At 47.4% G+C, this 134357-nt stretch overlaps 1 pseudogene; it reads left to right on the forward strand.

Moving 5' to 3' along the window:
• Positions 1–7285: 7285 nt before the first annotated feature.
• LOC146193767 (uncharacterized) lies at positions 7286–116809 on the forward strand (annotated as a pseudogene).
• Positions 116810–134357: the final 17548 nt, after the last annotated feature.

Below are 134357 nucleotides of genomic sequence, written 5' to 3' on the forward strand. Positions count from 1 at the left end.
TGTAGCGTATCTCAATTGCTTCCGGTAGCTTACTAGCATTGAACGTGAGCACCAGAGGCCACGTGGGGATTTCCTTGTTTTCTTTCCTGATAGATATTTGATGGACGTTAATGACGTTCTGTTTTGCGAGTCCTTCCAGTGCATCTCTTGTTCAGTTAAATCGGTGGTGGTGGTAGTGGTTATTTCTTGTATACACAAAAGGAAAGAAAAGATGTTTGCCAGCCCCGTTATCTGCTATCTGATATCTGAAGCACCTGAACTGGGGCGGCGGAGATAAAAGGATAGCGAGGAAAGGTAGAGGAAATCAAAGAGGTGAGCGATAGGGAGAAAGAAAAGGGTAGGTAGCCGCTGAAATCAATTTCTGAAATGACCCAACGGATGGTATTCAGGGATCGATGGTGTGTGACACGCACAGGAATGTCCCCAAATGACACAATGCTGCAATTTTGGACTCTTGGTTTCTGTCCTGGACTTCAAGCCACAAGTTTCTATTAGACAGCTTTGACAGCTTGTAGCCAGTACCCTAGGCTTCCTTAAGACTAGTGGCGACTACAAATGGAGATATCACTCTAGCTGATTTCTCTTTTCTTTCACTGTGAATGGCCTAAAATTGAGGAAAAGTTTCTTTAGTTTTTGTGAAAAACTGAGCAGTTATATCATCGGCCCACCCTCTTTTCTTTGGGTGATCAGTCAGCGCAGGAGAGGGAGGCATAAGGTATGTGTGTTTTAAGGCCACGGCGTCAGCTGCCCACCATGGAGTCCAACAAGGGGACGGGGCAGGGACTTGGACGCAAGTCCTGCCCACGCCAGCTGTACGCCACAACTATAACCCTATGGCAAAACTCGGGGTGGTTTTGCAACACAAGGTTAACCCTACCCGCCAGGAAGGCGGTAACAATAAAGAAGCGAGGAGAGGGCAGGATAGCTGTAGGATAAAAGATAGGAAAGTGTAAGATGAAGGGGAGGATAGGAAAAGGCGACTGCCGATTTCCCTCGGGTGGGTCAGGTCGGAGGTGCCGTCTATGGGAAGCGTGGGCCAAAGTCATTTCATCATCATTATTATTAGCCTGACTATACCAACTGCAGTGCGAAGGCCTCTCCCATATTTCTCCAATTACACCAGTTTTGTGATAGCTGCATCCACTTGGCCCTTGTGAATTTTTCAACCTCATCCGCCCATCTAATTTTCTGCCGTCCCCTGCTAAGCTTTCCTTCCCTTGGAATCCAGTTTGTTACCCTAAGCGACCATCGGTTATCTTCTCTTCGCACTACATGTCCTGCCCATGCCCATTTCTTCTTCTTAATTTCTACTAGAATGTCAGTAACTTGAGTTATTTCTCTGACCCACTCTGCACGCTTGCTATCTCTTAATGTTACCCCTACCATTTTTCGTTCCATAGCCCTCTGAGTTGTCCTCAATTTAAGTAGAACCCTCTTGGTTAGCCTCCACGTTTCAGCCCCATAGGTTAGTACAGGTAAGATGCAATTGTTGTATACTTTCCTCTTGAGCGATACAGGTAAGGTGCTAGTCATAATCTGCGAGTACATGCCAAATGCGCTTCATCCCAATCTTATTCTTCTTGTTATTTCCTTTTCATGGTCTGGATCTGCAGTTACTACCTGTCCTAAGTAGACATATTCGCCTACTACTTCCAGTGCTTCCCGAGGCTGTTGAACCTTATCTTAGTCTTCTGCATAGTGATTTTCAAGCCTACCTTCCTACCTTTCCTGTCTAGGTCATCAATCATTATTTGCAGTTCATCCCAAAAGTTATTTAGCAAGGCAATGTCGTCAGTAAATCGCTGATTACTGAGGTATTCTCCATCTACTCTTATCCTTACCTGCTCCCATTCCAGGCCAGTGGGCAAAAGTGGTGTATTGCTTCTGGAATGTCACGAACTGGCGCGCCCATGACGTACGCACCGGTGCCTGTTCACGAGCTGCGTAATTAAAAGAACAAAGATGTGCGGTCAGCCTAAGTTGGTCGAATTGCGATGTTTTAAGGCAAAATAACGTTCCTCACCTTGCCGTCCTGACAAACTGCGTAGCTCCGCTTCAAAACCAAGAAAGCCGTAAAACTGCGCTGCCTGTGCTCGCGAACAAACATGCAGCCCGCGTAGACGGCCCTGCCCATCCGCAGTCTGCTTTAGTCTGCGTCGGCGGCACCCACGAGCGGCGCGCGCGACAAATCCTGGTGGCGTCATCCATTTGGTGTTGGTGAACTAAGTTACCTTTCATGTGTCATTTTCTGGAGCCAGATTTCGCCAAGGTGCCCGCTCTTTACCCAAGCTTTTCACTATGGCGTAACCGCGTCCCAGCCAGAGTAGATCCCACGGTAGCGAAACTTGCATAGAGCCCATGAAGACAGCCTGAGTGAGGAACGAGTTTCTTTACACCGCCACGCTGCCGTGAGAACTGTTCAAAGTACTAGTGCTATAAAAAAGAAACAAAAAGACACGACATCATAGTGACGTCTGCTTGGCGCGGATTTCGAATACTTTTTCTCGCAGACACGGAAGACAAGGCCAAAGACGGCGAGCACTGAACGATGCTCGGATAAGTCAGCAAAAAATTGACCACGTGACTGTTGTGGAAATTTAGTTCGAGAGGAAATCTCTCACAGCCAATTTAGGCAACTCTTGGTATTGAACAGGCTGTACTCATAGTCGACTTGCCCAAGCATCGTTCTTCATCCACCATAGTTGGCTTTACCTTTCTGTGCGAGTCATGTAAAAGCATGCAGCCTAACACCGCTAATTATATCCACGTTCATTCTTCAGGCATGCACTGACCTGATGAGTGACGAATCCACCGTAGTGTTTGCATACCAGAAAAAAAAACAGAAAGACAGAGTGGTGTATGAGAGAAGCAGCAGCAGTTTGATATTGCCCTGGGACATGATCAAGCAGCCAAAATGTGCAGTAAATGCAACATAGGCCTTAAGACAAGATGGAATATACAGCTCCAATAATAGCACAAATAGTATGTCGCAGCAGCAGTAGGCCACGTTTGAAGATAAAAAAACGCATATAACAAAATGTGCAATGTTTGTTTGCTTGTTTGTATAGGTATATTTTTTGTTTGTATGAGTATTTGCAAGATAAACTGTGCACATCTATATGGCCACAGACACCGGGCATACAACATACAAGTGAAGGTGAGGCCGCATGGAATCTAACCTGCGGGAATCTCCACAACCATCAATCGCAGCACTCTGTAAAAATACACAATTACATGAAAGCGCATTGTATTTGGTGGAATGATGTGTTTGCAAACAGTAGTCAGCTTGCACACATATCATGCCAAAGCAGTAAGATTCCCATCAACCCAAGTATTTCGCAACTGAAATATATACATGCCACAAAACATCTCTTCACTAACTGGAATAAAAAGTCGAACATCTGAATATACTCAAGTGCTCATGTATATCTCATGTAGTACGCATTTATCAAGCCGTAATAATCACCTTTGTAAGCTCATGAATGCACGCAATAGAAGGAAAGTGAACATTTTAAGAAACACAAATGAAGACTTCTAATACGGTCAATGTTGGCCATTCACTAAGAACTCGTGGCCGTATTTAAAGTTCTATTCGAGGACTATATTACAAAGTGCTAAAAAGTGCCAGAGGAGCAAGTGTGCTCTGTCAGTGTATTATGCAAGTAACAAAAGCGAGAGTTGAGGAACGCCAACGAGGAATATACTGCATGCTGCTGGGCTCGCAAAGATGCGAGACGTTACCGTCATCTCGGCAATGTGATTTATCAAGAACACTTGTTTTGAACATATCCTTTTATTGCAGCCGCGCAATTCATGAATAACTATGGTCCATGAACCTGCCCGCCAGTACCAACTCCTCTAGCAACTTTATGCAGTTAATGTTGGTTCATGCGGCGCAGTAGCCGAAGGTAGCATCAAAGCTAACAGGAGGAAGGCTATGCAGAATGCCATGCTTGCGAAGAAAGGGATTTAAATGCTCGCTTCCTCACCTTCTGCGGTAAAATTCCAGAACGACGTATTCTGATGCCGTTCGAGCATTGCACGCCGCCACTCTCCGCGACGGAACGCCTCACCAGAGCAGCGTTGTCACAGCACCGTCCGAGAAGCTTTGCACAACACAAGCTTCATTGCAACCAACACAACGACGTACACCTACGTCTGACCCACTAAAAGCTACATTCATGTTCTGCGCTGCTTCCCAATGGTAAGATGGAGACATGACAACACATGTCTTTCCTCAGTGTGACAATACAACGAAGACACCGCTGAACCGCCATCTTCCCACACACAACCCCATCGCGTTTTGGAATGTTCCGCCGGGAATAAAACATCAAGAAAGGCCGCAAAAATAGAGTGCTCAATAATTACTGCATAATAACTACGGCGCGCTCTAATAGAACATCAAAAAGGTAAATTTCCTCAACATAAGAATGTGAAAATGTTATTTTTTTTTACTCTGTAGTTACAGCATTTACAAGTCATTGCAAAGATGTCCTTTCAAGCAATTGGTATCGCTGGCGATGGGTTTCTCTCTCCTTTTTGTTCCAAGCAATGCGACCATAGGATGGGCCTCGTGCCAGCCGCGCTCTCTCGGAATCCTCCGTTATTGGCCTTTCCCCATCCTGATCAAGGTCCACTCTCAAGCCGAGTACATGTCACGCCCTGCGATAACGGATGCACATGCGCATTTGCGCGAGCTCCGCATGCACCAAAAAGGAGTGAAAGAGCACACGTATTTAAAAAAAGACACGAGGGTAGCAGGAGCCCCACACTTACGGGACACCTCCTGAGGCATGAATCAAATAACGAGGGAAAAGAACGGAACCAGGCTTCTGCTGCTGGTGGGGTGTATGCTTGGAGGCATCCACCTAGCTCGAATAGGCATAGTGCCTTGTAGGTCAAGTGGTTCTGTGTGATTGATGGACACGGATGGTACGACCGAAGATAGGCTGCGTTATAACAGGTCCAGTTTCTCCACCACTCTGCACATGCCGAATTAATTATGAATAGACGCGTGCTTTGTCACGTAAGGGCCAGTTCATCGCGGAGCGAGAGAAACAGCAAGCCCTTTCGCTGCATCACCTAGCAGGTGCGTGCGGAGAAGGACTTTATCGCCGACTATGAACTCCAAGGGTCGCCTTCCCTTGTACTGGCTGCACTGCTCTGTAGAAAAGATCTGTACTATAGATCATTTCCTGTCCCGTCAGCATATGACTAGCAAGCGCCAATGGACAAAGCTTTCCTTGAGGCTCTTGAAGCAATACCGCAGCATTGTGGTATTCACATCCGTTTGTACTGTGCTTGGCCGGTTAAGGTCTGGGAGCCGCAGGCGTGCAGTATCCGCGATGGCTGTATACAGGGAACGGAATGATCACTGCTCTGTGTCTGTTCATGACCAATTGACACCTTTCCAGAGTAGCTAATGGAAGGATCGCGTAGGTCGGGCCAGTTTAGGATGAAATAGCGGGACAATCCCACCATGCCCAAGAAACGCTGGAGGACTCGATGTTGGTTAGTGGTGGGAGGTGCAGAATGGCCTGGAGTTTTTCTTGATCCAGGCACACTGTGCCTTCCCCCCCAATAAAACCAAGAAGGTTGACTCTGCTTGTCACCAACTGAATCCTGACGGAATAATAGTATTACCCGCATTCTGCATTCGTTGAAGGTCATTGGATAGATGAAAGAGACACATTTCAATGCTTTCGGAGGACACTACTACGTCATCCATGTAGGCCATAAATAGTTAAACTTAATGCCTCCGAGCACAATATCAATTACACGCTGAAAATAGTCGGTGAATTCCACAACCCGAAATGCGGTCGCATCAATTAGAACAATCCCCGATGGCAACGGAAGGCAGTTTCGCAAATGTCACAGCAGTCAATCGAGATTCAGAGAAAATCCCTTCCGCAGTCAAGAGTTGTAAAACCTTTGCTGACCCAAGCGAGTACATGACAGTCAACTGACGAAAAGTCGTAAGAGCCTCGAACTGTACCATCGTTCACACGTCACTACTCGGCGCACAATCATGCTTTGCCATCTTTTTAGGCTCGCAGAACAATAGGAAACGCCCAGGGCCACTAGGAGGGTCTCACAGCATCAGTACCCGCCATTTCGTCGAGGTTACCTTCGACAAGAGCTCGCTTGTGCACGCTCAAGGGCCTCTGGGGGAATCGTATCGGACTGTCACAGCCGGTGTCGATCGTGTGAGTTAGCATGCTGGCCTTTCTCGTAGCCTCTGTGAACATTGCTGCTAAGGGCCTGAGTGCTGTCTCAATTCTCCATACTTCCGCTGGTGACCCCCTGAGGAACTTGAAAACAGTTAGAATACTGCTTCCTTTGGCTGTGGCCTAATGGCCATTTGTGGCAAGCAACTGTAACTGCTGCATCGGCCTTGGTCGTGAACAGGAATGCTTCTGTACCGGTCCCGTACCGAGGTGCCCTTAGTGAGATATGAAGGTACGGCCAATAATGACTGGCCAGGATCCACAGGAAAGGCGTAGGAAACACTATGTAACGTTTCACTCATTTATAGAAACTGTGAGGCGGGCTGCTGAGGTGGCGGGTACTATGTGCGTAGACGCGATACGAAGGTCAGTGTTTACACACAGGGACTGGACATGTTTTGTCTCACAGATGTTTTTACGTGATCGAAGACAAACTCGGTAGATCGTGCATATTTAAGGGCTGGGAGTTCAAGTCCGATCATTTTGATTGCGATTAGCGGCGTGTTGTCTCGTTGGCTTTGACCAAAGGAAAAGTTGACGGCCCTGCATTCACAGTGTGTTCGTAGTGTTTATCAGGGTCTGACTTGTGCACAGCAGGTGATGACGATGGAACAGCCGTTGACGATGGCACCAGTGGCGATGTGATTCAGAGGGGTAGAACTGGGCCGGCAAGGAAATTATGGATGTTGGAGACTTGTAGTGAAGCGGTTGGAGTCTCCATTGATTGCCCGCGGATGTTGTTCCTAGCCGTAGGGGTTTACTGCTGCTTTTATGACATCAGGACTTTAACAGTTTTTCAGATTGTAGACGCCGGATGAAGGAGTGGGTGGTCCTTTTGCTGCGCTCTATACCGAGAACCCCAATATATCCTGGGGGCATAAATGTTCTGTAATGTGGCTGAGGGAAACGCTAGTGTCTGTTTGCAACTTACATTTTTCCGTGTTTGGCGCCGGTAAGTCTTCTCCCTCGCTGGCGGCACATTACCAAGCGGCACAACCGAGGGCAGCGCCGACAGAGCAATTTCATTTGCTGGTGGCACACTACTGGGCGGCGCACACATGTGCATTGCCGACCTAGCTGTTTCCCTGGCTGGTGGCACATTACCAGGCGGCGCACCCATGAATATTGCCGACAGAGTGATCTCCCCTGCTGGCGGCGCACTACCGGGCAGCGCACCAACGGGCAGTGCCGACCCAGCCGTCTCCCTCGTTGGCGGCACACTGCCAGGCGACGCACCCACGGACAGTGCCGACCAAGCAGTTTCCTCCGCTGGCATCGCACTACCGAGCGGCGCACCCACGGGCAGTGCCGACTTGGCTTTGAAACATGCCGGTAGGTGAGTCGAAGGCTGTGGGGCCGGCTGCTGGTCGCCTCTGCTGCGCCTCTCTCTGCCTTCTCTGCTGTCATCATGTGTTGTGTGGATAACAGGTTTCCTAAACTCGCCATTCATGCGTCACTAGATTCCGAAAGGTTCGTCTCTTACTAACTGGGTTTAGAAGGACGGAATAAACTTCAGAATGGTAATGACGTTCCTAAGGAGGGCAACAATGCAATACGTTCTTTTCAAAAAGCACAGGTCATTGAATTGCTATAACTGCAAAAAGACAGGGCACATAGCAATAACCTTAAAACTGAAAGTAGCTTTTGCAACAGTTCAAGAACCAGACAAAAAGCTGCTACCGTTGGAACCGTACATGGAGGGGACTAATGTGAACGCAAAATGTGGAGAGCCCTTGCAGACCCCGTAGCAACTACGGACGCCAGCTGTATAGGGTGGCCTAAAAAGCAGACACATATGATAGGATCGCATGTTTGTATTATTCTGTCGAGGCTGCTACTGTCTATTTGAAAAAATTACCGCCACAGCACAACGTAGCCCTATCTAGAAAAAGCGGTGGAGTGGCTGAAGCATCGGCATTTTCTTGTGCTGTTCGCTGGTAGATGCGGGTTTTTGCGACCCTAGAAAGCAATAATTATCAGGGCAAGACGTAGGACAGCATCATACAAAACTTTTATTCGAAAGCAAACATCTTCAAGAGACAGCTTAGCTGCGAACACAAGACAGCCGCGGATTTGTTTCAATAATTAGGCAACGAAAACCTGGCCAGTGAGTTAAGGGCAAGCAACAACTTTACACCAATACCACTCTTCGCTGTCAAAACCCATAAGAAAGAGGCTCCATTCCGAGTAATTCTTGAAGACCGTTCAATATCGTACTATCGCCATGCATCCTGTCTTCAGAATTGACAGGCTTGTCTCTCAGTGGCACACCCGCTACTGGAAAGGAATTCAGATGAGCTGATTTATATTTGGAAAGGATTGCACCTGTCAGGTGCTCCTCTTGTAAAGAAGACAAAGAACAAACAACGCTGTGGCATCGCCATCATCATCGCTTGTCTCCGGCGCCCATCTCTCTCGCGCTGAAGCTGTGCCCTGCAGCTGGTAATTCGATCCTTCTGTGCCCGAATTACTGCCGGCGCTAGATGTTCGAATCAGCTATTAAATCCACATTTCACTTGGTGGAGGTCAATCTGAGGTTCCCTGTACCCCTCTCGCCCTGGAACTTCGCAGCAGAACATTGACTGCCCCAATGACGGAGGCCTGCTCCAGTCGTGTCCTCGTTTTGCGGCCAAACTACTCGTAGCTCATGACACAACCATCCCACCCGTTAGCGCTGTTCTGGTTCCCCTCACTGCCCCTTTTACCACCGCCACTACAGAGTCTTTGCGCCCTCTAACGTTGTCTGCCGCCGCCGCCACTTACCGCTGCCGTTTGCCGTCCTTGACATGAACAACAGCGCTTGCACACTTCTGGTAGCCAATCATCTTGCATCTCCCGCTATGTTGATCGAAGGGGAGTGCCTCGGCCGCATCGAGCCCGCGGACCTTCTGTTCGCCTTTGATGATTTGCCATTCCCTGTTTGCCAAGTTGATGCCTTGACTCCAACTCGTGTGGCTTCAGATCCGTTACAGCGGGACCTTTTTGACCATTCTGAGGACAGCGCTCTAGAACCTCGCCACCGCGAGCAACTTCTAGACCTTCTACACAAATTCCGCGCCTCCTTCGACATTCCGCAATCTTCCTTTGGCCGCACGGCGACCGTTTCCCACCTCATCGACATTGCCTCTCACCCACCTCTCCATCAGCGGCCGTATCGGGTGTCCCCGACTGAGCGCCGTGTTATTGGCCAACAAGTCGATGACATGCTGCAACGCGGAGTAATTAGAGAATCCTGTAGTCCATGGTCGTCTCCTGTGGTCCTAGTTAAGAAGAAGGATGGCTCCATACGATTTTGTGTTGATTATCGTCGCCTTAAACAAAATTACCCGTCGTGATGTGTACCCCCTCCCACGTATCGACGATGCCCTAGACTGCTTGCAAGGCGCAGAATTCTTTTCCTCACTTGATTTGTGCTCTGGGTATTGGCAGGTGCCCATGGCAGAGGAGCATCGCGCTAAGATCCCCTTTATTACTCCAGACGGAGTATACGAATTTAGTGTTATGCCATTCGGACTCTGTAACGCCCCAGCCACATTTGAAAGAATGATGGACACCGTACTGCGTGGCCTAAAATGGAACATCTGTTTATGCTACCTCGATGATATCGTCGTCTTTTCAACCGACTTCCCGACCCACCTGACTCGACTTCGCCAGGTCTTCACCTGCCTAACCCGTGCCGGTCTTCAACTGAACCTCAACAAGTGCCGCTTCGGTGCCCGCCAGCTTACAATACCGTGCAAAGATGGAGTTCTGACTGACCCTGAGAAGCTGCGCGCCGTTGCTGACTTTCCGAAACCGACCACTTTGAAACAACTGCGAAGCTTCGTGGGCCTCTGCTCGTACTTTCTTCGTTTTGTTCGGAATTTCGCAACCATCATAGCCCCCCTTACACAGGTCTTGAAAGGCGCCCTTAACCTCTTCGCTTGGTCGCCAGCCTGCGATGATGCATTCGCGACGCTGCGCAATGTTCTGACGTCACCGCCATTCCTTCGCCATTACGACCCTACTGTACCTACAGAGCTTCACACCGATGCCAGTGGTGTCGGCCTCGGCGCCGTCCTCTCCCAGCGCAAGCCTGGCTTCTCCGAATACGTTGTCGCCTACGCAAGCCGTGCTCTTACCAAATCCGAGTCCAACTACTCCGTTACTGAAAAGGAGTGCTTAGCAATCGTGTGGGCTATAACGAAGTTCCGCCCTTAATTATATGGCCGCTCATTCGAGGTAGTTACAGATCATCACGCTCTCTGCTGGCTCGCGTCTCTCAAGGATCCGTCTGGCCGTCTCGGGCGCTGGGCTCTCAGGCTTCAGGAATACGACATCCGTGTAGTGTACCGCTCTGGACTCAAACACTCTGACGCCGACGCTCTTTCTCGGTCACCGGTACATTCGCCTAACTCATCATCCCCTCCTCAAGCATCCTTGTCAGCACTCACCATAGAGGATATGCCTTTCGAGCAAAGACAAGATCCTTGGGTTTCTGCTAAATATCCTATGCACTACTTCTGCGGCTATGCATCCTCCGGCACTCCGCCGACAGGCCTCCCATTTTACCATTCGGGACGGCCTCCTCTACCGAAGGAACTACAACTCAGACGGCAGAAAATGGCTTCTTGTCATTCCGCGCCACCTCCGCTCCGAGGTTTGTGCCCACCATCACACTGACCCGCAAAGCGCTCATGGCGGCGTCCTGAAAACCTATGATCGAATTCGTCAAAGGTATTACTGGCGGGGAATGTACAATTTAGTACGTCGCTACATTCGCTCTTGTACCGCCTGTCAACAACGCAAGATTGCTCGCCACCCCGCTGGCCCTCTCCAGCCTTTACCGTGTCCAGCTCGCCCGTTTGATCGCGGGGAATCGACCTTTATGGTCCGCTACCATGCAGTACCGCCGGTAATCGATGGGTAATCGTCGCCGTTGACCACCTGACCTGCTACGCGGAGACTGATGTACTTCCCGCGGCGACAGCCCAAGAGGTAGCCCATTTTCTTCTGCACCACTTCATTCTTCGACACGGCGCCCCTCGCGAGCTACTCAGTGATAGAGGTCGTGTCTTTCCGAAGTTGTCCAAAAGCTCCTTTCGTCTTGCAAATCAATACATCGGGCTACAACCGCGTATAACCCACAAACCAACGGCCTCACTGAGCGTTTCAACGGTACGCTTGGGGACATGCTCGCAATGTATGTTACATCTGAATCTGGGAGCTCCAACTGGGACCAGGCACTGCCATTCATAACGTTCTCGTACAACAAGGCCACCCAAACAACAACTGGTTTTTTGCCCTTCTTTCTCTTATACGGCCGTGAACCGTCTTGTACTCTGGACACAATTTTGCCATACAATCCAGATGCCTTTGAGTACAGTGCTCTGTCTGATATTGTACAGAAGGCCGAGGAATGCCGTCAGCTAGCTCGCAAGTTTACCTCTAACACTCAAGACTATCGCAAAGACCAGCATGATAGCGATACCCCTGCTCCAACGTTCCTGGCCGACAGCTTCGTTTGGCTATGCGTTGCTGCAACCAGCAAACTAGAAACGAAATACCACGGACCTTAATGCGTCTTGGAACGCACATCCCCTGTTAACTACATCATCGAGCCAGTCACCCCTTTTCCGACTACCGCCGCCGCGGCCGTGAGGTTATCCACGTTAGCCACCTCAAGCCGTATTACAACCCCCTGGTCGTCTCTTCTCCGTGAGTCGCCAGGATGGCGACTTCTTCACACAGGGGAAATGTAAAGAAGACAAAGAACAAACAACGCTGCGGCATCGCCATCATCATCGCTTGTCTCCGGCGCCCATCTCTCTAGCGCTGAAGCTGTGCCCTGCGGCCGGTAATTCGATCCTGCTGTGCCCGAGTTACTGCCAGCGCTAGACGCTCGAACCAGCTATTAAATCCACATTTCACTCTGTTTATCCGAAATACGTTTTCCACAGCCTCATATAGCGTTTGGCCATCCTCGTCGTTAAACAAGCTATTGATGCATTCGGGGCAGTAAAGTTCCCGGAAAAATTCAGAATGTGCAGAGTCCATACTTTACGGCTGGTGCTCTATCTCGCTTACTTTTATGTGGAATTTCAAGGATAATAATCGAGCAAAATGACGCTATTTTTAAATGCTCTTCAGTTGCCCCTATCTTGAGTCCCCTCTTTCTGGACAAGGATTATACGCCATGCGCAGCGCCTATAGGGGCTAAAACCCCTCAATAAACTAAAAGTAGCGCCAACATGTGAAGTTTGCCGCCCGCCTCCTCTCCTGCGCTCTCCTTCGTCGTTCGACCCTCTCATTGGCCGAGCGCCGTCACGTGCGCACGCGCGCTTTTCTTTTTTGCTGGGCGTGCAGCTTCCTGCTTTCCAGCGGGGCGGGCGGCGCGCGCGCGGCACATATCGCCGTGTGTTTTGCTGCCACGCGAACTGCTACTAAATCGTTCCCGCTGGCTATTTAATTTTTTTTTCAAGCATGTTGCGCTCTTTGGCCGGCGGCACGGTGGTGAAGGCGAGTTCAACCAACGCAGACATCGCGTGCAAATGGTGTCACGCACTGACAGTTGAAAACGGAACCGTTTCAGCGCAAAATTAAAAAAAAACTGCTACCACGCTTCTCAAGTTTCATGGTAGCTTACAATTCAGTCCAACCTGCAAAGAAACCACACAGACTGCAGCTTGCGCAGCCTAGTTAATTTTTTTTCAAGCATGTTGCGCTCTTTTGCCAACGGCTGACGGACTCAAGGAGGTGAAGGCGAGTTAAATCGACCCCAAAATCGTGTACGTATGGTGACACACCATGGCAGGGGAACACGGCATCGTCTCGACGCCAAATATAAAAAAAAATAACTGCTACCTCACTCCCCAAGTTTACCGGTAGCTCACAAGTCAATCAAAGCTGCAAAGACTCCACACAGACTGCAGCTTCCGCCGCCTATAGTTAATTTGATCTCCAGCTGAAGTTGAAAATACATGGAAGACAGCTGCTGCCACACTTCTCAAGTTTACCGGCAGCTCGCAATCCAGTCAACGCTGCAAAGAAACCATACACAGACTGTTCCAAAATTGTTCCTGTCTGCCGCCTAGTTACAAATTTTATAAAGCATGCCGCTGAGTGCCAAATGTGACGAACTACGGACACACGGAGATGACGGCGAGTTGAACCAACGCCGAAATCGCTTATATGTGGTGTATGACACTCACAGCTGAAACTATTCTGGCGGGAAATTCCTGTCAACATTCGGTAATTATGTTTCAGCAGTGAGTAATATTTTAACATGAACATATTGCGACAAAATGCAAGGCTCTGGTGAGACCCGGCGCACGGCCGCCTCGATCGGCGCGCGCGCGGCGCTGATCGAGATGGCTGTGAAGGGCGCCTGCTCCGGAGAGCGCGCGCTAGTCGCGCACCCCGTAGGTGGAGCCACGGTCAAAATGCGAGAGGAGGAGCGGCGCCGCCAAAGGAGGAGAGAGGAGATGGCGCTACGTTTAGTTTATTGAGGGCTTTTAATAGGGGTTAAAACCCCTTGATGTTTTGAAAGTAGCGACACTCTCCTCCTTCGCGGCGCATTCCTCCTCGTTTCTCCTCGCCCGCCAGCCGCCCGCGCTGCACACGGCACTCTTTTTCACCCAAGCGCCCGCCGGCCAGCCGCGCCTTTGAACGCTGGCGTGCTTTTTAAGCACCGTTTACAGCTTCGGTAGGGAAAGTAATTTTCATAAACGATTACCCAAGCGATTAGAATGCTGAGAAAAAATTCTGTGGATTTTTTTTCTTTTTTTAAAGCACTTAATTTCTAAATATTTCCCAGAAGAAAACATTCTTCTGCAGGTGTCATTTACGAAAACCGTCTCTGAAAGGAGATGTGATGTTTTGCGGCGTGTAATCAACTAAGTAGTGCTCCAGGCATAAGTTAATGCGTATTAAGCTTATCAGTGCAAGACATCTAACGGTTTGCTAGTGTTTATGGCGGCGTACAATAAATTAGTTGTAAGTGCTGTGCAATACGATGTGTTTAGTTTCCTGATGTGAACGCAGGTGCATGCAGTGAGATGTGTGGCGCAGAAGTGATGGACTTAAAAAAACTTACAAAACTGACAGTTCAAAACAACACAAAAAGCAAGCACAATTGTACAAAAGCAATATCACGCTATGAATGAAACGGTTTTAGTGCGGCTGAAATAGGACCAACACGGTACCAAGCATGAACTGCTTACGATTTCCAGACATGTAATGAAGCCGATGATGCTACGTGGTGCAAGGGCCAGCACATTATTTGGAGCCGAAACTCTCCAGTAAAAGAAAGTTCAACACACGGAACGCAGTTTTATTTAACGTTTATTGTCTCTCCTTCACCCTTTGTGGACGTTCTGAAGTTTTTTTTTTCTTGGTGCACTTTACCATTGAGCCCCTTCAGTTTTATGTTACAGTAAATTGAAAGCGGATTGAAATAAAAAAAGTCTTTTCTGTTGTGAACAAAATTTATTTCGACATGAAAAGCGAAATCCTCACGTTAGATATTAACTACACAGTGGCTGTAAAATTTTCAAATTTATCCCAGGCAGTGGCTTGCTGCTTATGAAAGATATTTGTTTTAAAAGTATCACATAAAGGTCCTTTGCTTCGCAAGCAATGAAGCGTCTACACATCATTTAATGCTTGAAACAGCAACGCGCATGCCAATGCTTTTACTGGCACATTTGGAACTCTCAATAGAAGATCTTTTAGCCGCTTCACTTTTCATTAAAATTTGCGTGCGCAGTTTGCCGAATATTTTAACAATGTCTTCAAGTAAGTTATGGCAAGAAGGAAAGCATGTCTGCGAAGTTACGCTTTGGGTAATGGCTTCACCTCCGACTCATGTACAGAATTACGGGTTAGCTCTTCCTTATTAGTGCGGAAGTAGTTCTCTGCTATTTTTATCACTTCAATCACCCCTTGCGATGGAGTGGTCAAAGACTGCTGGTGCTTTGAAAAGTTTTTGAGTTCTATCAGCGTCGTAGAGCTGTCTCGTTCAATCAGATAATTATAGCAATTCTCACACTGTACTCGCTTCACAAGTTTTGAAGCAACGTAGCCTGCTAGGTACGTTAATGACTGCTCTATTTCAGGGCTCAGGTCAAGAATATCATCGGGCGCTTGAATAGCATCTGTGTCGCTTCTTGCTTCACTTGTGTCGCGTAAATGTAATAGTAAATAATCTTCCTCCTCGGAGTAGCTTCCTGATTTGCTAGGCTTCAAAAATTAACCTAGTGTTGCGTTCCTTAAGCTACATTTAAACTCATATAGTCTCGGGATGGGGTTTTGGGCGCGTAATGTAGAGAAAAAAAATTTTCAACCCCATCCTGGCCTAACCTGCTCAGGAACACATAATGAAAGTTGTACGTTGTGAGAAGGACGTCTTGTACTTCTAGTGCTGTTATTGTCGCTAGTATAATTCCCGATTGTACAGGCTTCCAGACAGCATTTTTTTCACGTCCAATTTGAATTTTAGAGAAGAGCTCGATTATCATTTCCAAAAATGCTACACTGGAGTCATACTCCTCTTGAACTGCGTGGCTAAAAGCTAGCTTTGTTGTCCGTGACGTGATCAGGCGAAACCACCTGAACACGGTTTCGATAAACCATGCAGTAGTAAGAGCGTTTCTCGGAATTTTTCCTCTGTCTTGAAGCAAGCGCAAGCCTGAAGCTGTGTCATTATGGAAAATGGAAAAAGCTGGGCCTACATTCATTTTATCGTACTGGCTTGGATCAAGAGAGGAAGCATTTAGGTGCGGGGCAAGTTTTATATCATCCGTTTCATCGTGCCTTACAAGTGCTTTAATGAACTCAAAATTCACGACATTAGTTGGCAAGTTATGTTTTTGCACAACTTCTTCGGGAAGGTAGATGAGGTGCCCTTTAGTCAAATGATTTCTAAGATTTTTTAACAAGTGAGGTACATCGCAAAGAAAAACAACGTGCGCAAGGTCTCCTTTGCTTGAGTGGGTGAAAAATGGCGCGCGAAGAACGAAAAGCTTCACAAAGAATGCAAAAAGCGCGCGTGTAACCATGGCGACCCCGGGGACAGCCAGAGTGACCAATTAGCGCGAAGCGGAACGCGCCGGGCGTCTGCGCGCGGCGTCGCGCAGAGGTGCCCGTCGCGCGGAGATCTGAATCCGAGTAGGTGGCGAGGAGGTGAGGAGAGGAGGTGATGCGGCGGCGGCAAAGTACAAAGCGTGGCGGTACTTTCTCTTTATCGAGGGATTTTAATAGGGGCGCCACTGAAAGCCGCATAGCGGCGGCTGTCGGAACCCGAGGCGGGCCTCACGCGGCAAGCTTGGAGGTGGTGCGTGCGTGTGATCAGCCGTTTGTACGCGTCTCGCGGTAACAGTGTGCGCAAAGGGATCGCCCTTCTTAAGTGGACATAGGTTCGATATCACGGCCGTCTGATACTACATCGCCTCCATATGCATCAAGTGTCTCCTGCAGACTGGCGTCAATAAGGTTGCGCACGAAGCGGAGCTCATTTTGAATGCCCCGCTTTCATTACAACGCCACGCTAATTTGTTCATTCCTTGACCTTTGAATCAATGTTCTTTCTTTGCATAATGGTACACGCTTGCTTCGTTTACATGCAATAAATTGCTACAGCAAACTGGGCAGCGTCATCGAAACTGCGAGCGGTTTCGTACCGGTGCGACTAAAGGAGAAACCAGCGAGCTTGCAAACCAGCATTCTGAGCATCAGAAGAATAGCGCATATTGGGATCCTGTAGCAAGAGTTCAGATTTTTCATGCTTGCACTTTACCACTGCCTGTACAGGATGGATTTTACCTATTCAGTCATCAAAAAGGCAGATCGGGTAGATAAATCCATGGGGGAGTGAGATATCAGCAGAGGCAATATCTGAAAAGCTGCATCACTGGTTAACCAAGAGCCTATTAGATTTAAATTTTATATGCTATTTTATATTTGTAGTATCATCTTCATTTTATTTGTATCACCCTCGCGGCCAACTGGAGAATTACAGCGCGCTATACAGGGTGTTTCATCTAAGATTTTACCTATTTTTTAAAAAAAGGAAAATTAAGTTTTATTGTCGATTCTTCTTTTAGCTGTTGTATTAAGAGTAGAGAAAAATGAGGAGCACTACACCGTACTAATTAGCTTAATAATTAACTAAGATTAACTAATTAACTTTTCTTTATACCAGCTAGAAGCTACTTTCAAATTGCAACAGTGAGCTACCGGTGTGAGAATGCCAAATGGTATTTTAAACGGCAAGAAACGTGCATTTCTTAAGGACTGCAGCACTGGCAATTCTGGCCACTTTCGACGCACGAAAACGAAACCTGGCAGACGAAGCGCGGAATTGTACGCGCCCACGAGTGACGCAGTCGTGACGTCGCCGGGCGAATTAAGCCGTCTGAAGGCGGCTGCTGCCGCTCGTAAAATACTCGTCTGGCGCTGCGTCATCACATCCAGTGGTGCGATATCTGTGCATGTACTGCTTTTCTTTTTAATTCACCCTCTGGGAGCCAAAGCTTGTAGTCAAGAGGGAGGGCTGATTTGCCCATACCTACGCCCGCACCATGACAAGCTTCGCCCGCAATGCGTTGGCGATATCTCAAGATCCTACCAGAACATGACGCAGCTTCAGGCGCGTATTTCGCGGGCGGCAGCGGCCGCCTCCAGACGGCTACTTTCTCTCGGTGACGTCACGGCTGCGTCACTCATGGGCGTGCATAAGTGCGCGCCTCGACTGCTAGGTTTCGTTTTCGTGCGTCGAAAGCGGCCAGAATTGCCAGCGCTGCAGTCCTTAAGAAATGCGCTTTTCTTGTCGTTTAAAATACTATTTGGCATTCTCACACCGGTAGCTCACTGTTGCAATTTGAAAGCAGCTCCTAGCTGGTATAAATAAAAAGTTAATTAGGTAAACTTAGATAATTATTAAGCTAACTAGCACCCTTTAAGGCTCCTGATTTTTCTCTACTCTTAATACAACAGCTAAAAGAAGAATCGACAATAAAACTTAATTTTCCTTTTTTTTTAAAAAATAGGCAAAATCTTAGATGAAACACCCTGTATAACAAGCTCTAGAACCTTTAGACTGAATATCAAGTGCATCGACATGTTATGTTTTCGTAATCTTGCCAGCCAACAGGAACACTGGCTCTGGTCTTCAAAGTAATTGGATGGCAAGTTTCAAAACGGATATTAGAAAATGTCTGTTCAATAACCTGCCGCAGCGGCTCAGGGTACTGAAGAAGATCGAATTTGACCGCGCCGCCTCCTTTTAAGTGGAGGTGAAACGCACAATGGAACTGCGTGCTGTGCGATGTCAATGCACGATAAAGATTGTCTGGCTAAGTATTTCATAAATCTAATGCGTATTATATATTACCGGCAGCGGAGGCAACCAAGTTTAAACAAAAAGTGTTCACGGAAGGTACAAAACATAGTTATCACTCAGCCCTGCCACATGGCAAATTTAATACCTTTTCGATCGAATGACATTCTTTCAAAATGATATTTGTTTGCTGCTACACGAGAAAATATAATGACATTCTATGAAAATGGTATTAGGTATCGAATGAGTTTGAGATACTCATCCGAATGCGAGCAACGAGGAAATGTGTTATCTCGACACCAGAGACTCGATGAGAAGATACACCTAAAATAAACTACAAACATGCCACCTGCATTAAATACTACTGTGCTCCTGTAATTGTGCAGCTAATCATGTTTGTGAAATATGCTAAATAGCATCGTAAAACAAAAACTGGCACCCATTGCTGCCAGCACACCCGTTGCCACCGCACCCAGCGCGGGCAGAACAGGTTGCTCCTGCTGCCGCGGTCTGTCGGCACCGAGTCGCCGACACGGCAGATTTCTTTCACCAGCTTCAGAAAAGCATGCTCTGTTGATCTTAAATAATAAGCGCTTAATTTGATGAATGAATAAAAACAATACTGCCAATCGCTGCTATGCAACGAGATTTTGGAAAAAGTGAGAACTCTGAAATACAAACAATTTTGTGCTATAGCTGACGCAAGTGTGACGCAGCTCCTCCGATTTCGTTCTCTAGCTCCGCTGCTAAGCCGTCGCAGAAGTTACACCTTCCCTTTACTGTAAGACAATTTGTGAGACAATTGAACTGATACTAAGGCAGTTTTATGATTATGAAATTTACTATTTCCAAAGCGCTTCCAGCTATGCTTTGATTCGAAACCATTTAGGCGTTTAGGCATAGCGACGACTAGGGCCTAGCACATGGCCAGAGCGCCGTCGTCGACCGCTTTCGCGGGAAGCGTCGTTGCGGTAAGCTCGCGGTATCCGATGTGGCAAGCGTTACGAATTTGCAATATGCTTTTTTGATGAGACCAAGCTCGGGGATTTTTCGACGGGCCTTAATACGCCGAGCGAACAATCTGGCGAAAACGTACGGGAGTCAACGGCGCTGTAGCATGCTGCGTCGTATGGCGATACTCGAAGGTTTTATAAAAGCTCCGTCATACAGTACACTAGATACTGCCTATTTTACGTGTTGCCCTTGACACGCTTTAGTGCGCAAAGTGTATGCGTTGTTGAAACTCGTACGCGTTTCGCAGCCGAGAGTAGACGTGCGCACCTTCCGTGCCCTTTCGTAAACAAACGCCGCCGACACTGCCGCTAAATTCATAAATGATAGTCCTAATCAACAGGCTGGTTACAAGGCATGCAAGAGATGAATGTCAATATAAAGGCTGCTTTCGTTAAAGCGCAGTTATCTTCGCAACATATTGAAGGCGCACCAACATTTGCATGTCAACCGCAGTTACCATACTTTGGAAATGCATTAGCTTTGGTCGTGTAGCAGCTCATCGAAAAAATGACATTAACCTAAACAAATGTAATTCGGTGCGATTGCTTGCTTCCTGCGTCGAAAAACCGCGATTCTCGGTCGCCGTCGTTATCGTGAAGCATCATTGGAAACTTTACAAACGTGTTCCTGGCAAGGTTTTATGTCTGTTCGAAAAACCAACTACGCAGCAATTCTTCCCGGACATTGCTAAAGGTTGACAGCGGCGTTATATTTATTAAACCGCGACCAAAGACGAAAACACGATGCGCGCGCATAGAGCCTGACATGAGCAGCGCCCGACCGAGCCCGCCTACGCTCTGCAGCTATGGCGACAGGCGGCGTTGTCGGCGTTTTGTGCATCGCGTATAAGACTCTGTTAAACCGAGTTAAGGATGCCGAAGTGGCCAAGGATAATTGTATGGTTTGGCGCCATATGGCCAGTATACTGAGAGAAGTGTAGACACTATATTGTTACGGACGACAAGGAAGAAGAATCGGGCAGTGGCGCGGGCAGGAGCGCTCGCGCTATGCCCGCGAATATTCATTAAACATCATCTACCATAGCCATCGGTCATGTTCTGTCTCCTGTCTTCATCGGCTTACCGCTTCGTAACATTTGGTTGGAGGTGCGGCGTACGACATCCCCATCCTCGCCTTGGAGCATCGAGGCCATCTTCAAGCCGGGACCATCGCCAAGGGCCGAGGGACATCGCCGAGCAGCTTCGCCCCAGCCCTTCAAGCCCAGACCTGAACAACTACCACCGCCCAGTCCCATCCCGGACCTGAAGTTAAGTAGAACCGACATACGAATCAGAACCGAGACGAAGGACCCGAAAGACCTGAATGACCCGAAGGAACCAATGGACACGAACACGCAACCCCCGCCCAAGCTGCCCGACGTGTCCTCTAGCAATCGGTCCCATGGACTCTGGTGACAGATGGTTGACAGCTCCAAGGGAGGCGGATCACCCACGCATCAGATATCGTACCAGCAAGCCGTTCTATTCTTCCTTCTTCCTCTTCTTCTTCAAGCATCCAGATACGCCCATCATCATGCCATCAAATTATAACATCGCTAAAGTTCCTCGTCCACGATCGGGACGATCGCTCGGTGGCCCCGGGTTGTGTTACGGACGACAAGGAAGAAGAATCGGGCAGTGGCGCGGGCAGGAGCGCTCGCGCTAGGCCCGCGAATATTCGTTAAACATCATCTACTATCGCCATCGGTCATGTTCTGTCTCCTGTCTTCATTGGCTTACCGCTTCGTAACAATATAGCCGCAATTACATCGCACCCAGGCCTTGTGTTCACTTTTGAACTAATAATGTAATAATACAATAATATTATAATAGTGCTTGAGCAATGTCACGCAGGTAGGTTTTATACGAGATAAGCAGCCAGAGACCTCCCTTTTTACTCAGGCCATACAAAATTTGTGAGAAGGAGGCTGGTAATTTCATGTTTTCGGCAGGTGGCGAATACGTCCTGCCCACAGCTATGGGAGAGAGTATCCATCTATAGATGAAGAGATTGAGCATATGTAGATATAGAATGTTCAATTACCACGTTTGCTGTAATGATCTGCTATCGTTTATTTTCCGCGTTGCGCGCTGCTGTGAACTGTATGGGGAACTGTGACCCCGTCAGGCCTAACCGCCTTTTGTCGCAGTTCCTTCTTTCATTTTTTGAAAGAGAAATAAAGAAATAAATAAAAGAACGTTTTGGTGTCCGCAGCTGAGAGTTTTTTAAAAAGACAGCGACTTCAAACAAAATGCTTAAGACTGAGTAGATTGATGCCATGAATGTAGGGCAGGACAGTATGTGGCTCTACCATGCATTCATGGGATATGACCCTGCGCTATATGCATGGGATATGACATCGATTTAGGAAACTTGCAATTAAATTTGTTGTTATCGTAGAGCTATCGGCACCCAGTAAGATCAAAAGACCGTGCAGCAATGTCAAAGAAAGGAGTGAGCCAAGGTTGGCTAAATCGTGCGCCATAAGGAGCGAATTGCCAGCTGCTGCGATGTAAATGTGTACAAGATTTCCTTACATATGCTAAAGCGCATGGTTGGCTGACGGGCCGATGCCTCAGTGCGACGTTAAGAGAACATCGGACAGCATGTGATGAATAGCCGACTTCAGGAAACTTTGCAAACCATTGCTCCCATTGCCATAAAGACGGTGCCGAAAACAAACCAACAGTGAAGCTTTGCGTGGTTATGTTCGAGGGCACAACTGTCCTGACAAGGGTCAAGGATGGTTTGAAGAAAGATTATCGAAGCTTACAGAATGACTTCGGTTCAGAGGGGAGAGTGTGGGAGTATGCCATCGGTAGGCCTCGGCATGAAGGGGAGGCAGGTGCTCCTGAATAACAATTGCTAATAATAGGATAGTTTTCCATATGTTTATTTCGTGGTATTTGTTTTGCTTTTATTTCTGTATATTTCTCTTCCCTGAAGTTTTCTTCTTCTTCGGCTCGTTTTTTAGGTATTCATGAAACGTGTTTTTTTCTTCTTCATACAAATTAACGACAGTCTGCGCTTCACAGATGTGGACATCAGTGTTCTCTATTACGAGGGTGCACAGGTTGCTTAGACGTAGAACATCCGCCTCACGTGCAAGTGGACCATGGTTCGAGTCTCGGTGGCATGCAATTCCCCACAAGATTAAAAAAATAACGGAGAAAAAAGTTCGTGCGTCCATTTGATTGCATAGTCGGGTTTGGGGTACGGCCTGATGCCAGTGAACACCGCCGGAAACGCACTCCTTCAACAGAACAGCATTTGGCCTCCCTGGTGTATATATCAATTGGCCACAACCTCCTATGAATACTTGACAGACAACTGGACCTAAATTTCCAGTGGCTTCGAAACAACTGACCACAGTGGCGGTCAGACCTGTGACGCCGCAAAGGATGCTAAGTATCTCTGGTGCCGGACAGGCCGCTATTGGAAACTGACCCTAGCAATGTTTAGCGCTAGACCACTCGCTCGGAATCTCATTATTGTCCTGACTAAATTCTAGTGGAAATCAAGAAGAAGAAATGCGCATGGGCACGGCATGTAGCGCAAAGAAAGGATAACCGATGGTCGCTTAGGGCAACAAACTGGATTCCAAAGAAAGGAAAGCGTAGCAGGGACGGCAGAAAATTAGGTGGGCGGATGAAGTTAAAAAGTTCGCAAGGGTCAAGCGGATGCAGATCGCACAAGACCGGGTTAATTGGAAGAATATTGGAGAGTTCTTCGCCCTGCAGTGGGTATTTTAGGGCTGAGGATGATGATGATGTTGTCTTGATTACTTCGGATAGTGATATACACAGTGCCCGAAGTAGTCAGGCCACTAAATTGGCAGCTGTGAAAAACAATGACGAAGGAAGAGGTTATGTATGAAAAGGGGGACAGCAGCTGGGGAGGATCAGGGAACTACCGATTTGTTGAAGGACGGAGGGGTATCGTGCTAGCAAAACCGGTTACCATTTATATGCAAAGCCTGATGCCATCGCATGTACCAGAAACATTGAAAAACGATGATATCACCTAATCCTTGAGAGAGGGGACGCTGAGGGCATAAAAAATTGCAGATCAATCAGCTTACTATCTGTTACATAGAAACTATTTACTAAGGTAATCGGTAACAGAATCAAGGCCTTCATAGGCTTCAATGAGGAAACGATCAAGCAAGTTTTCGAAAAGGTAATCTGCTATCCACCATTACATTACCATTAACCAGGTGATAGAAAACTGCTCGGAAAATATATCAAACCCTTACACACAGAATTCATTCATAACAATAAAACATTAAACTCACTAGAAACCTCGGCAGCGATGCAGGTATTGCGAAATCAAGGTGTAGGCGATCCGTAAAGAAAGTGGCTTCAAAGCAACGATAGATCTGCATGAAGAAAGCAACAAAATTGCCACTAAAAATGTGTTTGACAGAGACACGTTCTCCCATTATTATTCAAAGCCTATTTAGACGAAGTATTCAGAGACAAGGGATAGAAGCAGTTACGAATAAGGGGAGATAGAGAATATCTCAGTAATCTTATTGGCTGATGACATGGCCTTGCTAACTAGATCAGAGGTATAAATAAAACTAATGATTGATGACTTAGACAGCGACAGCCGAAAGGCAGGCTTTTAAATAAATATTCAAGACGTAGGCAATGTTCAGTTGCCTCGGGAAAGAAAAGCAGTTTACAACAGGTAGTGAAGCACTGGAAGCGGTAGGCGAATATGCCTAATTGGAACAGGTAGTAACTGCCAATCCGGGCAATGAAAGGGAAATAACTACGAGAATAAAATTGGGATGAAGCGCATTTGGCAAGTACTGACAGATTATGACGAGCAACTCACCGGTATCGCTCGAGAGAAAACGATACAACAGTTGCATCATATCTGTACTCGCCTATGGGGTTGAAACGTGGAGGCTAACCGAACTGGTTTTACTTAAATACACGCCGATGGCAATGGAACGAAAAATGATTGATGTAACGTTTAGAAATGGGAAGCGCGCAGAGTGTGTCAAAAAAATAACTCGAGTTAATGACGTTCTCAGTTCAGTTCAGTTGAGTTCAGTCGTTCAGTGGTGTCCGACACTTCGTGATCCTATGGACCATATCACGCCACGCTTTCCGGTCTATCACTATCTTCCTAACATCACATAACTTCATCTGCAGCGCCTCGAGGATGCCATCTAACCATCGCGTTCGCTGCTTACCCCTTCTCCGGTGACCCTCAACCTTTTCCAACAAAAAATCTTTCTCCAGCGACTCCTCTCTTATCATCAGATGACCAAAGTAGCTGAGCTTTAACTTTATAATTTGTTCCTCCAATGAGCAGTCAGGGTTTATGGTCGACAATATCGACTGATTTGATCTTCTGGAAGTGCAAGGAACTCTCAAGAGTTTTCGCCAGCACCACAATTTAAACGCGTCAATTCTTCGGCAGTCAGCCTTCTTCACAGTCCAACTCTCGCATCCATACATCACAACTGGAAAGACCATAGCACGAGTTATAAGGATCTTGGTTGGCAGTCTAATGTCTCTGCTCTTTACTATAGGCGGTCACAGCTAGCCATGGCTGTCTTTCCCACAAGCAGATGTCGCCTAATTTTATAGCTACAATCTCCGTCCGAGGTAACCTTGGAGCCCAAGAAGAGAAACTCTGTCCCAGCTACCACTTGATGCTCCAGGATTTGATAGGGCTGGATGCCATGATCTTTGTCTTTTTAATGTTCAGTTTAAGCCCAAACTTGTCGCTCTCTTCTTGTAGGCGCATCAGAAGTCTCTTGAGTTCCACTTGACATTCTGCCATTAAAGTGGTATCATCCGCATATCTATGGTTGTCGACACGTTTTCCAGCAATCTTCACTCCAGCTGAAGGCTCGACCAGACCGGCCTTTCTCATGATGCACTCAGCATATAGGCGGTCGTCGATTTCACTTGGACAACGCCAGGAAAATGGACATCAACAGAGGGGGCGTTTTCTTCGGGCCGGGATTTCCGTCGTACCGTCAGTGGGCTTGGCGGCACCGGTTTGATAACTACAATGACCAACCCTCTTCTGTTGTTCGCACAGGTTGGTGAAAAGCGTTTTATATCTACTATCAGAGACGACTGTCGTGGTCTACTTGTGCTGCCAAGCCCACAGGCACTTTGTGTAATTATTGCTGACTTTTGGGACACAATGGCACTGTTGCTGAAGTGTTGCGGGGATATTGAAGCAAATCCAGGTCCTGACAGTGACATAATAGGTATGATGCAGATGTTTTTGGACGGGCAGCATGAAATTAAAGAGGGTATAGCTGAATTGAAGCAAAAGCTCGTTGACCTAGAAATGGGGCTTTCGAAGACCTCCGAAGAATGTAAAAGGATTGAGCAGGCTGAACATGAAATTGTAGATTTGAGCTCCAGTGTTGGGGGCGTATCAAAAAAGCTTGATGACATTGAAAATCGCAGCCGCAGTAAGAACTTTGGTGATCCGGGGCATTCTTGAGGTACAAAATGAAACCGAGGAACAATTGAAGCAGAAAGTGATTGCGGGAGTCTTCGCGCAAAAGCTCAACGTAGCAGTGACGAGTGCAGAACGGGTACATAGAATTGGAAAGCCTTCTACGGGAAACTCGAGACCAGTCATTGTGCGGCTTGGGAATTATAACGAAAAGAAAGAAATACTGCGCTACCGGACCAGACTGCAAGGAACAAAGATCTTTATTGACGAAGACTTTTCATACGAAGTAAGAAGAAGACGACAACGTCTTTGGAGCAGCGCAGTAAACGATAGGAAAAGTGGAAAAAAAGTTACACTTGTTTTCGACAAGATTAAGATAAATGGTGTAACTTACGCGTGGGACGAAGCGACAAACCGGCGCTGTCGTGTGAAAGAACAGCTATCTGATAAAGCGCCAGTGGCTCACGCAGGGGATTGACTTGCGCATGACGGAGTGTTCAGGCTGCTGAATCTTAACGCTCGTAGCCTTCTTGTAAACAAGTGTGTTGATTTTGAACATGTGCTGATTGAGCATGACCCTGATGTTGTTGTCATGACCGAGACCTGGTTGCACGATGATGTACGTGACTCTGAAATATGCCCGCCTGGTTACAACGTGCTTAGGAACGACCGTGGCAGCAGAGGGGGCGGGGTAGCTATTTTCATTAAAAGGTCTATTAATTACATATTCATTTGCAAAATGACCGACATTGAAACATTATGGTGTAAAATCTTTTTAGGAACAAAAGAGCTGTTTGTAGCGGCTGTGTATCGTGCACCTGGGTCCGGTTCAAACGGTATTAATAAGCTAAATGATTTTCTTTATGACCTGCGCGCACAGCACAAACATGTTGTTGCTGGAGATTTTAACCTTCCGGATGTAAAATGGGATGAAATGGAACCCGGTTCACGGAAGAATGAAGCTGGGATAGCTGCTGTTGACATGTGTTTTTCCCACGGGCTGACACAGGTAGTCAGGGAGCTTACTTGTGTTCACGGTGATGGTGGATCGGTTCTGGATCTAGTCTTCATAACAGACAGTGTCTCATCATGGCTGCACAAAGTTGCCATTCTACCTGGAATCTCGGATCATTCCTTAGTTAGTGTAGCTTTGCAGTTGGGTCCATTCTCTTGTACGCAAAAACACCTGACATACTACAGAGATTTCAATAGAGCTGATGACACTACCATACTTGACGAATTAAGCTACCGTTATGACTACTTTGACAAATTAAGCCACGATGAGTCCGCACACATAAATGAACTATGGCTAACTTTCAAAGAAACTGTTCACAAATGTATAACACAATATGTACCCTTGAAATGTAAGAAAAAACGTATCCACAATCCGTGGATTACGAGAGAAATTCTTCAACTAAAAAGAAAAGTCTCCAGACGTAAAGCAAGGTTGCGGCGATCAGTGAACCCGGCGTTACGTGAGGACTTAACGACATTAAGTGAAGGGTTGAAATTAATGATTAAAGAATCGAAACATAAGTTTTACAACATCACAATGAGTAAATATCTTCGTGAATCTCCCCAAAAGTTTTGGAGACACTTGTCGGCAACCAAGACACCAATAACAAAAATGAATACGCATCAGGGTCTCACTGAGGATAAGGCTAAAATTGCGGAGGCTTTCAATGGGTTCTTTGCAAGTTCTTTTACTTCGGATGATGGAGAACCGACACAGTTTGCGTCGCATAACAATTTACCTGAATTAGACGAATTGCAAGTGTCATACGAGGGAATTCTGGCTTCACTGCTGAAGCTAGACACTTCAAAGGCTGCAGGCCCGGATGAAATACCGAATTTATTTTTAAGGAGGTACGCTGAATGGACGGCCAGGTATCTCTTCGTAATTTTTAAGAAATCTTTAGCCACAGGTATGCTTCCTGATGATTGGAAGATTGGTAAGGTTACCCCAGTTTTTAAGGATGGTGACGCTGCTAACGTTTCAAATTTCAAGCCAATAGCACTAACATCAGTGTGCTGTAAGCTTTTAGAGCATATTGTATCAGAACATATTCGCCAGCACTTAACGCGCAATGATTTTTTTAGTGAATACCAACATGGCTTTCGGGAGGGCTTGTCAACAGTGACACAACTATTGGAATGTTGTCATGATTTTTGTAAAGTGGTTGATTGCAGGGGCCAGATGGATGTTATATTCTTAGATTTCAAAAAAGCCTTCGACAAGGTTAACCACAGAAAGCTTCTAATTAAGGTAAAAACTGTTTTGGGACATAACTGTGTAGTTCGATGGTTAGAGGACTTCCTAAGAGGTCGCAGACAGTATGTTGTCATCGGGGATAAGAGGTCCGATTGTTGCGAGGTTAGATCAGGTGTACCCCAGGGGTCAGTTCTTGGCCCCCTCTTATTTCTGATATACATTAATGACATGATCCGGGATTCACCAGTAAAAGCGAGGCTATTCGCAGACGATTGTATTATCTACCATGAAATCAGATCCGTTAATGACCAAATTCAGCTTAATGATTATCTACTCCAAATTGATAATTGGTGCACGGAATGGCAGATGTCACTAAACCCACACAGGACAGTTTGCATGACAATTACTCACAAGCTTGAGCCCCTGAACTATGTGTATAGCTTGCAAGCTAGCCCGCTTTCCAGAGTAAATGAATGCAAGTACCTCGGCGTGACCATCACCTCAAATCTTAGCTGGGCAAAACATATTGACAACATTGTCGCGAAGGGAAACAAGCGATTAGGCTACATTAGACGCGTCCTAAAACAGGCTTCTACGGACACAAAACTGACAGCGTACAAGATGCTTGTACGGCCTTTACTTGATTACGCATGCGAAATATGGGACCCATATCACAAAAAATCTGTCTCTAAGCTTGAGCAGATACAGAGACGGGCGCTACGGTTCATTTTCTCCCGGTATCGACGATTGGATTCAGTGACCCCTCTTTATGCTCAAGCCGATGTGTCTCTTCTTTCCCACAGACGAAAAGAAAAAAGACTAACTTTGTTTTATTGTGTAATAAATGGTTTAGTCCTGGTTAAGAAAGAACGATACATAAACGAAGCAAAGACGCGCGTCACTCGTAATAAGCATAATAAACACGTCCAAGTAGAAAAATTTTTAAGGACTGTTTTAAATACTCTTTTTTTCCTGCCACATCATCCGACTGGAACAGCCTTCCTAACCACGTTGTGAACGCTCAATCCCGAGAGCAATTATCTATCCTTATATGCAGATATTTAACGCAGGAGTGCACATAATTTGTACATTACATTGACTGTATTTTATGAACCGTGTTTTATTGACTGTACTTGCTGTTTTATCGTACTGGCCTGCGTTTATGAATTTTGATGTCAAACCCACTCCTATCTTAGTCCAGATGGACTGATAGTATGTACAAATAAATAAATAAATAAATAGACAGGCGACAGTATACAGCCTTGTCTCACTCCTTTCTCAACCGGAATCCAATCAGTAAGACCACGACCAGGTCTGATTGTGGCCTCTTGCCCTTCATGCAGGTTCCTGAGGAGACAGATGAGGTGAATGGGAACTCTCATCTCTTGGAGAGCTTGCCATAACCTGCGGGGATCTACGCAGTCAAACGCTTTCGCATAATCAATAAATCAGATGTAGATGGGATTCTGGAACTCTCTTACTTTTTTCATGATCCAGCGCAGTATGCCAATTCGGTCTCTAGTTCCTCTGCCCTTGCGAAAGCCATCTTGCACGTCCGGAAGCTCCCGATCGACATACTGCTGTAGCCTACCTTGGAGGAGTCTCAACATCACTTTGCTAGCATGCGAAATTAGCGCGATCGTGCGGTAGTTGGAAAAATCTTTGGCACGGCCTTTCTTTAGAATGGGGATGTAAACTGACCTCCTCCAATCATGTGGCCACTGCAGGATTGTCCAAAGTTGCTGACATAATGTATGCAGAATGTTAACAGCGTCATGGTTGAGGTTTTGAAGCAACTCAGCTGGAATGCCATCCATTCCGCTAGCTTTGTTCTTCGCAAGGCTACCTTAGGCCCATTCAACTTCACTCTTCAGGATACCCGGGAAGTAATCACAACCATCTTATGTTTGGTTTGCAAATCCGGGTCCTTCTTATACAGTTCTTCTGTGTATTCCTGCCACCTCTTTTTTATTTCTGAGGCTTCAGTAAGGCTCTTGCCTCGTTTGTCGTTTATCACGCCCAGCTTTGCACGGAAGCTTCCTTTGATATCTTTGATTGAATTATACAGAGTTCTTGTGTTCCTCAATGGGCTGTTGTAGTCGACTGCTTGGCACTGTATGTTCAGGAAGGCATTCTTATCTCTCCTTGCTATTGTCTGAAAATCAGCATTGAAAACCTTGTATCTTTCTTTTTCCCCCATAACTTTTGCCGTCTTCCTTTCCTCAGCTATTTTCAAAGCCTCTTCAGATAACCACCTTGCTTTTTGCTATTCTTTCGCTTTGAAACTACCTTAGTAGCAACTTTTATTATATCACGAACATCATTCCCCATCGCTTCAGGCTCTCTGTCTTCTAGATTTAATTCTTGAATTCGATTCCTCACTTCCACAGCATATTCTGACGGAACTTGATACAGATCGTTTCTGCGTTTTCCTCAATCGAAGGTTAAATTTGGCAACAAGAAGCTGATGATCGGTGCCACAATCGACCCTATGCCTTATTTATGCTTGTATCGCGCTTCCCCATCACTGCCGGCAAAAAATACAATCAATTTGATTCCTGTACAGATCGTCCGATGAAGTCCATGTGTAAAGGCGCCTCTTGTGCTGTTGAAAATGAGTATTCGCTATGGTCAGATCGTGTTTTTGACAAAACTCTACTAGCCTCTGCCCAGCTTCATTTGGCTCACCAAGACCGAACTTGCCGAACTTGCCTTCGGATATTTCTTCACTCCCCACCTTAGCATTCCAGTCTCCTATGAGAAAAAGGATGTCTGATGATGGAGTGGGGTCTAAACGGCACTGCAGGTCAGCATAAAATCTCTCAACGTCAGCTTCTTCAGCAGTAGTGGTTGGTGCACAGCTTGGATAACTCTTATGTTAAAAGGGTGATCTTGGATCCGAAGTGAAATCATTTGGTCATTTTTGTGGTTGTACTCTAGCACTGCTTTGCCCATTTTTCTGTTTACTGTGAGAGACTCCATTACTTCTCTTGGATTCGTGCCCACAGTTTTACTGTGGGCACGAATTCAAGACATAATGGTCGCCGGAATTAAATTATCCCATTCCGGTCCAATTGAGCTCTCTAATATCCAAGATATCAATGTTCAATCTGTCCATTTCTCGCTTGACGACATCCAGTTTACCTTGGGTCATAGATCTTTCATTCCATGTTGCTATGTGATATATCTCCTTGCAACATCGGACTTTCCGGTCGCTTCCCGACATATCCACAACTGAGCGTCCTTATGGCTTTAGCCCAGCCGCTTCATTTGTCCTGGAGCTACTAGGAATCGCCCTTTGTTCATCCCCAGTAGCATGAGGGACGCCTTCCAACCTGGGGGGCTCGTCTTCCAGCTCCCTATCATTAATGCTAGTGTGACTGGCCATAGGTTTTCTTGGCAGGAAATACTGGAATGGGTTTCAATTACTTTCTCCTGTGAATCACATTTTGTCAGAACTCTCTGCCATGACCTGTCTATCTTGGGTGGCCCTACACAGCAGAGCTCACGACTTCATCGAGTTTCGCAAGCCCCTCCGCCACGACAAGGCATGAAAGGGAATGATGTTCTAGGGGAAATCAAAAAGAAGATATATACATGGATAGGACATGTAATGCTGAGAGCGGCTAACCGATGGTTATTAGGGTAACATATTGGATTGGAAGGGAATGAATCTATGGCAGAGGGCGGCAGAAAATTGGTGGGCAGAGGAGTTTAAGAAGTACGAGGAGTCAGGCGGATGCACCTAGCACAAGAACGCGTTCATTAGAGGAATATGAAAGATGCCTTCGTTCTAGAGTGGCTATACTCTGACTGATGATGATGATTAAGTACGTGATGAACAATGAAGCGCCAGCAGATCACAAAATTTGCTGTTTATTTATCCGAGCTAAACTACATCGATAAAAATTTCTGTACCTATTCCTTCGCCTTTCGTTTAGAATTGAAACTCAGAACATTGCCAATATTGCAATATGCACTCCAGAATCAGCCATCACAAAAACGCCCTCGCCTGTGAGGATTGTTATTGCTTCTATAAAACATTTTGAATTTACTTTCTGCTGTAGCATGTTCTTGATGTGTCAGCTGCAATGCAGCCGACCGTTCAAATATATCTTGAGGTTGCCGAATCACCAACCGTTAAAACCTTCTTGAGGCGTTGGTGATACACCCTTACTATTATATACTTGGTTTCCTTAAGTAATTGTGCTTGTCCTATTTTTCCCAGACCCATTCCTAGCGCTGTGTAACTTTGCGTTTCATAACTGCAATGTCCGAAAGACCTGTTACTCTCTTGCTCATACCCCTGGAAGCTACCGTCGGGCAGGACAATGTGGAGAATTAAAATAAATAAAAAAAAAGACTGCTGCTTAAAAAAATTGGCGACATGAGTCTGCCGTTGAATAATGTACACCTGCATGGGCAAGCTTAATTTTTTATTCACGTTCAATTGGGGCCGAACAAGCACAATAATGGAATAAGGCAGGTAGTGGTTGTTATAAGCAGCATTTTCGTTCAGGTTCTGTCGTGTCAGCTGTACAAAGACAATTCTAATGGTTGTAATTTTGTCACAAATATTGCAGATAATGTAACCAACCCTATAAACCGCCCGCATTACATGTTGATACCATTTCAAAATACCAGTAGATGATGTGCATTGATGTCAAAAGAACATCATCATGGCACGTTAGTGTGCGCAGCACATATGAGAGCTGACATGTTGAGATGTCACTTGTAACTAGTGTCTATAAAGACAAACTCCTTATCTTCGCGGTCGTTATTGTTTATCGTTCAGAACACAGAGAAAGGTTTTATCAAAATAACAGTAATAACGTTCACAAATTTGATTTGACAATGAAGTTGATGGAAACTAAGTTGACAATAACTATTTTTCTGCTATAAACATTCACATTGAATTTATTGTCTAAACTAAAATTAATGTAAGGGTGCATTTTATGCATCTAAATGCAAAGTCTGCCCTATTTCAATAACAATTGAGTACGCTAAGAATATAATTAGCCTGTAGTGTATGTCAGAGATAAAAATACAGTTTTCTGAAATTAACAAAACAAAAAGTTCTTCTGAGCGTTCTTTCACGCTTGCTCGAATGAACACGTCAATTTTCAGCTGCGCTGAAGATTGACGTCGTTACAAGATCGGCTAGCACCTGCCGCAGCCACTTACATACCTTAGACCACCAATCAGCACAATATGCTTTTCGATCTGGTAGCTTTAATAAAAAACAAGCGGCGAAGAATGCTGTGGAAATGATTTCAAAGTAGAAATGAAAATTTTCTTCATTAGAACATGTGGCGGCAAACAGAAGGCAGACAATGCTGACGAGTAATGTCATTGAATATTCTATTTTGAAATCGCTGGGAGAGGAATAATATTTTGTCGCCCATGGCTGCAATCTCAACGATGCTTTGCGTTCACCGCCAATACGCCGTGATGACAGAGTGTACAAAATGAAGTAGTTTGTTTTACTAGAATTCCTGGATTTAAGTGTAATTAACATAATCAAAATAAGAAGCGTAGAGGAAACGTGAACGTAGATTTCTAGAGAAAAACGCTATTAACATCAATCATGCCGATAAACGACAATATCCACTGAACGTTCAGGTTTCTGAGAACGGAGCACCATAAATACAAGGCGAACGCGATAAATGGCGATGCCTCCCTCCCCACTGCATATCGATGTAGTTTTATAGTTGCCATTGTTTAAATTCCCTGAAACATTTTGTGCCTTGATGAAAACAATTGCCGCAGTGTCAACAGGTGTTTATTAGCCTCGTTCAATGTTGTCTTCAACGATGGCTTCTTCGCTTTCCTTGCTGTGAAACTTCAACGCCGACGTTGACCATTGTGCGTGTTTAGCAGAGAACGTAGCGCTTCAGAAATACAAGCTTCCGGCGGCCAATATATAAACGTATTGCTTAAGGCTGTAAGAACTTGAAAGGTTACTTCTTAGGATCGGATTGTTTCTGCCCAATTCCCTGCACTTCTAGGTAAGCTGAAAAAAGATTATTTTTTTACTTTCTGACACAGCATTTGTTGTCAAAACGTTGTCATTTCGGCGTAAAATAATTTTCTCAAAACTCAGGTATCAATTTCTTTCAAGAATTTCCACCTCTTACATTTTGCGCTTATGCAAATGGCGTCAACTCGAGGAAAAACGCGACACATAAGAAAATATCATCCTGAAGAATAATGTACCCATCAAATTAGATCCCCCGAAATATAGTGTCTTTCTAGTTCTCCGAGCTTGCCTCAAGTCCGATTTCTAAATTTACATAGCGAAGAGTGCGCTAACCATCACATATCAAGACAATGCTGTTTTCGTTTCATGTAAAAACAGCGCTTGCCTTGTTTTCAAACGTCTGTCTGGGTGACCAGACTAGCTCTCCCCGCAGAATTTCTTCAAGATAGGTTTCTTATTCATCCCAGAAGTCGGATCAACAACAATATATTTTGAAAGATATTATTCATAAGAAGTTTTTAAATATTCACTTAATAATTTTCGGTGCTTTGCTGAAGCGATTATAATCAGGTGCAGTTTGCTATCAAGCGTTGGGTATTCGTTAAATAATGCAACTGCGGATTCCCTTCTCCAGAGTACATTTACTGTTGGTCGAGATATTTTGACATCACTGAAAGTCCTACAACTACCTTTAATATGAAGTAGTAGAGCAAAGTGAAATGTGACTGGTCACAGCTAAAGTCGCGATTTGTTAACGACACTTGTCAGCAGCCTTTTGGGAAGCAAACAAGCAATACTACATCATCAAGATCGTAGGCGTCCAGGTTGAAGGCTGCAACAGCTGGCCGCATAAACGTGACTTTCTGTTTTGTCTTTGCCCCGCCGGGGTGGTGCAGTGGTAAGACGCCCGACTACTGTGCCGGAGTTCCCGGGTTCGAACCCGACCGCGGCTGCTGCGTTTCGATGGAGGCGAAACGAAGAGGCGTCCGTGTGCTGTGCGATGTCAGCGCACGTTAAAGATCCCCAGGTGGTCGAAATTACTCCGTAGCCCTCCACTACGGCTCCTCTTTCTCTCTTTCCACTTTCATTCCCACCTTCCTCCCTTCCCTTACGGCGCGGTTCGGGTGTCCACAGAGCAAGTGTGACAGTTACTGCGCCTTTCCCTTCCTATGAACCAATTTATTTAATTTAACTGTTTTGTCTTTTGTGAATCCCTGCTTTTCATCAGCCGCAGACTCCGTCAAGGGGAGTTTGGATAATGGTCGGTCTGATTAACAGGCGCATATTGCAAGGAAAAAGGAAAGGAGCCTGCAGGACATTGCAGGAAAAATGAGGGGCTTGTATGTTAAACGAAACATCCATTAGTTTAATAATGCGTTCCTTCCAACCGACAGCATGGTAATATTGAAACATTGCATAGAAATCGCATAAGTACAAAAAGCAGAATGACAAACAGATTATGATTTATGTTGCAACTTTGCAATGTTTATAAGAAACGTTGGCAATGCTGGGGTTTTGAGAAATATGCGCTTTCTGTGCCATGTTATTGGGTTATCGGAAAATTACCTCCTATCATGAATTCCATGATTAGATGGCAGATGGAAACGATTGAAATATAATTATATATTTAACGATGCTAAATTTATGGCCATATGCCATTTGAAGGTGCATTTGTAGGCGAAGACAAGAGAACTGCCATTTTGGAAACCCAAAGACTCGGACAGTCGGACAGTCAGGGGAGCGGTACTGGTGAGTATTCTTGATTTTCCCTTTGATTTAGTTGTTCAATGGATTGAAGGAAAATGAACCATGGAATAAGAAATGATTTATGGATAGTTTTAAAATGGTCTGCGGATGCCCCAAACTTATTATTCTACTTGGTTCCTATACAGGCTTGCCACAGAAGGGAAAGCTCCAAGTTACTGCCAATAGTGCGACCTGTACACGCGGGATGTGGTTCACCCACCAGGTTCACATCACGACCTTACGTTGGTGTGGCGGTCTAGGGATTGGATAAGTTAAAGTGAGACATAGCAGATTTCTCTAATGAGAGTATTTGGAAAAATGGAAGCAATATTATAAAATTAAACTGGATCAATTTCCAGCTTTGCACATCGAATCTGAGCCCTCTGGCCGTCAGACAGCAGTGTGAGAGGTAGACCTAAAAGAGGCGCGTTGGTACACGTGGGTTAATATAGGCCTAGCGTGTGCATTGTAGTTTACGTGGTGTACTGCATGAGTGCTGTACTCCCGTTGTGCGTGTAGTACTTCCGTTCCGGTAACAGCACCGCAGTGGTTTATTACGGCGTGTAGTATAATTAATATTTTAGTACTATACCTGCGTAGTATGTCGTGTAGGGCAATTCGCGTAATATATTACGTAGCTCAATTCCAAATTAGTACTTCAGTGCAGTAGTTATCTTGTAGTGTAATTCGTGTCTGAATGCTGTAGGGAGGTAATGTATCGTGTAGGGTAGTTCATGGATATACTGGAGTATGTTTTGGATGGGTGCGCTGAACACCACCACTGAATAATGTGCGACGTCAGTAGGGTTTTACATCTTCAGGCGATCGGAATTTCTGGAGATGATAGAGCTGCCTGAAACCTTGGCCGCATTGGGAAGTTTAGGCATGAAAGCAAGCCAAAACTCGTTAATAAATTGTAATTTATTACTTCGAAAAAGTGGACAGGTGAGAAAGAGAAGGAGGACAAGGCGCTAGGGGTTTCACTCTAAATCTAAAGGTGTCTCCCAACTTATACATACCATTTAAATCAGCCTATATTCATTTTTGCGTTTTTTTGTCACAAGTAAAATATTTAGCGGTGCAGGATGCATAACGATGGCACCTGAATGCTATCATCGTGGCATTTGTGTGTGGCAGTCAGGTAAGAACTGTTGGATTTGTGAACTCTTAAAAGCTGCTGCATCTCCCTTTCTTTTTTATGATCGTTCCTTTTTTGCTCTCATTGTTTTTCTTTTGTAACCATATATAGATTTTGTGCTGAAAAAATACTGCACAGCCCAGCAGTCGGTGTGAGGCTGCTAAATGAAAACGTTACTTTTTATTGCTTGTTCCAATACGTCACTATTTATTCCAACGCTTTTTTTTTGCAAGCATGGCCGACTCACACTATTGTGTTTACCATGCATTAAGGAGTTTGGTACGAGGCGCTACATTACGCGATGTCAGCAGGGAAGCTCCTGCACAAGACTGTGAATGCAAACGTGATTTCACCAAGCAGAAAGGTGCATCCCTATACAACAAAGCATTGAAAAAGAAACGGTAGGGTCAGCATTTTAGCAGCAAAGAAAACTGATAAGAAGCAGAAAGTCCCAACGACTCTTCAACTCTCATTATTGTGCAGGTAAGATCAACATTTTAGCACCAAACTAAATTGATAGTAAGCGGAAAGTTTAAGGAAAGGTTCACCTCTCGTATTTCGGTAGTGGTTGTGCCAATTTCATCCTCCCCTCATAGATTTACAGCATGATTCAAATCTATCGTTCCGATGAACACATACCGTTGTGTAAATGCGGTACAATAGTGTTTACTCGAGGGATCTCAAACTAGCGACCTCAGGCCTAACAGAGCCTCTCAGTGGCCTGCTATAGGCGTCCAGCACTACCCAGGGGGCGCCACGAAAAAAGTAAATCAGGCGGATCCGAACCGTCCGAGTTATTTAGAAGCAGCTAAGACGCCGGAAAAAAAAAGGAAGAAGTAAGGAAGAATGAAAATCCCAGAGATAAGGACACAGATAACCGAAAGCAGGAGCCAACAGTTGGGAGAGGGAGAGAGAAGGCCCAGGTGCTTATCGCCGGAGATTCTAACATGAACAGAAGCGAGATATCTTGGAACGTGTAAGGGGTGATTAGAGAGTGTTGGTTGGAGCCTTCCCAGGGAGCACAATGAGGGCTGTACTAAAAGAGAGTAAAAATAGGCTGTTGAAGAATTCCGCAGAGCGCAGTATGGTAATAGTTGCCGCGGGTCTAAACGATTTCCTAAATGGTGACGCTGCAGGAGTGGTGGAAAGTTTAGCTAAAGGAGTTGACGAGATCAGGGAGATAGCACAGCAGACGCAGATAGTTGTATGCACAGTACCGAAGGCGCTAGGATTGAACGGAAAGATGGAAAAGGACGTGGTGACAGTTAATCAGGATATAAAAAAGTTAAGCCTGGAGAAGCGTTTCGAAGTGGTTGAGGTAAACAGGGAGGTACATAAAGCAGGTTTTGGTAGGGCTTTTCAGCGAGATTGCATTCATTTTAACAGAAGGGTCGGAGCAGAGATCGGCTGGCGCTTGGCAGGCAGGGCTGTAGCTTTTTTAGGAGGTCCGCGAGGACTCCATGCATAGAGGTAGTTAAAAGTGAAGCAGAGGAAAGTGTAATCATGGAGGCTGAGCCCCCAAAAATGGCAAAGAGTAGGTCGAGAAAGAAAAGTACAAAAAAGAAATTTAACACTAGGATCAGCTACATAAACATGCAAGGAGGTAGAAAAAGAGAAATGGCTAGAGATAGAACAGCAGTTGAAGGATGACAAAATAGGTGTGTACGCTTTTTGCGAGACTCATCTCAGGGATCTAGAAGATCCGCCGTTTATAGAAGGCTACGTCTGGGAAGGGTGCAACAGAACGAGAACGGAAAGAAAGGGTGGAGGGGTAGGTATGTTGATACACCAGGGAACAAATTGGCAAAGAATTAAATCATCTTGTAAAGAACATATCTGGGTTTCAGGAACCATTGCCGGCATAAGGACATGGCTAGGGGTAGTTTATTTAGGAACAGGACATCAATGCAGGCAAGAAAACAGGGATCTTGTTGAATGTCTCAGTGACGATATAAGCCAGTTTGGAAACGGGGCCAATATTATTCTGCTGGGGGACATGAACGGCCACATGGACGATCTGGATGGATACACGGATTGTAACGGGAAGCTAATGCTAGATTTCTGCGAGCGACACGATCTAGTTATAATAAATAGAGAAACAAAATGTGAAGGCCAAATCACGTGGGAATTCCGCCACAGGAAGACGACCATTGACTATTGTCTAATGTCGCAGGAAATTTATAGCAAGGTCACAAAAATGGAAATAGACGAAAAAGGGGAGTGTAGTCTGAGAAGTGATCATAAACGTATTAGTCTGCAGATGGGGCCTTTGATGAAAAGAGAAATCAACTTAGACAAAACGTAAACGCAAAATTAAACGACGATCAAATAGCGCAGATAGCAGTAGACATAGAGGAAGCAATAGAGAAAAGCCCCTTGGAAGACTGGGATTATGAACAGGTAGAACTACTCATAAGGAGTAAAATTCAGGAGGTTAAAGTAGCAAACCGCTGGAATGGAAAGAGGAAGCCATGGAGCTGGTGGAATAAGGAAATCAGAGAAGCTATTGAACAACGACGGGCTGCTTCAAGGGAACACCGAATGGCAAAGAAAGCACACGCTTCTCAGGAGGAAATCGACCAAAAATGGGAATCATATCGACAAAAGAAACTTCAAGTGCAGGCCCTCGTCCAAAGTAAAATAAGACAGTCCACCGATCGCTGGATGGCTGATATACACGATGCCTCTCTAAGCGGAGCAAGAAAATTCTGGAACCATATAAGCTGGCTAGGGAAGAAGAATCAAAGAAAGCAAGATCGGATTCAAGATAACGAGGGAAATTGTTTAAAGTGAGACAACGCAGTGAACTACATTACATCAGTTATAGCCGAGTCATTTAAGAACGACGATAGGGTAATCTCCGCAAATCAGGAAGCAACACGAGGTAGCAGAATACAAAGCAGCTTAGAACTGACCAATCTAAACTGGAAAAAGGCAGAAAAAAATATTCCTAAAAACACATCTACAGGAATAGATGGAATTCCGATCAAGCTGATTAATGAACTCGGTCCAAAAAGTAAGGAAACGTTGTTAAAAGCTTTGGAAACAGTCATAGCGAATAAGCAAATTCCGGACAGCTGGCGGCAGAGTAAAATGAATTTGATTTATAAAGGGAAAGGAGAAAGGATGCACATAAAATCCTACAGGCCGATTACCATAACATCTCTAATGTACAGGTTAGCCATGCAGGCGGTGAAATTAAAGGTGCAAGCATAGGTTGAAAGTAACAAGATACTCGGAGAACTTCAGAACGGCTTTAGAAATGGTAGGCGCTTAGATGATTGCCTGTTCGTGCTTACCCAATGCATCGAAATATCTAGAGTGGAAAATAGACCTTTGTATTTGGCCTTCCTGGACATAAACGGGGCGTACGACAACGTGAGCAGGGAACTCGTGTGGAACAGATTAAAAGAAGAAGGTATCGGTTATGAGATAATCGAGTTCCTACAGGAAATATACCGGGATAACAAAGTAGAAATTACGTGGGAAGGGATAAGAAGTACGGAGGATGTCAAAGTATGCAAAGGATTAAGACAAGGCTGTCCTCTATCACCGGTGCTGTTCATGCTTTGTATGATAAACCTGGAATGGAGGATACAAGACAGTAACCTAGGTTTTAACCTGTCATACAGATTAGGTGGAAAGGCGGCAGAGCAGCTCCTCCCCGGTTTGATGTATGCAGACGATATTTTGCTGCTAGCTGAGAGTCTGGAAGAATTGCAAACTCTAGTTAAGTATTGCGGAGACGAAGGGGACGCTCTAGGTTTCAGTTTCAGCGCAGTTAAGTCAGGTCTGATGATTTTCAACGGCTCAACTGATCAGGGTCTTAAAATTCAAGGCCTTGAAATACCTAGAGTAGCAGAATATAAATATTTGGGGGTGTGGGTAAACGAAGGATTGGCATACATTGGAAAGCATGAGGAATCACTTAAGGCCAAAGGGCGAAGGAATGCCGGGATAATGAAGCATAAGGCATTGTGGGGGGTACAATAGGTATGAGGTATTGAGGGGTATTTGGAAAGGAATTATGGTGCCCGGACTTACTTTCGGAAATGCGGTTTTGTGCCTAAAATCACAGGTACAGTCAACATTAGAAACAAATCAGAGATCCGTTGGACGATTAGTACTAGGTGCCCACGGCAAAACTACAAATGAGGCGGTACAGGGAGATATGGGCTGGGCATCTTTCGAAGTACGGGAAGCTCAGAGTAAAATTTTATATGAGGATCGCCTGAGGAAATTGGACAGTAACAGATTGGCAGCTAAGGTATTTAAATACCTGTACCTAAAAAGCGCTGACTCACAATGGAGGAAAAGAACTAGGAAACTAACTAGTAAGTATGCTAGTAACAAGGACGGAGAAATAAAGAGCATTAAGCAACAGGTGAAAAACACAGAAGGTAAAAATTGGATAAATTCGATAAAAAAAAAAAACAGGGTGTGGAATTATACCGAAAGTGGAAAATGCAGATCAGGAAGGAAGATTTCTTTGATAACTAAAGAGGCAGTGCCCTACTTTTTGAAGCTAGATCAGGGTGCCTTGTTAGAACACGCAGCTACAAAAAGAAGTTTAACAATGGAGATGACGCATGTGCTGTATGTGGAAACTCCAGTAAACAATTGACCATATTATACTCGAATGCAATGGTATTCACCCGGAAGTTGATGCAGGCGCAATCACTGTTCCTGAAGCTCTGGGGTTTAGAGATAACAGTGGCCGGGTGAATAAACCAGCGGTGGAAACTAGCAAAATACGGCTGGAAGATTGGTGGCTTAAAAGCAGAGAAGTGACATAATGTTAGTAATGTAGGAGCAAAATTTAATAAATAGAATGATGGTTTAGTTAACCATTCTAAATCAATAATTAAGATATATGGAGAAAAATGAGCATGATAGCTACTGCTACCACCCCGTTTCAAAGGGGACGCTCCTATATTCCATCCATCCATCCATCCATCCTATAATGCACCCTCTGGGCGTGTGCTGGGTAGTAAAAACCCCGGCGTCTGCGTCTGAATTAGTTGTGGACCCACAGCTTATATTTCATCATTGCACGAATAACAATAAATTTAACGCACTGGAAATATTTTCAGGTTTGTCGCGATGAAAAAGTCGATATAAATAACTCTATTGCAAGGTATTGTACAGTTTGCAGCTATTGGAGGCGAAGACTCAGTGCGCTGCCATTCAAAATTTTTGTGTCAGCCTTGTGAGGTGGATCTCTATGAAAGCTTTAGATGCAAACTAGACTAAGGCACGTGAACGCATGAAACCGCAACGGGAATATAGACAGCATAATTAACCCTTCAGAGGCGCAAACAGTCCTTCCGATTAGCGTTTTGCGCCGGCCTAGGTTGGTTCGCTTGAATTGTGTTCACTTCATGTTGGCCCCTGAAATTTTGCGTTCGCCCTAGGCTGATCTCTGCTTTCTACTACTAGTTCAACTGATGAGTGACAGTCGTAATTCTGCGAAATACAGAGTCCATAGGCTGCAAAGTCACACACCTGTAGCTGAGACTGCAGCAAATTCAGCGAAATTGGAATTACGTCGCGGGAGGGGTTTCGGTGTTCTGTAGGTAATATTTATACATTAGACTACCACAATGAACAAACGTCATTTTAACGGGGTATTCAGTTCGAACTTTATTAAGTTCCCCCACCAAAGCTTTACTCAAGGGTATGCAAAAACGCGCTTCATTTTTGCTCAAATGACATCTGCGAACATTTTCTTAGGCGTCATCCTTTAGTCTCCTACCTCATACTGAGCACTTGAACGAACACAAAAATAACCCGCACTTTTTCTGGCATATATTTACATTGAGAGCCACGTTTTATTACCGCTCGACGAAAAGTGGCCGTCATAAAGCTTTGAACCGAATTGGCTTATTAAACAAGCTTGTGGCCAGCAGAATGCACAGGTGTATTTGCGCGCTTAACTGCCTCCACAGTCATAGTCAGGCTTAATAAGAGCCTCAGAACTAGCTACTAGGCTTTTTAGATCCAAGAAAGGCCTACATGCTAGTTTCGAGCACAAAAATTCGCTTACAGTGTAGAAATGTATGCGCTCTGTGTGCGTGCAACCTAAGAAAGCAGAGAGAAGGCTTTGAAGGGGAAACTCAAGACGCCACACTTTAAAAATTACTAAACAACAAACAAAGAGCGCACTAGCCATATACGAAAATAAATCTACAGTATGTACCACAGTGCTGCCACGTGCCATGCACGTGCCACGTAAGCCATGAAGTCACACTTATACCGTCCTGGTACCAAACGCGGGAGGTTCGCAAGCAGTTTCAGATGCGGAGTACGGACAAAAATCCAAGTGGTACAATGTCTGAAGGAACGCGGCTGTTCCACAAGAGGAGCGTTGAGGAGGACCAGGTGGAGAGAGTCGGTGCTACCACATCGCCTTAGCTGGGTGCAGGCGTTGGAGCGTCCTCGAACCGGTGACGAGGTCTCGGATATAGCAACAACCATTGGCTGAGTCGGCGTTCAGAAAGCGTAGACAGCGGGCCCGCGTTGAGAAGAAAGGGTCAGCGTCGTAATCCACGAGACTGGGGCAACAGGTGGTTGGGACGACCCTGGTCGGTAGGCCTCACGAACGAACACCTCCTGCCGCGGCTGACGGCCGTGCGCCAACGTGTACACCTAAAACGTTCCTCTTCTGCCCACGTCATCACTCCCCTTTATATGTCTACCTCAGTTTCTTTTTCTGCCTCGTTTTGGCTTCGTTGTTGTCAGTCCCCCAAAATACCTCTGCACTCTCCCTTCCCTTTTCTCTTTCTCTGAAGTGCCATGTGCCATTTAACAATGTCCAGTATTTTACTCATCCCTCGTTTTGTTTTCTCTCGTGACATCGCTAACCATGATATTCTTGAAGGAAATAAATGACTTTGTTGCCCACTAGACTGTTTTTTAGGAAAGGTTTCACGGGAGCGTGTGCACAGTGAGTGAAGTCAAGGCAACTGCAGTCCCAAGTTCAAAAATGCTGCAAAATGTTGCTGCAGTTTTTGCTTGCCAATCTGAGCAATGACAAAAATAGTTTGAGATACGGTTTGAACGCCTAATGTTTCCTGGAACTAATGGACGCAAGCAACGCACTTACTTCGGTTATGTGAACTATCAATGTAGCATTGTTAAGGTTCTTTGAAGTTCGTTGAAGTGAATGTTTACTGCATACAGACTGTCTCAGCTGTATGCAACCAATGTTGTACAATATACTGTCCGCCCTAGACCCGTGAGACCCACTGAGAGCTGCTAGGAGTCGGCTTCGCTATATTGTTTTTCTTTTCGTTTGCTTACGTTAATTATTGTGGAAGAAATATTTTATACCTTATCATATAATGGGCTGCGAAAGAAAGTGTCCATGCAAAAGGTGTAGATCTCGGAAATCGACTATAGCTACGTTGTTCCCGTGAAGCTAAAATTTACAAGGCTGCTTTATTCGCTTCGAAAAGAGAAAAAAAAAAATGCGAAAAAAAAAGATGTGAGAGGGTAGCGATTCCAGCGCCCCCAGAAGACCGATCGAGTAACAAAATACGCTATCTCTGCAATGCCGGCCCGAAACGTGTCCTACTTTTTACTATGGCTTCGTATCGTGAAGTGCCACTAGAACTGTTTACACGCCTCAGAAAGGACATGGGCGCCGCGTATCACTGCGAAAACCTTCTTAGAACGTCACTATTGGGACACAACTTGGTCACAGGAATTCGTATTTAGGGACTTAGAAGGGAGCAGGTAGGGAAAAGGGTTGATGGAGAATACCTCAGCGATCGGCAATTCGATGCTGTCATTGCATTGATAAGTAACAAAGGGGATGAAGTGCACAAAATTATTGATGACATAGAAATCAAAAACAAAAATGTAGGCCTAAAATTAACATAGAGAAGTCTAAGTTAGTAATGTTCAACTGTCTCGGAAAGGAACAGCTGGCACGATAGGTAGTGAAACAATGCAATTGACAGGCGACAAGTGTTAACGACTGATCCGTACCATGAAATGGAAATAACAAGGATAATAACTAAGATGTAGCGCATTTGGAAAGTACACGCGGATTTTGCCTACCAGCGTGCCGGTACCTCTTCACAGTAAATTGTAAAACAGTTGCATCTTATTTGTGCCCACCTATGGTGCTGAAACGCGGAGGCTAACAAAAAAGGGTTCTACGTTTATGAAGAGCAACGCAGCGAGCTATGTAAAAAAAAAATGATAGGTGTAACGTGAAGATATAGGAACAGTGCAATGTGTATTAGAGAAATAACTCAAGTTAACGACATTGTAGTAGAATTAATGAACAACAGTTGGCATGGGCAGGGCATGTAGTGTGTGGTGACGGAACAGTGCAAGCGACGGGGCACAGTAACCCGTTGAAGGACAAACATAAGGTAAGCAGCATAAGGGACAGGACATTTTTACACGTTGAACGACAAACACAAGGCGCTGATAGTCAGCGCCTTGTATTTGTGTTTTCACGTGTAAAGGTGTCCTGTCCCATGTGCTGCTCCATCAGCCTGCAAAACCAACTAGCCCACCAACTCGCTCTTATGTAGTGCGAAGGAACAATAACCAAGGGTCGCTAAGGATACCAAATTGCATTCTACGGGAATGAAAGCGTAGCAGGGGGCGGTTGAAACTTCGGGCAGGCGGATGAGGTTAACAATTTCGTAGGGGTCAAGTGTATGCAGCTTGCACACAAAAGTGTTAGTCGAAGTAATATGTTAAGGGGCTTTCGCCCTGGAGTGGGTATAATCCGGCTGACGATGACATGGGGACACAGTTCAAGCAGCAGTGATGACGACGCTTTGCGTTTTCATGTGATGTGCATCTAATTTCTCTTAGGTATGTGCAGCAGTCATCATGTGGTACAAACAACAAACTCAGCCTTCAGTAAATGTTGCTGCGGGAACAGTTTCATCGCTACAAAAAAAAGATCCAATTCCAAGTTCTTCTGCTCACCCACTTTTACAACTTACTTCCGAGGGTCGATGGCCTATGCATCTTCCCTCTACACCTCCGGAAAATGCCAAATCCCTTTCAGGGCAGCGTTACAGAAGTTTTTGATATTTGATCAGTCGTCTGGCTGAGCTAAAATTGCTGCCCCATCACGTGCTTCTTTTTGTATTTCGCGGGCTTTCTTGAAAGGCTTATAAATAGAGCTCGATTGCCGTAGCTTGAAAAAAAAAAAAACAAAAAAAACAACGTAGCTAGCCGGTTTTTAAGACGATCTAACATATTTTAAGCTTCCTTTGTCTGAACCGCTTCATACCTTACAAAGTAAAAAAGACTGCTAAACGTAATTCATGGATTACTAGGGATATAATATATTAAGAGGAGAGCGAAGTGGGCAAGAAACGAGTGTACAGCTTCACACCACTTTATCTAAATTCATCGCGCCCTTTCAAATGCCATTCAGTAAGCCAAACACTTTTATTTTAGTACTACCTTGCCTAATTTTATCAAATGAGATTCTGATAAAATCTGGAACTTTGCTAGTGAACGTCAGAAACCTATTGATCACATTTCATATGAAGGGACCATAATAACCGATCCCGAGGCTATTGCATCAAATTTCAATCGCCATTTCAGCAGTGTCGTTTCCATCACCAAACCGCTCATCAACACACCTGGTAATACTCTTGACACTAACATTATTTCATATAAGTGCATTGTTAATATGATGTTAAGGATGAACGTAAAATTGCCCCCAGGACCGGATGGTATTCAGAATGCATTTCTCCGGCGCTACGCAAAGCAATTAGCAAGGTACATTTGATTATTCTTCCAACTTTAAATCGGATCCTGCTTTCTTCCTGGTGACTGGAAGATAGTGCGCGTGGTCCCTGTATTTAAAAACTGCAACTCACTCTCAATATCTGATTACCAACCTATTTCCTCGATATCATCGAACTTTAAAAGGCGTGAACACATAGTGAGTACTCATCACTCCGACTTCCTAAATAACCAGAATGTTCTATCTCCATTCCAGCATGGCTTAAGAAAGGCGTTTTCAACCACAGCCCAGCTAACAACAGTTCAGTTTCTCGCTTTTGTCCGGGACAGAGGTGCACAAATAGATATTATATATTTGGACTTCGACAAAGGTTTTGATTGTATTCTGCATGACAAGCTTATTTTTAAGTTAAAGCAACTTGAACTTCCCAATTTCCTCATTGTCTGGATTTCCACCCACTTAACCAATCGTTCTCAGTACGTGCATATAGTGGTTCAAACTCTACGTTCCAGTCAACTCTAGTGTTCCGCAAGGAAGTGTTCTCGACCCCCTCTTCTTCCTGATATTTCGCAATGATATATTTAACGTGATCCATGATCCCGTAAAAATTCGTCTCTTCGTCGACGACTGCTTATATTTAATGACATTGTGGTACCTGAAGTCCGGGACGCTGTTGCTGTTAAACTAATTAACATATTAGTGTGGTGCCAGGAGTGGGGCATGCTACTTAACTCAGAAAAAGCTGTCTTGCTTGGCATAACCAAGAAACAATACACACTTGAGTACCTTCACTTCGTCCAGGACGGCAGCTGCACCGAGGTGCAAGAATATATATATCTCGACGTTCTACTGAATAACCGCCTAAGCTGGAACACACATATTCATAATATCCTCTTCAGCCTTTCGTAAACTATGCCTGCTCAGACACAAGCTGAAGGATTCTCCTGCTCATGTTAAACTTCTCGCATGCATAATTATTATAAAGCATAGGCTTTAATATGCTTACACTGTGTGGGACCCCATACGGCGTGCAATATAATTGCTGTTGAAAAAATTCAGAGACGGACAATGCATTTTATCTATTCCAAATACGGTTTCCCCGTTTCAGTATCTGAACTAATGGAAGAAAATGGTAATGTCACTCTTCACGCAACACGCAAATTCCTCCGTCTCAAATATTTATTTCTCTTGCTTAATCCCGAACTCGCACTTGATCCCAGCCATTACATTCGCTCTCTTACTATTAGGCATACACGCCACTCCCATGACCTCTCCTTAGCGCCTATCTTTGCAAGGACTAACTTTTACAAATTCTCCTTTTTCCCTACTACAATTTTAGATGTGAATGGTTTGCCTGCTTCATCTCTCAATTTTTAGATAAGCTGAAATTAAGTACATAATGAGTTATGAAATTTGCCGCCTGTCAGTTCTTAGCTGTCGGATTTGAATGTGTAAATTTTTGTGCTCATATCTCATGCGCAGTAATAACCGCTTCCTCTGGTCTACGAAATGCATGTTGGTGTGTTGTGTGCCTTGTGCTTTTATGAGTTTTTTAATTGTATGTAAATGTATGTCACTCCTGCGTGGGTGCTCTGCCCGCCGTATGTTCTAAACAAAAAAAATTGTGCGAGCGAACGAATATTGTGGAAGAAGGCCAGGTCGACACGACAAGATCGAGACGGCAAGACAAGGGATCCCGTGTCTGGCGTTTATTCCGATAGACAAAACCCAAGCGCGCGCCGGAGCCGGCGCCGCCGGACGATGATGATGGTATGTGCAAGAGAAAGAAGAAGATCATGGTATGTACAAATGAAAGAAGGTCCGTGGAGGGCTCACACAATCTGCCCGGGGGTCGGAAGCGGCCAACCTGGCCGCTCCTAACCAACCGATGTACCGCGGCGCACAAACGGCTTCAAGCGAGATACATGAACAATTTCAGTTCCACGGGGGCGTCGGTCGGCTGGGGGATCAACAGGTGTGACTGGGTAGTTTACTGGGGAGGTTCGGTTGATGGCCTTGTAGGGACCAAGATAGCGCCGCTGAAATTTATTACCAAGGCCAGGGGTGGCCCAGTGGTGTATAGAGCAGTACTTCGTCACCAGGACGAAAAGAGACCACGCGATGCTTCGAATCATAGAGACTCTTGCGGTCTTGCTGGCACGCTTTTGTGTTTAGGCGGGCAAGATGACGGCATCTGGCCACGCGGGATAAGTACTCGGCTGGTAATGATGAGGGGCAATCGGGCGTAGAGAAGAAGGAAGTGTCGAGGATTGTAGTGGGAGGACGGCCGAAAACGAGGGAAAATGGGGAGTAACCGGTAGTCCGCTGTACTGCAGTTTTATGGGCGAATGTGACAAATGGTAGAACAGTATCCCAATTTCGATTATCCGGTGTGATGTACATAGATATCATATCCGATAGGGTGCGATGAAATCGCTCAGTCAGACCGCTAGTCTGGGATGGTAGCTTGAGGTTGGCTTATGGAGGGTGGATGACGCACGAAGAACTTCGGATACGACTGTCGATAAGAAGGCCATCCCGCGGTCACTTAGAAGCACCCGAGGAGTGCCATGACGCAATACAATGACCGCAAAAAGAAATTAGCTACTTCTTCAGCGGAACCAGTCGATACAGGGGCCGTCTCAGCATAGCGTGTAAGGTGGTCGACAGCTCTTATAATTCAATGGTTACCCCCATCGGTGAGAGGTAAGGGACCATATAAGTCGATGCCGACTATATCGAATCGCGTGGCGAGGCATGGAAGAGGCTGTAGGATGCCAGCGGGCGAAGACGTCGGCAGCTTGCGACGTTGGTACAGATGGCAGGAAGCGACGTATTCAGCTACGGTAGAAGATAGGCTAGGCCAAAAGAATCGTCTTTTCACGCGGTCATATGTTTTGTCAAACTCAAGGTGACCTGCAGTAGCGTCCTCGTGGAAAGCCGCCAGTATACGTGGACGAATCGCACCCGGCACGACTGGGAGCCAATGAGTTCCATCAGGGCAGTACACGTTGCGGCGTAGTATGCAATCTTCGAGTTTGAAATTGCGAAGCTGTCGGCGAAACGTAGCAATGGGCGGGTTCGAAGCGCCGATAAGACGGTCGATGCATGGCCGGCAGTAGGCATCAGCTAATTGCTGCGAGCGGAGTGCGTGTTTGTGCTCAGAATCGTCAGAAGAAACTGTTGTGATATGCGCCGGGGAAAGAGATGGTCGGCTGTGGTCAGAGGTGGAAATACGTTGCGAAGAAAAACAGCAGGCTGATTCCGTAAGCGGGCAGCGAGAAAGAGCGTCGACGTCTTGGTGTTGGCGACCCGATTTATAAACGACGTCGAAATTGTATTCTTGCAGGCATAGAATCCAGTGGCCAAGTCGGCCTGTCAAATTTTTCGGTGAAGACAACCAGCAAAGAGCATGGTGATCGGTCACAACTGTGCAGTGCCGATCATAGGGGTAGGGGCGAAACTTTTGAACAGCCCAGACGACGGCAAGACATTCCTGCTCGGTAATGGTGTAGTTTTTCTCAGCTGGAGTCAAGGTCCGACTGGCGAAGGCAATGACTTTCTCACGCGAAGTTGGATCGCGCTGCAGAAGAACAGCGCCAAGACCGTGACCACTGGCATCAGTGTGCAGGATGGTAGGAGCGCTGTCGCTGAAGTGGCCAAGAACGGGATCTGATGTGAGGGCGTGCTTTAGGTCGGTAAAAGCAGTGTTGCACTGTTCAGTCCACACGAAAGGGCTGCGCGTATGAAGTAGTTCAGGAAGTGGCGCCGCAATAGTTGCAAAATGCCTTATGAAACACCGGAAATATGACGCCAGGCCGAGGAAACTGCGCAAATCTGCAGTCCGTTGCGGCCGAGGAAAGTTCAAGACCGCGCTGATTTTATCAGGGTCTGGGCGAATGCCGTCATGGGTAACCAGATGTCCCAATATTTTAATTTCCTTCTGTGGAAATTGGCTCTTCTTGGTGTTGCGCTGAAGGCCCGCTGAAGAAAGGCACGTCAGGACTTCATTCAGGCGCATGAGATGGTCGTTAAAAGTTGCCGAAAAGATAACAATGTCGTCCAAGTAACATAAACAGGTTCTCCACTTCAGGCCACGAAGTACCGTATCAATCATTCTTTCCAATTTCGCTGGTGCGTTACACAGGCCGAATGGCATAACATTAAACTCGTAAAGTCCATCGGGAGTTGCGAAAGCGGTTTTTTCTTTGTCGCCCTCATGCATTGGTATTTTTCAATAACCTGAGCGGAGATCCAAGGTCGAAAAATATTCGACGCCTTGGAGAGAGTCAAGGGCGTCATCTATTCGCGGCATCGGGTAGACATCTTTACGGGTAATTTTGTTGAGTGCGCGATAATCAACACAAAATCGTACCGATCGTCCTTTTTTTAACTAATACTACTGGGGAGGACCATGGGCTTGTTGATGGACGAATAATATTGCGACGGAGCATGTCATTCACATTTTCTTCACTTACTTTTCGTTCCGAGAGAGAAACCCGATTAGGTCGTCGGCGTACGATCGAGTTACCTTCAGTAATAATGCGGTGGTGTGCAACACTAGTCCGTCCCAGTGGTGAGTAAGTGGCATCAAAAATGGCTTGATGGGCTTGAAGCAATTCCAGCAATTGTCTGCGTTGGTGCGGCATGATGTCCGGACTGATTATCTTCAACAGCATGGGAAGAGAGACGTGCGATGAAGCACGTTGCTGAGGTAGCGGGGCGGTGAGCACCTTCATACACATAGGGTGAGCATCCACTGTGCATGACAGGAAAGTTCCTTTACTCAGCACGAGGGATTCACGGGATGTGTTTGTGCAGCTACTATCGCTAAGCCGCTGCGGAATCGTACAAGACTTGGTGGGAAGGCGATTCCACGTGCAAGATGACGATGAGATGGAGCGATAAGTAAATCCCCATCAGTGATGTATTCCGAAACAACAGTAACAAGTTTTTCGCATTATGGAGGCAATGCAGTATCAACTGCAGCAATAAGGGAATGACGTCCTTCAAAAATGTTAGATGAAAAATTACTGTCTCTCATATAAATGACACGGTCGCCACAAGAAATTAACGCTGAAGCGGTCGACGAAAATCCCAACCAAAAATCATCTGATGCGCTCACGGTGTAAGCACAGCAAACTGCACATGGTGGCGGACGCCGTCTACAACAATTCGAACTGTACACTTTGCTGAAGGATGTAGAGGTGCGTCATTTGCTCCACGAAGTTCAGGTCCATCATATGGTGTTGTTACTTTCCGCAAACGGTGGCACAAATCAGCGCGAATAACAAATTGCAGCCCCTGAGTCAATCAAAGCTTCGACCAATAATCCTTCACCAAAACAGAAATCATATTGTATGGCGATCAGGAGGACTTTTAGTAAGTTCGCATAGTGCAGTTTGACCTCCGGCAACTGCATCATTTAGTTTTCCGGATGGCGGACAAGAAGAGTTGTTACGGGACGGAGCGGAGAAACTGAACGGTGGTATGGGGATGGGGAGCGGCGTCGAGATACATGGGCTTCACTAGGCTCAGACGAGGACTCTGGAGGCGAAGAGAACCGACGAGGCGGGCTGGGAATAGACCGGTGTTGATAATATGAAGTTGAAGGCAGATCAGTTTCGAAGGCGTCGTTAGCACGGCACTCGTTCTGGAGGCGGCGGCGACAGAAGCGGGATATGTGTCCTCTAATGCCACAGTAGTAGCAAACTGGTCGGGAGGGTCGCCAAGGTGCGTAATAGGGTGATGCAGGTTGAGCCGTGATTGATGTGATTGTAGGGCGGTGCCAGTTGGGGCGGCGGAACAAAAGGAGGGGGTGATGCTTCGACGTGCGCGTAAGTCGATGCTGGGCGGGGTGCAGGAGGGTCGGACGCCGTAGATCGGGTGGTTGTCGCCAGCTCATCTTTAATGATGTTGCAGAGACCGGCGTCATTAGAAGGTACGGAAGAATGATCGCACCCGTGTCGACAGAGAGGCTTGAGGGCTTGGAGCTCCTCCCGGATGATGGCTCGAATCAGTGCCCGCAGTAATCGGGAGGACTGCAGCTGGTCGATGCGCTGGCAGGTTGCAATAATGGCGTCAACAGTAGAAGGATTCTGGGCAATTAGGGTGTTATAAGCCACATAATTAATTCCTTTCAAGATGTGGTGTACGCGTTCAGGTTCCGGCATGGTGGGACTAATACACAGGAAAAGTGCAAGTATGGCCTCTATGTAAGACGCGTACGACTCATCGGGACCTTGGAGGCGAGAGGCGAGCTTGTTCTTCGTGACCTCAGTCCGAACTGCTGGGTCCGCGAAATATTGGCGGAACTGCTGCTTGAATGTGGTCCAGTTAGTGGTGTGGGGTTCGCGGTTAACAAACCAGGTTCTGGCGACCTCAATGAGGTAGAAAGAAACATTCAGAAATTTTAGAGCATCGTCTCACCGGTTGTAGTTACTGCAGCGTTTATAGGAGTCCAGCCAGTCATCGACGTCTTCATCGCGGCGACCAGCGAACAGTGGCGGGTCGCGTTGTCGTGTGGGCACAGTCGGAAGGAGTGGCGCAGCCGAGGTAGAGGATCTTGCCGATTCTTGGGTACTCTCGGTAGACATAACAATGGTGGCAGGCGGTAAACAGTGCTTGGACCGTAGCTCCAGCGACAGGCAGGGCACAAAACAGCAAGGGGATCAAGTATCACCTCCACCACTTGTGGAAGAAGGCCAGGTCGAGACAGCAAGGTCGAGACGGCAAGGTAAGGGATTCCGTGTCTGGCGTTTATTCCGATGGACAAAACCCAAGCGCGCGGCGGAGCCGGCGCCGCGGTACGATGATGATGGTTTGTACAAGAGGAAGAAGAAGATCATGGTATGTACAAATGAAAGAAGGTCCGTGGAGGGTCACAATATATACATAAATATTGTGAGTCACCGCTCGAACAAGCGTCTTTATTCCAACCACAATTTGGAACGCTGCGCGTGGTCTTTCGAACACCGGTGACTGATGACGATGCTGCGTATGGACAGGTGAAAGAGTTGAAGGTTCTGGAACTGCGCTCACACAAGTTTCCCCAGCGACTCTGGTCGCTGTTTAGATGGCAACGGATCGGCAGGTGTACGGCTTCATGTGCGAAACATGAACTTCTGGGCGCCGACGCCGATCGGTGACGGTATGATGGTATGCGATGGGAAAACGCGTTAGCTCAAGAGAGATGTTTGCTGGAACACGGTGTAAGGACCGATATAGCGATGGAGGAGCTGTTAGCACAAACCAGGCGTGCGGACTGGCGTACAGAGTAGCACGTCATCACCGGTTGTGAAGGAGGCAGTGCGGTGGAGCTGGTTATAGCAGTGCATCCGTTCTTGCTGGGTGGCTTCAGCGTTGCGGCACGCAATTTGCCGGTAAGGGGCCATGCGTGTAGAAAACTGGTCGCCCAACGATGCAGATGGGGAGGCAGGAGCAGAGAAGAAGGTGGTGTCGAATAGACTCTGTTGGTTGACGGCCATAAGCTAAGAAGAAAGGGCTGTAGCCAGTAGTGTGTTGAAAGGCGGAATTATAGGCATAAAATAAAAAAAATATTAATTTTATAATTTCCTTTTTCTAGTAAAAAGGCAGGCCTGCTAAAGCCCACGGAGGCTTGAATGGCAGTGCCCGGCAGTAGACAGCATATAAGCCACACACCGAGCTGACATGTAAAGAAAAAAATCGACAAAGCAACGAAAAAAAATTAGAGAAGAAAATAGATTTAAAAGAGCGAACGCAAAACTGTACACACGCCAGGTGAGAAAACATGTAAAATCATAAGTAACAAAGCTGTGTGCGGTAACTAACATCTTAATTTCACAAGACAATCCTTCACTTTCTTTTTGTAATTAATTAGCAGAAAATATTTCTTTAGGAAACCGGTTAAGAACAGAGGGAACATAATGTTTTCGAAGACGTTCGCCATAGCGTGTATGCACTCTAGGCACAAGGAAACGATCGCGATTTCGCAGATCTTTCACATGAATATAAGGTGTGCAAAAATCATTTGACCAGATGTGTTTAAAAACTATTGTTTCAGAAAATAGATGAAAACGTCAGGCATACGTAAAATTTCAAAAACGTTACTATGTTCATCACGTGACCTACCAAGAAATACTGATTTAAGAACGGATTTCAGTAAACTAGCAGGCGGCGGCAGAAAGTTAGGTGGGCGGATGAGGTTAAGAAGTTCGAAAGGGTAAATTGGATGCAGCTAGCACAGAACCGGGTTATTTGGAAAAATATGTGAGAGGCCTTCGCTCTGCAGTGGGCATAGTCAAGCTGATGATGATGATGGTGATGATTCAGTAAACTGTTCATTTTCTTTCGCCAAAAGGCAGAGCAGAAATAAAAGCAGCAAATACCTAGCGTAATACACTGTAGGCTACGGCGTATACTATTTGCTTACGTACATTCATAGGGCAAGAAGACTTGATAGAGTAGAGAAAACACGCAACTTTCCGGAGCTGAGAACAATCAAAAGACGAATGAATGAGTATTCCAGCACACGTCGGAATCAAAGAATACTCCTAAGTATTTGGCTGTTGACACAGGCATAATTGATGGGCACTTGCAATGAACACAATTAGGTTTGTGCAAACGAATTGACATGCGATTAGGAATTTCCTCTAAATAATTGCGAAACAATAAAAATTCTCTGTTTTTATTGTTAACACTAAGAGTTCCTTGGACTGCCAGAAGATCAAACCAGTCAATATTGTCGACCATAAACCCTGACTGCTCATTGGAAGGTCAAATTCTAAAGTTAAACCTCAGCTACTTTGGTCATCTGATAAGAGAGGAGTCGCTGGAGAAAGATTTGATGTTGGGAAAGGCTGAGGGTCACTGGAGAAGGGGTAGGCAGCGAACGCGATGGTTTGATGGCATCCTCTAGGCACTGCAGATGAAATTATGTGATGTTAGGAAGATAATGAGAGACCGGAAAGCGTGGCGTGACATGGTCCATAGGGTCACGAAGAGTCGGACACGACTGAACGACTGAACTGAACTGAAGTTATTGCTGAACCATTCCATAACTAACTCGCTGTCATGTCGAATAAAAGATTTTATAGTTCTTGTGTCTAGAAACAAAGTGCGTATCACCAGCATATTGAAAAACACGGCACAGTTTGCAAACAGAGCCCAAATCATTGACATATAAATTAAACAAAATAGGTGCAAGTATAAATCCATGAGGAACACTGGATGTAATCTGCTGCTGGCCACTTCTATATTTGCCTAATGAAACAAGCTGTGCGCGATTGGATAGATAATTAACAACGAGAGGCAGAAAAGGACCTCTAAACTCATAATTGTGTAGTTTATCTGACAACACATCATGATTATCAGAGTCAAGCGCCTTGCACACATCCATAACTAAGGAACAAGCAAATTCATTTTCATCAATGGAGCTGTTTAGCAGATCACATAGATCATATAGTGAGTTCTGCGTACCATGACCCTTAATAAACCTAAACTGATTACCAGAGAACACGTCATAAGCTTCAAGAAAACTGATCATTACCATTGAAATGTGTTTTTCTAAAACAAGCGCAATGCATGTTAGGTTCTATGTACCACGATAAATTTGATCTTTGTTTTTTACTCCATTCTTGTAGACAGGGATAACCATCGCCTTCTTCAAGCCCTCAGACACTGTTTGGGTGGAAACTATGCCATTGATAATCGCGAGCCGAAGATGCTTTAATCGTTCAAAATTTCTGATAAGTGTATTCATAGAGATACCATCCCACCCTGGAGACTTTCGCCTGCTAAAGCCAGAAAGGATGCAACGTAGATCGTCCTGAGTGCAAGAAAGCAGAAACGCTCATTCAAGCACAGATTGGCTACAGTCAGATGGTAGATTACGTACTGTTGAATGCGCGGCCAGACCAGCAGTAGAAAAAAAGGCATTGAACTCATCAGCAAGCGTTAGAGATAACGCCCCAAAGATGCGGAAAATGAAATCAGCTACGTTCCTAGGCGCACAACCACGTAAGCGATTAACTACATCCCAGGACCAAACTGGCTTCCCTTTCGATGCCCTAAACCTTGCCTGGAAATAATGTCGTCTTTTTCATTGAAGTAATGCGGTAGCCCTGTGGTGGGCAGACCTATACAGTGCCCTCAATTCAGTGTTTATTGGCGAACGACTAGAACGGCCCAAGCATTTCCCTTTCTGCAATTGGCCTCGAGATCGAGCAGAGGCGCCACCTTGCTGCTCAGAGGCGAAACTTACTCAGTGAGGATGCGTTTTCGCGTCGCGTGCCAGACCGCAGTGATTTACGCGCGCGCATGCGGCGTGCACAGAAGTGTTTTTGTTTGTTTCGCGGTTCCTGTGAGCTTTTGCTTCCCTATATGCCTCTTGCAAAATAAATATGAGCAGTCTATAACCCCCACGCTTCATTAAAAAAAATATACTCGTCCGTATCGAGCATGTAATGCTTGGATAAGAACATCATCTATCGCGGTCTTCGGCGTTTGAGATCCTTTGACATGCAATGTCTCAAACGAAGTGGTACTGTTGTTACCGCCGTCTCAAAGCAAAACAGGTCGCTGCCGTCAATAAAAGTTAAGGCAAACAATCAGAAATCCGTTTCTGTTTGGAATACCGCAGCTACTAAAACATATGCCACCGCAGACTGCTTCATATAGCAGAATGCAGTTTGAACAGACCACTCTATACCTACTATGCTTTCTATATTCACGATAGAGTTGTGCGAGTCCTTTTTTGTTTTCTTTTAAACCTCTGTCGCGATGTCTCATTGGTAAGGGCGCTCGACTGCTGATTTCGAGAACGGGGGATTCAATCACAACCGTTTCGAAAGGCGTTCCACTGCTGTGGGATTTGACTGCACAATAAACAATCCCAAGTGGTAAATGTGGTGTTAATAATGGGAAAAAAAACGGCACCAAAAGCAGCCTCTGCAATCATCCGTCATAGCCGATGCCGCTTTCATGCGTTAAACCCGGGCCAATATGTATTTCTTTTCTTTTTTTTTGTTGTTGTTGAAGGCTTCTGTGCACCCGTAAAAGTTTTAGTGAGCACGTTTTGCTTTATAGAAATGCTCGAATGTTTGGGAAACATATTCCCTGCACCTAATTGTTACCCTAAATATTACATAATACACATAAATATTACATAATGCCTATTATAATCATTACAATCCCTTTTCGTCCAAGTGCTGTCTTCCTCGTCATATCTGACAAGGGGAGTAAAACAGCTTCATGCGGGCTTAACTTATATCAGTGTTTTTAGTTCGGGAATAAATACATTTTTATAGTCGCACGATAAGATGACCTCCATTTTTTTTCGGAACAGTTTTATATCCGGCATCTGTTTTGGAAGCAAACTTAATATTTTACTTCGCGTAAGATTTAGTCACTGCTAAAGAATGATAAAGAAATTTTCAGCCTGTAAAATTGCTTCCCAGAACATGACAGTGCCCATGCGCAGTTTATAACGATGTCTTCGCAGCGAGTAATTCGTAGTTTGCACCTTAAATTACTGAAAATTATTCGCTGATTATTGTAAATTCTGTCAAGTGTGTAAAAGATTTCTCACACGGTGAAATTTATTCGCATTGCAAAACAAAATAATTGCACTACTAATTTACCGTTATATATTAACATCACACACATCAGAAATCCATTAAAGGAATCATTTAAAGTTAGTGGCGCATGCATTAATACGCTATCACGTTCTATGACAGTGGCCGCAAAAAGACTCGGCAAATTCAATCTACTCAGCGCTGCACACGTGAACAATCAGCTTTCCTGTGCGGCGAGGTTTCCTGTATAGTGTCGGCGTGATCTCATTTTTGTGGAATACTTGTGCCTGGTTGTCTGGGCCACAGTTTATGTGCACTCAGTCTAAAGCAACTCACCATGCAGTGCGCTGACAGTGCTACATTTAACTTGCTTAATCCTCGAGTCAAGTACGATATAATGAACCAGCTTTCTCGATTCAATCAAAAGTACTGTAGGTATCTGCGTGGGCTTGACACTAAATTCGGCGGTCTCACTCGCATGAGACACGCGCAAACTGTTTAAAAGTCGATAAGAAAAACAAAGCTGTCATTAGGCAGGCCCAAACATCAGCCGCGTGAGCGCGATACAGCGCCAGAAACGGGCAAAGTAAATCTAGAAATCTGGTGGCTGCGTGCATTGTTTTCCTGAAATCCGCTCTTCTTCCGCTGCATTGGCGAAATCCTTGGATTTTTTTCTGCAATATTGCAGAAATACTGCAGAAGACACGTTTTCATCGCCAACAAACCCGGCGTAAACTCGGAAGCGGACCTACGCAGCGTGCGTTTCTGCGAGCGTCGCCGGCTGCCGATCCATACTACCGGAGTGACGGTGGCGCCACCTCTAGGTCGATCTCGTGGCGAATAGCCGATGTAACATCGTTATTAATCCACGGAAAACCAGTCCTTCTTTGCTTAATTATTATAGTTTTTTTACAGGACTAACAACTGTGAGAATGCTTCAACGATTGAATCGTAGAGAGGGCTTTTAGACGTGTGAGTTAGGAACAGATCCCATTCGTACTTTTAAATTGCGGAATCTAGTCGATATCTGTCAACGACATCGATTCTGTCCAGTTTATCTTGCTTCATAGCCGTTATACCAGCATGTGGAAAAACACGGCAGCCAACGATGAAATGGTCCGACATTTTTTGTTCTGCGATAAATCAGCTGAATTCATTGTGTTCAAGGCAAACGTTCACGTGGTCAAGGCATGATGATACTAATTTACTGCCAAACATTTCAACGCGCGTGGGAAGGTTGATTGTGGCATCATTGCCGGCATCGGCAAGAGTGTTTAAGTAATCGACAATCGATTGTTTTTTAGCTTTTAGAAAGTCGATATTAATATTGATACAAACTATAGTAGACGACGAAGCGGAGACAATCAGTGGCTAGTTGACGTAGACGTTGAAATAGTTGCTGGTCGGCGTAGACGACGAAGTTGGTTGCCTGGAACCGCGCTCAGACCGCTGCTCGGACCGCTCTCGGACTTCGGCAGTCTTCTAGGCTCAGGGCGTCGCCTGAACGTTTTGCGCAATACCCGTTACAGCCTGGTGGAGGTGCTGGGTATGCTTTCCCACGTTTACACGCTTCACGATGGATCTGACTCCGGTCCACCAGCCACCCAGTCGCGCCTCCGCGGACAGTCGCCTGAGGTTGGGCCCCTTTCCACCCCTACGAGGATCACTCAGCTGCAACTCTCGAGCCACCTCGACATGGCCACAATTCCAGGCTCTCAGCTCCGATCCTTTGCCACCCGACGGGAACACCACCATTTTTTTACGGCGCCGTCTTTGAAGACGCCGAGGATTGGCTGGCGACCTTCGAGCGAGTGGCTCGGTGCAACGGCTGGAGTGACGAGCGAAAGCTCAATAATATTTACTTCACCCTAGAAGAGTCTGCGCGTACGTGGTTCGAAAACCACGAGGGCGCCCTTACCACCTGGCAAGCATTTTGCCGTGAACTTTTGACCACCATCCCCAACGCCGACCGCCGCGAGAAAGCTGAAGCTGCACTTCAGTCCAGAAACCAGCGGCCAAATGAAAGTGTGCGCATGTACTGTGAAGACATGAGCCGTCTTTTCCAGCGCGCAGACCCCAATATGAAAGAGGAGAAGTAACTTCGCCACCTCATGCGTGGAGTTAAGCAGGAGCTGTTTGCGTGCCTCGTTCGCAGTCCACCGCGTACCGCTGCTGAATTCCTCGCGGAGACAACGACCATGGAAACGACGCTCCTACAACGGGCCCGGTAGTGCAACCGAGATGTCAGCAGCCTGGCCCCAGATGTTTTTTCGTCGTGCCATGGAGGCGGTGCGGACGCCTTACGTGACCTCATTCGGTCGGTTGTTCGAGAGGAACTCCAACTTTTCCGTCTGCCTCAAAGTGCGCCAGTGACATCACTGACCGAAGTCGTCAGAGATGAAGTACGCCAGGTTGCTCATGAATTCCCGGTCACCAACGTACTGCAGAGCGTCGATCAAATGCCCACGCACACATCTGCTGTTCATCAGGCAGCTGCCTACGATCCTGTCGCTACCATGCCTCCACGGGTCGACGACAAACGAACGTACGCGTTCGTTGCACGTCAAGCCCAGCTGCCTGTGGTCCTATTGACCCGACACCGGTGGTTAGCCACATCAGTCCGTATGATGCATCGGCTCAAGCTGTGGTGCCTGTTCCACGCCCTCACAAGTCGAACGTATGGCGTACGCGGGACCGCAGGCCAATCTGCTATGGGAGACCGGTCACCTTTACCGTGCATGCCCGTATCGCCGAGTGGGACTTCGCGCCTTCTGACCCGATGCGCCCTGTCCACGGAACGGCGAACGGCCGCCCGTAATTGAAGCTCATCTCTCGGCTCGTCAGAGGCCTGGGAGATACAGGCGCTATGACTTAGGATCGTCATTTCCGCTACGGTACCGTTCCCCAAGTCTTCGCAGAGACGCTAGCAATAGTGAGCGGCGTTCTCCCAGTCCACACCGGGAAAACTAATTCCAGCGGTCTCCGGAGGTAAGGCCGCTGCTGTCGGAAAAATTGAAGATCCCCCGCCGCGAAAACACCGATACGCTGATTTCTCACAGGGGCAGGGTAGCGACAGCATCCGACGCGCTGCTTCTGTTACACGATCGCTTTACTTGACGCCGGTGCAGACTATTCAGTGATGAGCCACGCCCTCACCCAGGAATTGAGCAAAGTTGTGACGCCATGGTTCGGCCCTAGCCTTCGCACGGCTGGAGGTCACCTCATTAGCCCGGCCGGAAGGTTCACAGCCCGAATTGGCATCCGCGGTTTCGTCTACGTCGGGGAATTCGTTGTCTTGCGCGAAGTTTCGAGAGATTTGATTCTGGGACTCAACTTTCTGCAAGCAAACGGTGCTGTGATCGACCAACACGAGGCACAAGTCACATTCTCGACTAAACGGGCAGTGGCACGCTTCGACACCCGCGATCCCTGTAGCCATGCTCTGCGTATTGTGGAGGTTGATGTCGCGGTGTCACCACGGTGCAGTGTCGTATTGCGCGTGCAGAATGACCTATTTCATCACTTTGAGGACATGGCGGAGGGTCATATCCCGCTGATGTTTGAGAGGTGTCTCATTGTTGCCCGAGGTCTCGTCCATCTACGGGATGGCTGCAGTACCGTTCTGCTCACCAACTTTTCGAACGAATTTCAGCACCTCGTCAAAGGCACGGTGATCTCCTTCCTCCAAGACGTCGCGGAATGTCCAAATATGTGCACCATGGAAGAAGCCCTTCAAGATGACACATGACCTCGTCACGTTCTGCCAACTGTAGAAATGAACAGCGAGTTATCGCCGGCTTAGAAGAATCTGCTTTCGGCTGTCTTGGCAGATTTTGCAGACTGCTTCGCTACGTCTTCCAAAGTGGGCCGAACTCCGGTCGCCAAGCACCATATAATAACAGACAACACCACGCGCCCCGTATGCCAACGCCCATACAGCGTTTCTCCAACGGAACGAGCAGCGATTCAGAGACAGGTCACCGAAATGCTTTCCGACGCTGTCATTCAGCCGTCTACAAGCCCGTGGGCTTCGCCGCTTGTTCTTGTAAGAAAGAAGGACAACACTCTGCGGTTCTGTGTCGATTACAGAAAACCTAATCTCGTCACTAAAAAAGACGTTCACCACTTCCCCGCATAGACGACGCACTCGATCGACTGAGAGATGCCCGATACTTCTCGTCGCTAGACCTAAAAAGTGGGTACTGGCAAATAGAAGTGGATGAGAGAGACCGGGAGAAGACGGCTTTAATGACACCCGATGGCTTGTACGAGTTTAAGATGCTACCGTTCGGCCTATGTTCGGCACCGGCCACGTTCCAACGCATGATAGACACTGTTCTGTCCGGTTTGAAGTGGCAGTCGTGTTCGGTTTACCTGTACGATGTCATCATATTTTCGACCACCTTCGACCACCACCTAGAAAGGTTACGCCTTGTGTTAAAAGCTCTGCGAGGCGCCAAACTGACAATCAAACCGGAGAAATGTCACTTCGGCTTTGAGGGACTTCGCTTCCTTGGTCACGTGGTCAGCGCAAAAGGTGTTCGCCCGGACCCTGAAATGACAGCTGCCGTTTCTGGTTTTCCGCACCCTACTGACAAGAAAGCTGTTCGACGGTTCATAGGTTTGTGCTCCTATTACAGACGCTTTGTACGAGACTTTTCGCACATCGCAGTACCGCTAACAACACTGACTCGAGATGACACGCCGTTCCTGTGGCGAAGTGAACAAGGGGTTGCTTTCCTTGAGCTTCGCAGCCGCCTACAGAATCCCCTGATACTAGGCCATTTTGATGAAAACGCCGCAACTGACGTTTACACTGATGCCAGCAACATTGGGGTTGGTGCTGTACCAAGTCAGTGGCAAGACGGTGCAGAACGGGTCATCGCTTACGCGAGCCGAACACTTACCCGCTCCGAAACCAATTATTCAACAACTGAGAAAGAATGTCTGGAGGTAATATGGGCCCTCACTAAGTTTCGACCACACCTCTAAGGCCGCCCTTTCCGCGTTATAAGCGACCACCATTCAATATGCTGGCTCGCGAGCCTCAGAGACCCCTCAGGACGATTGGCTAAATGGAGCATTAGACTACAAGAGTTTGACGTAATAGTCGCATACAAATCAAGACGGAAGCATCAGGATACTGACTGTCTGTCGCGCTCGTCCATCGCCATATGTCCAGAAGGAACGGCCGATGATTTTCCCTTTCTGGGGGCTATTAGTACACCCAAACGCGCAGCTGCAGAGAATGGACCCAGAGTTAGCGTTACTCGTCGACTATCTGCAGGGCGTCGACGCCCGTATTCCCCGTGTTTTCATCGTGGGCTTCCAACGTTCAACTCTGTGTGATAACCTGCTCTACAAGCGAACTTTTGCTAACAGTGAAGAGACGTTTCTCCTTGTTGTGCCCTCCGAATTGCGCCGAGATATATTGAGAGCCTGTTATGATCACCAGCCGCCGGCCACCTAGGGGTAAGCCGTACACATGCACAAATTCGTCAAAAGTATTATTGGCCCAGGTTACCCCCATCGGTGCGGGCCTATGCACGCTCATGTCTTGATTGCCAGCGTCGGAAGACTCCGCCATTGAAACCCGCTGGATTTCTTCAGCCTATTGCTCCGCCCAAGACCCCTTTCCATCAAGTGGGCATGGATCTTCTCGGTCCTTTTCCGAAGTCCTCGTCTGGCAACCGTTGGGTAGTCGTCGCGACAGACTACCTAACACGATACGCAGAGACCGCGTTCCTTGTTAACGGTACTGCAGCCGAAGTTGCTCAATTTTTCGTTCGTAACATTGTTCTACGTCATGGCGCCCGTCGTGGTTATCACTGACCGTGGAACAGCTTTTACGGCTCGCCTAATCCGGTTGGTCATGACTCTGACTCACACTAGCCATTGAAGTGCGACGGCGTATCGCCCTCAGACCAACGGGCTGTTGGATCGCCTCAATCGCACCCTTATCGACATGATTTCTACATATGTGGACGCAGAACATCGCACCTAGGGTGCGATTTCGCCCTATATAACTTTCGCGTACAATACCGCCACTCAAAAGACGACGCGACCGACCCCGTTCCAACTTGTCTTCGGTCGCCAAGTGAGCACGCCGTTGGATGCCATGATGCCAGTTGGTCCTGCTTGCGGCTCTGACGCCGAACTTGACGCAAACATCTTCAGCATGCTGAGGAAGTGCGGCAACTAGCACGCCTCAGAATCCACCAACAACAGGCGAATGACGCTGCTCGGTATAACCTCAGCCGAAGAATCGTCACTTAGGAGCCGGGCGACTTCGTCTGGGTGTGGACACCTGTTCGTCATCGCGGCCTATCTGAAAAGTTACTGCGCCGATACTTCGGCCGTTACGAGATTGTTCGCCGTATCAGTGACGTCGCCTACGCCGTTGTTCCCGTAGCTTCAGCTCCATCCCGAAGGCCACAGCGTCCTGAAGTCGTGCTCGTGGTTCGACTGAAGCCCTATCATGATCGTGCAATGACTTTTCATCAACGCCGCTGGGTCCTTGAGACACTTTTGCGCACCCTTTCGCTAACTTCTTCCTATTAGCACCGCTTCACATCGAGTCGATGCTACAGAAGAGGGGGGCAGTGATACAAACTATAGTCAACAACGAAGCGGAGACAATCAGTGGCTAGTTGACGTAGACAATGAAGTGGTTGCTGGCTGGCGTAGACGACGAAGTTGGTTGCCTGGAACCGCGCTCAGACCGCTGCTCGGACCGCTGTTGGACTCCGACACTCTTCCAGGCTCAGGGCGTTGCCTGGACGTTTGGTGCAATACCCGTTACAATATCACCAATTATGCAAATACGACCCTGTGAAAGGTGGTCTTGCTGAGCTCTTCGATGAAGTAGGCAATATTTTGCTTTGGCGGACGATAAATTGCAACCACTGTTATTTCAAAAAGTCCCTTGTGTATGCAGAAAGCTAATGATTCTGCTGAGTTGAAAGAGATAGAAGTAGTCGTAGAAACTCAACCGTCCTTAACAAAAATCGCTATACCACCCCCTGACCCAGCGTCACGAGTAAGGAAATCGTTATTGCATCCCAGAATCGAAAATTGGTGCAAATGAGTATGCGAATAGTTAATCTCAGTCAAAACGAAAGCGCCAACGAAATCATTTAATACACTGGCTACAAAGCACAATTCGCCCCAGTGCTTCCGTAGTCTTTTAATGTTCCCATGAAGAACAGTAAAACAACCTTCAGTGATAGTAAGAAATGTTTCACATAAAGCAGAAACATCCCGGAATGAAAGCAAATCAGAATACATGAGAAGAAAGGAGGCGATAAAGATAGCTTACGTCAACTCCGGTATGTCCGACAAATACCCAATACGAATGGAAGGGTCCCCTTCCTTCTTACGTAAGTAAATGTGGCCGTTCTTAACCCACACAAAATAGTAGGCATTTTCCTTGGCTGCCGTGCGTGAAGCCCAAAAAAGTTCTCTGTTGCTTTTTGAAGGGTTCTCGGCGAAGAACAACCTTGAGTGTTCATTGCTTTGATCCAATGATCGGAGTTTTGACCTAGCTTGGAGCCACTTATCTCGAATGCAGATGGCTGAAAATCTTACTAAAATAGGTAACGAAAGGCAAAATGGTGTCCTAGTTCTTATGGTCAGGACTAACGTACATGAATATCATGTCGGAAAAGATGCGGTGAAAGCGTTCGATGAGGCTATTGGTCTGAGGATCATAGCTAGAGGTCTCGTGGACGGTGTTGGCAGCGTGGAGTACTTCCGCAGAAACTTGGGAAAGAAATGTCGTCCCACGGTCGCTAATCAAGATACGGGGAGCACCCTGAAGCAAAACGATCGCTCGCAGGAAACACTTGGCAACTTCAGAAGCGGCACAAAAGCAAAGAGGGGCTGTTTCAGCGTAGCGGGTCAGATGGTCAATAGCAGTTACAACCCATCCATGACTGGCGGCCGTGAGAGGTAGGGTGGTAGTGGTGGTGAAAAACTTTATATTTGAAAGCCTTAAGTGATTACATGCTAATGACGGGTCGGCTCTTGGCTGCGTGTTGTGGCCGGAAGCTGGTGCTTCCCAGCGTCAGCCAAAGCCCAGTCCGTCAGCCGCTTTTGAACGGCCGGGTCAGAGCTTGACACCACAGCCTCCCATCGCTCGAGGTCGAAGAGTTGCCAAGTGGCTGGAGGATGGAATTCTGAGCATTTGATCATAATATGTTCAAAATCAGCTTAAGGTGCCCCACACAGGGTGCAATGCGGCAAGAACAGTCCTGGATGGATCAAAGCTAAGGGGTAGAGGCCGAATCTGTCAATGGCGACAGAATTGAAAGGCACGGATGGGCAAGGAAGAGGTTGCAGGGGACCGGAAGGAAGAGATATTGACCGCTTACGATATTGGCTAGGCGAACTTGATGATATGTATTTGGCGAGACTGGTAGAAAGCCTGGACCAAACGTAGAGGCTTTTATACGGTCGTATGTTTTGTGGTGTCCTAAATGACCGGCAGTGGCATCGTCATGGTAGGCCTCCAACACTCGATGATGGAGACCGCGAGGAACAACGGGAACCCACCGATGACCAGTCGTGTGGTATACAGAGCGGTAAAGCGTTCCGTGTTCAATCCGGAAAAGGCGAAGCTGACGACGCAGGCGACTGTTGAGTGACGGGGATTGACCGAGGAGGCGAGCGATAATCCGCCTTTCGCGCGTGTTTTGTGCCCATGCGCGAAATCGTAGCGGCGACCGATGGAAACACATTGGACGGCGTCGACGGCGTTTCTCGGCGCCGCCAGTGCACGGGGGCTGCCGGCACCGGGCGGCACGGTGACCGTCATAGGCTTGGCAAAGTGATGCCAACAAGATCTGCCGCGTATGGTTGCGACTCTCTAGGCGTGCCGGGATGCAAGACGCGGTTTTTCAGGTTTCCTTCGGCGAGCCGCGACCAACAACGACGTGAAGCTTGAATTAGGGCCACCAAGCGTCGAGATGTGTATGGCCGACCTCAGCAACTGACTGCGTACTCTCGCTGTGCGAAAAACACTTTGTTATAGGTATGTATGCATCTAAAGGTAATGAACATGATGAAAAGTATCTACTGGAATTTGCACCAAGCCTGTAGCCCACCAGTGATAGCGGCCATGAGCATCTCTTCGGCGCGTGTTTATGTGCGACGGAGCCTGATGGCGATGTATTTTGTCGTTTGTTTTCTTTATGTGCAAAAGGGCCGGGTAGCGCAGATATCACAGGTGGCTGCGTGCGCTAGATCGTAATATTTAGCATGTTTTATCGCAACTGCCACCTGACTAAAAAGAAAGAAATAATTGGGCGTTTTTTGTTATGCACCGCTGTTCGCGAGCCGAGTGGAATTTAGCTGGTCATGAGGCTCGCGAACGGCAGTGCATTACAACAAACGCCGTATTTTTTTTTCTTAGTCAGGTGGCAGTCAAGATAAAACATGCTAAATATTACGGCCTATCGCACACAGCCGGTTGTGATATCTGGGCTACCTAACCTTATCGAACATAAAGAAAAGAAACGACAAAGTACACCGCCATCAGGCCCCGGCGCCACGAAAGCGAACACCCACCGAAGAAATCCTCATTGCAGCTATCCCTGGTGCGTTACAGACTGGGTGAAAACTCCAGTAGGTATGTTTCATCATGCATATTTCCTTCAGATGCATACATACCTGTAGTATCTATGTTTTTGCCGCTAGGACTATATGACGCACTTGACAGGCTTGCAGGACGCACAGTCTGTTTTGTTCCCTTACAGGCTCGCCTTCGTGCTCGCCAAAGTATTCAGACTTTGTCCCTTCGGTGTACGCAATCAGATGCACTTCGTTAGAAAGCTTGATAATCGTTGTCTTCGTTCAACCGTTTCCAACAATTGGAGCTATCATGACCTGCCAGCGCCGATCCATGAAAGTAGCGGATTTATCTTTCCCGTAATCTTCTCGAAACCACAAGTCAGAAGAGGATGCAATCGCCTCTTCCTCGTAAATTGTGGTATGTAGCCGAGGCGTGCGCCATCATCGCCCAGCAGATACGCGTCGTACTTCTCGCAGCGTTCCCATTGCAAAGTGTGCTGCTCTCAAACTTTGTTAGCACCCATTGTCTTAGACCATCTGCTTTCTAGGCTACAATAACCTCTTCCTTACCCCCCGCCGGGGTGGAGCAGTAGTTACGGCGCTCGACTGCAGTTCCCAAGGATGCAGAATCGAAATCCGGCCTCGGCGGCCACGGTTCGTTGGAGGCGAAAAGTGAGGCACCCGTGTGCTTTGCGATGTCCGTGCACGTCAAAGAATCCCAGGTGGTTGAAATTTCCGGAGTCCTCCACTACAGCGTCTCTCATAGCCTGAGGGACTTTGCTACATTAAACCCCACAAAACAAACCAAACTTAACCTTTTACTTACTGACCATTACTCGTCAAGACTGATTTCCCTCTGCTTAGCTCCTTGGCAGGGGAGAAGTCGCCGCAGCTAGCTTTGCGCTTTCTTTCTCATGCAGCACTCTGTGGGACCGTTGCCCGCCTTCTGACTCTCTTTAACAATCAAAAACAGTGCGCCGCCCTCTTCACTACAAACGCGATGACGCCGCTTTCAGCAGCACTAGCCTTCCGCTGTGAGCAGGCGGGCACTCATTGCGCTCTACAGGCGAGGGAGGGAAAGGCGTCTGCGCCGAGGGCATGGCGAGGCGGCTACACGGCGTGGAGTACCCTGACCAATTTCCGCCATGGCCCCGCGAAAATCTCCAGCCACGGCCGGTTTAAATGTGCCCAGACCAGCCATGTTTCTGCTGATGGCAACATGGACATAAAACTAATTATCGCCGCCTGCGGTCCCCGTTCCCCTGCACACGCCTTACATTAACACACGCAGGCCAGGTGGCCCAGTTGGTTGCAGCTGCAAAAAAAAAAAAAAAACTACTACGTGGTCGGGGTATCACTCTTTCCACGAAGCAATTGGTGCGCGTTTCTCTTCACACCTCGCGGCCGGCAATCGATGCACAGCTCGTGAGCCCTGCCTGATGCCGCTCCTCAAACAAGTAGGGGTCGAAAGCACGAGGAACAGCGGCACATCCCGGTACCCTTTCTTGCTATGCCGTCATTATATCGGTGCCTCGGCAGTAAACATCACGAACATGACTCCATCGTACTATACTAGCAGGAAGTTGTGGAAAACCAGTTTCCTGCCCCTTCGCCTAGACCGACCACCACCACCCCAACGAGCTTCATGGCAGCGCCGGTTGGGAGAGGAGGTAAATACCTCCCCTTGGGGGAAGGAGACCAGCGATGGGTGCGCCGCCAAGACGTCTACGCGGGTTCCCGCGAGAAGACGAAAGAGAGATTCTGGATCCAGCCGGCAACGAGAGCGGTCGTCTACCGCCGCCTCTCCCGGCAAATGCCGGGGGATAGCGGGCACGGGGTACGCTGCGCACACGGGAGGACCCGTCGTGCACGACCGCCCATCTTCTGGTTCCCAACGGCGAAGCGACCGGTAAATACCGCACGCTATCGCCGCCTCCCGCGGCAAACGCCGTGGTATGGCTTCGTCCGAAGAATGCGGCGCGCACGGGAGATCCCGGCCGCCATATTCACGGCGCGTTCAAATGTCCGCCGCCGAAATCGCACCCCACATTTCCCAGCCGGTGAGTCAAAAGTCCTTCTTACGTAGCCTTGCCCTTCCAAGGAAAACCTTGTTGATGTATAGCTAGCCGGCATGCTCTGTATTATTTGCAAGTGCAATAAATAGCATTGGAGTATTAACTATGTGTCGTCCCCGTCCTTTGTCCCCCTTGTTCCCTCCGCGGGTCGCCAGCGAGGACGTTGCACCTGCGGAGTAGGAGCGGGGCGGAAGACCGTCCCCCTCTTAAACCCCACAATGGCGCATCAACGTGGTTCTCTCGTGCAGAAGCACTTGAGCTAGTTACCCCTCTCTAGGGACAAAGGACGATAGTCAGTTCGCGGCGTGGAGTGCCTGCCCGGACTTTTAACATTAGGCCTGACCCGACATCGCTATGCTAGCAAGGCTAATATGCTTTCTTGACGGCGAGGTGGGAGGAGTTGCAGCGAGAACAAATGGTCGTGCGTGTATTTGTGTGTGTATGTGTGCGTGTGTTTATGTGTGTGGAGCATTTTTATTTGTGAGTGTGTGTGTGCGTGTGTGTTTGTGTGTGCCGACTTCCGAGGCCTTTGAGAGGTACAGCCACGAGGTCCGTACATGGAGCACGAGACCGAGCCGTCCACGGAGAACAGCACGCCGGAAGCGAGTGAGTGCCTCAGCCGGGACGGTGGCCCTACTTTTCTTGTATATAGTTGTAAATATTTCCTCTTCTGTCTCTTTGGCTCTGGGAGCCAGGTGCCGCAATCGGCTGACTGGTATTGCAGCCGTGATTGCCGGAAAGCACCGGGGCGCTCCGACACCGCTGAACGCGGTGGGCGCCGTTCGCTCAGAAGTTTCCTTTGGATGGCAGCGAGCGAGTAGGGCCACCCTGGGTTCCTTGGCGGAGATGCACATCCTCGCGGCGCTGCGTTCTAACTATTGTCCTTAGCGCTAGAGCGAGTAGGCTTAAGGCTCTTTTTGGGAGCTGCCTGTCGCACATCGGAGGACAGGCTAACCGTGGCATACAGCATGCGCAAATGCGGTTTGCTTGTTCTATATTGACCTCGCTGTAGCCAAACATCTCGCTGGATTAGAGAAAGCTAACTTCGTTCAAATGAACTTGGTATTTTAGGGCTGAGAAGGAGAATCTGAAATTTTGTGGAACCAGATTATTATGCCGGCAAACGAACCGCGGATGCCCGTGCTTCGTTCGGATTAACGGAACGCAGTGCGGTGCCGGATAAAATTGTTTGGCACTCGCATTGGCCCGCATTTTACCAAATGGTCATTTTGCTCAATTTATTCAACCTTTTTGGAGATCCGGAGGGTTGTGCAGATATCAAGTGAAACCGCCTGGACCTGCCGCCATTGTTTACGTTCCTGCCTGCTGCCCTGTGGCCGTGAATCACCGAAGCTCGGAGTCTCACGGAACCAGTCCGGCTTGACGGGAGAGGAGGCCAACCCCTACCTGCCAACAAAGGCGCGTCAGCGGGAACAACACCTTCCCGTCATGCTGGCTTCTGGGACCTGCCGATGGACAGGGGGGCCCCTTCACCTTGCTGCTCGTCGGATGACACCAACGTTTGGATCGCCCTGCTAAGCCTGGTGTTTACCTCGCGGATGGCGTCCAAGGAGCGGCTCTCGACAACCATGGGTGAACATTTAAGGAGGGAGGGATGTGGAAAACCAGTTTCCTGCCCCTTCGCCTAGACCGACCACCACCACCCCAACGAGCTTCATGGCAGCGCCGGTTGGGAGAGGAGGTAAATACCTCCCCTTGGGGGAAGGAGACCAGCGATGGGTGCGCCGCCAAGACGTCTACGCGGGTTCCCGCGAGAAGACGAAAGAGAGATTCTGGATCCAGCCGGCAACGAGAGCGGTCATCTACCGCCGCCTCTCCCGGCAAATGCCGGGGGATAGCGGGCACGGAGTACGCTGCGCACACGGGAGGACCGTCGTGCACGACCGCCCATCTTCTGGTTCCCAACGGCGAAGCGACCGGTAAATACCGCACGCTATCGCCGCCTCCCGCGGCAAACGCCGTGGTATGGCTTCGTCCGAAGAATGCGGCGCGCACGGGAGATCCCGGCCGCCATATTCACGGCGCGTTCAAATGTCCGCCGCCGAAATCGCACCCCACATTTCCCAGCCGGTGAGTCAAAAGTCCTTCTTACGTAGCCTTGCCCTTCCAAGGAAAACCTTGTTGATGTATAGCTAGCCGGCATGCTCTGTATTATTTGCAAGTGCAATAAATAGCATTGGAGTATTAACTATGTGTCGTCCCCGTCCTTTGTCCCCCTTGTTCCCTCCGCGGGTCGCCAGCGAGGACGTTGCACCTGCGGAGTAGGAGCGGGGCGGAAGACCGTCCCCCTCTTAAACCCCACAAAGTCAAAACGCCGCAGTTGTTACGAGAAGTGCTCAGTTATTTCCTCATTCTTTTACTTTACTGCTTCTAATATTACACCAAAAATGCGTGTTCCTTATTGCTGTCTTCATGTGTAGGCAGCTGGAGTTTTGGCAACAATTTAGGTGGGCTCTTTCTGTTGCAGAACATTTTATTCACCGGCTACTTTTTTTTTCATCAACAGGTCAAAACGAGCGCAAGCTTGCGGAGTTCTTAGTTCTGCCTGAATGAAAAGAAGAAAATGTTGCCGATCAGCAGCTTTATAATTATAAGTGCCTGGCTAAGAATGAGTGAGTACCTGACATATAGTCTCTAATGCCTGGTCTAGATCAAAAGTAAGATTCATACTTCGAACAGTGCGCAAGAAGAAAAGACACACGCAAGTGGGCGCCCAGTGCGCTGATATTCACCTGGCGATTTCGTTTCGAGAAATGCATAGATATATAGAGGCTACGCCATCCGCGAAAACAAAACATGGTCAGTGAAGAAATGGAAGTTTCAGGTAAAATAACATACCAAGCCATTCTAGCTGCAAAGAGAAAGTTCGAAAAGAAAGAAAAGTACTGCGAGAACCAAGACCAAACAGAGAAAGAACGCATGTCAAAATGCAAAACGGAAATTATTTGAGGATGTATAAAGCGCCTGTATACTGCAGCAAAGCTGGATGGACGAAGCTGATGCATGTTGCACCGAATGTCCACATTTCATCATGCTTTCGCTTGCAATAATGCCCGGAAGTGCGTTTGCTTTAGGAACCTCTATAAATAATTAAGCAAAAAAAATAAAAACGATGTCCTAAATATGGAAATAAATAATGTGATACACATATCGGACTAACGGGTTTTGTTTACTGGTTTAAAGGGGCATTTGTTTTAACGACATACAGTCACAGTTGCAATGCTAAGAATAAGTTGCACTTGGCAGCAGTGGTCACTAAGGTAGTGTATTCTTGCCATCTGTTAGCGTTCTTAATGTGTCCGTGTTGTATGGGGTAAAATTGGCTGTAAGAATGCGGGAGTTCTTAAATGACATTTCGCTTGCCTTACGCAAGTTCATAGTTTTGTGTTCTGTTGCACAGATTATTTTGAGCAGGAATTCACCTGTTTGCGCGGAGTAAAAAGTTTATGCGGAGAAGAAAATAATATTCGCACCCCAAGCTTCGCAGTTATATTTGGACTGTCGCACCGTGAATATATATTAATAGCTGAGCCCTATCTGTCAATGCCCGCATCAGTTTTCCTGGTGGCCTCATGAATCTATAGCATTTTTTCAGTCAAGCAGCAGATTGTTTCAAAATACGCAAATATCAGTCAGCGCACTTGTGCGAAGGATTTCTAAGAAACCTAAAGTAAATGTAACGTGCAGTGATACCTTGAATGCTGCAGTGACTCCCGCGATCCTGATAGCATTCGGTCATAAATAGCGAAGGTGATGAGGATGAAGAAAAGTCAGGACAGTAGGAAGGGCAATAAAGGAGCGTTCTAGCCACTTCGATGTTGCTTTGCCTTTGCTGTAGAGCTATCCCTTTTCTAAGGTGAAAGGAAACCAAGTAGCACAACTTTTGGCTTATCTTCACTGAGGTATATGTCAGGTTGAAAAAATTATTTCAGCGACTCATAACCGCAGGAGACATAGCCGCTTACAGTGATAGCCTATCTAAACCTGTTATAGGAATTCGAAAGGGTTCTTGCAAGTAGCATGCGGAATGTAAGTGATTACGGAACGCATCAAAGCTTTATCAACACGTTTTGTGGTACCGGATTCCTACCACAATGTTAGAGAAGAATAAATATGTCCTGGACAAACTGGCTTGCCGCGCTCTACAAGTTTAATTACGCTGGTGTTGAACGATAAAAACTAAGAAGATATTGTTGAATAGAAGTCACATTTCCTTCACAGAATTCTACTGCCTTTTTGCTTAACGCTAGAAAAGGATTAGTCAAAACTTTCGCTGCACGCACGCACGCACGCACACACACACACACACACACATACACACACGCGCGCGCGCGCGCGCACGCACGCACGCACGAACGCGCGCGCGCTGTGAGAGTGACAACAGTTGGGGTGAAAACCGAAGAAAATGACGTGGTTTGAAATGCTGCAGAATACCGGTTAGGGGAAGCTGCAAGCGCACTACCGCCAAACTAAAGCAGCCAGTAGTAAGGGATGAGGCTACGTCTCCTACTACTTAGCGATAGGGTCTAGAAAAGATGCAGCTTCCTTGATTGTTTTGGTTAACGGATGCTGTTCTTTACTTTTCAAAAGTACAGACTTATAGGCGATTGTTCTGTTGAGGAAACAGTTTTTGTTGTCCCACCGAAGTCTCTTATACCACTACGGATGTCCTGTCAAATTCGTCGCATTGCGAAAATCATGTCAACGTTACTGTGTTTACGTGGCGCTCAATTTTTATTCTTCATAAGTGGCTATTTCACTCAAAGCAAGTGCTTCCCGGTTGTTTAACTGCCGGTGAACCTTTCAAAATATTTTCAAACGTATACTAGGCTGGACGACTCTTATTCACTATGAGTGCTCCTTAGTGTTTTCTCTGCCGAGCTGTATATGAAAGACGCTTTGCTTGCTGTCGGCAAATTTATTAGACGCCGGAGCGAATATATTTCCAATCGAATTATTGCATAGCCTTTCCGAAAAGAACCAATACAATAAAAAATGTCACTCGCATGAAAAGTTGTATTCGGGTAAAGCGGCTTATGTGGGAGAAGCTCTGCGCAGCTTTCTCTTTGTTCATCGTGCGGCAGCACGTTCACCAATTCTGTTTGATTTAAGACGTGATGTAAATGAGTAAATTTTTCTTGTAGTAAGTCAGGCGCATCCCTATGACTTCCCTTGAGCCCACATTCACGATGCACGAGCGTCTCAACACGTAGTTTAGCAGGCGATAACATATATCCTTTCGACTATTCAGCCGGGTGTATTGCGGAATACACCAATGCGTATTCCGGGCAGCGTCGGCCTTGTTTTGATGGAGGCGATACCCAAGGTGCCCGTGTGTAGTTGGATTTTAATGCACATTAACGAATTCCAAGTTATTTAAATTATTGCGAGCACTTCGATATGATATCTCTCATAGCCGATGTCGATTTCAGACATAAGCCCAATGTAAACCTGAAATGGGTTACAGTTCCTTTCTACTTTTTCGTAGAAGACCGGTGCTGCGGTTTTAAAACCTGAAAAAACTAATTGCAAGATGAAAGCAAGCGCTCAGAAAGGTATCAAATGTAATTTGAAAATTTTGCTTGTTTTTTTTAATTTGTTTGCTGTAAAAAATGAGTGGCTTCAAATTTTTGTGTTTCCTCCGATCTTCACATCTCTATAATGAACAGTAAAACAATTTTACAAATGCCTGTTCAAAGTTGAACAACCACTCATTATAAGTCACAGTCGGTTCTAAAAAAGTGCTCGAGCTATTCCTACCAGCTGGCCTATATCGAAAGAATGAAAATGTTTAGCGTTCCTTACCTATATAGGAGCACCTTGCTTACTTCAGCAACTAACCTCACGCTTGGTTCCGTGAGCTTGCAACACGGTTAGCTTCTATATATCCTGCTGCTTGCCTTGCAAACGGTTAGCTTCTAGATATTCTGCTGCTTGCATTATGTGTCTATAAAAGGTCACACGTATAACTGATAAGGAAGGAAACGAATGCCGGGGACATTTGCCTCCAGGTGGTTTAAGCAACCCGTTTGCAGCTGCATCTTTCTCACTCATTGTGATGGAACGGGCGGGATGTGTTGGGGCATATCTTTTCCTTCGGGCTGATATATAGCCGCAAAGTTTCACCTGAGCGAACCACTGGCCTCCCTGTGGCTCGCCACTCTCAACTACGAGAATCACCCTATGAATGTTGTCATTGTAACCAAGGGGTTTATAAAAGAACTGCTAAAGTGGTGGTCGCTCATACAGGCCAATGTGTTCGCGTGAAGCCTGTGGCGGCCATCTTGGTGGGGGCACGAAGCGGTCTGCCTAGCGCATGGGAGTGGCGTTGGCCGTCGTTGCCAGTAGGTTTCAAATATTTTTAATTTCAGATGCAACACTGCGCACTAGCAGCGGAGCCATACTGGACGTCTCCTAATCGATTTGAACTATTTAGATATTTAAGATCATGACGATATCCGAGTACTGGGACTTTTTTAGCTCTACTCAGTGTAAAAGTCGCAGCGCAACCTCAACGTCACACCTTTGAATCAAGCCCAAAAAACACAAGTGTTACACAGTTTCGTAGCTTATGTCGAGTATAATAGCTCTGTATTATTTGTACATCCTAATTAAACCTAAGAGAAAACTTGAGATCATCCGGTACCGTTCCGGTCTCCTAGTAAGAATGAATGATGTGGAGAAGGGCATCCTGCAGGCTGCCGAGATTTCGAAGCTCCTGCCAACTGCCTCGGTCATGCCCGGGTGTGGCACGAGCTCGGCCACTTCCGAGGGCTGCTTGCAGTTCTTCCTTAGAGAATGAGCGATCCAGGTCTGGATCAGGGTTTCTGACTGGCAAAATGGAAACTACTGGTGAAGGCGGTAGGCTAGGGTGTGGGAAAAGGTGCGTATAACTTCATCTTCAACATCAGCCGGGTTGCCATTGAGAAGGAGCTGAGCTAGAGGTGGGGCCGCGCGTACCTTGCATTTTTTTATCTTATTCTTCCTATCCCGAAACCTGGCAAAAACCTTCGACTTCCTAGTAATTTGCGTCCAATAACCATGACTTCACATCTCTCTAAACCCATCGAGCGCCTGCTGAATACCCGAATTATTCCCTACATTGAATACGTCAGTCCTGGATTTCATCCAGCTCAAGCCGGCTTCCACCCTAACCTCGAAACTCATGACTGCCTTTGGCTTTTGCGAAGCGTTCTGAATAGAGCTCATCGTAAAGCGCTACCAGACTACATCTTGGATGTCGATATACACAAAGCCTTTGAAGATGTTCGCCATCACGTTCATCTGGAGGAACTCGCCAAACGCTTTCCTAGTACTCGTACCCAAATCTGGATTCGCAGTTTTTTGACATCTAGACCCACTCAGCTACATGGCAAAGCTCCGGGATGGGTGCCCAAAACCTATTACCTGGATAGGGGTGTACCTCAGGGCTCCATTCTCGGGCCCATATTGTTCAACTTGGCCATGACACGCGTCGTTGAGAATCTGGAAATCAGCAGAAGCGTGAGATTCGCTATATAAGCCGATGATATTACCATCTGGACTGAGGCAGCGGATTACGTAGATAAGTATTCTATTCAGACTGAACTTCAGGCAGCCCTTCTTTGTCTTGAAGATACACTAACCAAAATTGGCCTCGAACTCGCACCACATAAAACAGAATTGATTAGTATCGACGGAAAACATAAAACCAACCCCAATATGCAAATCCATCTTCACATCGGAGGCAACACCATCACCTTCTCAAATGAGCAATCCGCATTCTTGGCCCGCCCATCGCAAGCTGCAACAGTCCTCAGAAATGGGTTCATCAGCTACAACGTCTTTGGCCAGCACTGCTACACACTATATTCGTCGCCTGTTCAACCGGCACGGCGGTGTGCGGCAACATGCCTGCCGTGCGATCTCCGGAGCAGCGGTGGTCGGGAAAATCCTCTATGGCACACCCGTCCTCTATCTGTCGAAGACTGACTTCGCTAAGGTCGAACGCTTTCATCGTGCAACGCTACGTATTATTACCGGTCTACCTAAGCACTTTCCTATAGCCGAACTTGAGCGTTTGGCCGCTCTTCCACCACTAGCTACCATCGTTTCCGAGTCACAGACGCGTCATCGCATATGTCTAGAGAACACTGTCCAAGGGCGTCGCCTGCTGGCCGGGGATGAACAGCGTAACGACAAACCACCAGCCCTATATGCATCTCTTTCCCCTTGGGAGATACCAGTAGTCACACGCCTCCATCGCCTACCTATAAAACGTGATTTTTCATTCCCCGGGAGCTCCTCGCTGCCCATCACCGACAAGAGCGAATACCTGATACGACTGACATATACACCGACGCATCGATCACAAGCGAAATTGCATCTATGGGCTGGGTATGCGATGACAACCCTTCCCTTTCAGGCGCTTATGCCTGCCACCTACCTCAAGGCACCCCTCTTCATGCTGAACTCCTCGCGATTTGGGGAGCCTTGTCAGGAGTGCCTTGCACCGGAGCGGGTTCAGTACGAATTCTTACTGATTCCTATGAAGCTTACAAGGAAATTGCTACTCCGAGTTCACAAGATGTAACTGCTAAGGCCATACAGCGCTTCCTTAAACGCCACCAACTCGCGTCCAGAACTGTTGTTATTCAGTGAACCCCAGGTCACTCGGACGAATCAGGGGACAATACGGCGGCACACGCCGCGGCTGCCTTGGCAGGTGGGATGTCCACATTTACTTCCCCACCCCCCTTGCTTCATCCTTACTCGACCTTGGGCGGGCAGCACACCCCTTCTATACTCAGACCAGTCTTCGTAGCCTCAGTCAGCATCGTATGCAGGTGGCCACACTAGACCCACCTTTTACGCGAAACCCCACCTCAACCGAAGTCAAGAAGTCTTTTTGAATAAGCTCATCGTCCATGCGGCTTACACGCCACGTATTATGGCACGCTGGCGACAGTATACAGAGGAAATGAATACGTGCCCCCACTGTGCGACTCTAATGCGTGGCGGCATCTCCCATCTACTCTGAAATTGCCCTGCATTTTCTACTGGACGCTCCGAGATCAAACCCTACCACCTTAACTACCGTTCCCTTCTAGAAACTGATGCTAACACACAGATGATCTTTTCTAAGTATGGCTCGCTTAGTGGCCTGGTTAGAGCAATATGATTTGAGTGACCACCTAAACAATGAAGATTCTGTCTACTCCAGTTTACCCCCCTCCATGTCCATGTGCCTTCAGATTCAATAAAGGACATTCAACCAATCAATTAAACCTAGTTAATTGACTTACTCCAGCTCCAGTTTCGACTTCATGAAAAATCATCAAGCCATATATTGTTAGATGGCTCATGTCAAGTATAATCGCACCGGGCTGCATTTAGGTTCTGATTAAGTACTTCTAATTAGTTAATTGTGAATAAACATTACAATATTGCTTTAGCTTCAAGTCGTATATTCTGGGATAGATAATGTCGAGTATAACTGCACTAGACTGCAAGTCATAATTATATACTGCTGATTAGTCAATTCTGATAAAAACTGAAATTTGCGCCATACTTTCAAGTCATATATCGTTCAGCAGTTTATATCCAGTATGTTTGCGCAAAACTAAAGTCATTGCACTACACTAAGTTACGATTATGGTGGGCTATTGTACGATGCGTATATATTTTCGCATTGTGCTCTATGGTTCACTGACAGTATACAAATTTGAGCTAGAAACGAGCGGCGCTAGCTATCTGCGTCACCGTCGATTGCAGTCATATTGTTGTGATTTAATTTACAATTTGCACAACAGCGTCGTAAAGAGACTGCAGTTGATCAAACTTCCAACATTTCTTAGTACACTTGTGCATCTACCTGTAGACTGCTGTATTTATCATGTATAATATTCAACTCCTCATGGTTCTACTGAATGTGAAGCGTTCCCGTCATTATAATTTAATAAATCTCTTAGTTATACGCCGTCTGACGGTACGATTATTTCAGTGAGCAGTTTGCTCCATAAATGGCGAAGCGTTGCAAGGAATGGGTCTGATGGCATTTGAGACTAATTTCTCTGTTTCTCCGTCAAGCAAATTATTTTGGCTTTGGTTATTTCTTCTTGCTCGTAAAAAATCGGGTGTCCTCCTTTTGACAAACTCCTCCTCCTACTATTGTAATTAGGTGAATACAAAAATTCAAGAAATCTTATTCTACATAACTGATTACATTTTCCCTTCTATAATTTCTGGATAAGAATTAAATCAATTTCAGGCGATTTTGTCAAAGTTTCCAGGCTTTTTTGCCCGATCGTATATGATTGAAATAAAACGTTTGATAGCCCGTCGGTGCACCTATAAGAACATATCCGAAAATATTCCGGAAATTTTAACAAATTACCCGCAAACAATCACAATTTTTATAATAATTATAAACAGTACGCGTTTCTAGTTTACTAATCTAAGGAGCTAAGATGTTTTGCGAGTTACGCAGTCGCTCCAGTAGACATCAAAATATTCCCTTAAGAAATCCTGAGAGAATTTGGAGGTTTTACAAAAATAATTTCAATTTTGTAGTTCATTGCATTATTTTCAGGCTTGTTCCATGCTAAAACAACCTGGCAAAGATGTTCGCGAAGCAGAAGATTATTATTCTTTTTGTTCCCTGAAACCTTACCTTAATTACTTTCCTCTCATTCGCAAACACTAAAAAAGGATGCAAGAACCCAAAATGTCACTTTAAAGATAATTTGTGGCAAACTTTCTTTTTTTTCTTTGAGATACAAGAGCGTAAACATTGTCAGAGAAATGCGAAACAGTTGAGCGCGCCACATATGCTGCATTTGTTATCGAGCGAACCTTTTGTACAGTGCCAATTCTTGCCCTTCCAAGATGGCTGACTACGACTTCACGTTTTGGGCGTTACTTCCACTTCAGCGGACGATGCCTAGTATTATCTACTCTACATGACTGCGAAGCCCTGTTCATATTGTATACTACCTCTGATACAAAAGAGTAGGCCACTGCTAGGCACACAAAAGACGTTCTCTTCAGCCATCACCTTAGCCTCCTTCCGCTCTCCTACCCATGTGTCAACGGTTATGATGTCACCACCAACGCTTAACTCGAGAAGAGTGCCTCTAAAGTGCACCCCACATAGGAGAACCTTTACTGTTGAGATTTAAAATTGGTGATTATTTCAAAACCGAGCGATGACAAATAAACGTTAACCAAAAGAAGTGATAGTGCCAAACGGGTTTTTATAATCAGCAATAGTTTTGCGTCAGCAACCAAAGTCTTGTCTATGATGTAGTGCTGAAGCTATATTGAACCCTTAGGTCAGTTTGCTTGAGAAACAGTTATCTAAAAAAAAAAAAATTTTTTTCCTGTCCAGATTTAGAGAAAATAATTATAATAAGATAGGTTATAAAACAGAAGTGATGTGGTGATTCACGGAATGACGCACTCCGTCTTTTTATTTAAACTACAAGAAATTGATTCAGGCACCTCCCATAAACGTGACTGCCCAGCAGAATTTATCTGATCTCACATTGACAGAACCGAACAAAATTATACTATGTCCAGTATTGAAGTGATAGTCCCCATCGCTGTTGGTTACTTGCTTAATGATGTAGCAAGTAATTATCAGCCAGCGGAATTCTAAGAGAAGAGCCGTTTACGATTGAGCAGAACACGGAGGGTAAATTGAGTGCCGCCATTTTTAGAGCGCTGTAGTGCAATCTATATGCGCCACTGCGAAACGGTGACTCTGGTCTGCCAAACGAGGCAGCCACAAGGATGCATACGGAAGCAGTCCTACGATTTTTCAAGGTTCTCGCAGTCGCTGGTCGTGAAATCGTCGAAAGTGAATTTCAGCCTCACGGCAAGACTGTTCTGCACATCTAACGAAGGCTAGGGCAAACACAACGTCCGCAGTTGGAGCGAATTGCGAATGGTTCGGTTCAAATTCAAACGGTTTATTCATCATTCAGAACATAATAAAATATGTAACAGTGTTTGGACCGTAGTCATAGGATGGTCAGGGGTCCAAAAAATAAAATACAAACATGCAGATATTTCGCACACACAAACCTAAAACAGCGGCGAATATATAGATGTACACATACATGAAATAGAAATGTTGAAATTCATAAGTAAGAACAATACCTGTGCTTCGTACTCTACGTCGTACCTTTTTACACAAAAATACTGCAGTTGTGTCTCAACTGCAGTGAATACGTCACATTTGCGCTTATTCCCAGACGGCTCCATCGTTTGTAGCGTAAAACTACACTACGCGGGTCAGAGCAGAGTTTCGTGTGAGTGTGCGCCGCCCGTTATGCTCATGCGCGAGACCAGTTCCACTTCTATGTCATCTCCTTGTCCCTTCCGCGCGGCAATGAAAGGAAACACTTCCTCGTCGTCTTCTCGTAACAATATTAACGTCCCCAGCATCTGAAATATCTGCGCATTGGTGTCCTGTTTTGTAGCGTAACTACACTAGTCGGCTAAGAGTCGAGTTTGGTGTGAGCGTGTGCCGCCAGTTATGCGCATGCACGAGAGCAGTTCCACTTCGTCGTCATCTCCTTGTCCATTCCGCGAGGCAAGGGAAGGGAAACACTTCGTCGTTGTCGACTCGTAAAAATATTAACGTCCCCAGCATCAGAAATTTCGGCATATGGATGTCCTGTTTTGTAGGGTAAAGCTGCACTACGCGATTCAGAGTCGAATTTTGCATGATTGTGCGCCACCCGTTAGACGCATGCGTGAGAGCAGCGTAACACCATGAGAGGCGGAGGTGCGTCGCCTCTTCGCCAAAGCCAGTGCGCGCTCCTCGACGCCGCCGGCGTGCGCTACTCTTCGACGCGTGACCTTTAGCAGGAGCCGCGTTTATGACAGTTGCGCCGCGCGCTATTGCGCATGCTTTACGCTACGCATATCCAGGAATAGCAGAGCTAAGCCACTGCCAATTTTTTATTTTAGCAAGGCACAAGAGAGAATTAGCGGGAGATCTGCCGAGCTGGGGCTAAAACGAAGGGTGGCTTTTCTTAACGACCGTAATCAGGTGTCTTTGCTATAATAAGCATGACCACCGAGAAATTCCTCCATCACAGGTTGACGTCGCTTATAACAGAACCGGAATAGCACGCCGGCGACGGTTTTTAAAAAGACGAAACTTCCTCGAACCTCAAGCTTGGCTGAAATGATGCCAATCTATTCTTTTGCCCGCTGAAACAAAGAAGGAAACATCCGTAAGTCAGCGCAAATGCGACGCGCATAATCGCACTTACGGTGTGCCGCCCGTTTGTGAGGTGCGGGCGAATTATGCATGCACTTTTTTGCTTTTTACCTGGCTTTGACAAGAGGACAAAATCAACAAAGATCACTGAAATGACACTGCGTGGAGTTAAATATATCAATTCGAATGCCTTTACAGGCTCGTGACTGTCCGCCCGTGCGTGCGTCTGCTAGAAGTGTTATACCGGTTTCCATTGGGCTAACAGGGGCAAGAACAACGAGCAGCCAGAGCAGCGCACGAAAGCACTGGGGACGCGCGTTCTCGTCTCCCCAATGGAACATTCATGCTGCTCGAAGAGCAGCGTACCGATACGGAACGCGTGACGTCAGGCGTCATGTTATCAAACTTTTCCCGCGCTTGCGTTGCCCGTGTCTACCGGCCGAACGCCACCGCTGCCGTCTTTCGACGTTTTTCTGAACCGTCTTGCCGGGCTCCGGGAGGCGAATAACCAGAAGCACAGCCGGTCTCGAGGGAGAGAACGCGCGCGCTCTCCCTCGAGACCGGCCATGCCAGAAGCAGTGACATCAAAAAGGTCACGTGCCTTCCTCCGTTCTCCCTGTACTCCGCCGCTGGCGACGGAGCACCGAGGACTGCTCTCGGCTGCTCCCGGGACCCGGCCTCGGCGGCTGCGTTTCGATGGAGGCGAAACGAAGTGGCGTCCGTGTGCTGTGCGATGTCAGCGCACGTTAAAGATCCCCAGGTGGTCGAAATTACTCCGTAGCCCTCCACTACGGCCCCCCTTTCTCTCTATCCACTTTCACTCCCACCTTCATCCCTTCCCTTACGGCGCGGTTCAGGTGTCCACAGAGCAAGTGTGACAGATACTGCGCCTTTCCTTTCCTATGAACCAACCAACCAACCCCAAAAGCGCGCCTCCTCTGCCAATAGAACACAACGCTACTGCTCCTCTTCGACCACTGGTAGGGCGCTGAAACTCGCGAGGGCACTTTTAGTGCAGCTAAAAGTGCTCCTGGTCTCCCAATGGAAACCGGTATTAAATTCTTCGCCAGGTTTCGTGGGAAAGCGCTAGATTCCGTTTCACTCATATATAAAGCTTACCCCGTCGGACATCCGATCCAGGCATCCGGGCAGCGCCTTTCATTGGACGTTTCCTCGAACGCCGCATCACACATAATACTGAAGAAGACGCAGAAAAGTATAGAATTAGCGGTGTTTCAAATTTTGCAACAGGAAGGCAAAGGCGCATTATCGGTCACACTTCTCCGCGGACACCTGTACCGCGCGGTAAGGGAAAGTAGGAGGAAGCGGTGCCCTAGTGGAGGGCTAAGGAGTAATTTCAACCACCTGGGAACCTTTACCTGCACTGGCATTGCACAGTGCCCCGCCGGGGTGGTGCAGTGGTACTGTGCCGGAGTACCCGGGTTCGATCCCGACCTCGGCCGCTGCGTTTCGATGGAGGCGAAACGAGGAGGCGTCCGTGTGCTGTGCGATGTCAGCGCATGTTAAAGATCCCCAGGTGGTCGAAATTACTCCGTAGCCCTCCACTACGGCTCCTCTTTCTCTCTTTTCACTTTCAGTTCACCTTCCTCCCTTCCCGTATGGCGCGGGTCAGGTGTCCGCAGCAACACGCGTGACAGATGCTGTGCCTTCTCCTTCCTCTGAAGGGGAAGGCACTAAGGGGATAGGTCACTAACCTATCGAAGCATTCCAAGTAACAGATTAACTGTGAAGATAACTTTAGCCCTGTGCACCTGCATTTAGTTAACTGCCTTCATGAAGACACAGCTGGCTCCGTCGTCTGAGACCATACCGAAAGTGTTCTGTTCATTTTCTCCCTATTCCACACCCCTCCCCCCTCTCGTTTTTCTTCTTCCCTGCCATCTCCTTTTTTTTGCTAATCTGCTTGCCCCCTCTTTCCGGGGCTTCAGAATCTTCATGCTTCCCGCATTTTCTTGGTTTGGCCGCCCGCCCGTACTCATGTTTCGTCCTCTCCCTCTTTCCTAGAATTCAACAGATCCCCCATGGCCATCTTTCTTCTTCTCTCTTTTTTTAGTTGTCCTACTTTCCTGCGTCTGTACAATTTTCAAACTTTTAAAACTGAAACACAAGCAATGTAACCACAGTCTTGAAAAAAACCGGACCCCAGTCGAAAAGTCGACGAAGAATAAATAAAGTGTTAATGATCTTCGCTATATATATATATGTATATATATATATATATATATATATATATATATATATATATATATATATATATATATATATATATATATATATATATATATATATATATATATATATATATATATATTGTAAGAGCACCGGACGCGATATTCGGAGGTCGTGGGTTCTGTCCCCACCATCAGCACGTTGTTTTTCCTTCTCCTTTGTGTTTACCTTTCCCCTACACTGATTACATAACTAATGTATGTGATTACCGAAGTAAAAATATAAAGAAAGGCATAAAATACAATACCCAATGCTTCCCTTGGCCTCTCCGAATGTTGGCTTGTTTTCTTCATGTATTATAACGAGTACCCTCATTTCCCCTTCATTTATCTGCTTGTAGCCTACGGGGGTCTCGGTTCTGGTAGTTTTGAAGCCATAGGTAGCGTAAGAGGGGTCTAGCAGAGCTTTTGCCCTCGCTCTTGATCACGTTCTACGTGGCGCTGGCGGTAACACAGCACGTTCCACGTCCACCGCTATATTGAGGGCGGCGCTGGTGAACACTCTCAAGGTTCGTATGCAGACAACATTAATACCCAAGAAAGTAGCAGGTGGGACCGCGGCCGATGTAACTCAGTTGGAAGAGCACTGAACGCAATATTCGGAGGTCGTGGGTTCGGTCCCCACCATCGGCACTTTGTTTTTCCTTCTACTTTGTGTTTATCTTTTCCCTAGACAGGTTATATTACTAATTTATGTGATTATCGAATTAAAAATAAAAAAAGACATAAAATGCAATACCCAATGCTGTCCTTGGCCTCGTCGACTGTTGGCTTCTTTCCTTCATATATATATATATATTAGTTCAGTTCAGTCGTGTCCGACGCTTCGTGACCCTATGGACCATGTCACGCCACGCTTTCCGGTCTCTCACTATCTTCCTAACATCACATCTTTCTCCAGCGACTCCTCTGGTTTGGTTTGGTTTGTGGAGTTTAACGTCCCAAAGCAACTCAGGCTATGAGAGACGCCGTAGTGGAGGACTCCGGTAATTTCGACCACCTGGGGTTCTTTAACGTGCACTGACATCGCACAGCTCTTCTCATCAGATGACCAAAGTAGCTGAGTTTTAACTTTAGAATTCGACCCTCCAATGAGCAGTCAGGGTTTATGGTCGACAATATCGACTGATTTGATCTTCTGGCAGTCCAAGGAACTCTCAAGAGTCTTCGCCAGCACCACAATTCAAACGCGTCAATTCTTCGGCGGTCAGCCTTTTTCATAGTCCAACTCTTGCATCCATACATCACAACTGGAAAGACCATAGCACGAGTTATACGGATCTTGGTTGCCAGACTAAAGTCTCTGCTCTTTACTAGGCGGTCAAGGCTAACCATTGCTCTCTTTCCCAGAAGCAGGCGTCTCCTAATTTCATGGCTGCATTCTCCTTACGAGGTAATCTTGGAGCCCAAGAAGAGAAAATCTGTCACAGCCTCCACTTCTTGCCCCTTGATGCTCCAGGACTTGATAGGGAAAGACGCCATGATCGTTGCCTTTTTAATGTTCAGTTTAAGCCCAAACTTCTCACTCTCTTCTTGTACGCGCATCAGAAGTCTCTTGAGTTCCACTTCACTTTCTGCCATTAAAGTGGCATCATCCGCATATATATATATATATATATATATATATATATATATAAATTGATACGGGGCAGAAGGCTAGGCTAGCATAGGAAACCACAGCAGGTGAAGGGCACGTGTTCACAACACAGTAGAGCAGAACACAGCAAGTGTTCAGGCAAGTCCCAACGGTTTCTTCAGCTTCGTCTTCCTTTCGCGTCACTATACTCTTGATCGTCCTCTTCTACAACATGCAGGGCATATATGTAACATTACCCTGCCGCGAAAAGCATAGTCTCGGTGCGCATTATGTCGAACTACTGCAAGTGTAGTACGGCTTCATTCGGGCGACATGAATGATCTCGGTACGTGGCATAGCGGACTGTTGCGGCGGATGCACAGGGGTGATCTCGTATGTCAAAGGAGTGACTAGCCGTATGACACGGTAGGGTCCAGCGTAGCGTGGCAAGAATTTTTCACACAGCCCAACTCTACGAGCGGGAGTGCAGAGATTAGTGGTAGTCGCGGTGACGAGAATCATAGCGGCGTTTCTGGGAATTTTGGGAGGCAGCTAGTCGGTGGCGAGCAATAACCCGGGCGGCGTCAGCCCGAGGTATTGCGTCACGAACATAGGAGCTGGCATTAACGGTGGCAGGCAGTACGCTGTCAAACGGAAGGGGAGTGTCGCGGCGTTAAAACAGAAGCTTGGGCATGTTGGTAATCCATTGTGTAGAACAGCGCGAAAAAAACGACAAGGACGAAGGAAGACAACAAGACGAGCGCTGACATTCAAGTGGTTTTTTTTCGCGCTGTTCTACACAAGGGTCGCGGCCCTATAGAAGATAGAAGGATGAGTAGCCCGTTGTGTCATGACGGGAGGATTTAAATGCGAATGCTACAAACGGCAAAGTAACATCCCAGTCACGGTGATCATCCGATATATACATCGACAACATGTCCGTGAGCATGCGGTTGAGACGTTCGGTTAGGCCGTTCGTTTGTAGATGGTTAGCGGTGGTGAAATAATGCTTAATGGAGCAGAACCGAAGAATTTCGTCGACTACTCGAGCAAGAAAGCAACGGCCACGGTCAGTGAGCAGCTGGCGTGGAGCACCATGGAGCAGGATGACGTCGTGGCGAAGAAACGCAGCCACGTCAGTTGCACAGCTGGTGGGTATCGCTAGGGTGACAGCGTAGCGCGTATTATAATCCGTGGCCACCGCAATCCATTTATTCCCTGACGGAGAGAGTGGGAAAGGCCCGAGGAGATCAAGGCCAACTCGGGAAAACGGGTCTACTGGAATGTCGATTGGCTGCAGGTATCCAGCAGGCACTACCAATCGCTTCTTCCGTCGCTGACACCGGTCACAAGAAGCCACTTAACGACGAACAGAGCGATAGAGACCCGGCCAAAAGAAACAGCAGTGGACGTTGTCGTACGTGCGGGATAGACCAAGATGGCCCGCAGTGGGCACGTTGTGCAGTTGCTGTAGAACGGTGGCGCGCAGGTGTTCGGGGACTACGAGCAGAAGCTCAGCGCCATCTGGTCGGATATTCCGCCGGTATAAGGTGCCGTTGTGGAGCACGAGCAAAGCAAGGGTAGCAGCAAGGTGATTAGTGCTGAGGCGATTAATGCTGCAAAGCGTGGGATCTAAGCGCTGTTAATGGCAAATGTTTAAAAGGTCAGAGATGGCCAACACACATTTGTCATCGTCACACTCGCTTGTGGGTGGTGGATCTACCGGGTTGCGGGAGAGGAAGTCGGCGTCAGCGTGCAACCGGCCGGACTTGTGGATGACAGAAAAAGTGTATTCCTGAAGGCGGAGGGCCCAGCGCCCCAGGCGACCAGCGTAGAAAGCCAACATAAAGCGTGGTGGTCGGTGATGACGGAGAACGGGCGGCCAAACAAGTAAGGGCGAAACTTAGTAATGGCTCACATGAGGGCTAAGCACTCACATTCTGTGATCGAGTAATTCCTCTCAGCCACAGAAAGGAGGTGACTGGCATAAGCAATGACGCGAGTGCGACCCATCTGCTGTTGGGCAAGAATGGCACCAATACCGTGACCACTGTCGTCGGTGCGTACCTCCGTTGGTACTGAGGGATTGAAGTGTGCCAGGATGAGTGGGTTGGTGAGGGCCGCAATGAGCGCAGAAAATGCTTGAGATTGTTCTTGGTCCCAAAAAATGGAGCGTCGTTCTTCAGAAGATTGGTGATTGGATGAGCCGTCTCAGCAAAGTTGGGGACAAACCGCCGAAAATAGGAGCAAAGGCCTAGAAAACTACGCACGTCACTGGTACAGCGGGGTGTAGGAAATGCACTTACAGCCCGTATTTTGGTCTCGGTCAGGTTGAACGCCACGTGCGTCGACCACGTGACCGAGCATCATGAGTTTACGTCGGCCGAAGCTACATGTCTTCGAGTTAAGCTGAAGGCCAGCTCTTCGGAAGACTCCAAGAATGGCATCAAGGCAATGGAGATGGCTCTCGGAGGTCGAGGAAAAGATAATAACGTCATCGAGGTAACATAAACACGTCGTCCATTTAAAACCACGCAAAAGAGAATCCATCATGTGCTCGAATGTTGCGGGCGCATTACACAGACCAAAAGGCATCACCTTGAATTGGTACAGGCCATCCGGCGTGACGAAAGCGGTCTTCTCTCGGTCCCGTTTGTCAACAGCGATCTGCCAATAACCAGAACGAAGATCAATCGAAGAAAAATAGCTGGCACCGTGCAAGCAGTCAAGGGCATCATCTATCCTGAGGAGCGGGTAAACGTCCTTCTTTGTAATTTTGTTGAGATGTAGGTAATTAACGCAGAACCTCCAGGTATTGTCCTTCTTTTTAACAAGCACGATAGGTGATGCGCAGGGACTGCAAAAAGGCTCTATAATGTTCCTTGCCAACATCTTATCGACTTCATCTTGTATGAGGCAACGTTCAGAAATGGCGACTCGGTGAGGTCGTCTGTGAATTGGGCTGGTGTCTCCGGTATCGATGCGATGTGTAACGAGGGACGTTTGAACCAAGGGTCGGTCATCAAAATCAAACATATCACTGCACAATGTCAGTAGCGTCGTAAGTGCTTTAGCATGATCAGGGCGCAAGTCAGGAGCAACCATGCCGGATATACGGACCTCCTCAGGTGGGAACGGTGCAGGTAGTGTCGGCACTGCGGCAAAAGGGTCACGTAAAAGAGCAGCCACAATAAACTCCAAAAATGCGGTCAAATCGGCGAGAGCAATGCCCTCAGGAAGAACTTGCACAAAAAAGCTGAAATTCAGGACTGGAATACAAGTGCTGTTATTCGCTACACGCACTATATTGTGAGGTAGACCGACGCTACGCTTAAGTGTCACGTCAGTTATGGGGCAACCACGTAGTCCCCATTAGGAACGGAGCGACAAGGCGACATCAACACATACACTGCGGCTTCTGGTGGTAGGCGACTAAACGTAGCGGAGCGGAGACGGAGCGTTGAAGTTTCAGGAGCTTTGTTGTCAGGGCAGAGCGGCAGGTCTAGATGAATCAGTTCAGAAGAACATTCAGTGAGAGCGGAATGTTCTGTTAAAACGTCGAGCCCTAATATAACTTCATGAGGGCCACTGGTGAGGACTGTAAATAGTACAGGGATGTGGCGGTCGGCAATGGAAACTCTCGCAGTACACGTACCAATGACAGTAGTTGTGGTGCCATCAGCAACACGAACGGTAGACGAGGAATCAGGTCTGAGGACTTTGTTGAGGCGTCGACGGAGCGAAGAACTGAGAACAGAAATGTGGGCTCCAGTGTCAATAAGGGCAGAAACGGAGACTCCGTCCACAAGAATATGAATGAGGTTACGTCTAGGTGCGGGGGTCAGTTCCGAGTTGACAGTCCGGGTCGGGAATGCAGCGTCACCCCAGGGCGCGGCACTCGCTAGTTTCCCGAGTAGGTACCGGCGTATGATGGGGAGGAGTTGCGGCGAGATGCCGGTGAACAGGATCGACGAGCCAGTGGGGATGGAGATTGGCTGGTGCGACGGGCAGGGGGGACGGTTTCGTTTCGAGTCTCATCTTGTTGAGAAAAATAATGTCTAGGTCGATCGTAGGCGGGGCGGAGCTCCTCTGGGTGGGCAGGGAAGCGTCGAGGTCCTTGGTTGTATCGGCGGTCGGCGTTGTAATAGAAGCGAGAAACGAAGAAGTTACGGCTACGGCAATAACGCGATGTGTGACCGGCGCGACAGCAAATGAAGCAAATTGGCCTGTCGTCATAGGTGCGCCACTCTGCAGGATTGCGGCTAAGGTAGCGACGTGGGGAAGGTTCGCTGGCAGTAGCAGCAGCACTACAGGAACAGAGTGGTATAGTGGCGTGGGCGACACGGGGCTGCAGGAGAGGCCGACGTTTGCAAGTTCTTGGTGAACTATGGCCTGTATCATGGCCAGGTGTCGAGTAGCAGAGACATGAGTGATGTAGGAGCTAAGGCCTAGAGTTCTTTCCGGACGATAAGAGTCATGTTCGTGGGATGAGAAGGCTGTTGCAAAGGGGCGATATTATCGCAGGATGATGTAGCTGCGGTGTTTGGAAGGCGCTCAAAGCGATATACGGGGCGTCGTTGTTTAGCCTGCTCGAATGGTCGACAGACTTGAAGCACTGAGTGGACGGTGGAGCAATCCATGCAGAGCAGGATGTTGAACGCATCATCCGCAATGCCCTTGAGGATATGGCCTACCTTGTCCTTTTCTGTCATTGAGCAGTTGACCTTGCGACACAACGCAAGCACATCTTGAATATACGCAAGGTAGGATTCCGTGGAGGATTGAATGCGAGATGAAAGTTCTGTTTTTGCTGCGACAGCTCAACCAACGGGCTTCCCGAACAGGTCCTGAAGCTTTTGCTTACAGATTTTCCGCATCATCAGCTCTTGTTCGTGATTTTGGAACCAGGTGCGAGCTGTTCCCGCCAAATAGAAAATGATGTTGGCCAGCATAATGGTCGCGTCCCAGTGGTTGTTCTTGCTGCAGCGCTCGTACTCATCCAGCCAATCTTCCACGTCTGTCTTGTCTTCGCCATTAAATATGGGAGGGTGGCGGATTTTTGTGAGCACGACTGGCTGAGCCAAAGTTGGCGCGGTGGTAGGGGCTGCCTCGGAGGTCATAGTGGTAGTTATTGACGTCGTTGAAAGTCCAGGTAGATGTCGGCAACTGCGCAAATCCAGCTTTTGGCAGCGCAAAGGGTAATCTGAGCGCACGGGGATCTTTGGTCACCTCCACCAAGGTGATACGGGGCAGAAGGCTAGCACAGGAAACCACAGCAGGTGATGGGCAAGAGTTCACAGCACAGTAGAGCAGAACACAGCAAGTGTCCAGGCAAGTTCCAAAGGTTTCTTCAGCTTCGTCATCCTTTCGCGTCACTACTCTTGATCGTCCTCTTCTTCGAAATTCAGCGACGCAGGGCATATATATATATATATATATATATATATATATATATATATATATATATATATATATATATATATATGCACAGCACATGGATGCCTTTGCATTTTGCCTTCATATGGTAAAAGGTGAAGGTTTAAGCATGGAAGTTCAGCGAACACTCCGCTAAAGATTCAGCAACAATCTTCATAAACTTAGCCCTAAAATCTCAATAACCACCATGCCATAACGGCTTTCGCCTCATTTCATTTTAGTGTCCAAAGTCCGATTAGAAATGTACACACAGCAAGAGGTTTGCTAGTACATGACACATTATTGGACGTGCAAATCAAATTGGAGATGCACAGCCGCAGTGTGTTTGCTTTCAAAGGTACAGTGATGTTTAGCTCGTTCGTTGCCAATCTTCGGAGGGGCTGAAGCCCCTCTAAACGTGGTCATTCGGCAGTGAAGAAGCAGATGATCTGATGATGGTCAGGAGGAGATATATATTTACAGAAGCAAAATAGTATACATGGGCAAAGTTACAGCAACAAGTCACCCAGACAACTGTAACTTAAAAGAAAATGAAGACTCTCACACAGAGAAGTCACTTTACAGGCTCCTACTTTCCTAGCGAGCGTTTCGGTTAAGGCCTAGGGGGCGTAAATACGTGCTAAGCACGGAGCCTCAACCTTGACTGTCGAACATGGTCCGAGGACCGCTTTTTGATACCAGACATCAAAAAAGACCCAAGGGCGGTCACCTTAGGTGATCCGCCCCGAAAATGAAGCAGCCAATCAAATTATTTAAACACATGCCACAACCCCCGTGGGTTGAGAATAATCTTAGGCCCAGGTTCTAATTACGCCAAATAAAAATACAACATTCAAAACACACACTCTCTCCACTCGCTGGTCCCCAAACCCTCTCACACGGCGCCTGTCTTTGCCTCCCCTCCTCAGCGTGTTTGCGACGCGACCTTGCAGCTGGCGCCTTTGTGAAAGAAACGCCGCGGGGTATCTGGAGACTAGGCCACCCAGCCGTCCCGTTCGAGGAAACGGGGGGGGGGGCACTGTCCCAGAGCAGTGTACAGTCGTCGCCGTTGCTCGGACCCAATGTCTCGCGACGCAGCGGGAGGCCGCTGGGCTGATTGCCTACTTGGGAGGGCCAAGGGTCGCTCCTATTGTCGCCTTCTGCAGGACATTTAGTGGGCGCTTGTGGCAGTGCAAAAAGCTTCATTAACGGCGCCTCCCTGCATTCATGCTTGGCGCCACGGCAGACATCGCTGGACGAGCTGGCCGTAAAGTGGTTCGCAGAAGCGTACTGCTGTTGTTCCCGGCTGATAAGGATGCGTCTGCCGTTCGCTTCTTGGCGACGCCTCGGGGCGATGGGGCGAAACAAACCAAGCCTCCCGCGGGCCCGCGCCCAAGAAAAGGGGAGAAAGGAGAAAAAAAACAACAGCGCTCGCTCCTTGGCCTCGGCGCGTGGGGGGTTCGACCGCCAGCTCGACTCCACGTGCGAGTCGCTTTTCCATGTGACCTTACAGGTACCATGGTCTAAGCGAAAACATTATCCAATTGCGGACGCTGTGCCTGCTCCTGCAACTGCGAGATGGGCAAACAGGCTTGCAAGAGGCTAAAATTCACTTTCGACGATTTCATGAGCAGCGCACCGCGAGAACCTTGAAGAAACTTAACGTGCTGCCGCTATGTGTAGCAGTGATCGCCTCGTTTGGCACAATAGAGCCGTTATTTTGCTGCGGCCACTACAAAGGGCGCTATGGCACTGTAAAATTGACTGTGTTCAATTTATACTCCGCGTGCTGGTTAGTAAATGTAGCGAGGTTCCGGCAGTGGTAAGAGAATATAAATACGAAAGGTAGCCAGTGACCACAGATGCGGAATAGAAGGATGATACGATTTAATGGACAGGAATGCAGTGCAGTAAATTAGGCGAGTTGTATCAAGTCCGGACTGGCAGTTTTGCATTATACATCAATAAGAAAGTATATAATCATCATCATCAGCCTGACTATACCCATTGCAGGGCGGCGGCCTCTCCCATATTTCTCCACTTAACCCGGTTCTGTGCAAGCTGCATACACTTGACCCATGCGAACTTCTTAACCTCATCCGCCCACCTAACTTTCTCCCGCCCCCTGCTACGCTTTCGTTCCCTTGGAATCCACTTTGTTACCCTAAGCGACCATCGGGTATCCTCTCTTCGCACTGCATGTCCTGCTCATGCCCAGTTCTTCTTCCACTAGAATGTCGGTAACTTGAATTATTTTTCTGACCTGCTCTGCACGCTTCCTATCTCTTAATGTTACCCCTACTATTTTTCGTTCCATAGCCCTCTGGATTGTCCTCAACTTAAGTAGAACTCTCTTGGTTAGCCTCCACGTTTCAGCCCCATAGGTGAGTACAGGTAAGATGTAACTGTTGCATACTTTCCTCTTGAGCGATACAGGTAAGCTGCTAGTCATAATCTGCGAGTGCTTGCCAAATGCGCTCCATCCCAATGTTATTCTTCTTCTTATTTCCTTTTCATGGTCTGGATCTGCGGTTACTACCTGTCCGAAGTAGACATATTCGCCAACTACTTCCAGTACATCGATACCTAATGTAAACTGCTGTTTCTTCCCGAGGCTGTTGAACATTACCTTAGTCTTCTGCATATTGATTTTCAAGCCTACCTTTCTACGTTTCCTGTCTAGGTCATCAATCGTTATTTGCAGTTCCTCCCCCGAGTTTCTTAGCAAGGCAATGTCATCAGCAAATCGCCGATTACGTAGGTATTCTCCATCTACCCTTATCCCAAACTGCTGCCATTCCAAGTCTCTGAATACTTCCTCTAAGCAAGCTGTGAATAGTACTGGGGAGATTGTGTCTCCTTGCCTAACACCTTTCTTTATGGGAATTTTGTTACTTTCTTTAAGCAGAACAATTGTTGCTGTGCAGCCACTATATATATCTTTCAGCTCCTTCCCGTACGGCTCGTCTAACCTCTGATTTCGCAATGCCTGCATCACCACCGAAGTTTCAACTGAGTCAAATGCTTTTTCGTAATCAATGAAGGCTATGCATAAGGGCTGGGTATATTTCGAGCATTTTTGTATCACCTGGGTGATGGTATGGATACGATCGCTAGTAGAATTTTGTTTCCGAAAAGCTGCTTGATCATTTGGTTGATTGCAGTCTAAGGTTGTCCTGATTCTATTAGCGATTACCTTATTTAATAACTTAAACGTAACATACAGTAAGCTGATTGGTCTGCAAATTTTAGGGTCCTTTGAGATCCCCTTCTTATGAATAGGATATTGTTTGGATTCTTCCATGGTTCCGGTACCATCGATGACACCGGGCACTGCGTATACAGGGTGGCCAGTCTTTCTAGCACGATATCCCGCTCCCCCCCTCCCCCCCCCGTCCTTCAGCAAATCTGTAGTTAACTTATCCTCTCCAGCTGATTTCCCCCTGTTCATAGTTTCTAATGCATTTTTGATCTCGTCCTTCGTCACTGGTGGAACATCTGACTGTCTTTCATTACCGCCAATCTCGTTACGGTGCTGACTACTTTGGCTACTGTGTGATCTGTATAGACCTCCTCGGCTACTTTGACTATTTTGTCCATAATCGTGATGACGTTGCCCGCCTTGTCCCTTATCGTATACATCTAGTTTTTACCTATGCTCAATTTCTTCTTCCCCGCCTTAAGGCTTCCCCGTTCTTTACAGCATGCTCAATTTCTTCCATGTTATACTTCCTTATATCGGCCACCTTGCACTTATTGATTAGCTTTGATATCTCGGCCAATTCGATCTGGTCTGTTGGATTGAAAGCTTTCATACTGTGGCATTTCTTAATCGAATCTTTCGCCTCCTTAGACAGATTACCGGTATCCTCTCTAACTATCCTTCCGCCTACTTCTACCGCAAGCTCTGTAATGATATCTCTGAAATTATTGTTCATTGCTGCTAGGGTAATGTCGCCATCCTCGGTTAGAGCTGAATATCTATTCTGTAGCGAGATCTTGAACTCTTCTGCCCTCCCCCTCACCGCTAATTCGTTGATGGCTTTCTTTCTTACTAATATGTTGCGTTCCTTCTTCAGATTTAGGCTAATTCGGGACCTCACTATCCTGTGGTCACTGCATTGCACTTTCCCGATTACCTCTACATCTTGCATAATGGCGGTGGTTGAACACGTTATGAAGCCAATTTCATATTTAGTCTCCCCGTTAGGACGTGTCCATGTCCATTTGCGGTTCTTCTGTTTGCTGAAGAAGGTAATCATGATTCTTAAGTTATTGCGCTCTGCAAACTCAACCAGTAACTCCCCCCTGCTATTCCTAGAACCAATGCCATAGTCACCTACTGCCTGGTCTCCTGCCTGCTTTTTCCCTACGTTGGCATTGAAGTCGTCCATTAGTACCGTGTACTGCGTCTTTACTTTTCGCATTGCCGATTCTACATCTCCGTAGAAGCTTTCAACTGCCTGGTCATCATAACTACATGTAGGTGCATAATCCTGTACAACCTTCAGTTTATACCGCTTATTAAGCCTAATTACGATGCCTGCCACCCTCTAATTAATACTATAGAATTCATCTATATTGCCCGCTATACACCTATTGATAAGGAAACCTACTCCAAGTTGTCACCTCTCTGGTAAACTACGATAACACAGTGCATTCCCATCCTTCACTACAGTATATGCCTTATTCGGCCTTCTAACCTAAGCCCTATGACATCCCATTTCATACCCTCTAGTTCCTCTAACAGCACTGCTAAACTAGCTTCACTAGCTAGGGTTCTAGCGTAGGGTTCTAGCGTATGTAAGAAAGTATATAACTGTTGTATAATTCAGTTTTAACCTATGCAGAAACATAAAGACTAAAAAAAATGATTCCTTGTTTTTTAAAGGCAATGCAGGGATATAGGGAAAGTAAAGTTGTAGCTGGAAAAATGCAGGGAAAATGACAGGCTTCTTTATTACCTATATGAGGGCTGCTTTCTCCTTTGTTAAGAACAAAAGCCATATAGCGCAGGTCACAGAACACACGTAACTTGTGGCTGAAATTCACAAGACGAAAGAAGCAGGGTGAAGCATTCAATCCTAGGTCCAGTAAATAAATAGCGGCTAAGGATTCAGGGCTGCATTATACGAAAAGGCAACCGTAGCAGAAGCGGCAGGGAAATGAGAGGTTGAAATATTTGAGGTTGGTCAGGTGAATATGGTCCGCGAATGGCAGAAGACAGAAACACTTGAGTGGTACGGGAGAGGCCTTTGCAATGAAGTCTGCCTAACCAGTGATAATCGCATATTCGTCGCTAATCTGTTTTCTCTTCTGTGACCGCAGCCAGGACTGTCCAGACAAGCATGGCTCCAATGAATTTGTTGCTGGACGTCGACACCGGAGTGGACGATGCCATGGCAATAATTCTTGCTGCGTCTACGCCACACGTATGCATAAAGGCGATCACCGTTGTGGCTGGCAACACAAATTTATCGAATGCGTACAACAACACGCTAAGGGTACTCAATGTAATCAACCGAACAGACGTGAGTGATTTGTTGTCGTATTATAAGAGCCATTATTCTATCATAAAACGACCGAAAAAGAGCCGCTAAGAGTTTTTAATAAAACGCATATACGAGTTCTTACATAAACTCCGTATATTTGTTGCTGCATTCGCAAACACGTTTAGGTTACGCTGCAGGAAAGTAGATTGAAACCACTTTATTTCTATGTAATTTACATTTGTGCTACGTTTTGGATGCCAGGGAATAAAGGGCGTAGGAGTATAGCAGTTAAAAACGTAGCAGGAAATTGCTGCAGCAGCCAACGAATTTTCAATTTTTGTTAGAGCTGCTTATAATAAAATATACATGAGCTTTGGATACCGATAGTGAATCGGTACATAAGATTAAAGGAATTACCAAAATCTCCGACGATTCGTTGTCATGCACAAGTATTGTAACAACATTAAAAAAAATATTGAGAACGCATAACTCCTACTGGAAACGGTACTTGCGGTAATATTGTAATGCAAGAAATCCATATAGACTGCCTTTGTAGTATTCGAGTCAAATTTAGAACCATTGCTTGGAGCTTAAAATTTACAAATGATTTGTAAAGAGTGCCGTTCGGTGACCCTCAAACCGATTACGGAGACACTTCTTGCGCGCGCATTCTCTGATTACGTCATTGGGGCTAGCTTGTTTCGCTTCGGAAGCTCCCAAATAACGGGGGCGAGACGGGGCGCTGTCCCACTTGTTATTCTGTATTTTTAACTTGTACACCAGTGCGCGAAGTGTTGAGGGGGAGAGGAGGAGCCTCATGCTTGATTACCGATATGTTCGGTGCTGATTAAGCTAACTTAAATCTCTCGCGACGTGGAGAGGACTGACCAAATACCGTTTGTCCAGGGGCGTTTTATAATTTGAGTAAACCGCCTTTCATAGGCTCGTCAAGCTCGCCAAAGCCTGTCGCTCACCCACGGAATACCTTCGTTGCACCGGGGTTATAGTTCTCAATGCAGATGCTCCGGCGCACCTTCCTTCACCATCGCGTTGCTGAAGACCCTTTTGCTGAAACATCTGTAGTGACTATTACATCCAAATCTGAGTTCAACATCTGAATGACTGGTCTCGCTGATAAGGAGCTTTTGACCACATCAAAACTGTGCTGAGCTTCCACATTAAAACAAAATTTTTTTTCGCTGCAAAAGCGTTTCAACGGTTCGACCAGATTCGTAAATCGGGATATAAAACAGAATTCGTTCACTATATTTCCCAGGAAGTAAAGCAACGTTTCAAGATCATCAAAGGAAGGCGTTTCCAAACAGCGTCGAATTTGGAAGGCAATGGGCACACATCTTTCCCACTAATGAAATATCCGAAAGCTCGACCGTTGGTCGAGCTGGGACGTCACCATGTAATGCCGCACATCAGTGCGTCTGTAAACTAACCAATATAATCGCGCAAACCATTGACTGCGACTTCGCCTTAATTATGCTGAAGAAAACATATCACACTGGTTATCGTTTTTACACAGTAACATGCTCATCAAACACTACTGGATGAATGACGGCCGCTACGTGAATAGTCCACAAAAGAAAAGGAGACATGCTCTTTCATAGTGCAGCCTGCAATGCAGACAACGCTCTGGCCGTTGCCTGTGACGTTGTACGAATATGTCAATATAGCGGTCACTCTCGGTGAGAGGAGCTTCCCGATTACATTTTGTATTGCGTTTCAGAGCGCAGCTATTTGGCGCCCTTTCCTACGTTTCTCGTCGTCGACGTTGCCCCTTGTAACCAGCTCCGCAGCCGAGGCAGCATACTGTTGCTCTAGTTCCGCGCGCTCCTGGCGCCATTTCTCGCGCACACCCAAGCCGAAGCGCATAGCCGCCATTCACTACTGTACTCCTAGTTTTTCCTTCCTCCATGTTCATACTTCATATCGACCATATTTAGATCGCACCTGTGTGACAGCAATCAAAGAATGGCACCATAGCACAAGCTGGCTAACTAGATCGCCGACTTTGTGATAGCACTCAAAGAATGGCTCCATCGCAGGAGCTGGCCAACTTCTCCTCGGTGCACTCTACCGCTTCAGACTTACTGTCGGTATAAACATCATCACCATCTTCTTCGCTTGAAGAATAAAGCAAAATGTCTACAGCCTAACCACTTGTACTGTCATCAGTTGACAGATAATGTTCTCCCGCATTGGAATGCCGCAGGTATAACACAAAGCTTGTTTGAAAGCGTGGGAGAATGAAGGAAATACAGGGCACACCTTGCACCATCTCGTGCGCAAACTATATTTCAGTAAATGCGCAAAGCACAGAACACGTGCTGCCATCTATGCTTTAACACGGCCGCTATATGGAAGTGCACTAGGTGGGGCCTTTAGCTAGAGCACCGCACTGCTGCGTCGCCGGAAACCGGCCTCGGGGAGAGCCGCGCGCGGAGTGCTGCGCTGGCTGCGCTTTGAGTGAGGCGTCGGCATAGTATGCGCTTGTTATTTTAAGGACATAACATCCCTGTTTCACATAATGTGGCAACACGAATTCGCATATACCATGCTTGTGTAGGGTGAGCATGTCAGGACTTAGCGCTCGCTCGACAAGGATGTGTACTAAACTGTACACCAAAAAACTAAATATGATGGTAGTTTAAGTCCAATCTATTGGAGTGCTCGCATATTCGTGATGTTGCATTCAGGTCAAGTTGTTTGTCACATGAAAATCTCACTAGGGTGTGAAGGACTCGAAGCTGTTCAGCGGCCACGGTAGCCTAGTGCATAACCCTTTAAATACTATGTCGCGAATTCCATGCGTGTCATTTTCATACCATTTACTCATTCCTGCACAGCATGTATATTCGAAACTGAGGACAACATGCTTTAAGCCGCCAGCGCTATACAATGAAAAATGCGGTCCTACTGTGTGCGGCCTCTGTGAAAGTGCGACTTATAGCCCATCTTTTCTAGTCCCATTCTCTCACATATGTTACAGTGGAAATAGAAAGGCGTTTATTAGGTAAAATCTAGGTGATAACCTGGGATTATCGACTTAGTGACCTTAGACTTCGTACGCCAGAACGCTATCCATAATAACTGCCCGCATTGTGCCCGACCGGTCCAAGTAAGCGCGCTTCCATAGTACCGGCTGCTTCAAGGTGCTACGTGTATGCCCCGAAAGCTTTGCTGCTATCGAACCCATATAATTTTGTTTCTTTGTAACTTTGAAATGAAGAACGCGCATCGACTGTTCCAGTTTTGGGACTGGTTCTTTTTGCAATAACAGGAATGCTTCCTTATTATTCAGCCCTTTTCCATGGAACATCAAGGATGTGAACTGTCATAAGTTAAAAAAAATACATTTAGTATAGGGAAGCTGAGAAACGCTAAACAGTGCAAATGGAGCCGAGCTTCAGCGAGCCGTTAGGTACGTTTATTGCATGGTCATGCAAAAAAGAATTAACATTCCCAGACGGGGAACCTTTCTTGAAAGAGGTTTAATATGCCAGAATCTTAAACGTTGCTCCACTGTTGAGTTGACATTTCCGGCCCAGTTCGCTATCAGTGGATGCAGCAACTTGCCTAAATATATCTTGCATAGCTCCTTAGCGTGGGCACAGTCATAGTTTTCTCAGATTAGCTGCAGGCACTGTGTACAGTGGGGAATCAATGCTGAAATTAAAATTTTACACTGCTTGGTGCTTCGCCGAACCTCTTGAGATTTTATTATCCGGTCAATGAAGGTGCACATAAGCTGAAAAAATTTGATTTCTTCCTTCGCTGTGTACATCAAGCCTCCATTGTCCTTGGTTTTCATTAACCCGTAAACTGGTCCAGTTGGCTCAGGTTCCCGCCACACGCTCTTGCGCGACTGACATGTCGCCTGAAAACCATAACCAAATATTGCATAAAGCAACCACTTAGTTATGATGAGCACAACAGGGGGTTCTTTACTTCCTTTGCAAATCCTTGTGTGCGTACGTACCGAACTTAGATGCCTGCGTATTCAACACATCCCTAATTACCGCCTCTGTCGCATAGTAATTAGAATACAGTCGTAAACCAACGCAATATTTGAAATAGCACCCGGCTCATATATAAAAACCCTCTTTACCGAAACCATATGAACGTCCATATGTGCCCTATAGGAGTAGCAGGCCTGATTCGACATCTGTAGGTTCCATTTTCAGTTACCAATTCATCCTTACATTTTATTGACACTCCCTGAGTTGGCAGTTCCTTCCACCTTGAACATGCCATGTAATCTCTATGCGCCACAGGTGTCCGGCCATATCCCCAACAAAAGGGCTTATTGCCAGAGAGGTATTTTCCCGACTTTTCTCCGACAAAGCGGACGCCGTATTTTCTGTGGAACGGGGCTTTTCACTTCATCGCGTCGACTCAAGCAATCTCATGAGTATAAAGAAATATGTTATGCACAGGCGTCTTTGTTTGCAACACTACTGAGATTAGCAGCAAAATTTAGAACAAATTCCGTGCTTGTATAAGAATACCATTCATACCTTTTCCTGACATGTCCTAGCAGCATAAGCTGCAATAAAAGCTTCTGGCACCAGGTCAACGCGTTCATCGTAATCACAACACATCTTTAAAAATTCTAGTTCACTGACCAGATCCCTGGTGACAATAGGTTAACAGCGTAAACAACGTGACGGGAACACACCAAAACAGGACAATACAACGAGCGCTGTTGTGTTGTCTTCTGTGTTCCGGTCACTTTGTTTACGCTATTAACATATAATGAATCTGTTTTCCCTGGTAGCAAATTCAACAGCAGCTGGTAGGGCATTATAATTAAGCATCTGGACTTCTTCACCTCAGCACAGCTTTCATTTAAGAGGAAGTGGGAGAATTTCCACTTTTCGCTGCTGCCGGTGCATGAAGTGAGCACAGTACAAAAATTAGAATATCTCAGATGTCTTTTATGTGGAGAACGGCGAAAGCATACCCTTCTCCTATCGCTTAGTCTTGTTGCAGTCACTTCATGTCATCGTTTAATATATATGTCATTTCGTATTCATGATCAGTCATGCCTGCCTAGTTATTGTAGTCCATATCAATCATAGCCAAGCAGCTTTACTAATTTCCAATCAGTTGTAGTCATTACGAGTCGTGTTTTGACATTTGGTCGTTTCGTAGCCATTATCAGTCATGACGAGTCATGCCTAGTTATTGTCTTTATTCCGACACGTCGCTGAGCATTATTTATTCACTTCCAATCTGTTGCGGTCAATATAAGTTGTAGTTTGAGATATTGGTCATTACAATTCCCTTTAGTGATTATTAATTATCATTAATAATCATTAGTTTTAGTCATTACCTCTATCGATGTCTATTTATAACTTTTATTCATTACCTATCATCAAGAATCATTCAATCATTTTCACTCTTAATCTCCGCCCTCACACGTCCAATTTTTGCGATTGACATATCAACGCACAGATGTGGCGCACAAATCACACGCATAGCTCCTGCGCACAGGTTTTCGCTCCACGAACATAGAAAGGCGTCCGCCTTAAAAGCAAACGCATCCCTTCTCGACGTTAACGTACTTGCACACGCGCACCCAATAAAGCTAGCGCTGACAACGTAGACACCATGCGAACGCGTCCAGAAAGAAACAAATAGCGCACTCGGAACCGGCGGCCCCGGTGGCGACGTATTCGCGAGAAGTGGCGCCCTCAGCAAAAATAGTGAACGCAACTGTAAACTCCCATGAACACGCTTGCCCATTGACGGCAGCGCGACGCAGCAGGCCGCACCTAGTGCGCTTCCGTCGGGCAGCCGTGGTTTTAAATAGAAAAGCGCCATTTGACGAGTTCGGCTCGTCAAAAGTACCTTAGATCTTTGCCAAACACCCATGACGAGGACCATCACGTCGATACTACAAAATAAACGGAGATATCCAAACATAAACAATAGAAATTTAAACTTCAAGTGCCATTAGCACACAGTAGGGCTTAGGGTGCAGGACATAAAATTTTCAGGCGTGCGCAACGCTGCCAGGATGTTGTCGCAGGATATTGTATGATCTTGCAGTACCATTGTCCGACTCGGCAAAGGACTTCCGAGATTACGATTTCGCTTCCTAACTAATGCTTTGATTCTCGGCTTGTATTCTGCGTCTCGTCGTCTTAAGTTGTAGGGCCTGGCATGGGTGCTTTGCGGTTCGTTAATATGCGGCTGGTAGAGTCGTCGAGCTTCCTAAAGTAGGCGGCCCCAAAACGTTTTCGTCCTCTGTCACAAGCTGCAACATCGCGTCGAGCATTGTCGTGGACTCCCTGCCATACAAATGTTAGAACAGATTCGGTCTGGTAGTCTCCTGGACTGCGCTGTTGTAAGCGAAGATTACGTAAGACAGTTTGGTGTCCCAGTTCTCGTATTCATTATCGACGTAAATGGAAATTATTTTCTTGGTGGTTTTGTTCAGATGTTCCGTAAATGTGTTCTGCCGATAATAGGAGGTTGTCATCTAGTTTCTCGTTTGGTTGCAGTTCAAAATGGCTTGGGTAGGCTCCGCTGTAAATGCCGTTACATTTTCCGTAATGAGCACTTCTCTGAATAATAAGTTCAATGAAAACGTAGCAACTTCTAACAGCTGCCATTAGAAGAGGTTTCGCTTCGATGTAGCATGTCATATAACAGGTGGCCTTAGTGATCAAATTGTTTTCCGTTGGTGAAGTTGGGAAGGGCCGAGGAGGTCCACCCCTATTTTTCGAAAGGGCTTTATCGGGGGCAGTATAGGCCTCAGTAGCCCAGCAGGTCTCATAGGGAGTGTTTGGACCGCTGACACGGCACGTTTAGATCTATTGGGCGACGTCGGCAACTAAAAGTCTCTAATAAAACTTCTATTGAATTCGGTGGCACGTGCGAACTAACTAGTGATGCCCTGCTTCCCGCTCAAAGTGGGACACTTGCAGCACCTTCTGCCAGGTTCGGCTACTGTGCATCAAATCAGCTACGTTTAAACCCTCTACCTTACATCATTTCAGACTAACTACATGGATACCTTCAGGCTACTTTTGGGCAGATTGGAAACAGAGCACAGAATATTGATCGCATCGATTTGTTTGAGGAATTAGAAATCTTTTAAGAATCTGCTTTTTACAGTTATCCAGCCTTATGTTGTTAGGCCGCAAAATAAAAACTGCCTGCCCATTTTTGAGTTCTTTAACTTCAAGTCCTTTGTTTAAACATTGAAAACGCAGACGAGAGAGGGACATTTTGCTGAGTTCGTGCAAGATAATTTCAACGCTCTTCTTGGAAGATGCTGTGAAGTAGCTGGCGTGTTTCGGTGCTCCGAAGTTTCATATATGACCTCCGAACGCGCTTGCCAAATGCTACTTCGCTACTACAAAACTTGAGAGGCGTATGTCCGAATTCGGTCTTCCGGCTATTTGCCATGCAAGTGATCAGTGATATGTCGCTTAAAATATTTGGCTGTTTTCAAAGCCAAATCGAATGAGAGCTGAGGTACTTCCAGCTAGTTAAATCATCGACTCTGGACGAAACCTTATAATTACAAAGATCACTCTAACACTAATCCTATGAAGCATAATGCAGCAGGACAAATGCAGGCGGTTCTGCCGCCTGTATGAATTATTGACGCGGTGCATTTTAACCGTCTAATTAACAAAACTAGAGCCGAGAAAGGGAATGCTCGATGATCTCCTTGTATCCATTCTTAGGATCAAGTTTGACATGCAGCTAAGAAAGGGCTCATGCTCAGAGCTCACAATTCCACAAATGGGAGTGAAAAGACGAACTGATTTCCTTATGGAAAGACCTGAACATTAACACCTGAGCCTGAACAGTTTCAGCATGTTTTGTATTCTAGTTATTGTTCACAATCATTTCAGATGATGAATCTAGTTTCTTGGTTGGTTGGTTGGTTTGTGGGGTTTAACGTCCCAAAGCGACTAAGGCTATGAGAGACGCCGTAGTGGAGGACTCCAGAAATTTCGACCACCTGGGGTTCTTTAACGTGCACTGACATCGCACAGCACACGGACGCCACTTCGTTTCGCCTCCATCAAAACGCAGCCACCGAGGTCGGGTTCGAACCCGGGTACTCCGGCACAGTAGTCGGGCGTCTTACCACTGCACCACCCCGGCGGGGTGGTGCAGTTTCTTGGGCTGTATAGGTATGACAGTGGTAAATTTCCGTGCTATTCAAAAAGCTTTCTTCGCATGTTTTGCAGTTGAAATAGCTAATTGGGTTCTTTTTCGCATGGACAGGGCAGTAAAACCGAGATTAAGGGAATAGCTTTGAATTTATAAAGCCATTTTATGGCTTCTGTCAGGCTAGTTTGTATTCTTTCCGATCTTGTTCGGCACTCTCCGAGGTTTTTGGACCTGGCAACCTTACTTGCAGGATTCCTCCTCCAAGAATTTTAGTAACAATAAGGAGCTCAGCGGTCTTGTTAGGGGCCACGTTCTTTTTAAAGAAGGAGTCACTGTATAAGAAGAGGGACAAGGACGCCTGAACAATGGACAACGGATGTCTTATCCTCAAGCTAATCAGCTAGGTTTCTGAACTGCGGATCTGATCGCTGCTGTTGTGCGCAACAGCTGATGCTAACCGGCCTCACACAGTCGTCGTCATCGTTTTCTTGCGGTGGAGCGTCGACAGGGGGCTCGTGATGAGCAGCCTCCGTCGGAAGGCTTCCGGTCCGACTATTAGACCACAGAAATTCCAAATTCCTGAAGGCATAGGCTTCCTCGCGCAAGGTGGCTGGAGAAGCCTCTCAAGTTAGCGAGACAGCAGAGCGTGTAGTGATCGTTTACTGCAATTGAGTGACAGGCCTTAGAGGTAGGCCGGGGAATCGAAGTGGCGAGATTATCTCAGGACTCTCTTTCTCGGTCGTAGATTAATTGGCTTCGCCGTCTAAGGACGTCTTGCAAGCGTAAGCGGTATATTTCATCGCTCCGGACCTCTTTTTTGACGAGGACGACATCTATGCCCCCGCTGTTGGCGTCGGTCTTAATTACAGTTTCAGCATTTAGGCCGCCGGGGTTGTGCAGTGGTCAGACGCCCGACTACCGTCCGGAGTTCCCGGGTTCGACCCGACCGCGGCGGCTGCGTTTCGATGGAGGGGAGAGAGAGCAGAACTTTTTATTTATTCCAGCGGATGAAGAGGCTCCGGCCCTCCGTCGCATAGGATGGATGGCGGGTGCCCCGCCTCAGACGTAGGCCGGCAGACGTTGTTGGCCGGCGGCGTCCCAGACCAGCTGGATGGCGGCTAGCTGGAGCCCAGGGTCGGAGCAGCGCAGCATAGTCTCCCAGAGTTGCGGCGTCAGATTTAGGCCCCTCCCGGGAGGAAAGGGGCAGTCCCAGAGGATGTGTTCGAGGGTCCCTCTCGAGTCACAGTTTGCACAGACTTCAGATCTTTCTCCTGGGAGCATATGGCTCACCAGGAACGGGTGTGGGAATGTCTCAGTCTGAAGGCGACGCCAGGCGACGGTCTGCCTGCAATTTAGTGTAAGGGCTGGTGCAGCAGCCATTCGTCTAGTGAGTCTATAATGCTGCAGAATGTCTGTGTAAGATTTGGCACATTCTATGCTCCCCGTTCCAAGCCCCCACTCTCTGCCGCCGGCTCGGTGGTAGAGCCCTCGAGCCATGGAATGGGCGGATTCGTTGCCGGGAACGCCAGTGTGCGCTGGAGTCCAAATCAGCTGTATAGTTCGCGAGATTGGTGATTGCTGTAATATTCGAATTGCCTGGGGAGCAATCAACCCACGACTGTAATTTCGTATGGCAGTTTTGCTGTTGCAGATCATGAAACGCGCCTTTGTCTGGACGCAGGCTAGAGCTACAGCCACTTCCTCAGCTGCCTCAGGAGATCTAGCTTTCAGGGTGATCGCGGTGATCGCTCTACCCGACCCATTCCTTACCGCTGCAACCTTAAAGGGGCTTGCCCCTCTGGCAGCATCTACAAAGGCTACTTCCTCCGGCGGCAAGCGGCTAAATTTCTTACTGAGCATTTGAGCTCTTTTTTCCCGACGCTCCGTATGGTGTTCGGGATGCATGTTTTTTTTCAGCGGAGGTATCCATAGCCTGTCCCGTACAGCGATGTCTATTTCAGATTTTGTCTGAGAGCCTTCCCAAGTGTCGATGGCCAGTTTTTGTAGAATGGATCTGCGTGCGGCGGTTAGGCGGAGCCGTTCTACCTGTGAAGTGCGCACCGCTTCCGCGATCTCATCCCCTGTGTTATGGATGCCCAGTTGCAGGAGGCTAGCGGTGGAAGTACAGCGCGGGAGTCCAAGGGCTCTTTTAATGCTTGTGCGGATGAGGCTCTCTAATTTCTGTCGTTCTGCTGGCTTAAGGGATAAGTATGGCGTAGAATTGCCGACTCGACTAATGATAAATGCCTGGATTACGCGCAGAAGATTCTTTTCCTTTAGTCCTCTGCTTTTACTCGAAACTCGGCGGATGAGGCTAACTGTTTGAGATACGTGCCGCTCAATCCTCTTAATAGTTTCTCAGTTGTAGCCATTATCTTTGAGAAGGAGTCCTAATATACGGATCTGCGATACCTGGGGAACATGATGTCCTTGTATCGAAATCTGTACATTCAATTTACGCCCGTTCTGCAGGCACCGTGGATTGTAAATGAGTTCTCATTTTTCCGGCGAGCATGTAAGTCCACGTTCTGCTACAAACCGCACGATCATGTCCACCGCCTCTTGTAGCGCGTGTTCAATTACGGCATCGCTACCCCGGCTGATCCATAGTGTAATGTCGTCAGCATAAATACTAAAATTTAAATGAGGGTAACGTCGTAGTTGGTCTGGTAATTTTGCCATTGCTACGTTGAAGAGAAGAGGCGAGAGTACCGAGCCCTGAGGAGTGCCCCTACTGCCCAGAGGGAAAAGTGATGATGTGCTATCGCGGAATTTAAAGCGGGCACTATGCCCACTCAAAAAGTTTTTGATATAGTTATATGTTTTTGTCCCTACATTCAATGCTGATAGGCCGTCCATGACTCCCTGGTGCGAGATATTATCAAATGCCTTCTTTAGATCGAGGTCAAGGATGGCCTTAGCATCTTTACTCTTGGGCCGAATAATGTCATGTTCCAACTGGATCATGAGGTCCTGAGTCGAGAGATGAGAGCGGAAGCCAATCATTTTCCGCGGGAAAAGGTCGTGTCTATCAATATATTTGATGAGCCTGATTAGGATAGCATGCTCTAGTAGCTTTCCCAAGCATGATGTTAGGGATATCGGCCGTAAATTGTCTATCCGTAGTGGCTTACCAGGCTTGGGTGTGAGAATAATGTCAGCCGTTTTCCACTGCTGAGGTATTTCCCCTTTCTCCCAGCACTCCTGCATAAGCTGAGTTAGTGCGGCTACCGATTGGTCATCTAGGTTTCGCAGTATTTTATTAGTGATACCATCTGGGCCCTGCGCCGTGTTGATTCTAAGCCGAAGAATCCACAATTTTCAGGAGACGCTAAGTAGGCAAATGTGTCGATGCGATTTTCTCCTCAGGAGATGTGGGTAATTTTTGAATACTTTGCCGTCTTCTCTTTTTGGCTGGTGCCAACCATAATTAAGTTTTGCTTGTGGTTGATTACAACGACGTCGTCCTTATTTTTGGAGGAATCGAGTCCCGCCCCGCCGGGATGGTGGAGTGGTAAGACGCCCGACTACTGTGCCGGAGTTCCTGGGATCGAATCCCGGCCTCGGCGGCTGCGTTTCAATGGAGGCGAAACGAAGTGGCGTCCGTGTGCTGTGCGATGTCAGCGCACGTTAAAGATCCCCAGGTGGTCGAAATTACTCCGTAGCCCTCCACTACGGCCCCCCTTTCTCTCTATCCACTTTCACTCCCACCTTCATCCCTTCCCTTACGGCGCGGTTCAGGTGTCCACAGAAACAAGTGCGACAGATACTCCGGCTTTCCCTTCCTATGAACCAACCAACCAACCAAACCAAACCAAACCAAACCAACCGACCAACCAACCAACCAACCAACCAACCAACCAACCAACCAACCCAACCAAACCAACCAAACCCAACCCAACCAACCCAACCCAAACCAACCAAACCAGCCAAACCAACCAAACCCAACCCAACCAACCAAACCAAACCCAACCCAACCCAACCCAACCAAACCCAACCCAACCAAACCCAACCAAACCAAACCCAACCAAACCAAACCAAACCAAACCCAACCAAACCAAACCCAACCCAACCAAACCCAACCAAACCAAACCAAACCCAACCAAACCCAACCAACCAACCAAACCAAACCAAACCAACCAACCAACCATCCAACCAACCAACCAACCAACCAACCAACCAACCAACCAACCAACCAACCAACCAACCAAACCAAACCAAACCAAACCAACCAACCAACCAACCAAACCAACCAAACCAACCAACCAACCAACCAACCAACCAACCAACCAACCAACCAACCAACCAACCAACCAACCAACCAACCAACCAACCAAACCAACCAAACCAACCAACCAACCAAACCAACCAACCAACCAACCGACCGACCGACCGACCGACCAAACCGACCGACCGACCGACCGACCGACCGACCGACCGACCAACCGACCGACCGACCGACCGACCGCCCAAACCGACCGACCAACCAACCGACCGACCGACCGACCAAACCGACCGACCGACCGACCAAACCGACCGACCGACCGACCGACCGACCGACCGACCGACCGACCAAACCGACCGACCGACCGACCGACCGACCACCAAACCAACCAAACCACCCAACCAACCGCCATCTTCACCGCGTCTATCGCGGTCACTTCTACACCCTGTAGCAATTTTGTTAGGCCGCCTCTCGGCCGCAGAATGATTTTGTACGTGCACGGCGGCAAACGCGTACGCAGCGTCTCTAATGATTGGCGTGCTAAGCGTCTGCCTTCCTTGGTCGTAGATGTTTGCTTCGTGTCGCATTTGCCTTCGTCTGTCTGCGCCTCCGCGATCTCGAGTGGTAGCGCCTTCGACTTCCTCACGGTGAACCGTGAGCCTTGTATCATATCCTCGGGGCTTATATTCTCTCCGTCAACGATCTCCATGTTTGTCATTTCCTTAGAGCCTGCCCTACTTCCCGCGCCGTGCCGTAGATGTGCGGTGTCGGCGTCAGTGACTCTTCCGCAGCATTCGCCGCGGCAGCTCGGTAATGGCGGCTCTCTAGTGTTAGCTGGTCGACGTGGTCCGTGAAAACGAGAAACCGAAAATTCGGCGAGAATCAGAGTTCACTTGCCGAAACAGGTCGCTCCGCGTGGTCCTTCTAGCGTTCTTCGTTCCCTGACAAAGAATCTTGTTGGTAGCTGGTCAATTTCCGCGACAGGGGGCGAAAATTAACTGAGCCCATGAAACCTGTGTCCGCACTCGGCGGCCACTCGCAGCGCCACCCCCGATGGAGGCGAAACGAAGTGGCGTCCATGTGCTGTGCGATGTCAGCGCACGTTCAAGATCCCCAGGTGGTCGAAATTACTCCGTAGCCCTCCATTCCGGCTCCTCTTTCTCTCTTTCCCCTTTCACATCCCACCTTCATCCCTTCCCTTACGCCGCGGTTCAGGTGTCCACAGAGCAAGTGTGACAGATACTGCGCCTTTTGCTTCCTGTGAACCAATTATTATTATTATTATTATTAAATTATTTCACACCAGGAAAATAGGGAAGTCTAAGGGCGCATAAGGCCTTGGAAGCGCTCCTCTTGGGGCGCTTCTTATTTAAATGGCATTTGTAAGATCCGCCGACATGTGGCCTTATCACAGTGATTGTGATGCACGTATCGGTCATGTTCACACGCGCATATTGTTGATAGATGTGGCTGGAGTGATTGCAATCGCTCGCGTCTGTCCCACCTTGCTCCGGGTTTTTTTTAATCACCTTTGGCGGTTCGCCGGCTCTAAATTCACCGCGGGCAAGTGCACTGGGCATTCGTAGTGTCGACGACCAGCGAGCACATTTACGGCGATTGTCAACTTTGAGGGTGCGAGAAGCTCCAATAATGAACCTTTCTTTCGAGTACCTGCCAGTCTCTTTTGTGGTCACAGACAGCATTTTCACTACAACGTGACAATAGACAGAACTTTGGAAATAATTAGAAGAGGTACAACTCAAATTATCAATTTGAGTTGCACCTCCATTTTGTTTATGAATTTTAGTGAGATATCTTATATGTGCTGTTAAACAAAATTATCCCTATATTCATATCGATATCTGTTTTTTTTCACGAATATTGGTTGCTCTATTGCCACGGCACCGTGGATACTAAGACGGTATGCAGCTCGGGCCTTCAGTGGTGAGGCCCAGAGCCACTGTTTATAGCTGATATGCCACGCCGGCCTTTCTGCGCGCTCAATGTACGCTAAAGCTTGTACAGGAAAAGTGCGAAGGGATTGCCCCCTAAAACAGCTCACACCTGCTTGAGAAACGTTACTGGAATAAACACTGTAGCCGTATCATGCCTGCATAACATCATGTTTAATATCTAAACATTGGTCTTGAAGGGACCTGTCTTGCGGCTACGGACGCTAAACCTTTGTGGGCTAACACCCCGCAGCTACTAAGAGCCTGAGACGGTGCCAATTGAATGCGCATAGTGGACATGACATCCGTAGAGAAATTATCTGTAGCGCCCTGATACCTAAACCAATTCTATATTCTCTTATACGCCCACTAATTTCTGCGTTCATGCCTTATAGATTCCTGTCTACAAAGGGGCTGATCGCCCCATTGATGGATTCTGGGACTATGAAGAGATTTATTTTGGCCCCGACAACTTCGGCAATGCCAGCAGCTTGTATCCGATGGGTAATAACGTTACCCAGGACCTAGATAAATACGGATACATGCAGATGATAGAAATATTTAAAAACAACCCGAAGAACATTACTTTGGTCCTTCTTGGGCCACTGACAACCTGGCGATAGCACTCCTGGTGGAGCCACGGCTAACCGGAACGTCAGTGCTATTTACATCCTCGGTGGAACAATTCATGGTATGTCATGATTTATCAGCTGCTAGCTACAGCAGAGATGCATTTTTTCTAAACCTCAGCAAGATGTTTAAAGTATTACTTAGGAGTGCTGCCAACCAAAAGTGTACGTACAGATGATTTGCAAAACGAAATTTTATAGTATTCGTGTACACGAATACCTAAAATCTCATGCTGTTGTTCTTACACTTCAGGAGTAGAGCTGAGAGCTAACTAATGTGTAACATTACCCGTATGCCATGTTTATAAGTCGGAAGAACGCAACAAAGGCGTGGGAAGACACGAATGATGTATATTTTTTCTTGTTTTGTGAGCACAATTGCACTAGGCAAAGTTCAAACACATTTGCGTCCCCCCCCCCCCCCCCCCTTCCCCAAAAGAGAAACAACTCTCTTCGTTCGCTTTATGCTTAAGATGAAATGGAAGTGCTTGCACGAACTTGTGAGCAGACACTTCTCGGAAAAAAAAAAGGCTCGGATCTAAAGCGGTGCATTTTAAAATGAGTTTTGGGTACAAAACACGCCGAAGAGGTAGCGGCCTTATGCGCGAGCCATATTATAAACAAACAAAATAATAGAGAACAAAATACAACATAATTTGTTTTGTCTGAGGCAGTTAAGCATACTGGACACAACTTTCACTCCTTTAATACAATTTTTTTATATGAAATGAAACCGGGCTTTGAGGAACTTAAAACTTTTTTAATCTTTTAATTTTACAGGTGAGGGCACTGATACAAAAGCGATGGTTTACTGTCTGCGAGCAAATGTCAATCGGCTACTCAACTTTCAATCATTATCGTGCTTGTCTACCGAGCAACAAAATTTTTAAACATTTTGGTAATATGTAAAAAAAAATGTTTACTTTCCTTCGACCGCTAATATTCTCAAATATTTATTTTTATGTATTCATGACCTCAGGGTAGAAACTTTACAGATAGGAGTGGACTAATTGGAAAGATGTAGGAGAGCATAGCAAGTAATAAACAACACATATAAACGGTGGTTCATGAGAGAAGGACAAAATATGTTTAAAACAAGGAAGTGTGCATAACATTAGCGGTGAGGGTAAGGGAAAACACGGGTAGATCAAAGCACACAAAAGTCGCTATCTTTAAAGGAATTCTCCATTTGACATTTAGATAACTTTGTATTAAAACGTCTTATCGCCTCTGGGCTGGAAGTAGCGCTTTCTTTTCCAAGCGGCACGGGTTTTCGAGGAGAGCATGCTTATGTTTAGAAGTTTATTCAAAGATTAACTCCTTGCCGGCACAATAGTGTTGATTAGCTCTCCATAAAAAATTATTTTTAGGAAGTCACTGTAGTAAACAGTTAGAATACAACGCACTTTTCGATCAATAATAATTCCTCTGCTCCGTAGGTAGGGGTAACATCTTACCAGGCTCAGAGTTCAACTTTCTCACCGACCCTGAAGCGGCGCTAGTGGTGCTGCAAAGAGCGCTATGTCCAGTTCATATAATTCCCTGGGAAACAGTCCTGCAATCGACGATACCATGGGTTAGTGCATCCACATTTCTCATGTATCTAAATGATCGCCCAATTATGACCCACTTTGATGATTACGCTTTTCGGGAAGTAACTTGTAGGAGAAAAAACAACTCTGGAATGAGGTTTGGTTATCGTGAATATTGCAGGAGTTAAAAAACTAAACAAATATTGCTGATTTCCACATATAATTAGACAAAAAAAAAAAAGGTTTTCAAACCCTTGTGGCATTGAAGGCTCGAAAATTGGTCGACGAAAGTACTTTTCTCTAGCACTATCAATTCCATCTATATTCTTGTCCTGTGCATGATTCTCAGAAAACGGTTCAAGAAACATATTTGCTGCATAAAGTTTTTTTGCGAGAATTTGAGAAAGCATTTTAGTATAGCAGAATTATCGAGAACTGAGATTAACCTTCAAAATTTTGTTCCACATTTTTGCACGGCAAAAGTGGCAGGAGTTTAACCCTGTCTGAAATTTGTTATAATCAGCTATTAACCACTGACCGCTAGCTGCGGTGGCCCAATAGTTAACACGCTCGGCCACTGAACACGTGTACCAAGATTCCAGTCGGATTGAGTTGATTACGCTTCGATGCTTTTATAGTTTCAAAGCAATGGTAAAAACAAGAAACATCCGACAGGATACTTGGTCGATGGTGGTGAGCATACGAGTAATTAGGCTCAAAAGACTACAGGGTCTCTTAAGGTATCTCTTAAGAGGGGAAGGGCGAGACCGTGGTAGTAATAGTGGTAGCCGTTAGTAGTCATTTTTATTTGGACTAGTTTGGGGGCTTTAACATACCAAAGAAACTCATGTTTAGAGACGCTCTAGTGGAAGGCTCCGGAAATATTGACCACAAGGGATTCTTCATCGTGCACTGACATCAGGCTGCAGACGAGCGCTTTGCTTTTTGGCCACATCCAAAAGCGGCCGCAGAAGACGGGATTTGCTCTCGCATCCTTCGGCACAGTAGCCGAGCGCCCGAACCAGTGCGCCACCCCGGCGGGTGATTTTAGTCATCACTACTCATTGCTAAGCACTTTAGTTATTCCTAATTAATTTTAGTCGTTACAATTCGTCGTTATACAGGCTGGGTATTACTAGTCATTAGTAGTCATTTTAGTCATTACTACTCAATTTAGTCATTTATAATCACTTGAAGTCGTTACACGCCGTTGTTAGACATATTTCTAATCACAAGTCATTAGTAGGTAATTTCAGTCATTACTACTCTTTACTGAGCATTCTTAGTCGTTTTGAATAAAGTTTAGTTGTTATACGTTGTCGTTAGACATATGGGTCAATGCACGTTATTACTAGTCATTATAGGTTCTACTAATCTTAGCTTTAACTGCTGTCCCCTTGGTATATTTGATTGTTCTAGATACTTATATTTTCAAATTTTACATATTTTGTTTATTAATAATTTGTTCATGCTGAGTACCAACAAACGGTAACGGAACCATAATTACCCTACGTTTCGGCGACAAAACACGCGAAAGTCTACACAAAACAGGTATTTTCGTTATGGCCTTCGGTCGCTGAATTGAGATGCACATTTCGGGGGCATATAATACAAGTTTAACTATTCTATTTTCTCAATTTGTGTTGCGTTAATCTATACTAAGTGTACTCTAACACGGCAAAAACGTTTTCTAGCCCTGACTATGAAGCGTTACGGATGTTCTATAATTGATGTATACGTTAGGACATATATCTCCCTAGTATGTACGGTAGTGTTTTTTATTTTCAGGGAGTATACGAGAACATAACAAACAATACTACCCCAGGCCCTCTCCGAAAGTTTCTCCGTGATATTACCTCGCTAACAGTAGACTGCTGCATGGAGAAGAGAACTGGCTTCAATCTGGGTGACTGGATCGCCATGCTGGCTGTAGTGGAACCGCAAAGCGTCACCAAATCTCTGGAGCACCGTGTTTCTGTAGAGCTCACAGGCACCCACACCCGCGGGCAGCTGGTGCATGGGTGGCTTCATTACATGCTCACAGAGGTGGATAGAAATGCCACAATTATTATTGAGTTCAATAGAAGCGTATACATAAAATACTTTAAGGACACATTCGATCATCCATCAATGAGATACACTGATACGCAAATGTGTTGTTAGGAGAAATAAAAATATGTTTTTTCCAGTGCCATAAAGAACAAGAATTTTAAAGTCGAGCCTGTCATACACACGGTCTCATAAGTATGCTGATCCGCCAAACTTCATGCATTGGTGAAGTTCGCTTGTGCAGAAAAGCCACATTCATGTGCTTCCTTTTGTGGTGCGCGGCACCGCTGACCAGAAACGTTGACTCTATCTGCCATCAGTGCTTTTCGGGCTTGGAGTCGATCTAAGTTATGTGCTAGTAGCTGGTGACATGAGAGTTTTCTTTGTGAAAGATTTATCAGAGCTTCGTAATTCATCAAAGCAAATCACAGCACGAAGCAGTTTTTTCATGGCGGTGTACAACTATTTTTTCGGCGCTGTACCTCGATCTAGAAATACAACCTTAATTAAAGAGTCCCGCTTAAAATGGTAACCTTTAATTAAGAGAAAATTAGTTTGTCTAGAATAGGCATCTCTCAACAGCCCTCAGTTAGTGACAAGTGTGACCCTCTGCACGATTAAAAATTAGCTTACTTTTAGCTTGGACGCCTGGCACACCATACGACAGCTTGCACTTGTGTTGCATCTCCGGCCAAGGTTTCTTCTTGAAAAGGAAGTGCCGGAAACTTTGATATTCTCTAGGTATTATTATGTCCTCAATATTGAGGCGCCCCAGTTTTTCAAGACCAGAAAAACAAAAAAATGCAATGCTTTCAGTTATAAGGCGCCCCATGTTGTGCTTAGATATGGCGACTCTGGAACAAGCTTCCTTCATTGAAACCGCTATTGGCACGATGGACTGAATTTCTTTTATTACTGGCAGATCTTGGCAGATACCTTCCTTCGAATCAAAACTCTGGACCATTATCTAAGATTTCAATCGATAAAATTGAAATTTGTTTGCAATGAACTCAGTCTACATGAGGTCTTCCAAGCGAGGCAAGTTTCACTTGCGAATCCTGCACAGACATTCTAGAAGCACGAAGCACACGAGAGCGCCCTATCGCCTATTGCCTTTGCGCATAAGACAACCATTTTAAAGAAGGGTACCTTTTGGGTCTGCTGCTGCATGGGAACAGAACAACCAGCAAAACACGCATTCACAAGGAGAAGTACGCACGGTCGCGCTGTGTAGTTGTCCTTGTGAATACGTCTTTTCCGCTGCTGTTTCTGTAAATGTCAAGATCTTTAAATTTTTTCTATATCGTGCATATCCGTTGAATCCGGATTTTGCGTAATGAGAGAAAATGTTTTTGAATTTGTTTTTGAAGTTTTGAAACGGTTAGTAAATGAAAAAATATTCGAGAAATCTGGTGGCAGTGTTTTATTTTCCCTATGTAGTCTTTGTTTGAATAGTGCAATTTTATTTATGCTACACATGCTGTGAACGTCAGTTTTGATATGTACACGCTCAAGGCCAACTCATGATTTCGTTCAAATTCACATTACCTGGTCTATTCCCCGATGACTTCCTCCCTATATTTTAAGACACTTTCCATGCACGATGATTTCACTATTTTTAAACAGGTCAGTTCGGGATCGTGTCTGGGTAAAACTAGTACGAATGCTGAACTTTGTCGCCTCCAAGAATGTCTCATAGCAAGGTCAAGGACAGGGTCCTCTGAGAGGTACCATTGTGTGCACAGTAGTGGATAAAAACGCAAAATCCATCATTCATTTGCACTAGACTCTAGGCGAAGAACTGGGAGTAGAAACGTGACGTGTGATGGTAGCACTCTACACGTTATTTGCATTATTTTGGACTGATGGTGAGGGATATATACGGTGCGCAAAGTCAGGTTTGTGAAAAGAAGTTATGGCAAAGAGTACCTTTTTACACAAGGTGTGGCGGAAAACAATTTCACAAACCTTTCAGCCCGGATTAATCGAGTACTAGGTCAGATGTGAGACCACTGTTGTTACAGTCGTGTACCTTTCTTGAATTGTTATCAGAGAGTGAACCCGTGGACTGTCCAAGCAGTTATCACGAAGATGTATCGAAGGACGCCGTCGACCTCCGCCGCCGTCCTCTCGGCATAGGTTTCAATTATCAGTCGGGACACCTTAGTGAGGGTACCCGAACTGACAGAAACGTTTCTGATTTTTGAATTTGCATCTGACGACATTAAGGCGCTTATTTCCGACCATGCACTTGTCGCCTGTTTACTTCTAATGGCGGCACTATATGCTCACCCAATGTTTTTATCTGGTTCCGTACTCCTTCAGCTATGGTGTGGCCTCCTCACCATGTCCGTTAGGCAATGGTAATGACTGCATTAAAACTGCGTTTTCATCTTCAAGATGGCAGTGCACGGTCGCAGCGGTGGCACGCTGGACATGGGGACGCACGGGCTGCGGCTCCGCTCTCAGAGCAAACAACTCTTATCTGCTATGATCTAGAGACCCAGCGTAGGCTGGTAGCTCAGGCAAGAGCGGCGGCCCAGGCCACTGGGGTCTTGAAATGAAGACTCCACTCACTGCCCCCCCCCCCCTTTTTTTTTTCTTTTTCTTTTCTTTTTCTTTTTGAAATAAAGTTTTCTCGCTCTCTCTGAGGGATGAAAAAGGCAGCGCATAGAGGAAGAGTACCTCCGGTTTTGTCACTTCCTGCATAAATAGAGCCGGTCGTGATCAAGAGGTCCCTATGCCCGGAGACTAGGACTCGCTTTTGTTCCTTTCCTTGTTTTTTAACTATCCTGGTTCAAGGCTGTGGCCAACCCTAAACTAAAAATCAAGAAAAGATGCGATCTAAGTCAATGGGGGGGGGTAAATGACTCGTCGCAAAGCTGAGATCTTTTCTGCTGTAATGTTGCGCTGTTTATTGAGGACTATATATTTGCACTATTGCATGTAGAATAAAATTGCTTATCTGACAGCCTAAAGTTACAGCGTGATAGTAAGTGCAACTCTGCGACAACCAGGTTTCTCTTTATCTTCACATTGAGCCCATATGTTAGTCTGCGGACGGCAAAAATGTAACCGTCTATCAAAGATACGATTTTGCGCCTTGGCTATGTAAAAGTGTCCTATATGTACATGTGCAAAGCTACTTTTTACAAATTTTAAATTTATACTGCGGTATATAGAGCTCATATCACCAGAATACGGAGGATGCTACCCTCATAGAAGTACTAATGCTGTATACACAGGGTACCTATGCATCATATAGTGCTATACATAAGCTGTCTGCGCACGAGTACTATTATCGTTTATGGGATTATCTGCGGGGCTGTGGCTCCGCTTTCAGAGCAAACAACTCTCCGATAGCTCAGACCACAGTGGTGGCCCCAAGAACAACATGAACACCGAAGACCAAAGGGTTAACAGTTTATTGGGCTTCCTCGGCCGCACACGCGCGATCAAGCAACGCTGTGTTCACCTGAGCAGTCTGTCGTCTCTCCCTGGACGCGTCCGTTCACTTGGCCCGTTCGGTACGCACTAGGGTGCCTCGATGTAGCGCGCCGCCGTACGCGGCGCTGGTATCGAGGTAATCTAGGTCCGCACTGCCATCGGTACACACGCAACATACTCACTCAAGTCCCCCGAAACCACACCCAGCCAACACACAGCGCGCGCCTCCCTCGCCACAGCAGTCGAGGGAGAGAGGGGGAAGGAGGCTGCCGCGTGATCTGGAGAGGAGACGCCGCGCTTCCCCCTCTCCGCCGCGTCGTAGCCAGGAGGGGAAGAAGCCGTGATATGTGCCTTCCCACACGTTCTGCATCGTAAACGGCCTTCCTGAAAACAGGGATAAAATTATCAATGAGTTGTTCTAAAATCCTCTAGAAGGAATTTGAAATGTGTCAGTATTTTCTGCGCATTCTGAAATGTGACAGTGCACAATTATTTAGGTGAGCAGAGAAAAGTTGACCACCTCACACACGAAGTTCCAAGCACTAATGCGCCCCCCACCAGGCTCCCTTTTATTGGCCGCTCCGCTGTTCCCATGCTAGCATCCTCTTTAAAGAAAAGTACACGTGCCCTCATTCCCCCGTGTACATTCCAATTTCCTCGTAACTTAACGAGATTGGAGGAGGTTTCCCTTAGAAGGATAAGGGCTGGGGCGGCCCTTACCCCGCTGGTAAAATGCCGATGGGAATCGCAAGCAGACATCGGACCACCCACATGCCCGAAGTGTTCCACATCAGCTGCAGAAGTGGATGTTCGCCACCTGCTATGGACTTGTGCAGGGACAAGGGAATCAAGCACACAGATTCTGCGCGAAGTGGGACTAACCACAACAAGGGAAGAGGACTTTCTAAATGGCTCACCGACAACGCTAAGAGCGGGAGCCTGCTCCGGTTCCTCACGGGAAACCATTTACATGAGTTTCTATGATATGCCTTATGGCAAGCTTGCGTAAAAAAAAATTGGGTGAGGTGGGCTGTGTTATGTATTCAAGCTAAAAGTTCGGCTGCAGAATAATTAAAAAGAATTGACAGTTCAGTCTGTGAAAATATCAAGTCATGGTTTTTATTTCGATTCCTACTACAATTACATAGCAACGGACTGGATACTTTTCACACAGTCGGGGCAGAGATAAGCCATATATTTAATGTGAGCACAAAAATTAACTTTAAATAATTCCTTTCAAAAATGGCTCCCTAGAACACGCTTAACTCACATAATAAATGAAAACCGCACAAAATGCGGCAAAAATAATACACAAGGAAACAATGCACGAGTGTAATCTTCAAAGTTTTAATATCGAGATGACGACGACGCGCTGGTCTGGTGTTGTGAAGAAGACGATGATCAGGCTAAGCTGGGTTCTTTCTGGTGGTGTGTGCTTCTGACAGTTATCTAGCGTTTACCGTTGTATACGTTCTCTTAACATTTGGTGGAGGTGCTGGGTGCGTCATCCCCATACTCGCCTTGGAGCATCGACGCCATCTTTAAGCCGGGACGATCGACCGCGGGCTCAGGGACATCGCCGAGCAGCTTCGCCCCAGCCCTTCATGCCAGGATTTGACCAACTACCACCGCTCAGCCCCCAGCCCGGACCTTAAGACAAGGAGAACAGACACACTAACCAGAACCGAGACGAAGAACCCGAAAGACCGGAAGGAACCGATGGACACGAACACGCAACCCCCGCCTAAACCCGACGTGACCTTGACCCATCGGTTCCATGGAATCTGGTGAAGGATGGTGTGGTAGACGTAACCGTTACAACAAGTAAAACTGTTTATACCTCAGGTAATGGCGTCCGTTTTCGCTCTGCTTGGCGCGGTCACCCATACCCGGGGTCTCCCGGCGGTCCACCTGGTTAGCTTGCCGCTTGGGGCGCTGTCGCCAGTGGCGCCCACAACACCCCCTTTCTTGAAAGGTTTGATCTCACAGGTCCAGGCGTTCTGGTCGCTTACAAACACGTCCACTTCTTGTGGTGCTCGTGTCCTGCAACAGTTGCAGGCGTCTTGCTTGTCCTCTGTCGGTTTGTACAACGTAGGACCTTGGTTCTGATGTTGGCTGTGTTACCACGTCGTGTGATGCAGCTCCAGCTAGGATGCCCACCGCTGTGCCTGGTGGTAAGCGCTCTCAGCTCCGTACCTTGTGCCGGGTGTCGTATGATCGTTGTGCACGAGCACTGTAGGCTTCATTATTTTGTCTGAATTCGCTGTCGTCCCACTTCGAGGCTAGCAGCTTCAAATTGGTTGGTACTGTCGTGTTCATACGACGACCCATTAGGAGTTCTCTGGGTGAAAACCCTTCCACGCTGGGTGTGACCCTGTAGGCAAGCAGCGCTTCATGTATGTTGGAAGACTTCCTCAAAAGCGGCTTTGCTGTCTGCGCAACGCTCTTAGCCATACCGTTGCTCTGCGGGTAGTAAGGGCTTGAGGTTGTGTGTGAGGCTCCCCAGCGATGCATTAGTTCTTTGAACTCTGAGGAAGTGAACGGCGACCCGTTGTCTGTGCGTATTGTCCGTGGAACACCGTACCGTGCAAACATTGGCTCCAAGACTTGGGCTATGTTTTTTGTAGCTTTCCTCGGCAGCTGTTCTAGCTCGGAAAATCGGGAGTAGTAGTCTACTACTACAACATACTCTTTCCCCTCCAGCGTGAATAGATCCATGCCGACTGTGTCCCAAGGGTTGTAGGGCTCGTGGCGCGCCGCGCATTCGAAAGCCGCGCCACTTCCCAATGCTCCCTGCGCGCGTGCCTGTTTCCCTCTCCCCGCTCGCGCGGGGATAACCGGTCCCGCGCGAGGGGGCTATAAAAGAAGGCACGCGCCGCCGTCGCGCGCTCTCTTGGTTTCTGGCTTCTTGGTTCCTGGCTCGTCGCTACCACTTCGCTCCCGGCTCTCCACGGAAACGGCCCGCAGCCACCCGGACGACAAGATCCCTGTGAGATAAAGGATGTTTATCATACGGCCCACTGTGTGTTTTGTCGTGCGCATGCCTCGGGCAGAGGAATCGCCCACAACTGGCACCCAACTGGGGCTGAATTAGCACCCATGTGGACGATTTTTCTGCCAACGTGGCAGCGCACGGCAACACGACGGGCCGGTCTTTGTATGTTAGGCGCGACGCCATTTTGAGTTTAGGGCTATCGTGTGTACAGATGACACGGAGTGTAGTATAGTAGTGTTTGTACAGTGTTTTATTTTGTTTTGGGTTATGTGCTTGTTTGTTAGTGTCGGGCGGTTTGTGTTTTATTTTTTTTTTGTGCATATGTTAGTTTTATGAAGTGTTTAGCCTTTCTGACTAGCCTCTTGATGCGGGCTAGGTGGTAGTCGTGCGCGTTTAGGCTCCCGACCGGCCTTAGTTGTTGAGTGAAATGCCTCCGAGAAAAGACGTGCCAGATAGGGCCGCCGCTTCGGACGCCAGTGCGTCCGGAAGTGAGGTAAAGGACGCGGTAGAGTCTGTGCAGGTTACCGATGCGGCCGCCTCGATGAGGCAGATGAACAAGGTGTTGTCGGTGTTCGCCCTTCAGCTCGGTTCGGTGGCTAGCGCCAACCACGCCACAGCTGCGGCGACAGTCCCGCGTCCGCGGATAAATGTAGAGGTTCCCTCCTTTTCCGGTTACACGGACGTAAAGTCAGTCCACGAGTTCCTGCAAGAACTCGAGGATTATCAGACGGCACTGGGTTCCCCAGACGACGTGGTGCTAGCGCAGGTAATCCCCGTGGCACTTGTTGAGAGCGCGGCGCGGTGGAGACGCTGCCAGCCGGCCTTCCAGTCGATGGCAGACAGCACAGATCGCTTCCGCGCCGAGTTCTTGCCGCCCGATTACGAACGCCGGATGCTTGAGGAGCTAGCGTTGCGCACACAGCACCCAGAGGAGAGCCTCCTCGAGTATGTACGCGCAATGCAGGAGCTCTACAAGAGGGCAGATCCCACGGCAACCGATCTAGAACAGGTCACGCGCGTGATGAGGCAATGCCATCCGCGCTTCAAGCCGTATTTGCGGGGACGTGGTCTTGCAAACCTCGAGGCCCTAGCACAGGAAGCGAAGGTAGTAAAGGCGGATTTACTCGCTGAATTGCGCTACCAGCCACCCCCCAGGCCAGCCGAATCGCTAGAGCCGCGATGCGCCTGGGCCGGAGGCCAAGACTCCGTGCCGCGCGCCAGAGGCGCAGGCGTAATGACGGTAGGGCAGGAAAGGCCAGCGGAAGGCTTCGCGATTCCTCGCGCTCTTTACCCGTACGCGTTCGAGCAGCGGCGCCGAGCTGGGCTCGCCATCGACGTCCGCATAGGCGCGGAGAGAGGGGAAATACGTCCCCAACCGCTTCGTGGAACGCGGCATTCCCCGACCGCGTGGCAGGTGAACGATCGGCTTTGCTGGAATTGCAACCAGCCGGGCCACGTGGCACGAGAGTGTCAAGCAAGGCGTACGCAGGGAAACGCGGACCGCCGGCGGCCATAATTGGTAACACCAGCCTGTCGCCGTCGGCGGGAGAATTTCGTGGTAGCCACGGCGGAAAATGGGAAATGTACTCCCACGCCGCGTCACCGGGCGACCGCCCCGGGGGCGCAGAGGCTTTTGTCCCCCTCGCCTGTAGAGCGCAAGGAATGATGTCGCGCTCGAGCCCTTTTATGCTAGTGCGGTTAGTTGGTCAAAGCTACTCGGCACTCGTTGACACGGGCTCAACTCTGTCATTGGTCGGTGATGATGTTTTCGAGGCCTGCCGTAGATGTAACATCCGTGTAAGGCCAGCAGAAACCCCTTTTAGCTTAGCAGCAGGGACAACAAAAGCAGAAGGAGCGGTGCGTCTGGTCCTGCGTTTTGACGGCAGGAAGCGCAGGCATCGCTACGTCTATCTGCCCGGCTTAGCCATACCAGTTATTCTGGGAAGAGATTTTCTTTCGAGCGAAGGCATTGTGCTTGACATGGGGGAGAACGGCTATCGCTACAGCCCCTTCACCCCCCTCATTCCCTTTGTTAGCGCACCCAAACAGGAATGCGTCGCTGAGCGAGCGAGCGTTCACGCTTTTGTCGCAGAGGGCTCCCCCGCGACACTGAATGGTAGCCCATTAGAAGCAATTATCGCGTCCTTCTCAGGAACCGGTAGTCAGCGCCGAAGGCTCGTGGAAACTTTACTCCCGTTTTCGGATTGCTTCACAGAGAAACCAGGCAGAACCGACTTGCTTCAGCACGAGATCGAAACGGGTGATGCGCGCCCTTTCAGATGTAACCCGCGGCCGTTAAGCGCGCATAAGAGACAGCTTCTCGACAGCGCCCTTGACGAGATGATAGATACCGGCGCGGTGGGACCCTCACAAAGTCCCTGGGCGTCTCCAGTGGTTCTAGCCCCAAAGAAAGATGGTTCGGTCAGGCTGTGTGTTGATTATCGTAAGCTCAACTCACTGACGCCTACGGTTGCGTACCCTTTCCAGTCGATCGAGGCTGTGATGTACGCGTTAGGGAACGCAAGTTTCTTCACAGTCCTGGATGCAAGCAGAGGGTACCTGCAGATTGAGGTGGCGGAAGGTGACATTCAGAAAACCGCATTCACCTGTCACCGCGGGCTCTTCGAATTTACTCGACTCCCGTTTGGCTTGTCTAATGCACCGAGCACGTTCATGCGATTGATGGACATCGTGCTGGGTGATGCAAGGTTCAACTACGCGATGGCGTACCGCGACGACGTCGTGATATTCTCACAGTCGTTCGAAGAGCATCTCATTCACTTGAATTCCGTTCTTGAAAGAATGAGACGTGCGGGTATAACGATCAACCCAAAGAAAGTGCAGTTGGCATCGAAGAGAGTGAACCTCTTGGGATTTGTCGTTGATGATGGCACTTTGAGACCGAACGATGACAAACTGCAGGCAATTCTGAACTACCCCTGCCCGACAGACGTGAAAAGCTTGCAGAGGTTTTTGGGAATGGTTGCCTTCTACAGACAATTCATCCCTAGTTGTTCAGAGCTCGCTAGGCCGTTGAACCAGCTGTTGCGAAAAGGCTCGAAGTGGGTCTGGGGCAAGGAACAGAACGACGCTTTTGTTGCCTTGTCTCGCGCGATAGCGAACACCGCTAGTTTGCGCCTCCCCGACCTGAACAAGCCGTTTGTCTTGCAGACAGATGCTAGTGATGCCGGTGTAGGAGCGGTTTTGTTGCAGGAACACGAGGGCAAGCTGCGCCCTGTCGCGTTCGCTAGCCGCACGCTCACATCAGCCGAGCGGAATTACTCCGTGACCGAAAAGGAATGCCTGGCGATAATGTTCGCATTGTCAAAGTTCGACATGTACCTAGACGGAGCGGTTTTCACCGTGCAGACAGATCACCAGGCACTTTCATGGTTAAAGAGGCTGAAAAACCCCGCAGGCAGACTCGCGAGATGGGCGCTGACGTTGCAACGTTACGCGTACGCCATTGAGTACCGCCGGGGCAGCATGAATAAGGTGGCCGATGCGTTATCACGCGCACCGTTGAAGGCTGGCAGAAGCGCAGAAGAGGCGCAGACCAGCTTTGCTGAGATCGGCGTCGCCGCTAGTGGAGAGGAGGAGAGGGCGGACGCGAGTGTCGCGCCCTGCGTAGTTAAAGAGAGAAAGGAGGCGGACAGAGTGTCCGCGCGGTGCTGCGAGAGAGAGAAGGCGCAGCAGCTGGTGGCGGCGACTACTCGCCTGCCAAGAAGCGAGGCAGAGAGAAATCTGTCATGGGGAGTAGCGGTCAGTAGGGAAGAGCTAATTGAGGCCCAGAAAGCAGACGGTCTATGCCAGCGGGTGCTGACAGAGCTTGCGAGTAGTGCAGCTTGCACCGGGAACGCTGAGGGCAAGTACGACGCGTATCTGCTGGGCGATGATGGCTTACTGCTCCGCTACATCCCCCAACTTGACGAGGAAGAGGCGATTGCATCCCCCTTCTGAGTCGTGGTCCCGAGGAAGTTGCGGAAACGATTCCTCCAGTACTTCCATGACTCAGCGCTGGCAGGCCATGGCAGCGGCAGTAAGACTTATGGCAAGTTATGCCGTGTCGCGACCTGGCCAGGTATGAGAAAGGATGTGCTGGGTTACGCCCGTACATGTCCTGTTTGCCAGGTAGCCAAGCCTCGGGCGGGGAAACCCGCTGGCATGTTGAAGCCGGTAGTTAGCAACTATCCGTGGCAAGTGGTCGCGTGCGATATCATGGGACCCCTCCCTCGCTCCGCGCGCGGACACCAATATATCCTGGTAATAACGGACCACTATTCCAAGTGGGTTGAGGTTTTCCCCCTTAGGAAGCTTGTGTCAGAGCGGATTTGGGAGAAACTGTTGGAGACATTCGCTCGTTTCGGTTTCCCTTCCGACCTGATTACAGACAATGCCTCGTATTTCACAAGCAAAGTCTTTGTTGATTCCTGTCGGGCGCTTCAAATCCGCCACAGCAAAACGAGTCCCTACCACGCTCAGAGCAACATAACCGAGAGAGTGAATCGGAATGTTAAGAGTATGCTGGTCGCGACGACCGAGCAGCACAGAGGTTGGCACGCACGGCTGTCCGAACTGGCTTTCGCCACTAGAACAACCGTGAACAGGTCGGAAGGTATGACACCTGCTTACTTGAATTTTGGGAAAGAGATCGCTTTTCCGCTAGAGAACGCCCTACTTGACGCGGCGGGGCCCGCGCCCCCTCCGCTTACACAGTACGCGGCAAAGCTCCGCGAGCGCCTTGAGGCAGCGCAGCGCGCGGCTCGTGAAAACCTCGATGTCGCGCGCATGGAGCAAGCGGATCAGTACAACAAAGGTCGTCGTCACGTCGTTTTCAACACGGGCGACTTGGTACTGAAAAGAACGCACCCGCTTAGTAACGCAGCGCGTGGTTTCGCCGCGTCGCTAGCGCACAAGTGGGTTGGACCGTTCGAAGTTACGGCACAGACTACGCCACTCACCTACCAGCTGCGGTTGTTGGCGAGCGGTGAAACCGCTGGTCCGGTGCACGTCGCAGACTTGAAAGCTTACCACCTTCGCAAGGACGATAACTGCGAAGCGGGGGAAGCTCAAAACGATACAGGTAGCAACCCGGTTCGCAACCGACGCTATAACCTAAGGCCAAGGTAGTGCACTACTTTGTCTAACGTCTTTGCTTCTTTCAGAATGCATTCTGATAAGATTTTGCAGCAGCCAGATGAACCACCGTCGCTGGGGCGGGAAACCGCACCCAGCGCTTGGTTCAAGGAGGGGCCACTTAAACAGGGGGTACCCCCCTAGTTTGTGGCCCATTATTGTGACCAGCGCGGCCATGCTGGCCGTCTTCAACACGTCTGGAGTGGAGCCCGCTGCCCAGGCCTGGAGTACGGGCCTCAGGAAGCCAGGTGTGCCCGGGGCGAAAACGCCTGTTGCAATGTATATCCAGCACGGCGCCACGTGGAAAGGGGTCAACGATGTAGAGCAGCAGCTCAGGGCCGCTGCCAGGCGTATCCAGGGCCAAGCCCAGCTGCGCTGTGACCCCGAGGATGTGGCCGCTGCTGGAGAGGGAGCAGCCGGAACAGCCCCGCCATGCCTGCTGCTTCTCCCGTCCCACGGACCAGCTGAGATGGCATCCCGCCAGAGCCAGGCGACAAGCTTTCATATTTTACGCTGACCCGGGCTCGGACATGGACATGGCCCGGCTGTTGGCGGAGCCCGGGTCGGACGCTGAGGGGGGGGAAGATGTAGGGCTCGTGGCGCGCCGCGCATTCGAAGGCCGCGCCACTTCCCAATGCTCCCTGCGCGCGTGCCTGTTTCCCTCTCCCCGCTCGCGCGGGGATAACCGGTCCCGCGCGAGGGGGCTATAAAAGAAGGCACGCGCCGCCGTCGCGCGCTCTCTTGGTTTCTGGCTTCTTGGTTCCTGGCTCGTCGCTACCGCTTCGCTCCCGGCTCTCCACGGAAACGACCCGCAGCCACCCGGACGACAAGATCCCTGTGAGATAAAGGATGTTTATCATACGGCCCACTGTGTGTTTTGTCGTGCGCATGCCTCGGGCAGAGGAATCGCCCACAGGGTGTGCTGGCAATGGGGTTAAAAGCAAGGGTTCTGTTTCTGGCTTTCTGTGCTCTCTGCAAGTTGGACACTTTTCCACGTAGTCTTCAATGTGCTTACCTATGCCTGGCCACCATATGCATTCTCTTGCCCTCGCTCGGCACGTCGTTGTGACCAAGTGGCCTGCATGGAGCTTTTCCACAACCTCTACTCTGATGTCTGGCGAGATGATTATTCTGTCGCCTTTGAATAGCAGACCATCAATGAGCGAAATCTCACTAACCACCTCGACGTACCTTTTCAGGTCAGCTGACAGTCCATGCACAGTTGGCCATGATGTAATGCAGTAGATATCCACCCTGGAAAGCGTTTCGTCTGACTGGATGCTTGCCCTGATTCTGTCCAGCCTTTAGCTTGAAGCAGGGAGCTGTTCAAGTACTAATTCTTCAAACTCGCGCACTGCACTCTCGAGAGTTCTTTCTTTGTCTGCTGGATTCCCAGATGGCTTCCGGGACAGAAGATCAGCTGTGTACAGCTTTTTGCCAGGAGTGTGGGACATGGTGTAGTCGTACTCCAAAGGCGCATCCTAAAGCCTTAAATGCGAGCACTCAGCTCGTCAAGTCGGTTAGTCATCAGCAACGGTATTAACGGCTTGTGGTCCATTTCCACGTGAAAGGTTGATCCCAGCAGGTATTTGTGGAAATGTTCGCAAGCCCATGTGATTGCCAGTGCCTCATTTTCGATTTGGGCATATCTTTGTTCTGTATCCGTAAGGGAGCGTGATGCATATGCCACAGGTAGGAGCTTTTCGTGCGACAGCTGTAGAAGTACAGCCCCAAGACCGTATGAGGAAGCATCCACAGACATTGTGTGAGGCGACTGAGCATCGTAGTGAGTGAAAATCGGCGTCCTGCTTAAAGCTTGCTTGAGTTTGTCAAAACTCTGCTGCTGAGCTGGGCCCCAGTGCCAGTCGGCATCTTGGTGGAGCAAGTCTCGGAGAGGCTTCGTAAAGTCTGCTAGTTCTGGAAGAAATTTCGCTAGGTTGTTTGCAGAGCCCAACAAAGATCTGACTTCTGACACATCGCATGGTGGGTCAAGCTGGACTATGGCCCTGACCTTTTTCGGGTGGGCGCTGACTCCTGTTGAGTTTACGACGTGCCCTAAGAATGTTACTTCTGTTTGTCGAAAGGAACACTTGTCGATGTTGAGGTAACACCTGCATCTTCCAGCTTCCTCAGCACCAGCAGTAGGTTGGTGTCGTGTTCCTCAGTTGTCTTCCCTGAGACAATGATGTCATCTTGTAGACAACTCACACCATCTAGTCCTTCGAGCACACGGAGCATTTGTCGTTGGTAGAACTCTGGCGCTGTGGAGATTCCGAAGGGAAGCCTTAGGAACTGGAACCTGCCAACTGGTGTAATGAAGGTTGTGTATTCGCGAGAGTCCTTGGACAGTGGCACCTGCCAGTACCCTGCTCGTGCATCTAGGCGGCTGCTGTACTTTTGCACCTGCTAACTTTGCAAGACACTCGTCCACCGTAGGCATGAGCACACGTTCGAGTATTATTTGTTGGCTGAGCTGACCATAGTCCACGCAGATGCGCAGCTGATTGTTCTTTTTTCAAGCGACAACCATTGGAAAACACCGCTTGGTTGCTCGCTTGATCTTCTGGATGACTCCCAAGTCTTCCATCCTTTCTAGTTCTTCCTTCACAAGTGGAAGCAGTGGAAGAGGCACGCGCCTAGGATAACTGACTGCGTATGGCTCAGCACCCTTTTTGACTTTGATGCGGTACTCAGTCTTCATGACTACAAGCCCAGACGTTAGCTTTTGGTATGACACCAAGAAGTTGGGGACATCAGTTGATTGTGCGAGGGTTTCGTCTAGCTCAAGAGGGCGCTGTAGAATCCCAAGTGATTCTATAGTTGGTCGGCTGAGCAGTGGTTCTTTTAATCCTTCGATTATGAAGATGCTTCTTGGACTTCAGTGTTGCGCCAGGTGGCTGTTGCATCGATGTAGCCAACAGTGGCTATCGCTGTCTGGCCCGGGCCTATCAACAGCTGTTGTGTTGACTTGATGGGTTCCATGACGGTTCTGTCGTACTGGTCGTGTGCGATTGCAGCCACGTCCGCGCCAGTGTAGACCTTGAAGGTAAAAGGCAAGTTGTTGATGGTAGCAGTAATCCTCCACGGCGTGGTCACGCCCACTTTGATTTCGCCTAGATATAGCTCTCCGAGATTTTTTGGTCGTCGTCGGATAGTCGAGGTGTCGTCCTTCGGCTTAGACGCGGGCGTAGTGGCCTTTTTTCCTACACTGGTTGCACGTCTTGTCTATCGCGGGACACTGCGTTTTCGTGTGGTCACACACACCAACACACCACATGCAGCGTTCGTCTCCCGTCTTGTGTGTACGTTGAGGGCGCGACTTGAGAGGCGCCTTTGCTTCGTTCCAGCGAGTTTTGACATTTGTCTGGCCGCGAACTTCTCCCATGTCGAGGGCTGGCTGTTCGATGGAGCGAATTTCCTTGTGTTGAAGTTTCACGCTCTCTGAATTGCGGGCAGCTGTGATTGATTTTTCGAGAGTGAGTTCTGCGTCAAGCTGCAGGCTCTCGCTAAGTTTTATGTCTCGCAAGCCGACCACGAGCCTGTCCCGAATAAGTTTGTCTTTGAGCGTTCCGTAATCGTATCTTTCGGTCATCTTGAACAGTTCAGTCGCAAATGCATCGACGTTTCCATGCTGCTCTTGTTTCCGAGAGTTAAATCGCGCTCTCTCATAGATGACATTCTTTCTAGGTAGGAATTGTTTTTCAAAAAGCACTCACCACGGCGGAGTATAATGCCATCTGTTCGTCTGTCAGTTTCAAGCAGCGAGACGTCCTCCGCTTCTTCGCCCATGGCGTAGAGTAATGTGTTGATTTGCGTCGTCTTGTCCTGTCCTGTCGAACAGGAGATGAGTCGGTAGCGTTCCCACCTGTAGTGCCACCGTGTCCAATCTTCGGGCTTGCGGAAATCGAGCTTTGTCGGCAGTTCCACGGCGAGTGGGTAGAACGTCATTCTCGGAGTGCCGCTCGCGCGCTCTTCTTTCGCGCCGCGGGTGTCTGGCATGACGCTGCGGCCGCTTACGTTGGCCTCGCTGTCCTTCTGGGTGTCACGCAGTGGGTTATCCCGCCGCTGCCACCATATGGTAGATGTAGCCGGTATAACAAGAAAAACTGTTTATTTATACATCAGCTAACGACGCCCGTTTTCGCTTTGCTTGGCTCGGTGGCCCATGCACGGGGTCTCCCTGCGGTCCGCCTGGTTAGCTTGCCCCTTGGGGCGCTGTCGTCAGTGGCGCCCACAACAGATGGTTGACAGCTCCAGGGGAGGCGGATCACTCATGCATCAGACATCGTGCCAGAAAGCCGTTCTATTCTTACTTCTTCCTCTTCTTCAAGCATCCAGACACGCCCATCATCATGCCATGATGATGGCATGATGATCTTACTTCTTCTGGGAACTCCGAGAAGAAGGTGTTCTAAGGTTCTTGGACTTGCGGCTTCCGAGCGAAGAAGCAATTCCTGTCATATACGTCATATCATTCGAAGACAGTGAAGAGATGCATAGCGAAGGCTGCTTTGCTTTCAGCTCTTAAGAAATCATGACATCACACTAGTAGGCAAAGTTTCTTAAATCAGTATGAGAGGCATTTAGACGCAGGATTTCCTGATGAATTCATATGCCAAATAGCTGAAAGCTTGTCGGCAGAGAATAAGCAACAAAGGATAGTGAATGGACATCTGCTGCCAAGGAAGAAGAGCTCTTTGGTGCCCTATATCCATGGTTTCACTCACAACGTGATCAAGATTGGGAAGAAGTACGGCGTTCATATAATTCCTACGGCTCCCAACAAAGCTAGAAGTATGTGTGCGCGTGTAAATAGGAATGACAATCGATCGAGATGCGAAGCAGCGCATCGAAAAAGATACTCGGAGTGCATCTATAGGATTGTTTATCCATCCCCCTTCTCATGTGGCAAGATATATACCGGCCAGACCGGAAGATGCATAAATGATAGGATTAAAGAACATGTCTCTACAATATTCGATAAGGTCTTGACTAACCTTGCGATACACTGCAAGGACTGCACTCTTTGTGAAAAAGGAATGTCTTCAAACAGAACGTAATAAAATAGCAGTTTTGAGGAAGAACAAGGACAGATTAGCGACGGAGATTCTGGAAGCTTGGGAGATATCTTTAGCTGGTGAAGACTGCGCTAGCATGCCTTCTGTTCTCCTGTCGAAGAAAGAGAAAGACGTTTTAGATCAATGGGAGTATCGTCAACGAAGTGGTGCGTGTCCTTAGAAGTGAAGAAGGAAGAGGATGTTGGTGTTAGATTTAATCAGAGGATTTGCGTTGCCTCAAACTTGTCCGTACTTACATAACTACATCACAGCTACGGACAGTTTCCCTTGCTAATTGTATTCTTCGAAATTTTCGCTTCGTATTTTTCCTTCAATCAATTTTGTGATCTTAAATCTTATGTTTTTGTTTAAGTGAAAATTACTTCTATGCAGTAATTCAGTTTGTGTAGGACATTTGGCAGCCACACTGAACCTTGGTCAATCCCCCTTCGTGCGTATGTGCCATATATTCAAGGCAGAAGAAGACGTTGTCAGTGCAGCATTGTCCTTGTTTATTTGTATGTGTATACTGTGTGCCTCCCCTGTGTTTCGTTGAATACTCTGCTAGGGGGTGCATCAAAACGAAGAAGGATGTCTACCGCTCCTTCGCATCGATGACACACTGGATCAGCTTTGCAATGCTAAGTGCGTATAGTCAATTGACCTAAAGAGCGAATGGTGGGAAATTGAGGTCGATAAAGGAGACCACTAGAAGAGCGCGTTCATGAAATGGGACGGCATTTTCAAGTTGACGGTAATGCCCTTCGGCTTCTGCTCCGCAGCTGCCACGTTCCAAGCGAGTAGTGGATATTGTACTGACTGGATTGAAGTGTAAGAATTATCTGCTTTACCTCGATGAGGTTGCTGTCATTTCTTCCAACTTTCAATACAAACTAAAAGGCTTCGGACAGTGCTGGATGCAATCAAGTCGTCAGAGCTAGCATTAAAAACAGATAAATGACACTGCGCTTGCGAGTAATTGCGGTTTCTAGGTCACATCGTTAGCAAGGATGGTGTTCGTCCTGTTCCAGAGAGAACACATGTTATCAAACAGTTCCCACTGCCTGCTGACAGTGAAGTTGTGCGCAGATTCCTTGGGCTGTGGGCTTACTATCGACGATTTGAGGAACTTTTCGTGCATCGCCGAACTGGTAATGCACTTACAAATATTAACGTGCTTTTAAATGGGAAACGCTGCAAGCAGAAGCCTGCGATAA

Source organism: Amblyomma maculatum, chromosome 4 (assembly GCF_055883805.1).
Source record: "Amblyomma maculatum isolate TAMU_Amacu chromosome 4, ASM5588380v1, whole genome shotgun sequence".
In the NCBI taxonomy this organism is placed as follows: domain Eukaryota; kingdom Metazoa; phylum Arthropoda; class Arachnida; order Ixodida; family Ixodidae; genus Amblyomma; species Amblyomma maculatum.